The sequence below is a fragment of the Halichoeres trimaculatus genome, unplaced genomic scaffold (assembly GCF_033239565.1).
Source record: "Halichoeres trimaculatus isolate MK-OKI-2021-1 unplaced genomic scaffold, fHalTri1.1 fHalTri1_scaffold_5, whole genome shotgun sequence".
In the NCBI taxonomy this organism is placed as follows: domain Eukaryota; kingdom Metazoa; phylum Chordata; class Actinopteri; order Labriformes; family Labridae; genus Halichoeres; species Halichoeres trimaculatus.
The window spans coordinates 21630847-21734688 of NW_027437183.1; the positions used below are offsets into that span (position 1 = coordinate 21630847).

A 103842-nucleotide genomic window follows, 5' to 3' on the forward strand; every position below is an offset into this window, starting at 1 on the left:
GCTCTGACAGCCACAGCTTCTCTGCTAATGCATGACTGTTTTTTTTTTCGTGGAAATAGAGATATCAAAATAAAAAGGGGCTGCCATGAGGGCTCCTAACACACTCCACTTCCAGCTTTAAACATCTCACTCTCAGTTCCTGGATCACAGAGCTTGTTGTTTTTTTCACCTATGATTGAAAATCAAAGTAAAAACGCTGCATGAATGCATGTTTATACTTGTGTGTAAATGGTGCACTTACACACTCTCACCTGCTGTAAAGTGACATTTGAATAAAAGGTGGCTGCAGGGAGAGGAGGGTAGAGTTCCACGAGTGCTTACATTTCCTCTTTATCTGTGGCTCTCCATCACACACACACACACACACACACACACACACACACACACACACACACACACACACACACACACACACACACACACACTGGCAAAGGAGGAGGCGTGATGTATGAATTAAAGTGTGTGATTCATCCACTCCTTAGCTGCAGCGTGACAGCTCCTGTGCTCTGTAGTCTGCCAGCTGTTCCACCCTGCAGATTTAATAAAAGCACACCACTATTTTATCTGCCTTCATTTCTCACCTTAATGTCAAGCAGTTAAAATAAGCCTCCATTCACATCTCCTGTATACAGAGGCTGGTTTTTCCTGGTATAAATAGAGCGGATGAGCACAAGGATGGAGTGATATCTGGGTAAAATGAACCAGCCCTGCCCATCTGTTCATCTCACGGCCCGTTCTTCCACCTCACCTCCCCTGTCTCCCCCGTTTAGAGCTGAATGTGGACGGTCACCGAGTGCCAGCAGAGAGAGGAGACGCAGAGTGAGCACCGAGGAGCAGATGGGAGGTTTCAATGAGCTGGAAAATCCACTGTAGTACTGAGCCTTTCTTATGGAGCATGATGCTGATTCAACAGTGCCCCCCGGTGGATGAATATAAAACTGCATCAACTTCTTAGAAGAGGGCAGTCAAAAAAATGTTTTTAGGTCAAAGCTTCCCTGAGAAAAATATATATTAGTGTTGATTTTGACGAACACTGTGGATTAAGAAGCACATCTTACCAATTAGTTTCGTCCTACATGGAAAAAATTGCTTCTTGGTTTATTTTGTTTTTACCTTGGACTCATCCTGCTGTTTGATGAGTTCAAGGTCACTTCTTTCCTTTGTTAGTCTGACCACTGTCCATTTCTATTACACTCTTTTATAATATGTGTTTATATTGTTTTATATTCTGTATTTTAAATCAATTTTAAGCTTTGATCTATATTTCAAGTGGCACTTTAATATTTTGGTGTTAAACTTTTGGTTTTTTTTGCACTGTTGTTGGTTTACTGCCGTGTGCCTTTGAATTACCCCCCTACAAATAAAGTTTTTCAATTGAAATGAACTGAACTTATCAAGAATCTCAACTATGAAAAATATAAGAAAATAACTTTCAATACTATGTTTCCTTATTGTTCACTGCTTTCATGCTGACACTGCTGACACTGACCCTGCTGCAGCTGAAAAATAAAATTAAAAAAAATGTAATTATCCTGTTTCATGTGGTCTTTGGTTGCTCATAATGAGACGTCAATACTAATTCCAGTCTCTCCTTGTAAAGCTAGTTAAAAACTCCTCACATGAGGACATTTTAGTAATACTCAGTCATCTGGCGTGTGAGTCTGCAAGGGAAAAAAGCGCAACCCTCTTTAAAATGTTGAAATGGAAAATTCATTCAATTACGTGCCTGACACTGATGCTAGAAACATTTCAGAAAAGTTTGGTCATGTTTACCGCTCTGTTGCATCACCTCGTCCCCACCAGCCAGAAAAAGAGGAAGTGTGGGAAGAAGGGAGTGGGGGTGGATGTGCAGTGAAGTTCCGCGATGCTGGGACTCAAACCAGGCGTCCCACACTTTGGGAACCAAGGAGACCTTCATTAACTGTCTGCGTTTATCTTCAGCCTTAAGGCTTACTTATTCAGCAAAGATAAACCATTAAGATATCAAGTTTTTTTTCTATAATACAGCTGGTCTACCAAAGGGTTGTTTCTTCTTTAGTTTAATTTTTTTCAGTACTGCTGATTGTAGCTCGTGTTTCAATGAAGGTTTGATAACATTAAGAGAATCAATAAATGAGAAGAGTACTTTAATTTGTGGGAAGTACAGGAATCAGCAGCAAGTCAAGCCAAGCAGACAGTGCTGACAGAAGCTTTCTGTTGGATACGGTCGCCACACACTGTCCAAAGGCAATACGTTCAAAAATGCTCAATAAACTGGCTGAGCTGACAGAAAAGAAGCATTTTCCTTTCACAAATATTTTAGTTCACTCAGACCAACTGCTCCAAATACTCAAATACTTCCTTCATAGGAGACATTTATTCATCAATGCTGGGAAAAACTTTGGTTTTAAAATAAATATATACTTGTTTAATGTGCTCTAGGAGTAAATGTTCTTGAAATACAGTCACTGGATTCACTTCAATGAAAAAAGATGAATTTGTGTATAAAAACAAAACACTTTATTACAATTAGGCTGAAAAAACCCAATGAAAACACGACTACTTTACAAGTACAAATGTTTTTCATTGATATTTACAGTTTTTTTCCTTGACATCAATAAAAAAAGACCATTTATGAGAAAACACAAAATACTAAAGTACATGTTTACAGTGTGTTTGCTGCAATAAAAAAACAAATGACTAAAGGAACGTGCATTGTTCTCCATTCAGGATCTATAGACAACAAGGGGAGTAGACATAAAAGGACTATTTATGGATACACTTACTATAACAGACAGCTGCAGTTCTCCAACATAGGATTACCCATGAGCCTCAGCCTCAGGTATCAGGTGAGTTAGATTGTATTATCACTTTAAGGGCATGGGTTTTGTGTCTGTTCGATGCACAGGGGGAAATATTTTAATAATAGTAATTTAAAGAAACATTCCACATTCAGGAAATCAAATAAAGAAGCAGAAATATCAATCTATAAAGTAGAAATCCTGCAACATTTACAGGGAGCGCTGAGATGGATCTGGAAGGATATTTTAGATACAAACACTGAATTGTAATTGGTGTGTGTAGAACACAGTCAGTTCAGACATGGTAGGGGTGTGTGAGGTACAAGTTTGTAGTTGACAATGTATCAGAATCCATAGAAACGCTTCAGCACAAAAACATCGTGCATTGGACAAAAATCTGAAAAATCGGTCTCATTAGCTGCTTCCTCCGCTGGGTTTGGCGGGAGTTTTGGCTCTGATGCCACCCTGGCGAGCCTGACCCTTGGTGGTCTGCTGGGTCTGAGCGGGCTGCTGAGCCGGGGACTCTGCAGAGGAAGTGGCTGCGGCCTGCTGGGCAGGGCTGTGTGGAGGGGGAGTCTGGATCTGTGGTGATGTGGCTGCAGTCACCACCTGCTGCTGGATGATCTTCTGCTGGACCACCTGGACGGTGGCAGTCCCAGCAGGAATCATCTGCACCTGAGCAGGAGCTGATGTGGCTGCCTGGGTCAGGGTGACGGTCTGAGGCTGGCCCTGGATCTGAAAAAAGAAAAACAAAGTTTGACTAAATTAATTCCACTGCATAGATCGTGTTTTTATTTCCTCTGAACTGACAAAGTCCCTGATGAACTGAATAATTCTATGTATTTTAATTGTACTTGATTATGCCCTGACAGTCATTACAGTAGGACAAACTGTTCAAAGATAAAAGCAGCACTTAACCACAACAGAAATCAAAATGGTATTTTTTCCCACTTTCCTCAGTTTCCTCTGTGCCCAAACGCCTGGAGCAAATTGAATCATACACTCAGAGTATAATCTCAGCCTGAGGATACGAAGCTCATGAGAAGGTAAAAAGCCTGAGACAGCTTCTGAAGTGAATCAACCCTATCGCCCACTCAGACCTCAGCAGCGGTACAAACACACAGACCCTGACCCTTACCTGCTGAGAAGATGACACGATTTGTTGAATATTGGCCACGGTGGGTTGCTGCTGCACTATTTGTGGAAGCTTAGCCACCTGATAAGAGAGGTAAACATGACAGTCCCATATCAACACGAGAACCCCGAGTTTATGAGTAAATATTGATGTTCTGGCTGGCTGTGGTGGTGTACCTGGATTTGTTGGGCTCCAGTGGGTTTCTGAGCCTGAGCGATGGATGTGGTGAAGAACTGGGTCTTGATTCCTGGTTGGAGCTGTGTGGTGGTAGCGTAGGTCACTTTCTGCTGCTGCTGCGCCGGCTGAGCTGCCTGCACTGTCACCTGCTGGGTGCCGATCTACGCAAAAGAATTCCACTTTATCTCTTTCATACGATCATTTTTGTATCAAGGTTTGCTAAAGCAATAAATAAAGCTGAGTACAAGTGTAGACAACTTAATGAAGAATTACTGTAATCAGTTTTTGCACCTTCTGCTGCACAGTGGCCTGTCCTTGCTGTGACTGCCCTGCTTTCTGCTGAGCTGCAGCCTGAACTGCTGCTGCCTGCTGCTGTTTTTTCATCTGCAGCAGCTGCTGGACCTGCATCGGTGGGAAGGACGGCGTCAGCACAGGACCACCTGAGAGGAGACACAAAAGAGCCAATCAAAAAAAGATACCGCAATGCACAGGAAGTTGGCAACTGTCCCTGAGGCATGAATTAAACATAACCTGAGGAAAGGTTTATAACTCTAAAAGTTCCGTTTCATGTGGACGTGAGAGGCAAAAAACAACAAAAGAAGTGAAGAAAGAGAGACAAAGATCTTTAAAACAGATCTTTTCAGAGCTTATCTAAGTCACCTGTTTTCTGGGCCTGTCCAATAGCCACACTGATGCCTGCCACAGTGACGGGCAGCGTAGTGACTCCAGCTGATGACACCACAGCTGGCACAGAGACCACAGGAGGCTTAGTGAGGGTCACCTGGGCGGTCTGTCCTGCCTGGGCCTGGATCTGGCCTTGAGTGGGGACTCGAGTCTTTGAAGAGAAATACACACAGCATTAACACAGACCTTAGACATCTTGGTTAATAGGATACAGTCCCAGAGCTATGTGTCTCAGCTGATCATTTGACCGTCTCCACAGTCTTACCAGTCTGGCCACAGTGGTGCCGGTCAGCACAGCTCCAGGTCTGGGGGCTGCCACGGCTGCCAGCTGAGGGTTTGCCTGTGCGGCCTGTGCAGGCTGAACCTGAGCCGCCTGCTGGGCTCCTGCAGCCTGTTGGCCCTGAGCTGCGGCTGCTGCCACTGCTGCAGCCACCTGCTGCTGTTGCTGCTGCAGCTGCAACTTATGCTTGTGCATTTTTATCAGCTCCTGAAGACACACAAACCAAAAGTTCAAGATTAGCTCAGCATTTGTTCAGTCTTCATGACTCTTCAAATGTGTGATTGTGATGTTCATATTGTTTCATTTAATGTGGAGTCCTTTGTGTTTAAATACCAAACGCTCACTCTCCAAGAGATCTACACCATGAACTAAGGATCAAAACTCTACATCAAAAATTGAAGAAGATCAAAGTAGGACTGAGGTGTTGGGTTTCATGTTCCTGTATTTGTACACTGAAAGTGATCATCTGAAAGGATGACCTGTTTGAGAGCAAACTAAAAAGCACTTCTCCGTTACAGCTGATGTCATTGAAATGAATTCAGAGACGAGCCCTGATTCACTGCTCTCTCAAACAGTCCCAGTCTGTGGAGCTGCTGTGAAACAGCAGGTGGTGTACCTGAGGTTTGCCCACCGCTTTGATCTGTGGAGAGGCAGCCTGCTGCTGCTGCTGTTGTTGATGCTGCAGCTGCTGCTGTCGGAGCATCTGCAGGTGTGCCGGAGTGAGAGGCTTTCCTTGTGCCATCTGCATACCAGCGGCTGGACGAGGACAGATCAGTCAGATCCACAGATCAGTCATGAAACTTAGGCAGTTTACTTAGAGAAAAATGTATGTTCAGATAAGTACCTGGTGTGACCTGAGTGACCAGTGGGCGGGTCTGTGACTGCCCTGGACTCAGAGTGGTAGAGACCACTGCAGACGCTGTGACCGGGGTAACAGCTCGAACACCTTGACCTGTAGCTATGGCGACCACCTCAGCCGGGGCAGCGGCCGCCGTGACAGCCCTCTGCTGTGCGTGGACCACCTGGGCTCCAGCTGCACCAGCAGGCTGGACAAACAACAACAACACAATGAGGACGGGCCCTACACTAATAACTAATCTGTGTACAAAGCACAGTGGGTGTGCTCTGTGCTTCTTCCAAAGGCTATTTGCATCATGAATTCCTGTCAGTCAGTAGGTGGCTGAGTTCAGCCAAAGCAGCAGTAATAATGAGCATGACTCACAGACAGGGTGCCTGGTATGACTGGAGATGCCAGGCGTTTGTTGGCCTGGAAGGGACTTGGAGGAACTCCAGCCACTGTGTTCACAATCACATTCCCCCCTACAGTAGCTGGAAGCAACAGAGAGAAATGAATGTAACACTGGAGCACCAACTGATCTGTAATATGAAACATATGTGTGTCAGCGTACCAGCCTGGATGGTTGTGCCCACAGTTGCATTTTTTATAGCTCCGGCCTAGAAAACAGGAGGAGAATGAGTGGCAGCCTTGGCTGGGTAAAAATATCCTGGATCTCAGGACATGAAGAGGAATATCAACGCAGGATGTTTTGATTCTCACCAGAACAGCTGCATTAGGTACAGCGGTGGCTCCAGCCACGGCGGCGGCCTGAGAGACTTGTGCCTGAGCCTGGCCAGCAGCAGGAGCCTGAGCCTGGCCCGGTGCAGCCTGAGCCTGGGGAGCTCCTGTCTGCTGCTGCGCCAACTGCTGAGCCTTTTGCTGCTCTGCGAGGGCCTGCAAACACACGCAGGCACACAGAGCACAAATGAAACACAAACGCAGTAAAGATGACAAAACAAGCACCTCTTTTGTCTGAGACACAGAGTCCTGATTGCTCTGCGTGACTGAAGAAGGAGCACAGAGTTTAATACACTCATCACCAACAATCACCTTTTTCTCCTTGGCAATCCTCTCGGCGCGTTGAGAGGCCACTTGAATGGGAGGCAGGGGCTTGTCGTAGCTGATCCCACTGAGGAGAAAAAGATGGATGTTTGTGTTCTTTATTTGTGTTCAAATCTTTATATGCTGGAGCCAAAAAAAAAGAAGAAAGAAATATTCAACATACCTTTCTGCCAAGACAGAGGCATGTTTCGGATTCTTCTGGAATGGATTCATTCCCAGTCTGTAACAATAAAAGAGGCTAAAAATGTTAGTCATGTTTTTTGAATGTAAAGTTTTCTCTGTTTCCCTTCAAGTTCTGGCTCCTGCTGTTGCCTCGCAATATTAAATATCATGAGCTTTTTTTCAAGAAATAACTCATGATCACATCCTGTTCTTCATAAGACCTGAAAGGCTCCCTGATTCTTAGTTACCTGCCATGTTATTCAAAAATCAAAGTGTTGTCATGCACTGAACTCCTCAGCACTCACAGTGGTTTGATTGGTGGACTCCTCTTGCTGGCTATGATCTTCATGAGTTCAAAGCGGCTGTTGTACAGCTGAATGTGAGTGGCGTTGTCGTCCTGTGTGTAGATCTGAGACGTTCTCAGTGGACGGTTGTTCTTTGACTGAATAAGGAAACACAAACAGGAAACAGGATGAAAGTGAGTGAGGAAATTCAAGAGCAAAGACAATTTCATCCCCCATAAAGCCCAGGACATGGCACCTTGTATATACTCTTGGTTTTCTTCTTGGGGTTGGCTTCATACACCAGCTACAAAAACAGAGTGAGAGAGAGTTAAGAGACACAGACACGGAGTGAATTATGGGTTCATTATGGGTTTCAGAGTCTGCGTTCCTCACCTTGCCCTCTTCCCTGGGAATGATGACATTCTCATAGCGGTTGCGACACTGTTTAGGTGAGCGGTAGATGCGGCTGCAGGAGTTTACAACGTCGCTCACCAGATCCCAGTTTGGAGTGTGGGCAGGAGACACAATTGTAAGGTTCAGAGGCAGCTCCAGCAGCTGCTTCACAGCCTGTCAGACACACAACAGTAACGTGTTTTGGTGTGGACATAATTCAACCACAGTTGCATTCATTTCTTTCACTACCACAACACAGCTTGAAAGTGAGGACCATTGTGAAGCAGTTAGTGGATCTGGTACCTGAAGCAGAGCCCAGTCCTCACTGATGAGCCACTCTGGGTTGTCCTGGCCGGCCTCCATGGCTGGTTTAACCAGTGAGGGGAGGGGCTTGGCAAAGGGTGCCTTGTTGAGGGAGAAGTTCTTCTTCTGATCTTTGCCCTCGCGGCGAACTTTAAGCATGCTGGCCTTTTCGAACAGAGAGCGTGGAGGAATGACGGTCTCCCCGTGGCCCTTCTTCTTCTTCCTAGCTGCTGCTGGACAAACACACCAGAGTCAAGACTGAGAAAACTAACCAGCCAACAATATCTCATTGGGATATACCAGTTTTCAAAATGTTTTTTAAAACTTTAAAAGGAAAAAAGAAAAAACAAAATAAAATACCTCTTAGGTGGAGAATGATCAGGACACAGGTGCTAGTTACACGTGTGTCATCACAGCAAGTGACGGGGGTTTACATTATAGTATGACAGTGGTTAAAGAAGACCTCAACGCCAAATCTCCTCTCACCTGAAGGGTCCATCTTCAGCCGTTTGTGCTCCTTACGTATGTAGATAGGAGGCAGTTTGGACTCTGGCATAGGTGTGGTGTCATACATCAGCATCATCACAGAGTCGAGGTAAATGTCGTTGTCGTCCTGTGGTGGTGTTGGTGGGGTCCAAACCTGTGTTTGGAAAACACAAAACATGATGAGACTCCTGGTGCCTCAAAATGCAAATCTGTTATTATGAACAGAAGCAAAAACCCAAAACCTTCATTAGCAACTGAAAGAAAGCAGAATGAGGACAGGGATCCATCTTTTTCTCATCAATTGCAGACATAACTAAAACCATATGAAACACTTTCCCACTCTGCGATGAGACCTGTCACCTACCGGCATGATCTCTGTGTGACCGTCCTCTGCATCAAACACATACTCCTGTAAAACCAGAGTGGAAAGGCTGTCATCAACAACGGTTCATTACCCACACAGCACTCTTAGTTTGATGAGGAGAGATCAAAGTGGCCACCCACCATGTTGTAGGCATCCTCTCTGGTGTAGGTGAACAGGTCTTCATCCCCCTCCATCATCAACCGCTCCTCCTCCTCCTCCTTCAGTTTCTGATGCTGCTTCAGCTCCCAGCCTCTCTTAGAGCACTCCAACTGCTCCTGAGAGGAAAAGAGCAAAACATAACAGAGACAGTTTGATCAGAAATCAAGGTGTAAACTGGAATACAGTGAAAGAGTAGCAGGCACAGCTGCTCGTTGAATGGACTGATTTACACATCTCATGACAAAAGGTGAGTCATATCACACTTTGACTTACCTGAAGAGCAGTTTCATCATCACTGATGTGAAGGTACTCCAGGTAATGCAGGGCGTACCTTTCAATTGGGGTGAGCTGTTGATTCAAACAAAACATTAGATTTATTGAGAGACTGTTCTTTTCCACGCTTCCATTTCAAACTTTTTCTCAACCAGACAAAATGTTATATTGACCTGTTCCATGACAGCATTCAGCTCCTCAATATGTGCAGGCTCTTCCATGGCTTGGCTCTCTGACTCCTGCGCCTCCTCTGTTGACTCCTTGCCTTCTAACTCCTCCACCACCTGCTGCTGCCGCTCGCTGTCCTCTGCTGGAGCGTCCAGGTCAATGCTGTGCAGAGCCTGAATGTATGGTCTGGCCACTCTGGGCGAAATGGCTTCTGAGGCTGACGGCTCCTGATGAAGAACCACAAACTCCTCCACCTTCTCCCCCGAGCCAGCCTCCACCTCAAACAGATCCTGGATAGTGCGCTGGAAACACACAAGACATGTATGTTAGTTCACAACTTGTTCCTAGTTAAATGAATTGAAAAAATGAAAAAATAAAGCACTAAAGGCTTTTAATGAGTTCAGCTTTGAGCACTTCGAGAGGACTCTGGTGTCTTAAAGGGACAGTTCAGTTTTTTTGAAGTGGGGTTGTATGAGCTCTATGTGACCACTAAGGACATTAGATACAGTAGAAAGTTGTCTCCTCTCCCTCAGTAAGACACAGACTGTAATCGATGGTGACGAGGAAATAGGCGCTAACAGGGAAATACCGTACAAGATTCAAAGGCTATTTTCTCTGCCTACAAGAACTAAAATCAAAAAGTAATACCACAGTTAAAGAGTACGCTACATGTTTCCTCTGTATTCCTTTCAGTCGCCATCTGTAGCAGCTCTTCTTCTGTGTACTCCGGTTCATACAGGTGTGCTCCGGTTCATACAGGTATCCTTTTGGTTCCAAAGTGAATAGAACTTCATCGTCGCGGTCATAGTCACTCATTTTGAATTTCCTACGCTGCCTCACAATCCTTAAGAGTACAAACAAAATAATTACGATACTTGATCAAACTTACACGAGGCTAAAACCAGTGCTCGAAGCATAGCTTGTTTACATTCCCTACAGCTGAAAGGAGGAGGGGGGACGGAGCGCACTAGCGCTGCGCGGAAGGACACATGACCAGTTAGTTAGGTCTGGATAAATGTTTAATTTTCCGAAGACTTAATGCACTTAAAAAATATTTTATGTAGCGTACTCTTAAACTGTGGTATTACTTTTTGATTTTAGTTCTTGTAGGCAGAGAAAATAGCCTTTGAATCTGGTACGGTCTTTCCCTGTTAGCGCCTATTTCCTCGTCACCATCGATTACAGTTTGTGTCTTACAGAGGGAGAGGAGACAACTTTCTACTGTATCTAATGTCCTTAGTGGTCACATAGAGCTCATACAACCCCACTTCAAAAAAACTGAACTGTCCCTTTAATTTCTTAAAAAACCCAATCCAAGCACAGTGATTTTACCTGTGTGAGGAAAGCCAGGGTGTAGTCTGTACCCTGGGCGGCCACCTCTCTGATCAGGTCCTTGGTGCCATTCTTCAGCAGCTTTTCTTCTATGGAGTTCCCACTCTCCAACCTGGGCAACAAACAGATGTCAGGTGTCACAGGTGTCCAGTGCTTACAACAAGTAAAAATCTGAAACAGTATTTAAACATCACCTGTAGATGTGTATATCCTTAGAACGTCCAATTTTGTCACACCACTCTTGTGTGTGGGCGTCCATGCTGGGATTGAGGTCTGTGTCGTAGAAGATGATGGTGTCTGCATCAAACACAGTCCCGACTGCAGAGCAGCAGCGGTTTGTCAGGATGCTGCAGAAAACCTTCTTGTTCCTGTTAAACCTCTTAATACTCTCCTGCAGGGACACAAAATCACAACACATGAACAAACTGGGACACAGAATAGGAGCAAAGACACACTTCTTTCCCCACTTCCTGATTTTTTTCCAACAAATCGATTGTCAACAATTTAGAAATTTACTATCAGAAAAAAGGCTAAATTTTGAATCTATTCAAATGTAACACCTCGGCCTCACTTCAGTAAGTCTAATGCTGCTGATCAGCACATGCATGCTCACCAATGACCCCCATTAATCCTGCCTCCACTCTACTCTGTAGATGTGATCATTCAGCCCTCATTGTGATGGTGGGAAAGCAATCTTAGCTTGCTATAACTGTGCTTTGTCAGAACCATTTGAAGTTTTACCTGTCGTTCATCAGGAGTGAATCTTTCATCAACCCTCACATACGTCAGTTGCCTGTGATCGAGGAAGGCCTCCAGGATGTCTAACATCTTCACCATCTGAGTAAAGATGAGGACGCGGTGGCTCTCTGACCTCAACTTCTGCAGCAGAATGGCAAGAGCTTCCAGTTTACCTGTGGAGGAGAACAAACATCAAAACCTGTGTTTCCTTGGCAAAGTAGGATTTTTAGATTCAGCGCGTGTTTTTTCTCAGGGTTTTTGCATGTCTTTATCTAATTAAGTTGCCCAACATTATTTTTACTGCCTCTGGACCATCAAACTGTGGGTCAGTTTTGGTTTATGTTTTGCAGTCTCAGTTCGGTAGATGGCATGAGGTTGAAACGCATAATGGTTCAACAGCTTACCTGAGTCCATCTGCATCAGCTGCAGGTCAGGAAAGTGGAGGAGGCTCCTGGTTGTTAAGTGGTGGATTTCAGCACTCAGGGGTGCAGAGGCCTCCTGGAGTCGGCGCTGAAAGGACTTTTGGTCCAGGCTGTAGGGGACCGGGGGATTGGCTGCATACAGCTGAGGAGGGGGGGCTACAGCAGAGGGCACCACACAGACCAGCCTGCAAGAAGAAAATAATCAACACTGGTTGGTTTGTAACATACAGAGCTTTTACACAAGTAGCTATTTGAAAGTCAAAGGTCTTCCTCCAAGTCTAATTTTTACATAACCTGTTTTTCTTTTATTTTTGCTTTTGTTTCGTAGATAACGCTATTTTTTAAATCTGCATTAGTGTTGTACCAAACAAAGGCAGCTCCAGTCGAAAAAGGCTGATAATGATGTGTAAAGGGTATTTCACGATGGTTTCTATGGTGCGTAATAATAGAGGCTTTCAATCTGAGTTGAAGTACCTCTTGATGAGGTTGTTGGCGGCCTCCAGGCGGTCCTCCACAGACAGCAGAGTGGACTGCAGAGTGGAAGTGGTAGCAACGCAGGTTCTTTGGGCCCTGAGGCAGCTTTCTCTGCCCACCCACCTCCAGCCTCCAGCTGTCAGGGCGGTGTGACTCGGCTCTGAGGTCAGAGTGCACGCCTGCAGCAGGTCTGACCCATACAACACTCCGCGGCTGCAGCGACGCTCATTGGCTTCCCACAGGCGGCCCAGACGCTCCTTCAACTGCTGAGTCTTTTCCTCTGAAGACTCCTGAAGATTACAGGAGGGTGAAACTACAATCAGTTGGGTTTTTTTTGTTTGTTTTTTTCAAATGACCGCATCATGTATGGACTTCCGTTTATGAGATATTACTTGACTTTTCTCCTGAACTTATAAACCAACCTGAGAGCCAGCATTAGTGGAAGAAGTGACTTTGGTGGGAGCAGATGTGGCATTCGTAGTCACACCCAGTGCTTAAAACAAGAAAATATAATGTCAATTGTTGAATAAACTGCATTAATTTATAAACACAGAACTATTGCAACTCACAGCCTTTAAGCCATAATTACGACTGATGAATAATCTCTAAATATATATATTTTTGAATGTATTATAACTGGGTTTTGTCTCTGATTAACCAATAACGACCGTTACTGGAAGACTTTATTGGCCTCATTATTGAGCAGTCACCTTGCTGGGCAGTTGAAAGGGCAGGATGAGGTGTGCCGGGTGTAGCTGAGGCGTTTGAAGCAGGAACAGCTTGAGGCATCGCTTGCATCACCATTGGTCCCTGGGGCCTGATGATCTGCTGCCCGGGAGCTGACACGATCTGAAGGATGTTACCTAAATACCAATATCAGACTATTAGCATAAGAGATGAAGCTAACCTAACACTCAGCAGGGTGTCATTTTTCATTCCAAAACACGCTGTGAAGATGAATATAATGGAAATCAATATGTGTAAAGGTTATCATGACACGGCAAAAGAAACACTTTACTGTTTATTCCCGCTGAAATCCCATTTTTACCTCTGGTTTTGTTGTCCAAGGAAAAACCTTGAAATTAAATGTTTCTTGGGGAAAAAAAAGATCTTCACTCTCAGCTGAGCCTGGAAATTTATGTTAGCAGTGAACATTTGTTTGGTTGCTTGTTTATCAAGTTAGAATAGCCTTATAGTTTTACATTAAGCATACGCAACAAAGTCATAAACAAAAAATAATACCAAAATTACCAATTGTATCCAAAAGGGAAATCTCTGTCATTCATAAAACAGACATGATGATGACCAGAAAATAAACTGCTGGTAAAAGCAGACAGGGTCAAGACAGAGCAACAAAGAATGAAGAAAGAATGAAGAGAGCAAGGTTGAGAGAAAGAGAGGATGATGATGGGATGTACATTACCGAGTGTACCTTGAAGCTGCAAAGGCTGTCCGGTGGTGAGCTGACGCAGCTGGCTGGGAGACAAAGTGAACTTGTTTCCCTGAAACTGCAGAGTGACAGGAGTCTCTGGCTGTGAGATACGACTCTGTGCGCCTGCCATGTTTGCCAGCTGAGCAATCTTCACCACGTCTCCACCTTCAATGGAAGAGAAAGCAGACACCTTGTCAGAGAAAGGGGTTAAAGCCCAGCAAAATTATCCCATATGTAAAAAAAAGAAACCTCTTCATCAGTTAGTTAAAGGGTGAAAAGATATAAAACATGCAGAACCAGGGTGGATTAATCGGAGAACGAGCATAGCCGCCCTCCACAACAGAACCATAGCAGCTGCTACTTTTATAAAACCTGAAGGGGAAAGAAAAAAGGCTTCTACCAATGCATTCCTCATAAACAAAACAGACAACTTCACCTGGCAAACACGGTGGTCACCAGGAGGTACACTCTGTGCCAAAAATGAATATCTGACAATAAAAATCCTGAATAAGCCCTCTCATAAATCTTTCCCCCTTTTTTCTTGACGTGAGAAGAAAAAAAGTTCCCCTGAATGACTTTAAAACAGAAATTGTGCAAAAATAAGTTCTGAGAAAAACTTTAAAAGCATCATGTATCTTTGATTTCCAATTCCCAGGAATGTGCATGTTAAAACAGGCTAAAAAACATAAACATGTTGTTTCTGTCACAGGTAATTTGTTGTAGTGGGCATTCAATCTTTATGATTTGGTTTGATGAACACAAAGACAGACCGGTTTGGAAAACTGTGGGACCACTTCCACATGCTTTGCAGTGATGCATACCATCAAAGTGAAATCAGAACATTGGCGAAAAATAAAAACTAAAGCAACCAAAGCTTTGGGATTTCTTCCTGCAGCTGGGCTGGTGCAAGAGATAAAAGAATATTAGTAACCGGGAGGAAAAAATGATTAAAAGGCGGGGAGGAAATAATCATTTAGTCGTGTAGTCTTGTGTGCTGTAACTGAAGTGGGTCATTCACAGTGTTCATGCAGGTTTTGAGAAAGAAACTGAAAAAGGCTGAGGCTGTGGAGATGCTGCTGATATGGCTAAAAATCGAGATTTAAAGATTGCTTTTTGCTTTTATTTTGTGTTGTATTTTCCTTACATAAAGCAACTGTATTAACACACTGCTGCATCAACAGTGCTACATCAATGTAAATTTTAATCAACATGCAAAGCCCGCTCTCTGAGAGAAAACAGACTGCACACATATCAGCAGTGCCCCAAGTGAAGGCCTCAGTGTAGAGAAGCCCATACTGTTGTGCCAGAGGTTGTAGGGTAATGCTGAGAGGGAGGGGAGGTGGGGAGGGGAGGGGGAGGCCACTTACTAGGCAACCGTGCCTGGGCCTGGGATGTAAGAACCAGCCTCTGGGACAGTAGGCTTGGCTGGATGGCATGGCTGGGGGCTAGAGCTGGCCTGGAGACCTGAGCTAATCCAGGTTGGCCAATGGGAGCTAACGTTCCCATAACTGAGCCAGTTAAGGTCTGGCCCACAGCCACTGGCGGAGCCCCCAACACATGCTGCCCAATGCCAGTGTTCCCAGAGGAGGCTACAGTGGTGCTGCCGCTGTTGACAGGGGTAGTCTGGGCTCTCTGAGAGGCTGTTCCAGCTGCTGTGAAGTACAGGGGGTATGGGACTGCATGTTAGGGATGACCCAAAATTTAGTTAGACTAGCAGAATGATCAAACATTTCCTCTATGTATATTTAGCAGCAGTGTGCCAAATAAACCACCTGGATTAGATCCTTAACCACATGAAAATTAGTGAATGATTTATTAATAAAAGTATATTTCAACAAACAATAAATGATACTGGGGTGACAGACGTTATCTCTACATAAACCCTCATCTGTGGGTGGCAAAAACCATCAAACAGCACAATTTTCTTGTCCTGCTTCTCCACATCTGACAAATGTACATAGACAACATTGATTCTTTCACAACTTCCACTAATTTTAAATCACCACCTCAAAGCTGTGGTGTTATTTCCCATCAGTTTGCTTATCCAGGAGATCACAAAAATCAATGAACTTCTACTACTGCTGGAGCTGTAGTAGAACCTTTAAATAATTCACAACTGTTTAACTGCATAAATATTTAAAACTCTAAATAACAAACACTGTTGGTGTTATTGGACACAGCTGATATAACAATGTGACAGTGTCCTGCTTTTATTGACAGGAAACAAACAGGTTTTCTCAAACAATGCAGCAATACTCTGAATAATGGAGACAGTAAACAAACATGAAACCATTTGGAGCCACCAACACAGCTTTGGGTGACTCAGTTTGTCTTTTGTTATGTCATAAAAAAAAAATCTATTTGTCCTGCCACTATAAAACCAAACTTCCTGCCCTTACAGAGTGGCTCTTACCGTTAGAGGTGGCTGTAGTAGTTGTCGTGGTAACAGGGGACTTGCCCCTGGTCTGGGCTGACTGGTTGGTGGTTGAAGCAGAGGTGTTAGTAGTAGGAGAGCTTGTTGGTGGACGCTGGCCAGCTGTACTCGTGATCACAGCCAGGCGACCTTCTGGTTTGGTCCCGTACTGAACGGGCTGAAATAATCTAGTTTGAAAAAAATGTAAAAAAGGTTGATGTTACAATGACAGTACTAAAAACTTACACAAAAATAAGATTTAAAAGATGTCCTTATCATCCATGTTACAAAGAATAGTATTTCAGACCTCATGGGTTTTATTGGGCAAAGCTTCGGTCGTGGTGGTGGATCAGGACCAGTGTAGATCTCCTCTATGAGCTGCTGAGTGACCTTGAGTTTAGGTACCTCTTCAGTCTGGTAGCGAGACAGTCTGTTCTCGTTGTTGATCAGATCAAATATGGACATGTTTGCAATCTAGAGGGACAGAAGAAGAAAGGAGAAGTGGATGAAGGTGGGATCTTAAATAAAGGGTTCATTACTGACACTGAAGCTTTAGCACAGTGATAAAATGAAATCTCAACATGTCAGCAACAATAGTCTCAGTATTTGAGCTTTGGCAGAATTATCTCTTATACAAAGACCATGAATATATTTGCTTCATCACCACACTTCTTAAACCTTTCTGCAGTGATAATCAGGGTGTTTGCTAGATGAGGTTGACAAACACATTATGGTTTAAAAAAACATCTCATGGCACATCCATTGTTATCCACATCCATTAGTTAGGCACAGGTCATTACCTTGCTTGAGTCATTCTGCAGCGCTTCCAGCACCAGTGACGGTACATTGTATTGTAGAGAGGATCCAAAGAAGGAGCTGTTGTTCTCTCTTGGTGCTATCAGCTCAGGATGGTTACACACTCGCTGTAACTGCATCAGAACCTGAAGTACGCTGACGAAATGACCCGTCTTTAAAGCCTCCTGAGATCTAGAGGAGCAAACCAGAATGGAAAAAAGGCTTATAGGAGACAGTCAAAAACAACAGAAAGCCTTCATGAATATCATAAATGAACCTATCAATACAATACCTTTTTAAAGCTTGACTCAAATGTGTTGGTGTTATTGAACACACTGTCAGTACCAAAGATAAAAACGTGTGAGACAAAAATTGTGGTGTGAATAACTCACCCTGGTTGAGTGAGGATGTCCTCATAAAGGCTCTTCTGTCTGCTGGAGAGACGACACTTCAGGATATGCTCATATTTCTTGGGCAGCTGTTTCTCCACATCTCTTTTTGAGCGCCTCAGGATGAAAGGCTGAATCATCTGCAGGCAGGAGTAAGACAGTTTCATGTTATCTGGATGAAAGGACAGCGGCTTAGGCAAATGAACCATGTCCAAGTTTTGAGTTTAAGCAGCTCGGAAGTTTACTGGAGTGAAACCCACCCTGTGCAGGCGGATGACCAGTTTGTGGCAGTAGTCTTGGTTCTGGTCTGTTCCTGCCTTCACAGGGAAGTCAGAGTAGGCCCTGGTGATTCCAGGCAAAAGAAAGTGGATCATGGTCCACAACTCCTTCAGAGTATTTTGCAGAGGAGTGTTGATGAGGAGAATCCTTTGCTCACTGCAAGAGACACATATCTTCTTAGTCAATGAAAATTGGTACAAGCAAACAATTACAATTAAAATTATTAAAACTTTGAGACAGAAATTTCTAAAAGACAACTAACATTATTTTCTTTTTTGAATTAACAGAGATGTGGCTCAAGAAAACGTAATTTAAAAAAGAGAAACTACTCTGTTTTTTAGGCGTCAGCATTAGCCAGCTCACCTCTTCAAAGCAAAGACTGTCTCCCAGTGTTTCTCGGTCATGTTCTTGATGAGCTGAACCTCGTCCAGGACCAGATGCCTCCACTTTCTCCTCAGAAAATGACTCTGGTCTTTCATCAGCAGTTTGTAGGATGTTACACATACATGGAAGCTGTTGGCCTCTCCCCACCACTGTGTCAGCAATAACATAGGAAGTCATTTCTAAGTTTATCACTTCTATATGCAGAAACTTCACCGGGGTGTATATCAAAGGAAAAAGTACCATTCTCTTAGACCGCCGCTCCCTTCGGTTGCCAAGATAAAGAAGGATCTTGAGGCCTGGACACCAGCGCTTGAACTCAACTTCCCAATTTAGCAACTTGCATGTTCTTACTACTATAAGGTGAGGTCCCCAGATTCCTTTTGACAAAAAAAAAATGCAGCTCAATGACATTCAGCTTAAGAAAAAAAGAAAAACATAGAGACATCAGATGTGCTGTGAGGTTGTGGTGTACCTTCTTGTCCTGCTAAGTGGGCCATATAAGCCACTGTCTGCACAGTCTTGCCGAGGCCTGTCTCATCAGCCAAGATGCCATTGAGGTGTTTCTTGTGAAGATTTACCAGCCAGTCAACACCTATTTGCTGGTACTCCCGCAGTGAACCATGCAGAAGAATTGGAGCTGGACTGCGGGTCTATAAAGGTGTATGATAACATGGGAAAATATGTTTAAAAAAAAAATACAGGAAAGGATTTGTTGTATTTAGTATGTCCGAACAGATAACTGTCATCTTACTGAGGAAGTTGTCCTGAAGCTTCCTTTGGGCAGGATGAGCTCTGTGGTGGCAGCCACTTCAGCAATGTCTCTGCCAGGCTTCCCATCAGAGTCAGAGGAAGAGGCTTTGTCAGCCCCACGGTACTGATCCACACTGAGCAGGGAGTCAATCATCACTGCCTCAGGAGGACTACCCACAGGACACTCAACTTCTGCAAAACAAACAATGTCAACTTTAGAGTCGTGCTAATCACAACCCTGAGCCAGAGAGGATACCAAATGAGAATAAAACTCTCATTTAAAGTCACCTTCAGTCTCCTCCATGTCCTCCTCATCACTATGTGGACTTGGCTGAGGCCACTCAAAGCCATCAGCGTAGGCGCCAGCATATTGCTTCACCAAGGCATCCAGAGGCATCTCAGCTAGAATGAAAAACACATCAGAACAACGTAAGGTTGAAAATTTGTTGTGGTGCTTTTTATGTTGTTTATTTGCAGTACACGCTGATTGAGGCAGTGCAAGGTTTAAAAGTGAAATTACTCCTTCAGCCTCGATCACTAATAAATCCCAATGGTGGATTTCTAGATAAACAAAGAAGTAAAGCCAAGTAAACAAGTACCATCTTTGGCGAGGTCAACCAACTCCGCTTTGTGGTCTGTTTCCCCCTCCATGACCTCCTGCTCCTCAATGGTGCCCTCTTCATCTGGGACTGCAAGGAACAATTAAGCACATTAAATACATATACATTGCAATGTGAACAAAAAACTGCCCTTATATTTCTGCTTTTCTGATTAACCCTAGACCAGGCCACCTACCATCTTCAAAAACCAAGGGGGAACTTAATTTTCGTTTTTTAGATGAAGTTGCGCCCTCCTATGAAACAGAAAAACATGAATTAAGAAACTGTTTAAGAATATAAATAAGATTAAAAAAAAAAAAATGATTTGGCCTCATAAGTTCTGAAAGTGAGAGCCCAGCATCTACCTCTTTGTCAGCCTTCACAACTGTTGACTGAGCGGGTGCTGAAACAAAAGAGTTGAATTAAAATTCTGGTGACTACAAAATAATTCTTGGAGAGTAAAGTTACATACATTTAGATCTGGATGGAAAAACTTCTGTTCATGATGTGAAGAAAATATATTACATTTTGTTTTAAGAGTTGCTCATTTGTACATACCTTTAGCTGAGGCTCTTTGTAAGCTGAGTGCTTTGAGTCTCTTCTCATAAATGTCAAACTGTAGTTTTATTTCAACAACCTGACCAAAAAAAAAAAAAAAAATCAAAATTCGAGCTGGTGCAACAATGTTTTATTGACAAAATTACAACAGGGTTACACAGGAGAAAAAAATGAATGTTAGCATACCTGCTCAATGTTTGACCAGAAGAACTCCACCTCTCGGGCGATTGTGCTGGCAATGTGACGGAGATGAATTTCCCTTTCTCTCTTTGTCCTCTCTTCACTTTTCTTCTGCTCCTGGTGGTAACGGGCACAGGTGCGAACAAGCTGCACAGGACACACAGATTAATTATCAGACATGCTAGTTACCACCTACTTTTGTGCTGATGTGTAATGTGAAAAATTAATTAACTTCTCCCAGCTCTGGCATACTTTCTTAGCAGCAGCCTCTTTCCACCTCCTCTCCTGGGCAAAGTCAGCAGCCATCCACTGCATCTCCTCCAGGAGGTAGTCCCAGTGGGACTTTGGACGTGAGGCTTCCACAAGTTTTGGGAGCCTGCTCGCTGACCACTGACCCTCCTTCCTTAGCTCAGAGATTCGCTGATGCACTTGGCCCTCCTGACAAACAGAAAGTGTGTCACATCTTGCAACAAAACAAAAATCTTATATTCATTCTTCTAATATTTTTCAAATTATTCATTCATTTCTTGTAGTTGCTCCAAAAATGGCAACGAATATTTAACAGAGGTAAATTTAATAGAGGTATACCCCACCATTACAGGCTCTAACCGCAGGATTACAGCACCTGTTCAGCAGTTTAAGGCGGTCATCGCGCAATGTGTTACTTTTTGAGGCGAAATATGCAAAGACAGTGGAAAATCCTTTGGGAAGGTGGCAATGTGTAGCCATACAGCAGCTTTAGATTTAGGAGACACATTCTTTCAGTGAACAGATGAGACTTATGTTATTTTTGAGGTTTTCTACTTTGTGCTCTGAAACACCACGCGCATTCATCTGGTTCAGATCGCCAAACTCTTTCTCTGTGTTTACCTGATTGACTTGCTGATAACAGCTGATTTGTGAATTCTTGTAATAAAATCTCCATTTCTCTGGCTGAAAAATGTTTTTTTTTGATCTTCTCTCAATCGCTCACCAGGTAATGCTGTTAATGAGTGGTAGACATGCTCAGTTCAAATTTGTTGGATGGGGAGTTTCCAGGAGGTTCCCCTGAATTATGACGTAATCTGCACCTGAGTTGCTTTAATGATGTAATTAGTTAACCGGCCAATTATTTGCAGTCGTGCATGCGTCTAACGCTGCAGCCAAACAGGCTGCTCCATAACAGAACGTTAGGACTGATGGTCCTGTTTGTTTAATGACTGAATGCGCTCATTAACTCACCAGTTTGGCCTGCTCTATTTGCTTGTCTTGAGAGCCCTCCTGGGAAGACTGCATGGTAGCACTTTGACCAAAGCCGCCCATTTTAACTGTAGATATGCCGTTGGTGCCGGTGAGTTTGGACTGGGTGCTTGGGTTGATGTTGGTACTATGAGGGCGGAGTGGACTGGTAGTATGGGGGGTTTGAACAGGATTAATAGCAGAGAGGGGAGCAGAGGACATGGATGTCATGGACACAGAGTTGGTCATTATCCTCTGAACTGGCTGGTTTGACTCTGTACCAGGTCTTGCAAGTGCCACCGTCTTAAGAGGAGAGAGAAAAATATATTTATTAAAGGGTAACTTGTTGTGTTATGGTCGAGTAAAACATTCATGAACACTGAAATCAAATTTAAAGAAGACTGACCGCCTGTCCAGACTGGAGAATGGCTTGAGGTTGTTGCTGCTGGGGCTGCAGCTGGAGATGAAGACCTGGCTGCATTTGCTGTTGCAGCTGGGCCTGAAGCTGTGTGTGAGGGTTCACTGCTGCCAGGACAGGCCCACCTGCCTGCACCTTCACTTGTGCCAGCTGACCACCAGGCTGAGCTGTGCTCTCCACTAGTTGAGCCTGCTGGGAGAGTGTCATGGGCAAGCCAGCCATAGGAAGGGAGCCTTGGGGCAACCTGCCAGGCAGCTGAGGAGGAGGTGTGTGTAGACTGGCTGCATTCTGCACTGGAGGTCCTTTAGACGGGTCATATTGTTGCTGGTTCTGTTTCTGTCCTGCAATCTGGACTGCTTGAGGAGTAGGCGGCATCCCGCCTGTACACATAGTAGTGGAATTATAGGACAAACAGAGGGGTGGTATAGAAAGTCACACAGAGAAAGAGGGTAAAAGATCAATCTGGTCATCTGACAGTGTTCTCTAAATGTTTTTTTTTTGCGCTCAAGATAAAGTAAAGTTCTTAAATTGTTTATTAGCTCTCTTAATATAAAATTGAGAGACGGCTTTAAAAGTTTAGTCTTAACGCTTCTCGGTAGATCATTAGAAGTTTTAAACTTAAAATGATGGTTTAAGCTTCAGCTGTTAGAGCTCCTCAGGTCCTTTTGCCTTAATGAACAAGATGTACTGTATGAATTGACAGTTTTGTACTACTTTTTGATGATCAGAGCGGAAACTAATGAGTCATACAGCAAATGGTTACAGAAGAAATGAAATCAATGTGAAAATCTACATGTCTCTCAAATAAAATACTACTTTGATTAATGCAAAACCAAAACATTGCATTTCAAATGTTGAGAGAATGTGGCTACGACATCAAAAATTATACGTGCAATAAAAAAGATTTTTAGAGAAGAATATAGAAATGTTACAAAAGGAGAATGAAATTAAAATAACTGCAGAAAACAAAGAGACAGGGAGAAAAAGGGAAAGTAAAAATACAAAGCAGACAGTCTCAGAAACACTATGTTTGGCATGCATGAAGCGATGTTACTCTAGCAGAAACCAAGGCATCTGGATGCCTCACATAGCGACAAAGCACAGAGGTGAGCACAGAGGTGAGCAAAAGGACACACATGGGGTCTTGCAGACAGCAGGCCTGAGCAGAGCTGTGCACACTAAAGCAGCGCCTGCCTTACCTCCCTGTACGTCACACCACCTTGCCTAGAAGCCATCAACACCTGGCCCTGACTCACCCACACCACCACAATCGCAAAAACATGTGCCGCAACTCCTCCACATGATCCCCCTCCTACTAAGACTGAGGGAAAGAAGCCAAGTCAGAACAAAATGCCATGACATAACGTGGAAGGAAACCAACTAAACATGAACATGAGATGAAGAAAAGACACTCTCAAAGATGTAACTCATGACTCAAAGACTGATGGTGTTGAATCCTTGTTGACGGTACAAAGATGGACAACCGAAGAGAGGGAAAGACTCAAGAAGGATGACGATGGAAACCAAAAGGAAGAATGACACGTGGATTCATAAAATGGGAAAACAAGAAAGCCCACTGGAAGGTGAATTTATTGAAATAGTGTTTCCACTTTCTGTGATCCATCTCAACATTTGATGAAAATCCATCCGCACTGACGGCAAGGTCGGTCCAAATAAAGATGACTAACAGGAACACACTTCAGAAAAGAAGAGATGGATAACGACGGGTGAACAATAGTGAAAACAAAAAAGGAAAATCATAAGACATGGCATCTTCCCATTGAGTGGCTACTCTTCTTCAGACTGGGATTTCTTCCTTCCCCTTTTATCCTGACAAAGAGAAAGAGAGCTGCTGCTGGTACAGCTAAGCCTGAACTTCCTGTGGACTGCTGAGAAATCCAGCAGACGGATGAAGATCTGTTTGTTGACGCTGCTTGAAGTTTGTTTGAAGAAGATGAAGTTGTGATTCACTTTTTAAAATCTCCTTAGTTTGAGGAAGTGAATACGACCAGCAGCATCGACCAGAACAAAGAGCGGCCTGGTAGTAGCACTCCTACCTTGCGCAGTTGGCATAAGCTGCTGGAGTGGAACGCCAGGTGATCCTAAAGGACCTACGCCAGGATGCTGGAAAATCAGCCCATGGCGACCAACGTCAATCCGGGGCCTCTTAGCCTGATCTGGGATTTAAAACACACAATACCCTCATAACGCAAAACAAAAGCACTCGGCACAGAGTAATGACCTTCTGTAGACCGTACAGGTCACCTCTCCTTCCTCCGGTAAAGACTTCAACACAGAGCGCTAGTAGAGGATGCCAAATATCTAAAAGCAGAAGCAATTAGAGGGAAAAAAGAAAAGAACAGAAAACAAAGCAAACGGGGAGGAAACAAAGCAACATAAGAAAGGCTGGAGTCTACCATCCTTGCCCTACCTGCTTGCACCATAGCCTGCTGCCTCTTAAAGGCATCCAAGTCTCCAGGGTTGGTGATGTTGCCAGCAGCAGAACCTTGGTGTCCCTAAAAACACAAGATCTCAGAGATTTAGTGAAAGAACGCCTCTTGTTTAAGATTTGCAACATAAAGAAGAGGTCACTTCTAGAAGTATTAAACGCCTAAAACCGGTGTTGCATCTATCACCTGGAACTGCTGCTGTACAGAGAAAGCTGCTGAAACATTGGCAGGAAGCTGTGTTGCTATGGCAACTGGTGTCACTGCTTGGCCATCCTTTCCAGTTACAACCTTCACCTGAAAAAACACAGGTTTGAAAGAGGAATGAAACAAATTTGCAAAACTCCTGGTGCGTTCACAAAAGAGCCAGACAATGTTATACCTCATCATTAATGACTTCAGACTGTTCCTCTTCCTCATCTTCATCTTCAAGGTCCAGGTCATTCTGTCTCAGATAGGTATACAAAGGAACACAGGGCTTCTTTTTGAAAGCCAGGTAGTCCATCATGTTTCCTTGGAGGTGCTGCAGAAAGAAAAGCTCTATCAGGTACTCTTTGAACACCTCCTTCAGGCTCTCCATCTTCTTCGTGTGGTGCTCCAGGCACTGTTTCCTCAGCTGGGCAATTTCCGGAGTCGAAGGAGCGATTTCTTCTAACTTTTTGGGAGGGTGCTTCTTCACAGTGCCCACAGCCATGCTGGTGGGTCCGAGGGGGTTGTTAGGGATGCCTTGGGTTGGACTAGTGAGGGATGGGCTAGAGGGTGGAATAGAAGAAGGTATGGTGAATGCTGCTGTGGCTGTGGTTCCTACTCCAGCAACCACACCCTGTGATGTTTTTTCAAATATCATGGGGCGTGCCAGCTGTCCTTGAATGATACTGCTGATTTGTGGAGGTAGGTTGGAGGTGGTGATGTGACCAGGACTGCTCAGAGTGGGGAGAGAAGCACCAGTAGCCACAGGACTTTGAGGTCCGAGGTGGTGGATGGTGCCTCCAGTCTGTGAGTGAGGTTGGGACAGCCTGCGTTCCCTCACAGAGCCAGGTCCTCCTGGAGAAGTCAGCTGGACCTGACCAGATGAAGCTGGGGCAATCTGGGCCAAGCCTGTCCCTTCCTGGTAAACAAAGTGTCCACTCCCTGATGGACTCCCTAAACTGATCTGTCTCACGAGCATACCAGCTTCAACAAAGCGCGTAGGACTCTGTCCACACACACCCAGTGCTGCTGCAGGTGCTCCTGGCCTTGTCAAACCTTGGACAGGGACAGGGCTGTGCTGGGTGGGACTCTGGGGCTGCATGGGCTGTGGCACAGGTGAGGTAACCTGAATGTAGGAGGATGGAGCATGCTCAAACCTCCACTGAGGTGCGTTATGCTGAAAGCCAGGGGATGCAGGGTTCTGGATGGGGAGTGGGGTCAGAGTGATCTGCTGGTTGCCAGTCACCATCTGCCCCACATTTTGTAAAGTGATGTTCATGTTCTGGCCTGTGACCGGGCTACGACTCATGATTATCTGATAATTGGGAGACTGAGGGGCTGAAGGGCTGGCAGCAGAGGAGAAGGTGGTCACAGGAGATTGTGGATGGTTGACTGTAGCTTGCTGCTGTGTGACTGCCATGGCGGGCTGCTGTTGCTGCGTCTCCTCTGCCTCAGATCCACTGACAGACTTAGATCTCTGGAGCTGTCGTTGCATATTCTGTGATCCACTTCCATGGTGCATTGCGTGACACTTAAACTATGTCTAAACACAACAATCTGCAGAAAAGGTCAAGCAAAGGACAACAATAATTGATTTTTGATTTGCATTGGTGTTTCATCTGAATTCTGCATACACAACAATAAATAGTTGCACATACATCAAGGTTATTCAATCAGCTGTAATGTGTACTGGCTGAAAGGGGTCAAAATATCAACTCAGATATTTACAGTGTTCTCTGGTCTGTGTGTTGCAGTCATATTGTTGGTGGTAGACATTGTCTGAATCTAAATATAGCACAAATTTCCACTTAATTTTAATCAATACTTTACTAATTACAAGCTCTAGCAGAAAAGCTGATGATGTCAATGATTTATCATTATCCGTTTTGTTTTAGGACAGTCTTGCAGTCATCAGTTCTCGCAGCATTGCTGGATTATAATATGACTAGTTTTACTGACCATGAAACAGTAATTGTACATTACGCTTAGCCTTTCACTATCAAGCTCTTTTGGTTCAATTTGACTGAAATGTATTCTATAAATTCGTCAATATTAACATTTTTCATCTATTTTATGTTTAACATATTTCTCAGTGTATGGGATCATAGCTTAAGAGGTGTATTATTTCAAAGTGACATGCCATTTCACTTACAATAGTTATGAATTCACAGAAGGTTGCTCTGACATGGTTCAGAGGAATACCAAGGAATAATAACTAAAATAAATGTATATTATACATCATTTGGGAAAAAATAATTTCGTCTGAATCACCAAGTCTTTTCTTATTCATGGTATATCTGAAACCAACCCAAATAGAGGCGGGCACCTGTGTATAGAACAGTTAGACGCACAGCTCCCGGCAGAAAAAAATTGTAATTTGCAGTTTGCACATTCATTATTGCCTTTCAAAAGTATATAAGTCAAGCCCTGAATTCTAAAGTCTTCATTATATCTATAACAAGGGGTACATATAAAACACAGCATGCAGACCATCTTCACGGTCTACATTTGAGACACAGACACAGAAATTTACTTTGATCAAAAATCAAATGGACAGAGCTGATCTCATCTTGTATTCCACTTAGCAACAGTCGTAACCAACCTGTCTTTAAAACAATTGTGAGGTAACGATACTAACGCTGGACAATTGTATGGATAGCAATTGCTTAATATTTACAGTCACCAATAACGTTGACACATTTCAGACATTTCTGAACACATCCGAGTTCCTCGCATAGTGAAGACATTATTATTGCTGACAAAATGACTCATTTTAATCATTATTCCTTCGGACCCGCTGTTATGGTTCATTGTTTGTTATTCCGTTCACGCTATCCCCACTTCAAATTTCGCTGCGGGGCGTAACGCTAGCTGCCGTTAGCTCACTATAACTCGCATCAAAATAAAGCATGGCTTCAAAGGCTGCAGGGAAAAACAGAAAGTAATTGATGACAAATTATGATCTGTAATAAATGTACCAGTGTCGTATTCGCTGTCTGGTTATTAAAATGAGGCTGGCTACGGTGTGCTTTCAAGATAATGCTAATGATATTAGCTTGGTATTGCTAGCAGGCCAGCTGCCGATGAATAAATACGTTTTATCAGCTCAAAAGAGTTACTTACAGGGAATGGCGCTTCTGTTGTAATTTCTTAAATCCTAAGTCATATTTACAACAACTTAAATGCGGTAAAAAATACAATTCCGCTGAATAATAACATATCGATATTGCTAACGGATGTTCAATGTTTGGAGCTAATTTCTTTCAGCAACATGGCGGCCGCGGCGACCTCTTCACTGACCCGGATGTAGTCCCCAGGAAGCGGTGATACCTTACAGTCTATGGGTGATACTGAAGCGCGTTGTCAACAGCCTTCTGTATTCAGAACAAAAATATAGTACTGCAAAATTCAGCAATACAGTTTCCGTCATTGTACTTTCAAAGAATGACAATCCTAGACATTGTTTACATACGCAGAAGTAGCCTAGTAAAGCACAGCTTCAATGATATATTTCACCCACACTGTAAATCTGATTTGTAAATCTACTTGGAAAATCAAGTGCAATGTAATTAGGGCCGAGGTGCTGGTCTAAGGCCGTAAGGAAAATGTATGTGTGCAGCCTGGAACAGTTGTCAAAACACCACAGCAACAGCCTTTCCCCCCCTACATCAAGTATTAAGTGATGCATAAGTGTGTGGATTAGAATTAGACAGAATTTATATTACTTGTGTCTTTTGTCAGTCAATAACGTCCACATGTAGTAAAAGGTTAGCAAAGAAATAAGAAACACCACTTTATCAACAGGGGGTGCATACCTGACACAAACTAAAAGTTACTCAAAGGAGCTTTAATTTTAAACAATAAATATTTATTTTCAATAGTGTGCCACAACAACTCAATTTTACAATTTTTACAGGCATTCACAAAACACAAGTAGAAAATGGCAAAAAATAATCCTAGCACACTTTCCCCCAAAACTAAGATTTACACAATAACTGAAGTTTACTAGCAGGCAGTAATCATGTGCAAATTAATTTACAAGCCAGAACCCTCACTTACCATGATTCTAAACAGCTACAGAATTAAAAACATATTCAATGACAAACACAAAACAACAGAGAGTAATACGCTACATGGCTTGCAGGTTATGTGCAACCGGACCAAATGCACCCCAGTTAAGAAGAGACATGGATTGATCAATAAAACTAAGATCCCATCCAACTTATTTAGGGTTATGATGGTAGATAGTGTTTCTCTGCTTGGTAACCCATACTGTCACCTGCTACTTCACACAAATAAACATTTTAAAGAACAGGCACAGTTTCACTCTTACTTCTATACACTTGCAATATTTGGTCATCATATCCAAAACATTCAATCTCCTGTTGAGTTGTGAACTTTCACCCAGCACAAACCACGTGTGCTTCACAACTAGATACATTTCCTTTCAAGTAAAACCCATGAAATATCAGTATTTTTTTATCTGATTATTTTATGTGCAAACAAAAACACACTATCATACAGTCTGTAACAAAACAAGAAAAGTCACACGATTGAAGTAATGAGACAATCATAACAGTCTGGTGTCAAAAAAGTCTTCCAGTCTTTTCTGTGCATAATGTAAATATTAGAGACTGGCTGGGAGATCAGAGTAGTTGCTCTGCTGGTCAATTCCCTTAAGACAGTTCAAAGTGCTTTTGTGTATTAACAGTTTAGGAGAGTCCATCAACACTGAGAGGAAATGGATGAGGAAAGATAATGCAGTTGCTGTGGGCAAGCTCACAGAGCTCAGGGATACTGTTAAGACTGCAGAGCAGTAAGGCGTCGCTCAATACACTGCTTACCTAAGAACAACAGAGGGATAGAGAGTTTCAGCATTAAATCAAATCCAGGCAACACTCTTGACAGATTACATCATAAAAACATAAAAATGTGGTGTTGTGGTTTATTGTAAGCTTTCACTTACATTTATCAACACTGTCAATATCTTGTTGCTCCATGATGATTCGAGACAGACCCTCCATCAGCAGCAGAGCTTTGTGGTAGCGCTGGATTGATGCCGTGCCATAGTGGAACATCTCATCTAACGCAGCAGACTGTACCTGAAACATAAAAAGTGCACTTAAATAAAGAAAATGAAGCATACTGGATGGAACCTGATTTAATGTACCCCAAAGCATCTCTTGCTGTGTTATGAGCTCACCATGTGCACAGTGTGGCTGTAGATTAGTTTCTCTGCTGTGAGTCCATTGAAGCGCTCCATCAGCTTCTGTTTGTCAAGTAAGAAGGTCTGCAGTCGATGATTGAGGGAGCGGCAGTATGTCACACAGCTCTTGTACAAGTCATTCAGTTTCCTGATCACTGTACAAAGATATGAATATATTAAAAAGACATTTAGGAACAAAGTCCGACTTGTAACCTCTTAGACAACAGAATTCTCTTTACTTTAAATTAGTGCTAGTTGGTTTTAGATTAAAAGTGTCAAATCCCTTGAAGTACTAAAGAGACTAAGAGCAAACTATTTCAAATGTTCTAAAGTCTTAAAAGAAACAACCACAGACACAAGTCTCACCTTGTTTGACTGTAGCAGAGGGAAGGAGTCGACCCTGTTTGATATTGTCTTTGGCTGTGTGCAGTGCTGATGACAGAAACTCCTCAGCTTTCATGTACAGCACTAACTGCTCCGCATAGCTGGGATATGGAAATGAAAACAGAAAAGTCAATCCCACAATGATTTGAAAAGGAAGGATAGGTGGGCTGTTTATGTTCCTAGTGGATCAAATTTAAGGTACTCTTCTCCTGATAGAGAGTTGTACTATCCGAGTGTCTTGTTTTTTTTTTGCTAATGACTATTTTGTATATGTATAAATAAACTGTTTATTTCTTCATGCATCTCACCTCCATTCTTTGCTCAGAAGGCTGATCTGATCGGTCACTACGCTTTGCTCTAAAAAGGAAATATCAGGGCTGCTGATGGTGTCCAAGCTCAGTTCCTTAGAGGAAGCCAACTCCATGACACAATGGACAAAAGCCAGGACGAAGCGTAGTTCACCCAGAGCTTCTGTATGAGCCGGCTGTGAAAAGGTCAAATGTGAACTCAGAATTGGTTGACTTTCTGTCATGTTCATTATGTCTGCAGCTTGAATCCACCTCACAGCATCATCAAAGTCTTTGTCTGTACCTCCATCAGTGTATCTTCAGGGAGCTCTGGAGGAGTGAAAATCAGACTACTGTGTGGAGTAGCATCCATGGCTTCAGTCTCGCTGTTCCTGCGGCTTCCTCCTTGCAGAAGACGACTGTTGAATAGCATGGCTGAGTTTATGTAGTTTGGGGAGCCTGCGTTCAAGATGAAGAAGAATACATGTAAGGTTTGCAGTGACCAAGATGTTTTTTTTTCTTAACTCAAAATGTGTTTTATTGAATATACAAATTGTAAATTTCATTATTAGTTTTTGAAAAAAGTATACCATAGAAATACTTCCATAATTTTAATTATTTAAGCTTTTTATACACTTCCTACAACATAGACTGTTGGAGATCAGGAGGTTAATGAAATGAAAGTCAAGTGCAGTAAAGGTGTTTAGACTCACCTGAAAACATCTTAGGTACCACAGTATCAGGAGGACTGTTTCCTTTGGAGGGAGAGGAGCCCATAGTGAAGACAGCAGGAGGTGGACTGTCTGTGAACTGAAATCCTTTGTAATAACCAGCAGGTGGGGCTGTAACAGCAATCAAGAACACAAAGTCAGATGGCAAAGAAGTTCTAAAGGTGTAACTCAAAATAACTAGTATCTTTCAAACACTGACCAATTAAGGATTTTTTTTTTCTTAAAAAATTCACATAGATGCTAAATAACCACAGCAAACTTCCACAACCGTAATGTAAGAATGAAAGGCTCTCTTTATATCTAGAACACCTACATAATCCTGAACTGGTAGAAAGATAAGTCCCTGTGGACTTATTTTTACAAATAAGCACTGATACCTGTTATATCCATGCTTTTTTCAGAGTTGAGGCTCTCATCACTTCCTTCTCCAAAAAGCTGAGCTCCAAAGGCCGCCTTCAGCAGCATGTCAGACAACCTGCCTGTGCTCAGCGATCTGGATATTTAATGCAGACACACACACCATCAAGCACAGTTAATCATTTATGTCTACATACCAGATGGCAGGTTTATACTGACATGAGCACACAAAAGTTCACACTGACACTGTCAAACATTGATTATTTCCATTGTGATGATGCTATATTAAAAATGATGCTGTTCTGACCTTTTAAATGGGCCCTTTTTATTGGCTGATTTGCTGCTAAGGTTGGCTGTGGAAAAGGGACATGGATTAAGGGACTGGAGGTCTGGGACAGTCCTTGTGCGGTTTGGCATCCTTGATGGAACCTAGAAAAAAAGAGAAATATAAGAACTGAATTTGATGGCTAGCATGTAAACTGTAAGATTTTGATGCCATGGATACAACAAAAAATATACATGTGCCTGAATAAGATAGATTTCAAAGGCTGACCTGAGGGCTGCTGGTGTCCTGCATGTCAGGAGAGCCAGTGATCAGTCCCGTTCTTGTGCTGAGAGGGAGAGTCTGCTCTGAGGCCTTTGGGGTCATTCCCACTGAAGTGCAGAAGATAGAGTTAGTTTTGCCTGCTTATGAATGGATCTATGCTGAGTGAACAACGCACACTAAGACAAAGTCATGAGTCCAACTGAAAAAGATGGTTACAATGGTCACAGACCATCTCCAGGAATGCAGTGAGCGTGACATATTTCAGGTAAAACAAGGGACACTGCACTAAAGAAATCTGACAGAGTGACACAGCTAATATAAAAGGCCTCAGCTTCAAAGCACTCACTTCATCTGTAATGCAGAAGTTGACGACACTACCTACCAGTGGGGGAGGACTGCTGTGGTCGGGCTCCTCCAGTTGCCAGTCTGGGAGAGTTGATGACAGATCCAGGACCTGCAGCTCTGCAGCCTCCATATTGTGGTGAGTTTTCACTGCTGCCGCAGCAAAGTGTGGCCCTGGATGACATGAGACAGAGTCAGACATGCAGAAATGAATAGACAATAACAAACGTTGAGGTGATATGGGTAAAGAGAGGAGACAGCAAAGAGACTACAAACCTTGTTGAGCCATTCATGCCGGCAGGATGCAGGTTCTGCTCCATACGCTGGTAGTTTTGGATCTGGGTTGGGACAGGAATTGGCACCGACTGGCTCCAGTTAGGGCCCACGAATTCAATAGGCTTGCTGTATGGATGAAACAGGATGCAAAGAAACAGATATTAATAGACATGAGAGTGACATGGATGAGGTAAACACATGTTGTGAAAGCACATTTCCCAGATTGAACCTCAGGGATTGTACATGATGTTCGTTTTATGAAACACTGGAGTTAATCATTAATTCCAGAACATTTCTTATCTTCAGCAAATTAAAATCTAGACAGCTCTCTTACCTAACAGGTTTACACGGAGAGTGCAGGCGGGGAGAGGGCGGGGGTGTCTTTCCTGCAAATGTGGGACTTCTCTCAATCAGCTGTGGGCTCCTAAAAGAGAGATTTCTTAGCTCTATATGCATAATGTCACAATACTTATCCCTCATTTAACAATCTATAAGATAAATCCAAGATGTCTGTTTTAAAAGTTACATAAAGCTCACATTATATATCACAAGTGTTTGTTAATTGTCTCTACTGATGAACTGAGGATATGCGCTCCTCAGGCAGTGACAACTCACCCACTGTAGATCAGGCAACTCTCTACAGGTGACCCCTCTTCCATGTCACATGCATAGTCATCTAAAAACAGGTGATACAAAAACAGTCATACACCTGTTACGTGCCGCCAGAGCAGAGAAAAAAATCTGCACAGTGAAAAAGTTTAAATGTCTACAAAATGAAGCCGAGATGTCTTACTTCCAGGCACCATGACGTAGTCATCTGTGGAAGATGAGGTGTTCCTGCTGTGTTGATTGGCTATTTCTCTCAGCAGGAAGACAGGGGAGGCCTGTGGAGGAGAATACTGCACTTTGGGCTGCAGTCGGTTCATGTCTCCATCGGAATGCTGAAAGAATGTCATAAAATACTGTTTGGTCAAATAAATTCATGATAAGTTAAAGTGAAAGGGATTCAGAATGAGTGTGAATCTCCTCAAGAATTTAGTTTAAAAAAAATATTTCTGCAAAATTAAATAGTACACACTTGAGGAGAAGCCAGGTGTGATGTGGTGGAGCTGCTAGAGGAGCTTCCTGAACCTGAACTTGGATAGGAGAGCAGAGGAACAGGAGAGCCTGCGCATCAGAGAAAAGAGAAATAAGTCAAAAGCTCAATGACAGCCCTTTAACTCAACCATGTCCTCTCCTCTTCACTGAGACCAGGTGAAGCACGTACATTTCTTTATGGATGAGCTGGTCTCCAAGAAGGGGTGATGGAAAAAGTCATCTGCAAATGACAAAAATAAAATGCTCACATGTGAAGGAAACTTTTAAAATGTGATTAAGACAAAATAATTGTTTGTGTTGACATTTGTAGGTTTACCAAAGCTCATTCTTTCTCTGTGGTTTCTTTGCAGCAGCCCCAATAACAGGTGTCTGAGGTTGCTAGAGGTCTCCTTTGGGATGCTGGAAAAAATAATTCAAAAAGAGTTTTATTTAGATAAAAACATTTGTTGGAACACTGCTTGGATAAATCTGGTGCATCCCAAACATCTTGGAAAAAAAAAACAGCAAGGACGGAGTAAAAACATTTGTTGGCTCAATGTCTCATGCAGACTTATGCAACATGTTGTAATTGTTGCGTCATTCTCTGTTTGTATTTTGTTGTTAATCATTTTGGTCTCTTTTTTTTTTTTTTTAAGAAATGATATTAAGGTCACTTGAGTAAATTCAGGGTGAGCTGTGAATTTTAATCCAATTTAAAGCTTTAGAGCAAAACCTCAAGGCATGACACTCAGAGTCAGTACAGACTGTGAGACTGTGTGCGTGTGTTTACGTCTGTGTGGAGCTATTTGGGTCATGTGGAAAATGATAGCAGAGGAGACCGCTAGCTGGCACTTCGGAGCAAGTTATATTTAGATACAAGAAAACAAGCAGCCATGCCTGCTCACACATAAAAAAAAAAAAAAAAAAACGGAGCCTGTGTTATCACCTGGCTTTATTGTTGTGAAAGATAAGCAGGGTCGCGAACAAACACACGCTGGCAAACCACAGCGTGAAAACAGTGGAAAAATAACAATATTCTCTAGGTCCAAGCTGTAAGTGTGAGTGTTTAAAGTGGCTTTAAATAGCAATGATTAAGTTATCTGCAAAGTGATCTCAAGGCAGAGGCATGAAAATTGATATACTGTCCAACCTGAACCATGAGGGAGGGACAGACTGAAAGAACTCCAGTCAGGTGTGTGTATCAGTTTCCTCTACTTTAGGATATTTCTCATGATGTCTGTGTTACATAAACCTTTAGCGTGTGCACCTAACTCCAAGCTGGAAAGTGGGCACACAGTGGAAATGAACCGTCAGTAAATCATCAGCAGTCAGAATACAGAGAAGACAGATCTCCAAGTAATGACTGTTTACACTTCCTCCTGTCATCCCCCTGTGTTGACTCTGTGTGTCCAGGATATGAAATGAACATGTGCGCTGATTCATTCAGGGGTGGGCTCACCTTGGAAGGAGGGTCCTGTTGCTTTCATAGAAGAGACGAAGCTCCTGTGGCGTGCTGGCCTGTACAAACACACGCACAACAAATAACCATTAGTGTCAAAGCAACTTAAATTCCCAATAAGTCTTCTGGTTATTTTTTAGGTTGATTATTGACTTAATCAGTCTATCACCTCTAAAAGAAAGAGAAGAATTGTCAGCACAAACTCTAACACCCAAGAGCAAACAAGCAGATGTCCAAAATCAGCGTAAAACATGGAAATTTTTCATCAGATGATAAAAAAGAGAGCCCTGTGGTTTATTTTTGTATTCTATATCTGCATGTATCCCAAAACAAAGAACCCCTAAACCCTCAGTTTTTCTGAGTCACAACATCACTCTTTATTGTAATAATGTGATTTCTACTGTTTATTAACTGTTTTAAATTAAGAAATCCCTCAAACTCTTACATTAAATAACCTCAAGTCATCAAAAGTTCAAGGTTTTGTCTTGAAAAGTAGCTGCAACCTTTGAAAAATTTTGAAAATGGTTGTCATTTAGTTTTCTTTTGGCAGTTAACACAACACATTATCAATACTTACTAACAGGCTTTAACATGAGCGATTAAAGACAGCCTGCTCATTACTTTGACTAAATCTTGACTAATAAAATACAGAGTGTAAACAAGCCAAAGATGAACAACAGGTTGGTGTTTGATGGGCTTTGAACGCCACGTGGAAGCTGTGGGGAGTCCAGGTAAGCCAGCTTTGTAAACATCATCCGCATCATCATCAGCAAGCCTCATTTGGACCCTTGGACTCATGTCAACTCAGTGACCAGCCTGACAAAAATAGAAAACTGTCCACCCTCTCTTCACTGGGAAAAAGCTTTCAAGGAAACTGTACCATAAAAAGCCTCAATGGGGTCAAAAGGTCACAAACAGAATGCTTTTTTAACTTTTACAACAGCTAATAAAACAGATAAAAGAAAGAGCTTCAGACAAAACAGGGGGCAAATGTGAGACAAAAACAATCAGCAGGTGTTTTTACAGAAACACCTGAGGAATTGTGCAAATAACAGTTCAGGTTTCACCAGAGTGGCCACGTGAACGGTAGAAAGTAATACTCAGAGTTGTGAAACAATATTTACTGAAGACCCAGAGAAGTGGCTGACAGCCATTTCCGCTTGCCCACCGCCTGTAAACAAGGCTCTTTACAAATAAGAGACAAGATGTTCCAGCTTTTTCCAAGAGCACTGGAAACTCAGCAGAGTCACCAGGCAGACAGGTGTGATTTAAAGGACGCCTTGTGATCACGTTGTTTTGTTGTGTTGTGACAAGTTTGTGGTTATGTAAGAAAATACACACTTTGGCTTCACCACATTTTCCAAAACACCTACAAAGAGGTGATACAGTTTCTCCATGTTCATGTGTGTGTGTGAGTATAACTTACATGAAAGGGAGCCTTTCCAGTCAGACACTGGTACACAATGGTACCTATGCTCCACAGATCAGCCTTGGCATCATAGGTCTGAGACATGATGACCTCAGGAGCCTGGGAACGGACAAACACAGTTTACAGATTAGAGACGAGCTGACATGTTGGCACAGGAAACCAGAGGGAGTGACATCACTGCTCACCATGTACATGGGGGAGCCGCACAGAGTCGCTGCCATAGTGTTCATCTGGAGGTGGCGTGCAAAGCCAAAATCAGCTGGAGGGTGAGAAACATATCGTGAGCCACATATAGGAGAATAAGAAATGATACACACACACACACACACACATCCTCCAATCAGCTCTTGTTAATGAAGTAGGTTTGAGTCGTTACCTATCTTAATACAGGTTTTGGTGGGACTGGACCTGCGCCCCTCTTGATGGCAGAGCAGGATGTTCTGGGGTTTGAGGTCACGGTGGAGGATGCCTTTGCTCTGCAGGATCTTCATGGCCTGAGCGATCTGTTGCAAGAACATACGGATGGTGTCCTCGCTCAAAGTGCCTTTAGCTGAAGAGAAACAGGATGAAACGTTCCAAAATAAATTAAAAATTTTGAATTAAAAAAATCAGTACAGCCCATGTGTTTAGCAGCAGGCAATCTTGACAGTCACCTTAAGAGTTTTCAGCTTTAGCAGAATGAAAACCTGCATTCAAGATTGTCAGTGTATTTTTTCAAGTTGCTAGTCAAGCTGAAAACAATCATGGTGCACACACATTTCTGCTTAGAGCAGGCCAAATCATAAGCTGGGACAAGTCTAAATAGGTTACATCAGTGTCAGATAATATCTGATGTGTCCCAAGATTGGTCAACTGATAATTCAAGAAATGAACCTTTAGGTACAGCTGTAGCTTTAAAATCTGATTTACTTAGATTGTGTTTACACTATGATCCAAAACTTTTATATGATGTAAGTTAATCATGGACGTCTCCAATCACATCGGCGTCACTGCTGTCATACTTCATGGAAGTAAATTTTGTTTATGGTGCAGCTTAATTTGGAAATTATTGTCAGAGCTGCTTGACACGCTAGCAGCCCCCAACCCCCATCCCACCCTTTGCAGTACACCCAGTATTTATAGCTTCAGTGTTTTTCCACCGGACGACAGGGGATAAGTGAGTGGCAGATGGGCGAGGTCATGTGGGTGCTTTGTGAACCTCGCCAAGTGTGACTATGGGTTGTGTGTTGTGCTGCAAGAAGCTGGATGAGCCTTCTTGGCAGAGGCACAGAATGGGCCAGAGACGCTGCTGGCATGCTGGCAGAATTAGACCAGCATTCAACATCAGTGTTTAAATAGACACTCAGACAGCCATGGGGTAAATTTAGCTGAAGAAGAATCACCTATAAGACCTCTACTGTATCATCATACTTTGAAACATGGATCAAAACCAGAGGCAGGGAACGTATGTGGTGAGATTTCAGTAAAGTCTTAACATCCTGAAAATTTAAACTAACAGATTTTTTTGTTTGAGCCAATGAAAGCCCAGGAAAAAAAAGCCATGGTAGTAAAAATTGGTGTCAACATTTTTTGAAAGTGGGAATATGTGAGGAACGCGTCAAACATTTGTGTTTAATTCAAAGGGGACGCTTGTGCAACGTTTACCGCTCACGTTGCCTCTGAGAACAATGCCAAAAAAGTTTTTCTGACGGCAAAGTAGAGCCCTGAAATACTGCTATATATATATCACACATGTAAGCTGACATTAATACCTCGGCTAGACTTTCTTAGAACCAGATAAGTTACTTGGTAGTGTTGATTCTGTCGGCCTAGCATGTGTACTGGTTCTCCAGCCGGTTTCTTCAAGAAGAGGCTGAGCTGACGGGATCCCAGTGGGTATTACATTCACTGAGACAAGGACCTCGTACTTACTTTGCCTTTAAGGCATTGAAATGTGCTTAATCTAATTTTGGTTAGGAGTATCAGTGATCTCTCCCTCTATCCTGTTTGAAGTGTAAACCAGAGTTTGACTGTCACACTGCACTGCCTCATCAAAATGCTATAATTCCTCTGTTTCATCAGTAAGCCACATTTAATAAATAAGCTGTAAGTCTGGACCAGGGCAACCATGTGAAGAGCTAATCATACTTCCTTCTTGTGTTGAGCACAGGTAACATGGAGTACAGTGAGACAGGAGAGATAATAACACCTGTAGGACGTCAAACACTTACAGTGAAGGTACTCGGCTAGGTCACCACCATTGCAGTACTAAAAGAAGAGAGACAGGTTTTATTAGAAGCTTTAAGGTTTCTGTGTTATTACGTGAGGTCTGCATTTTTCCACAACATACCTCCATGACGAGATACACGCATCCTCCAATCTCCTGTTAATAAGAAAATCAATAAATCCTTATTATCATTTTAAAAAAAACACATAATAAAATAATTATGTTGAGAATTTGATCAAATAGAAATGGTTCCCCCAAAAATATCACATTTGTTTCAGGTGAAAACATGTTGATAGCTGTGACTTTTATCAACAATCCCTGTGGGCTTTAGCAGCTGTCCCCAAAGTTACACAACAACTATCACCTGCTCATTTCTTAGACTGTTAGTCTTTTTTGGCCGGTCACCAGTGATCATTCTAGATGTTTGGACAGGGGTCTGAAACTTTACCCTGTTATGAGACCTGTCCAGCTATAGCCCCACTGGACCATCCAGGTCCCTCCCTCATCTGACGCTAGTGATATCAAAAAGGCCAAAGAGCTTAGAAAAAGCATGAGGTAGGCTTACCGGGTGGGAATTTAGAGTGTCACTTAGTCCCACCCAACTTGAAATGAATTCAAAAAGTGGGGGAGCAAGTTGTCTCTTGTTTATATTTTACATAATCAAGTTAAATGAGCTGGGTCTGAGTGTCATTTATTCAACTGAATTAATGAGACCCTTTGGTTGTTATGATGTAAGTATCCCTATTACAAATCAGGATAGTACAATTTGTGCAGAGGCCAGTTAAAATAAACATATTGCAGTGTATAAAGACTCCTACAGTTTGACCCTGAGTGTATCATCTCAGGTCATTAGCCTTGCAAGCTGGTGTGAGTCTGTGTGTGACTGCTTAGGCTCTTCTTTATTAAGCCATTGTTCAACCTGCTGCACCCTGCCATCTGTTTGTAATACAGTGAGAGATCAGTTCACCCCCGTCTGGATATCTAACAGGTGTTGGTAAGGTGAGAACAGGAAGGCACCCACACAACCACGCATACTGTTGCTACAAGCAAATGGTAAATGTCTCGTGCTATGTGTGACCTGTTTGTGAGGTTGAAGAGTCAGTTGGCATACAGTAAGCTCCCTACAAAGGAATTATAGCAAGTTAAGTTCTGCCACACACCACCCTCCACTGTCTAAGATTATCTCATTTTAATGGTCTTCACATAAATCTGACAGTAGTCACATTAACTTCAGGGCCGGTCATTGAGTTCACAGGCTTTTTTTAAAAAAACTACAACATCCTTCAGGCACAGCGGTGTCACATGAGCCAATGGCACTCAATAGTGCAACAACATGTAAACACTTGCAACATGTGGAAGCGAGGTCTACAGCACTGTGTGTGTGTGTGTGTGTGTGTGTGTGTGTGTGTGTGTGTGTGTGTGTGTGTGTGTGTGTGTGTGTGTGTGTTTGTGTGTGTGTGTGAGTGTGAGTGTGTGTGTGTGTGTGTGTGTGTGTGTGTGTGTGTGTACTGTAATGAATCTACTGATTTGCATAAGAATAAAGAGGGGGAAATAAGAGGATATTTACCTGATAGTCCAGTAGTCTGACAATGTTCTCGTGTTTAAGCTCCTAGAGAAGGTGGTGGAAACATTTTAGTCTCAGATACACATAAAGAGTCTCAAAAACGTATGAAAACAGCAAAAGTCATCCTCTTACCTTTAGTATCTTGATTTCTTTACCAAGCAAAGATTGTGACTTGGCCAAGTTTTTCTTGTTGATGCATTTCACAGCAACTTCCAAGTCACGTTTCTTGAAAAATAATGACATAGATGTTACCAGACAATAATTCGCAGGCAGCTACAATAATACAGAGATTTATAAAGTTACCTCTTTGTGTCTGCCTTTGAACACTACTGCAAAGGCACCGTGACCAATCAGGTCTTTCCTGTTGAACTCAAACTTCCCAACAGACTCCATGGGAAATATAAAAGAAACTCATAAAAATGTCCGAGCAGGTTCAAGAGGTTTACTCGTCCACTGAAACAGATGTACAATCCCGCGACACCTCCGTCACACCGGTACATCCCATTTCATTGATTAAAAACTCAGGCATAGCTGTTGAAACGCTCCATGGACGAAGAAAACATCGTTAGCAATGTGATGAAGTTTATGTCAACACTAAAAGTTAAAGTAACGTGGTTTGGTACGAGGGTGTAAACAAAATAAAAGCGACTAACAAAGCTTATTTAACGTCAAAATTATTCCCTTTTGCTATCCTGGAATCGTTAAAAAAATAAAAAGCCCACGTCTGTGTTTGAGTTGCTGTTTATATCCAGACACTGAGCTCTGGTGTTATTGTCTTCCTCACCTTTCTACGCTGCTGATATTCATATCTCACGGCGAGCATGCGCAGACTCCGTGGCAGCTGTTTGACTGTGGGGCCTTCAGGGACACCTTGTAAACTTGCAATTCAATGTCTTAATTTGGCAACGACCTATTTTGAATGTTAAATCAAGATGGGCCCATTCTCAAAATACTGCGATAGTGGTTACAGTTTCAGTTTTATAAGTTTCTATTTAAGTACGGTCCTTATACTTATTTCAGTCCGTCAGAGGTGTGGATGCACAAGTGACAAAATTTAACAAGGCTAAATAAAATCACACATAGCAAGAACTTAAGCACCGAGACCTTGGTCACAGTATTTTAAGGTACTTTGTTAATATTACTACCTAATAACATAAGAAATAGACCGAATTTAGCTCGGAGAAGTTAAAACAAAACACTTTAGGTATTTTGGCCCTCTCGGGTGTTTGGCTTTTGTTGCCAAATGAATCCTTGTGTTTTATGCTGATACAAGAATATGCCTTTTTCTATAAGGGTGAAGCCAGCAGTTATTTTTTAATCATAATGTATATAATTCACATTTTTACACACACTTCTATCCACCATGCAGGGACTGTCAAACTCCTCAATAAGGACCACACACATTTCCGTTTGTAAAAATTTTATGAAACAGATAAATGAAAGTTGAAACCATAGTACCATAAGACAACAACGATTAAAAGCATTTTAAGCAAAGACAACACTGAAAAAGTAGGGAAAATTACATAAAAGTGAGCACAGAGTGTCATACAGTAAATCCTGTTTTGTGAAATTTAACGGTGGTACAGTGTAAGATCAATGGCATTTCAAAAAAACATTCCCTTCACTCTCACAGTATGTTAAGAAAAAAAAATCCTCATCAAGTCCCTCTGTTCTTCATATTTCAATGTACAAAAAAATGTATGAAAAGGTAAAGGAAACAAGCAACACAAACAGCTAAAGTCACAATCAAAATTCACAAAATCACGTTTGAAACACAAAGATGCACTCATCTTCAAAAAGAAACATTTTAGGAGTGAAGTACTGCAAATTCAGCATCTAGTTCATTTTTAAGAGAGGAAAGAGACACGGAACATGACAACACATGATTGAGCTGTGACATTTTGCAGAGGACATGACTCAGAACTCATTATCACAAATAAATAAATACATTTTTATCAGAATTACATAAGGTCAAATACAATGTTACCCTATTCATTAATGTAATGTTGAAGTTGTGTTGCACTGTCCCAAAAGTTGGATGAAAGCTGTAGGAAACTGTGAATGTATAAACAAAGTTCAATCAGATAAAATATGTATTGGTTCTGTGTGAAGATAATTCTGTGAGACAGCTGGTGAACTGTTTTAAGGCAGACATCTATTACTTAATTTCAGGGGAAAAGTTCCCTTGGTCTTATCTGTACAGTTTTTGCATTTTAACTCAACCATACTACGAACATACACCATCAATGTTAAGCACAACTGCGCTGTAAGGAAAAGAATTAGCCAATTATATCACTGAAATTTAAAGAAATACTTTGATGAAAAAGGCTTGTTGGCCTGCCAAGAGATCAATGAAAACATTGCTTCCCTTTAAATGTCTGTGGCTATGCCAAGTATGTCGTAACAAAAGCAGCTAGTTAGCCAAGCATAGCACAACTTTTGAAAACAGAGAGATTAGCTTGGCTAGCTGTTTTTATGGGTTGAAGCCAAAAAAAGACAAGGATAGTTGCTTTGCTAGCATAAAGATAGCTTGAATTAATATCTATTTAGTTTGGGAATAGCTTGGCAAGCTATTGAACAGTTACCAGCATTTTGAAAGGTCAGCTATCTGTTGAATAACTTTTATCCTGGAGATAGTTTGGCTAACTTTTCCATAGTTATTAGTTTTAGGGGAGTTTGGCTAGCTTTATTGTAGCTAGCTTGTTAAATATTTTACAGTTAATGTCTTTAAGGCAGCTTTGCTGGGTGTTTTACTGCTTTAGCCTTTAAGTAAAAAGATAGCTTTTAAAGTTAGTAAAAGTTTAAGTTAAAGTAAAACAGAACCATCTCCCTATTTCAAGCCACTGTGCTTTAGCTAACAAGCTCCTGGCAGTACTTCAATATAAAAACACTTTGGTATGGCAGCAATCTTTTCACCTCTCTCTAATGAAGGAAGCAAAACAAGCCTCTTTCCCAAAATGTAAAACTGTTCCGTCAAAAAAAGTAGACATTTCTTTTTTTACATGCACAGATCTCTCAATAACTTCACTGACCTCTCAAATACCTGGGCTTGTTTTTTTATGGAACAATGTATGCTAAAATTACAAACTATAAGGCACAGTCTTCAGTCTGTTTGTCTTCATAGGTGGAGGGGTAATTCAGCCACACACTGCCCTTGGTATCACTTTCATAAGAGCAGATGAGTGTCCAAATCATTACACAACACAGTGGGAGAATATCCTGGCCAGTGTCAGGTCATTTTACACTTCTGAACTTTAGACTGCCCTCTGCCACAGACAGACAGAGAGACAGAGTTGGTGAGATTTTCTACACGGCAGATAAGTCGATACGATTGGCTGAGTTGGTGCTTTTGTCCCATGTGTTCATCTTTGTAGGAGTTACACCCTCCTTGTTTCCATTCATCTAGAGAAAGAGAGAAAAAATGTTTAGAGTTCAGTAAGTTCAGATGATTTTATGTACGAGAAAATCTTCCACAGCAGCACTTACAATGTCAGAGTTGAACGGCTTCACATTGATGTTTCGGATGGAGCTGCTGGTAAGAGACCACACCTTGGTCTTGTGTTTGAAAGCAGCTCTGACCTGCAGAGAGAAGTAAAGCAACAACAACAAATACTGTTATTGTAAGGCAAAAAGAGTCTCAATGCTCAAAATATAAAAGATCCAATTCCTCTTTTTTTTTATCTCCAAGTCCAATAAAGTTGGGGCTCAGTGCAGAATATTAACAAAAACAGAATTTGATGGTTTGCAAATAAACTAAAGCAGATGTTTAATTTCAGATAGTGCCAGAAAAGCAATCATTGAAATAGAGATGTTCGATGATTTTGTGAAAATTATAATTTGCTTATTTAAAATTTTAAAGTTTCAGAACAGTTACACTGCAGATAATATTCCAAACGGCTCACATTTTTACTCACAAGAATGTTGTTCCAGAGTTATTGAAGTTTTTTCCCACAAAGCCTCTCAGAAAGTGTCTGACAGGAATCCTCTTCCTGTCTTAATACTTCACTCAGCCTGTTTGGTGTGCCTTTCTGTACCCAGTCATGTTGCTAACTTTTAGGAATTAAATTAATTAGTTGGAAGATGTTCATCCAACCTCTCTGTCTTTTGCTGTCTCACCTTACCTTTTGAGAATGTTTCCTTTCATGTTTCCTTTATACCATTACAAATTTAATACACTGTTTGAATGATTTGAAAACCATCAAAATCTTTGATGTTGGATTTGCAGATTAAATGAAGGCTGAATTAATACTGGTTGTTAAGGGATCTGCACAATTTCTCATGAAAATACATATTTAGAATTTTAACAAACCTCAGAGTTGAGAAGACAGTGAAATAAGAAGACAAAGAATCCCTGTAGAAAAAGGAGGAAAATATTGCTTTGGTAAAGATGATGAAATGGTGCTTTATCAAGAAAAGATGAGCTCCTGTTGTGGAAAAACTTACTTGTAATGAGTTGAAAACAGCAAAAATATACAGGAATGGTAAAGAGTGTGAGTTGACAGCAAGAACACCGAAGATCCAGGAAATGCCGAGTATAGGCAGGAGCACCGCCACTGCTTTAGCCGTCAGCCTTTAAAAAAGCAAGTGAAGAACATGCTGTTATTCATAACTGTTAAAGAGATACAAACTAATTATTTGGACTTGAAAAACTCACTTGACAGCATTGGCATCTCCATGAACCTTGTAACTTTCTCCACTGATTCTTGATATAATCCTCGTCACAGATATCAGAATGCCGATGTTCACCTGGAAATAGAGACAGAAAATAAGAAATACACTTTGGATCGAACTATGCAACAATGTGGAAACTGTGAAAAATGTCAAATACTAATGGATGCAAATTCCTCACCACTATGACAAACAGAGCTGGTGCCACAAAGGCCCAGATGGCTCCGTTCTTCAGTGACAGCCAGCAGCTGAGAAAGCAAGAAAAGGGTCAGGGGTGGAAAAAGAAAACCCACCTGGTCCCCATCCAAGTGAAAAATGCAATAATGTAAATATGTAATGACGTGTTATTACTATTAAACTAAAAGCTTTTAGTTGCTGGTTCCAGTTTTTCCACAGGTGATGTAATTCTCTTGCAGTGCCACCAGGATTTAAAGGAATCAAATCAATTACATCTTATTCCTGTGATTTTGTTTTTCATGTCATACTTACTTGTCAACTTCTCCGTAGCTATCCAGAGCTGATGTCATGGACACCACACATATTACCAATGGAGAGCCTGATAATTAGGACAGACAGAGACACATATGTTACACATTAACTTAAAATGGCACACAGACAGTACCCATGACTGGATTAACTGTCATGAGGTCCAGTAGCAAAAATGTGATGTGGGGCCCTGTTGACCTCATATTTCTTTTTCATTGTTCTCCTAATCTCTTTGTGTTTAAGTGACACCCAAAAGCACATCACAGAAGCATTAGCTTATACTTGTACCATGATAATATTAGACACTTCTTTGAATATGATTTTGCTCAAGGTCAAGCTGAACTGTGACATTAAATAAAGGAAGAAGATGCCTGAAAGGGAATAAGCCCCGAGCAACATCAACCAAAGAAGCCCTCAATGATTGTTTTGACACAGAGCCACTTTAAATGTCAACGTCTCAAACAAAAGTTATATTTGGAAGAATTAACCAAACAACCCGAAAGACATAACAGGCCTTAACCAAAGCCACAGACATCCCGTTTATGACACAGATCTAGGACAAATAGTGAGAAGAAGACATATTTTGCCAAATAGTGATGAGGTCTTTACTGGCCTCAGCAGCAGAGGATACCTGGTCTTTATTTGAGCCAGGCCTTTCACTGGAGTCAGGGCTTCATTTTTCATATAATTACATGTAATTTATCTTTGGTGCAGGGCCTTGATTCGATCGCTCACATTTTTCCTTTAAGAGTCACTGTGTTAAGCTGTTCATTAAAAAAGGATCAAGCTTGTTTCCATTCTTTGTTACTCACTGTATAAAGAAGCTCTAAACTCAACAAATGCTAAGAAATAAGTCATGAAAAGATAAAACTATAAGATTAAACTTAAGTACTGGTATTAAAATCTTAAACTATCCTTCTTAAAGCTTTTACTCTTAATTTTACAATTTATTTTTCACACAAAAGTCCCATTTTAACAATTCTGGCATTATTGTATAAATACTATGACGATCTATACCCAGCTTTATCTGATACCTTCATGCCTTTATCTTGCAGAATTACTCAGGTTCTGTTTCAGAGCAAATGTAACACCTAAATTTCCCCAGGAATTAATTTTCTCAGAATCTGGTTCTGAAAAAAAAACAAAAAACTTGGACATAAACAAGAATAATGAGAGATAAATGTTAAAAAAAAGACAAACTAACAAAAAAAAAAAAGAATAAAATAATTATTTGAAGATATGATTTGAGTTTTTGCATCATTCTTTATAGTTTTTGGCTTCACTTTTGGATGGCTGTCACTTTGTCTGTCTTTTTATTTACTTATATAGCAAGCAACTGGAAATCTTTGATTCCACTTTTAATTATCCTCAAGTCATAACCTTGACTTAATGTATAATTTTAGTCAACAAGGCTACACCAAAGACTGTAAAAAAAAATGGACGTCTGCTTGCTCAGCTCGGAGTGAGGTCTCCACAAAAACTGCTCCCCCTGGTGGCTGGCTGCAGCATAGGTTAAAAATCTGGCTTTGAAGCCATTCCAGATGGGCTGTGGTTAAACTTAAAAAAATTAAAACTCCTTGTAGAATTGTTTCTCACATCCGATTGTTGCGATGATTTGAAGATACCATTTGGCTGTCTTTTATTCAAGTCCTCTTTTTTTCTGAAAAGTTTCGTTTTCGTTAGTTATACGAAGTTAAAAACGAGGTTTTGCGTAACGTTTAACAATGATTGACAGCTGCCGTTCTCGTGTATTTTTTTCGGGGATTGTGAAATATGTCGTGAGGTAGAGTCAAGAAGTGATTAGACTCTCTAAAGAAAAAAAATAATTGTTATTTTTGTCACCAGCTCCACTAAGATTCTCCCAGAATCCCTCACAGTCTCCACTGCGCAGACTCTGGCTGCAATTGCTGCCAATGGCTGCGCCTGTGACGGGGGTATTTTGGCTTCAAAACCGTACAATGATAAATGGTGGCCATGCTGTCCACTCTATATACAGTCTCTGGGCTACACCGGGATGGACAGTTGCTGCAGTCTTTTTTAGACCCTGTGTAATACAGAGTCTGACATTAATCAGAACTGATAAAAGATGTAAACATACTGCTGAATTATCTAATGTGTTTGTAGTTCACACCAAGCTTATACGGCAGGCATAGAACAGGAAACCACCTTTGTTATTCACCCAGCCTGTGTTTGGATCTGGCTTTAGTTTGTTAATGTGAAATCAGTCGAGCTTTAATATGACTGAATATTTTAATTCCTGTATGCTAAACTGTGGTTATGTAGCCCTGTCATTCTGCCTCTCTACTCAAAGCACTTAACATCACATGTAAATGTAGCCTCCCTGTTGTGTGTCTCTGGTCCTTTGGCTCTTCCAGAGTACCTGACACCTTTTTTATTGTCTCACACATTAAACTCTCATTGTAACACATGTCTCTGCATTCTTTTGAACCCAGCTGTGATTAAATCATCTGTTGTGCTGCTAATTGCTCATTTCCCTGAAAATAACTCCTTTTTATTAGCTGCCTTGATCTGCTGGAATGAATTCTACTCCACCAGGAAATGATATTCAGCAGCCTGTATCACCGCTAATAACAGATGCTGTAATTTATAATTCAAGTCTTTACATTTAAGGTAGAACAGCTACACATCTGACTGTCACACAAAGTCTCTGGCACATAATTTGCAGTTGGCCACACCAAATAAAAAATTACTCTGGACTGAAGAAGGGAAGTAATAAAAAAGGGATCGTTTTTCCTCTAATGGGTTCCGCATGTGAAGGAGAGACTTTGCATTCCTCTGCAGCCAAAGACAGTATTCCTAAGTATGTCCCAGATTTTTTCTTCTCTGGCCATCAAACTCTGGGTCACTGAGATCAGGAGAGGCTATTGTTTTACTGGAAAGTAACTCAAGCAGATTTATTCAACAGGTTTGGAGTACTTAACTTTGAATAAACAATATCTTAACAGAGTGGGTGCTTAAAAAAGTCCCAAGACTAATACTTTTACACTAATGGTCTAGTATGAGGTGGATGCAGGATGCAGGGTGAAACCACAAACATAAAATACGATGACATCCCTGAACAGAGAACTGGGATTATGTAAGAGACAGATCACCTATCTGTGTTATTCATCTCTCTTTGAGCACTTACCCCAGCCGATACCGTAGTAGTAGAAGTGTTTGCTGCCCTCAGAGCCGAACACCTTCACCACCATACTGTAGAGGTGGAGACCCTCCACCAGCATCCAGGCGAAGGCGCTTAAGAAGAAGAAGTGAAGCAGGACGGCCATGATCTTACACGGGAGCTAGAACACAAGACCAACCCAGGTTTCTAATGTCAAAAATAATTATTCATTGTCAATATATCAATACTTTGCAAAAAAATACATGAGAACACAGTGTATTTCTGTTTCTTTTGCTTACAGCAAATTCATGTTCTTTTCTTCTTGGTTTTAATCCCTGCATGGTTCACACACATTCTGTTATACAGACCATCACTAATTTTTCTGAAAGTTTCAAACTTTTATCAAATAAAAAAATGCATTTATCATCTTTGTCACAATTATTATTTTTCTGGTCTATTGTTGTTATGATTTTCTTTATTGTCTTATGAAGTATTGTTTTGATCATTGGTGCTGTATACCCACCGTGCCTGGGTCGAAGCGGGCGCTGATGAGCAGTAAAATTTCTGCCACCAGGATGGCGAAAGAGAGGTTGGCGTGGATGTGGTAGCGTTGGTTGCGGATAGTACTTACTGACCTGCAGAAGAGTGCACACAAAAGATTGAAATAAGACAAATCAACTTTTTGTTATGAGTACAAATGTGCAGCACAGGTTTACAGCACCATGCAAAAAATAAAAAGTGTACCCAGATATTTTCAACAGAATCAAGGACTTTATTTGGAAATCAAGTGAATGATAATAAAACTGTGAAATACTCACGACAAAACAGCAAAAGTGACCAATGTGATTGCAAGACAGACGATGGAAATGGAGCAGCCAACATAACCAATGGTTGATAGTGCCACCCTGTGGCCAGTTGTGAGCTGAAGACAGAGACACAACTAATCAGCATGTGTCAAAACAACGTGTGACAGTTATTTCACGTCATCAGGCAGGCAGCTTAATCCACAGAAACACTGCAGAGTGAAGAAACTTAAGTTGTTCAAAAAAAAACAAAAAAAAAGCTTTGGTATGAATTACTTTTTGTCAAGAGAACAGTGTTTAGTTGTAACTTTCACTGTGTTTTCCTTGCATAGAGTTAATGTGAAGTTCTCAAAAGGCTATTTTTGATTTTAAGATAATTGTACTCATTTACACATACACACACTGTATCTGTAGTCTTCAGTCTTAACCCTATCCTTGTATTGATGTTTTGGAGTTCAGTCTATTTTTGGGAACTGGGTTTGATTCTCCATTAACTCTCCTCACATGTTCCTTGTCATTACAAGGGCAGACGACTCTCAGCCCTCCACAAAAGGGACACACTGGATGTTCCCTCGCAGCTGAGCATTGAGGCTTCCCACTAATTAGAGACTGGCTGAGGGAAAGTATAGCATCAAATAGACTTCTGCTCTCTAAATAGAGCACCAGCGCATATAGCTGCAATATGAAGTTGGCCTTTCTATTTCTATCAGGCCATAGAAGATGCTGACCACACTCTTGCGGCTCGTTTTCTCAGACAACAAAAAGCCAGACTCTGGCGTACACAGGTTAGATATTTTAAAATACTCCACCTGCAGATCATGTGGATGTGAAATACTGAGCATGACAGAAAAGAAGATGTTATTACAGATGTATTTGAGTTTCTCGAGGAGCTGTGGTCGTTGAGGAACGGACCACTGACCTGTGCAGTGACCCAAAAGGACCACACTTCATCATGGTTGTCTGAAGTACTTCTGTATAAAACCACCAGTGAAACCAACATTGTGACTGTGTGGGTCTGCTCACAGCTGGCTTTGAGTGTTCAAAGGCTGCAGAGGGGGGTCTGATGCTGGGGGACTGTGTGGTAAACCACCGCTTCCTGTCCCATGATGATTTGAAAAAATTACTTATTTTGACAAGCACATCTAGAGGGATAAACACACTTTTGGAAGGACCAGTGAGGTCCAGTTATAGCTAGTTGTGAAACAGACTAAAATTGATATTGATGTCTTTCAATGATCTTCAAAAAAAAAAGAACATCATCATGAAGATCATCTACTCTCATGTCTGAAGCTGCTGCCTGGGAGTGTGTCAGAGAAAGTGATTTTCAGCACACTGAGGACAAAACCTTTTTATTCAACAGTTTAAATGTATAACTTCACAATGAGCACTAAAATTGTCTTTTAAAATAAAAGAAGAGGGAGATCTTTAGGGTTAGGCCTATTTTTTGGCAGTTTACAAACAAATTCAGGGAGCTCTACAACATATAAATAAGTAGGCATTAGTATTGGCATCCAGCACAGTTACTTAAAATCTATGTTTCAAATTTGAGAAAGCACAAAAGCCCCACTTTGAAGATGTACACAACAGAACTGCGCTGAGAGAAGAGGCACCACTCAGTCCAGAGAGAGCACCAACATGAACACAAACATAAAGCTTCTCACAGGAGTTTTTGATCAAAGTTGTAAGACATCCATTGTTCAAAAACAAGAAACTGAAGCTTCTGCCAGGAACTTTGTGTTTGTGTCTATCTTGGCGCCCCCTGTGGACAGAGTGAAACATCCCTTAACTTGATTTTTTCTTAGGGCATGGTCACACTGGCTATCCAAACCGTGTGTGCCGTGCTTAAGCACGATTGCGGTCACGCTACTCATGGCCAGCCTATGTCATCGTGAAGCATCTGTGTACATGAAGCGCGATCTGTGGCCTGTACTACGAAACTGGATTAAGTCATCCAGGGTAACTCTGTGACAACTCGCTGAACTTCACCGGTTATCCAGATCTGCTGTTCTACGAAGCTCGTTATCAACTCGATAAGTGAATCCGGCAGGGATCTGTGCGCGCACACGTAAAATGGGCGTGGTTAGCGGCACCGGAGCATTACCCACAATAGAGAAGAGAGCAGCCTACTTAACAGCGGAGGAGCAGCAAATAATCCTGCAAAAATACTAGGAGTACGGAAGTATTATCCAGGCCAGGAGCTACAAGACTGCGGCTGCGAGAAGCCGGGGGATTGCTGGCAAAAAAAATCACTGACTCTGTGAATGCGTAAATTTCCGAAATGCTGATATTAATAGACCTATCTCATCATGTGACGACAGGGGCAGTTATGTCCTTATTCATTCACGTCAGTCAGTGTGTGCGTGTGATCAGCATCATATCTGACCTCATAATTAGAAAGAGTCCACTTTCCTTGAAATCCCAAGGAAAACACTCATTAAAGGCGATTTGTGTTGCAGATGCAGTGGGGAAAAAGGACGTGGGAGCAAATAAAAAATAAAAATAAAAACATCCTTCGAAGTGGTCAGTGTGAAAGATTCCGTTTGCACACATTTCTACTTTTCCCTGACAATGTCTCAGTTATGATGATCACTAAGAAATTGTTTGTTCACAGCCCATAAGAAAAAATGTTGGGCCAAAAAGACAGGGGGTGGTCCCGTGGAGGACTTCACTGCGGCTGAGCAAACTGGGGACTGAGTGGTCTTTAATGCCCGCCCGAAAGAACCGATTGGCACACACCCCCTGAGCTCTTATCCTTGAACTTAACCTGCTCCAGACCAGGTTTGGCGTTCAGCATCAGTTACCGGGGCAACGTGTCTGGATAAAAAGAGATCCACATTCGTAGTACGGAGAACCCGAAACTTATCCTGGAAGTTATCTCTCTAAGAGCTAATCCAGCTTCGTAGTACAGGCCCCTGATCAGAGTAAGCAAAATGAGACACAGACAACACTGCTACAACTTTAGAGACTTTTAGACTTATGGTAAGTCGTTTTGGCCTGACACAGCCCTCATAGATCACACACGCTCTCTGCGTGCTTGTGCTCGTGCATGAAGTAAACCGTGCTGAAGCCCACCTTTCCAAAGCATGCCAATGCAGAGAATGAATCGTGCTCAAGCATGGTATGGTTGCGGTCACACTGGCCATTCCTAACGTGCTTTAAGCGTGCTTAAGCACTGTACAGTTTGCCAGTGTGACTGCGTCCTTAGACATTTGTAAAGGATTTTTTTCAGATGAATATTACAACCCTACTCTTTTTAGACAAAGTATTCAAAGTACAAATTCAAAAATGATTTTTTTTGTTTTGCACAGCATGTTGTTAGTCACCTGCTCTCACATCTACCTTTTCTGATGAAAAATCAAATTTTATCTCTTTTTTTTGTAAAACTAAGAATGAATTGGCTTTTTACCTACATATATAGCTTTTGTAACTGTGCTTTTAATACTGTAGTTTGTTAACATTTCTGTGACAAATTAATTAGGTTAGTTATTTGCCACTTACATATGGACAGAAAATCAAGCTGAACATCTCACATGAAAAACTTCATAAAAACTGTATCACCTCCCAAATTTGGCAAGGAAAAAAATCTTTGAAATAATAATTTTTGCTGATAAGGGAAGAATGAATCAGGTAAGTATTTGTGGACCAGGACTTGGCGACCTTTCTTGCCCTCTTCTGTTCAGCCAAGTTTGGCCTTCACCAAAACAATGTCTGTTTCTTTTCTGTTACTGTTCTACAATGTTCACTAATAAGTTGCTATGTTTGCATATCTGACATTTACGGGAGCAGCACGCTCACAGATCAAACAGACTGTATCACTGGAAACAGCCGGCTGCTCGTTTACATGAAAATAATTAATACGAATTGCTCAGAAAGAGCAGCCAAAGGTCATACCTTTAAGGGCACCACTTGCATGAGAATGGCAAAGTTGGTGAGGTGGTTGCACAAACACACAGAGTAGGACATGTTTCCTCCTGAGCGTACACATCCTTCATTGGACCACACGCCCTCATTTGAACTGGGAAAAAACACAAACAAGGTTTTACTCTTAGAGCAAATATTAGTGAATTAATAATACAAGATGCTATCAGGAACCACAAATGTGAAGAAAAGGTTATAAAAATATTTCCAAAAGAGCTCTGCTGGCACAAATCACTCAGTGTGATCTGAAGTGGGGTTAGTGGGAGGCACGGAGAAAAATGTCTTTGATGAGTGTTGAAGGGCATTCTGACAGGGCAACCCAATAATAACATTTCTCTTCAGCTTAAGGGCAAAAGGGAATGCTGAGAGAAAAGGCTCTGAGCCCACTGAAACACACACTCCCTTTTACAATGAGTTATGCTTTCCAAACAGGGTTTTGGCTCCATTCATCAGATCACCATATTTTTTTATGGAGGGCTGTTGCTCAAGATAAACCAAACAGAAAGAGCAACACATGCAGCGCTGGATGTTTTTGATTTAAAAGAGAAAGGGGAAATGCACCTTCTCCAAATCACTCATGATTTAAAGGCTGAAGAATACACAAAGAGTCAACTGTGATGATAAAATCTTATTTGGCTTCAAGTCTGAATGAAAACATTAAGACATCCTGCAAGTAAATCATAAAAACAGACACACCTGTAGTCCAAGAAGGCACAGTAGAGGAACACTTTATTGCTCTGATTTAGGACCTGCTCCTGCTGCTCCTTTGTCTGAAAAAGAAGAATCAAATAGAAATCTTGAAAAGAGGTAAACAATTGTGGTTCAGGAAAACATTTGGATTGTAGCGCCTCATTACAGCACAAGCTTTGTTTTGATTGGAGAGTGCGCTTTGATCACAAAACGTTGGACTATTTTAGACACAAATGAGCATCATTCTTTCCTAAAGCACCTTTGATTTCTTTCCACCCATATGCTAAACACACATACCTAATCATGAGGTAATGAGGCTGAAAATATCATACGTTTATCTCTGCATCCATTCATCCCACTCCTTCAAATGTTTAGCAGGTGTCTCATTGTCACTAAACAAAGAATTTAGCTGAGGAGAAGTGACATCAGTCTTCGAGACACTCAGCAAAGGTGATTATTACCGTGATTTAAAATCCCAACTGTCCTCAATAATCTGATTTGATTATAAGTCACTTTTTCCGTGTCGTTCCTTAAGATGAGATTTGAAGTCCTCTGAGACAGTGAGCTAATGGCTACAGTGCAAAAATGCAGTAATTGGGGCCTGGCCCCAGTTTCAGGTCAAACCACTACCCTCCTCAATTTGACATGTGAAGAAAACAACACTTTGCACACCTCTCCTGAATCCCCAAACCTCCACTCTCAGACAGAGTAAGTGTATGATTAGATGGAGTGTGTCTGCAGCGTTTCCGTCTGGAAAAGTTGAGAGTGAATCTGACAGTCAGGCTGTCTGTTTCCTGGCCCATAGGCTCAGCGGTTCATATCACAAAGCATACGTTGACTTCATTGTGTAACCAAATCCCTGCTCTCATTCTGTCTGTTTTGTGCATGCAGATCTTTAGTCATCATGCATTATGAGCCCGGAGATGAATGCAGTGGATTGATATTCATGTGGTCTGTTAGCGAGTCCAAGAACGATGAGAGCGATGCAAATGCAGCCCGTCATCACGAGCTTTGAGGAGCTGCATGAAAGCCTGTGCATGAATTTACTGTTCCCCTGTGACTGCTATTAACTCACATTTCTTGTTGCAAAAAAACTACATGCAAGAAAGACAAACTGTAATTAGCACACTGTAAGCTTTCTTTGCAATGATTTTTTTACTGAGCTTTTGCTGTTCAGTAAAGGATGACTGATTATTCACATTAAGCACACAATGTAAACTCTGCCAGAGAGGAAACCATCTATCAGTACCAAACTACAAGCTAAAATATACATCGACTAACAGACCATCACTTCCATAGAGAGCACTGTTCCGTTATGCTTTCTCCAAAGCAACTGTCTGTGTTACATGCAGCATGTGTTTTACAGTCCGTATCAGAGGAGAGGAGCAGGGACCTGAGAGTCACTGCTGAAAGCTAAAATGCACTCAGAGAGCTGGCCGAGTTTTGAGAGCACGCCGTTGTTCCCTCAGTGCCCCAAGGCCTCAGCCACCAGCCAAGACTGGACTCCAAGTCTTTATTAACAACAGAAGGTCAGCTAACACCGCCTTGGATCTCACGGCCGGGCTCGCAAGGAGAACAGACGGTGAGAGGAAGGAGAGAGGAAGAGTGAAAGCCTGTGACAGCAGAGTGATGCAGAGTGGCCGGCTGATAAAAGAGAGTCAGACAGAGACAGGCTGATAAATCGGGGCAAGCCGAGGTGTTTCTGCTGCCTATGATGTCCATTTTGGTTCAGCAGTCGACCACAGCTTCACAGAGAGCGGTTATTTGACCCACAGCTTCCCCTACACAGTGATGAAAATCATAACTGTTTAAAACTTTCACTCTCCAGATAAAACAACAGAAACAGAATTAAAAACCCAAAGAGCGCACATTAGCCTTAACTCTCAGTTTTTATGTCTGTCTGATGTTCTTCCTGTTCTACACAACATGTGTTTGCAGCATAGCTCTCTTGATGCTCCAAGATAATTCATAAGAATATTTTTTAATCCTCACTTAGCAACAGTTGAACTGAGAATGCCTGTTAGCTAGCTTGAACTTCACAGTATAAAAGCATGGCCATTGTACAAAGACCTTTTCCCCCTAGTTTAAATGTACATATACAAACATTGAATGGGATTAAACTGATTTTTTTACATGAAGTATTTCACTTAATGGTTTCTTAGAGCAAATTACTGCAATGTCCAAATCCTTACAATGACAACTTCATCATCAGTTGTGCAGCTCTAGCGGGTATCATCGCCCTGTGGCTGCCTGTCAATCAGCTGAGCTCTGCCTCTGTTGGACAATCTGCAATCTTATTATCTTCTAAACTGCCAGTTGAGAAAAAAAAATCATTGCCATAGAGAAATTAGCTTTTCAGACTAAAGACATTTTTTGTTTCAGGTTGCAAACATGTTTATTTCTACTGTGAAAATGACTGTGTCTGTGGTGTCTAGCCTGCCCCAAGTGGACACTGGACAAACTACAGTTTATCACATTTCTGCACTGACTCATATTTTCAGACTAGAGGCTGCTGTTTTATTATGTTATACTGAAGCGAATACATGTTGCCTGCATTGCTTTGAGGCCTCTGGGAGGAAGTGCCAATGGGCAACATCCGGTGTAATAAACATGAAGCATATGCTGTAGTGCTACAAGCTGCAGTTCATTGAGTGTCTACTTGAGGCTGACTGCAGAAACACTGGAAACCACATACACACCAAGGCAGAAAAATTGACTTTTGCAGGATTAACAAACATGTTTACAACCTGGTTCCAAAAACGACCTGTGTCCAAATATCTGATTTCACTGTCAACACACACTTAGTGGGGCGTGATTTTTTTTCTAACTCTGCAGATTAGAGGATATTAAGATTACGAGTCTACCCAATCAGAGGCACAGCTCATGTGACTGACAAGTCTCAAAGCCTGCCCCCTGGGTCAGCATTTCCAATAAGCCTCCATGCTGACCCAAGAGGCAGGATCACTCTTTTCAGGAACAGATGGGTGATGCCACAGGGACTACGTCCATTAATTATACAGTCTACAGGAGCTGCATGTCAGGATACACTGTAGGTCAACTCTGCGTTAAAAAAGGGGTTACACAGACTAATGGCATATAGGCAGTTGATTCGATGCAAATGTATAAACCAGATTTTAGAAATGCTTTCTGAAGACAAACCTGCCTCAGATCTCCATTAACTGCCAGATTTATCAGTCACTTTGGCAATCTGCTGCAGAAAATTAAATAAGGACTTTTTCTTCAGCCTGTTGTCAGCTGTCCGGTCAGGGACCCACCCTTTCACAGCAGTTACAGGCATTGAAAATGACATAATAGGAGTGGTCAGTCCAGTTGCTGATGGTTTTGTTTGTTGCCTGATGTCATAAAGAGGCCTGACTTTTAAAAATACTCTAATTCTCCTCAGAGCTCCTCATGAGGCCTTTAAAGCTCCTATAAGGAACTTTCAGGTTGTGAAAATGTTTAGGAACCCCTTTGGATAAAAATAGATGGTTAAACTATTTGCTGATCCTGATCATGTCGGTCATGTTTTGTGATAAAAATCTCATGCTGCCGCGTTTTAAATATCTAAAATGACTCTCAATGGTTCAGCAGAGGAGGGAAGGCCAATTTGGACGTTAATCCGTTAGTCTGGAAAATAATCTGTCTCTTTGCTGATTCCTTTTTGTCTTTGTAGGACATTTAGAGGCAACAATATTTATTTTAGCCTGTTTTATGAGCAGCTAAGACCTCAGAAGCTTACATAAATATTATTAAAGGTGTTTCATTATTTTACTGGTGACCCAGTTGTCTTGTACAATGAACTGTTCAGTATTAAGTCCAAGAGTTCCCAGCCTGGGATTAACTTCACCTCCAAAACCAACACAATCGTTTCAGTAGTCCTGGAGAATCTGTAAGGTTAGAAAAGGGAAAAAACAATACTCTCACAGTTTGGGATTTGATTCCCTTTTTTATTGTTCTTCTCTAATCTTTGCTAGTTTTAGAATATTGGGGGACTTCATTTTTTTGATTCAAGTAGCTTTTTATTGTGAAGAGTTAAAATATTCTTGTGTGAAGAGGCTATCAATCTTGATAGGATGAGAAATTGCTTGTAAATTGTGGGAGCTCAATTTTCTTGTATGAATTTTTAAAGTCTCTCTGATCTGAATTCAACATTAAAACCATTTCGCCTCCATACTTCCGTTCACTTAGAGCTCAGTCTTGGGCGCCCTTATCTTTCTTTCTAGCATTTTCAGAGAGTAATAACTTTTAAAGTCAAGATGCAACTTTTTGGAGAGAAGAAACAACAACCAAGCTGACACCAGAGCATAACTATAGTGTGAAAGTGTTTTAGTAGGTTTTAATGTTGTGTTGTGATGACGACATATCCATACCAGATGGTGACTCTATACCACACAAGCCAACCTCAGACGATAACAAACAGCCTTGTAGATGAAAGACAGCTGGCTATTTTCTGATGTGTATTCTTTACGAACAAAGCATTCTCCCTCTTCCTAAGCTGTTTAACGCATGTGTCAAACCTCATTGGTCAAAAGTAGAGGGATGAAAATAAACACTCACATGGATCACAAAAGTTGTAAGTGACACACAGAACACAGTAAAACTGTAAAGATCCAAGCTCCTCTGTCCTTTGTGGTGTTTCTCAGACCTCCAGTAACTGGCAGAGCTCGACTGTGGTTGAGCTGGATCCAGCAAAATGTCTGCAGCACATGTCTCTGCATATCCCAGAGCATCAGGCTGCTCAGGGCCAATTTCAATCCCAGCAACTGACAGCTGGATCTAAAGGAAGGCACAAGTTATAAAAAGGTGGAGAAAGTTACATGCTATGTCGCCCCTTGTCCACAAGTGAGTCTGACTCTGTGGCATAGGCGGTGAAGATCTAAATTTGGAAGATCAACTTTCACCGTGGAGGTGAGCCATGAGCGATGTTCTCAGATGTTTAAAGCTTGTGCCAGTTCCTCTAGTTAACAAACATTCTGTCACTGTCCATCGGTGTTGGACTGCATGCACAGGAAGGACGAACAAGAGAAGAAGAAAACATCAGAAATTGATAAACTCAAGTCTAAAGGAATTGTGCCCTGGATTTAAGAGTTAAAAAAAAGCTCCCAAGCAGAGCAGTGCTGCTGGAAATGAAACACAAAAGAAGCTGATTTCTAAACTAAGTAGCACCAGTAGTGACTAAAAAAATAAATCCTACAAACAGATATCTGTTGTTCAGAGCATGCTGTCATCAGAAACACCACACTGAAATCAGAAACAGACACACTCCAGATGAGGTGAAATAAAAGAGTTTGATCTCAGATCTGAGGGGAAAAAGTTCCTAAGAGAGAAGACAGACACTGACCATATCTCCATATTTTTTTAGAGTCAATGTGACTTGAAAGCTCTATTATTCTAACATCTGAGCAGTAAAACTGGACAATGTGACAGATGAGTCACAAAATCTCTGTGTGCAAAGGTCAGCTGTCATTGCTGTGAATCAGTTTACTTTCAACATATCAGTACTGTTTTTTTTTTTTTTAGTTTTGGTTGACATTACTTTCTGACTTGTGCTGGTACATAGTGATTAAAGCTATTTTATTATTATTATTATTTTAATTCTATTGTTGTAAATTAATATATCTGGCTCTTAAAGCTGATTCAGGAGTAAATGTGATACATTTAAAATTCTGTTCAAATTTATTTTCCAATTTTAATTTCCAAAATAGTTTAAATTGTTAATCATTAATTATATAAAAAATAAAACTGTAAAACCTGTAATACTAAATGTGTTGCAACACCTCACAGATGCTCTTTTAGTGACTGTGGAGCTTCCTACACGTTTCTCCTGTATTCACTTCAGTCCTTCATTTTCAATCTCCACTACAAAAAAGTGCTCTGACAACCTATTATATGATCTTCGTTTTGATGGGGTTGGGGTGGGCTGTGAAAATTTTTGGGATCTAAAAGTGGGCCCTTAGCTGGGAAAGATTGGAACCACTAATTTAGAAGTTTGGACCAAACGTTGAACTCTTTGGCAAAATAGACGTGCTACATGGAGAAATAAAAAAAACAATATCTAATAATTTAGTACCCACACATGCAGCATTCAGATGTGGGTAAGAGTGATCCTAAGTGTTCTTGAATCTAGTTTTTAACTATGAACAAATCCCACATGTATTCTGAAGAACAAACTTCTTTAGTAAGAGTTGGTGAATCAGCAATAATATGTAACACAGTTCAAACCAAAGCCGTACATATCTTTATTTCCATGTGTTTCATTGTTTCTTCACTGATGTAGTGCAGTTTAGGGTGCTGAATGTTGTATTTCTCCGTAAATCCTAAGTGTCAAACTTGGGACAGGAGTTGAAAACAAACAGAAGTTTTGCATTTTGTGTGAAAACATCTATTAAGTTGTTTATGGAAACTATTTTCAATTGCACTGCACCTCCAAAATATAAGTTAAACACAAAAATTGATATGACAGAAATTTGGAAAGAAAATAAAGGGTTTTTTATCCATTCATGAGATTTTTCCAAAGCAGGAGAACACAGGATGCAGCAGAAAGAGCCATTGACTAGACCTTAAAAAAGTACAAAGTATCACTTCTGCACACACCCACTCGTTTCCAGCATCCAGCACCGGTACAACAATATATGCAGCCACAAGAGCAACGAAGCGAAGACGTCTAAATACAGGCTTTGGCTGTGCTAAGTTTGAAAGGCTGCAAAATTACACAACAGTGTGAGTGGATAAGTGAGCGATCTTCTCCTTTTCCTTAAACGTCCCAAATATTTGAGAGCAGAGGGAGCCAGGCTGTAATTTGGACAGCGCTTCAACATTAAGAGCAGATATCAATCATTGTGGATGCTTCTGCCAGCTGAGCTCATCACCACTCTGAAACTCATCATCCCACTTTAAACAAAACTTTATTTAGAACAAGCATTAGTCTCAGCCCGTACAGTAAGTGAAAGTGTTGAAATATTAGGTCAAGAGAAAAGCTAGTCAGGGTCTGACAATAGCTGAATTGTTCTGCACAACAACAGAGAGGCTGTGCATGCATGACTCAAAAGCTACATTGAATGTTGTTAAATTTAGCACGGGAAGGAAACGCTTTATGGCAGTAAGTCTGGGAAGGCCAAACCAAGTGTAGTGTTACATTGCTGAGTCCAGCAGGCGAAAAAAAAAAAGAGCAAAAACCGACTGAAGGATGAGAAAAGTGGTGCCAGTTAAACCACCTTAAGCTCAACAGACCAGCATTAGTCTGATACAGCCTGCAGCTATGATGAGTAAAGATAACTGAGGTTTTATGACAGGGCTTTTCACTCAGAGGACAGACTGTAGCATGTTCACTAACAATCTGAACCCATGCAGCAAAGCACAACTGGCTTTGAGTGAGATAATGCTGTCAGGGGAAATGTAATAAGACGTGCAGCTGTGGTCTCCACTCAGCGATGGAGGTAGAAAACATGGAGACGTGCTGAGAAGCATGCAGGGTGTGAAGAAAAATGGGCTCCATTAAACAACACAGAAATTACAGTTGTTTTTGATAAGGTCTCTCTTTGCAACGAACCATGTGTTCGGCTCCCAAAGGCTTTTACAAGAGGCCACTGTTGAGTTTTTCTGGTTTGTTTCTGTAAGAGCAACATATTTACAGCCACATGTCAGCAGCTGGGCCCTACATGTCTGCAGAGACATTCCAGTGTGAGAGCTGCCACCCTGAAAATGTCTGAATATTGTGTAAACAGACTGCATGTGACAATGCACACACAGGATATGAGTAGTAGCAGGATACGAGTTTCGAAGATGCAAAAATAATTTGGTGTCCAAATTGTATCAAACATAAGAAAACAGGTGAAACCACTGACTTAAAGCAGAAGTACTGTGGAGCTCAGAGTTACCAATACATGCATTCAAACAAACATACTTTCAAGTTCCAATCTTAACAATCAGGACCATAGTTTAACCTCTGAATTACAGTTTTTTCCAGGGGTGTCCCAATCAGGTATTTTTGCTTCTGTGTCAGAGTCTGTGTCATTTGATTTTAAGTATCTGCCGATACCGAGTCCCGATCTGATACTTCTATTCTGATACATCGCGTTCCCGGCTTAAAGCTCCTGCCATTTTCTGTTCTACTTTACAGCATTCAGCCAATAGTGTCACTGTTGGGATGTCATGCCCTGCGTCGTTTTTGTGTGGGGTGGAGACGAGCTGACTCTGTCCCACCACACAACAGCAGGAAACACAAAGACGTTATTTTTCCCATTTCCCACACAACCGATCCTGATTTGGATGTAGTGTCCGATTCCAATCCAGTCTGTAACCACGTGATCAGCCTTAATTTCCCATCATGTGATCTGATCTGGACATCCCTTGTTTTTCAGTCTTTAAATATGTTGACAGTATTTATATGACGTGGTTTCTGCAGAATAATATGTCATACTATGGATTATCATCATTTTAACTATTGAACAACAAGCAAGGTCATCCTTTCACCTTCACACAGTATGGAGATCAATGCACAAGAAGAGCAAAACTAAAATCGATCAAAAGAATAAAACATGTAGGCATGGCTAGGCACATGACATTTTGCAGCAGGTTAGAGTTAATTTCCTTTGTAGAGCAAACAGTATGTTTCATCCAGTCAGTTGTTACTGGTCACCTCCAAAACCAGACACAAAACTGAGGGGGACAGAGCCTTCATGTCAGTTCCATTTAGCAGACGCTTTTGTCCAATAAGACAGATATGTCCTTGCATATCCACTCTGCAGGTTCAACTGAGGTTTGTAAATCTTAAGACACACCTCTTCTCCCTGGCTTTAAAACAAGGTTGATTGGACAGCAGATATCAGATGACTTAAATTTTAATTTATTTTATTCCATTTAATTCATCTGATATCTGATCTGGTTTTATGATTTTATGTATTTTAGTGTTATTTTAACCTGTACAGCACTTTGGTCATTTTTGGTTGTTTCAAATGTGTTCTTTAGATAAGCTATGAGGTGAGTCAAGCTGAGTTTACATTAAGGTCTGCAAAACACATAGAAAGGATGAGGACATCCTCTTCTGTGTCAAGAACGCCTGGCAGGCTTTACACTGGTGTGTGATGCAGCCCTACGAGACAAAGTGGATATATTGCAGTGCTTAGACAGCTATAATCAGAAATGAAAGTAGATAAGACTTTGTTTATCCAGGAAGAATGTGTCACACTTAACATTGACTGATATCAGGGGGTAAGTCACAAATTACCTGAGGACCTCAGGTAAAAATTAATCCCAGTGCCAAAGACAGGCAAATGTTTTTAAGCTTGAGCCAATGGATTCTTAAAAAAAAAATCCTTCATGAAAGTTAGTTTATGTTTTTCTGCTAAGAGACAATACCCCACAGGCTTGCCACAGCAAAGCTTACTATGGAGCTGACTGAAGCTTTTGAATTGTGATCCAGTTTTTAAAGACATCCTAATCTGTTTCCACAACAAAAATTGTTTCAGCTCCTTCAAATAGTTATATATGAAACAACCTTGTAAAGGTTAAAAAGGGATAATTTATAAACACAGGGATTCTTTCAAAGTATAACTTCTGTAATTTCTTCTTTCTCATATGACACATGAGAAAAAGTCCTATAGAGGCATGATGATTTGTTCTCTAGTACTTGACTTAAGCCCTGGTGGTGGTGAGGTTGGAGTGTTGATAGAAAGGGGGGCGCTAAATGGGAGGAGCCCTGAAAAGAGACCCAAACTTCTGACACGAGAGGGATAGCAATAGCCAGACCTCCATCTGTGATTGATCAGTGTGTTGGCTCATACAGCCTATGTTTGTATGTGTGCTGGTGTATGGATGGGCGTGGGTGCCTGGGAGAGATTTAGGAGATTTTGCCCACAAGATTCAAGCTGGGTGTGTACAAGAGTTATAAAAAGACTGCAGAAAAAACAGAGCGGTTCTTATTGTGGCTAAAAGCTCTGATACCAGCATTGGCATACATGATTGCAAGATAAAGAGCGTGGGTATGAGAACGTGTTTCAGAGTTGCTGAACAATTAATCGTTATTTCCAGTACAAAAAGAAAGCTCCAACACGTCTAGACATCTTTTATCAGGCCAACCAGTTTCCCCTTCAACCACTTCATTTCTACTTCACTCTATTCAATTTCTTCTTATGTTAAGTAAAAATGGAAAACTAAGAAACTGACAGATTTGGTTGGGACACTTGGTTTAAAACTGAACTGAAAGAGTTTAGGGGAAATTATAACAGTCCGTTTGATGAATCATGTATTAAACGGTTTGCTCAGAAAGCTTGAAGAAAAGAGGGGGAGCAATTGCTTCTGTAGCCCAGGTCTGAAGCTCAGCTCTGAACTGGGCTCAGAAACTGGAGCAACAGCTCACAAAGATATAGACTTATTTTTGTGGATTAACCGGCCAGCTTTAGAGGTTATACAGGGCAGATTTTGGGGAGAAGACATTTAAGTTAGACATTTAGTCTCTTTTTCTCTTCTTAATGCTAAAGCTGCAGCTAGCTGGCAGTTGGTAAGTAGCAGTTGGACAGGTGAAACAGCTAGCAGAGAATTGTTTTTTCTCTTGGTATAAATCTTTGAGTGTATGTTCAAAACTTGATACCAGAATAAAACAAATTATCTGACGATAGCTGGTAAATAGTTTTTAATTGATTTAGCCAGAACCAGAGGAGCTCTACCGTCTATAAGCTAATGTAGTAAAAATCAATGCTAGCTGTAACACATAGATAAATATCAAAAAGATCAGTATTAAATTAAACAAAAAATATGGTAAAGTTATCTAATTTTGGAAAAAGTCTCTTTTTTCCATTCTAGCTAATACTATGATGAGACAGTCTGTAAAATACTGCCTATGGCTACAGCTAGCAGCCAGTAAGCTCAGACCTAAAAGCGGCAGTAAGCTGACAAACTTTTTAGTTGTGCAGAGTTAGGATTATGAATGCTGATAGACAGTTTTTGTTTTGAATTGCTCCTGAATGAATAAGCTAAACTAGCTTGTTGCTAGCTTTGGAAAACTAAGAGAGGAGTCAATGGAGTGTAAATTTTGGAACTTACAGAATACTGATTCAGCCAAGAGCCATTTTTTTAAATGTATAACTCATATTTCAACGAATTCTGTTTACCCAAAACTTTAGAAGTTCAAAACATCATCTTCTTTGTTGCTTGCTGTGAGTAAATGCTAGTTTACAGCTAGCAGCCACTAAACAAACCAACAGTTTTCCTACAAATATTGTTGAGAACAAATGTTAATTTGTTTTGAAGGAGCTCTGATATTTCGATTTAGGTTTCTTACAACATTTAGTTGAACTGATGAGAAAATGCCAGTTACATCTTGGCCCCCTACGACACTTTCCAATCTATGACACCACTTTATAACCACGTAAAGTCAAGCCCTCTGTCAAAATCAGTTTTTTGAACCATCTCATTTTGACCCTATAATTGTTTTTCCGTGAGGAATCAGTCTTTCCATTCACTCACCTCATATTTTTCGTGTGATGCTCTGATGGAGGTTGAGGACAAGGAGGAGGTCTCAGCAGTTTAATGTATGTATTAATCTTTAACTACAGACCCAAATACCTCCCAGACTCACTTTTTCTTCCCTTCCTTTCCCCTCGGGCTCTCTCAAACTGAACCTGAGTCAGACAGCTGTAATAACTCACTGATGGAGCCAGGGTCTAGTCAACACTACAGCCTTATGGCGTGAGAAAGCATGTGGGCCTCCAGCAGGCTTGATAACACCTTGCTTGGGTATCAAACCCTGTTCTGACTGTGCCAATTAACTTGTGATGGTGGAATCTCAGCTTTGCCTGGGCGCGCTGGGAATAGCATGACCCCATTGGGCTGTTTCAGTGTACTCAGGAGGCATTAATCAAGACTACAGGGTCACTCTGACACGGTCCACATGGTCCTGGCCTTCAGCTCAAAGTATCTACCATTTACTATTTTCATCAATTCACAGTACAATACATTTAATCCTGACAGGTGTCAGATAGTGAGAATAGATTAGCTCTGGGTCTGGGCCATGACAGAAGGTGACTGTCTGTAAGGCACACAGGATGTATTGTAACCATGACAGCGGGAAAAGACAGATGAGGAAGCTGACACATTTCTTCCTCAGACACACTCACGCCCCCTGCTAGCTTTTAATGAAGTCACTCCGTGCCCGTCTATTTTCTCGGAGCCCAGTTGCAAATCACTTCCTCCAGTTGCTCTAAACTTGTGCCTTTAGAGGACATCTTTGAGCTTTAACTTGTGCATTAATAAAGTAAGTGCAGTATCAAAAGAACATAAACAATAATGGAAAAAGTCTGCCACATGCTGCATGAGCCCTCCCTATCTCCACCGAGGGAGGTGATAAGTACCCAACAGCTGCCCAAGACATTAAAACCTCCAAAAATAGTCACTTTTTCATGAATTCCAACAGAAAGTCTGCAGAGTAGCTCTGTTTAAGCAAAACAAACCTTTTTCTGGACATGACTACACACAAAAGTGCCCAATGCCAAATCACTTAATATAAATTCAGCTATGCGCCCTGAGTCAACTTGAAATGAGCTGGCATGGTGCATTCCTTCAGTATGCGTAATAATAAGAAAACAGCTTATAAGTAATGAGTTAAGGGAAAAGAATGTAAGAAACCTGAATTATCATTACATCAGAGGTTAAAGCAATCAAACGAAAATAGAAACACCTTGAGTTATCACACAGTAGAGCTGTTGAGCATCTTCAGCACCCCCAGAATAGGATTATAAACCCTCTTCATCTGTGTCTGTTGAACAAACACTGTCACAGGGACCTAGCCAGATTATTGCAGCATAAACATTTATTTCACCAGAATAAATGAAGACAAACAAAGAAATAATGCCATGGTTTCATGACGCTGAATGGATATAATGTGTGTGTGTGGGTGGGTGGGTCCACTTCAATAGAAACTCAATAATTCTTCTAGGACTCGTAAACTGATCTGCATTGTTGGGGGTTTGCCTGCCTCATTAGTGCTATTGTAGGATAGCCAAACAGACTTTGAAGAAAACTTTTTCTCAGTGCTTTTAAATAGCCCAACAAACTTGTCATTGCTCAAAAATTAAAACAAATAGCCTCATGACTGTAAAGTACTCAGCCACATTAGTGACTTTGCAAGGAAGCAGGCTAATGTGATACACATTTTTCACTTAATTTTCATTTGGAGTTTCAATTGCATTTCCCATGGAAAACTGGCGCAGCCCCTTCCATAAAGCCTCAAAGAAAAATATGTTGTTCATAAAAGAAAGTTATTGTTCCCTTAAAAGTGCCCCAAGCCTGCAGTTCAAACGTCCATAATCAGTTAGCTCTCTGGAAGCCACATGCTCCTCAAGGAAAACTTTAGGCAGGCTAATGAAAACCAAAACAGGCGTCGCTCTTTGTGCTGGTGAATGCCCAGCTGCACAGGCCTCGCTCAGTGATAGATGCTCATCTTCTTACATAAGAGAGCACCAAAAATAGGGCTAATGGATTTCATATGAGGGGGATCCAGCTACTGTAGCCACAGCAGAGCATAACTCTCTTTCCTCTGATAAGGTGATGTCCCACACCCAGAAAGTGGAAAAGCATTCCACTTTCCCAGTTAGACTGACTCACACGGAGAGTACAAACGAGTGGAACAAAAAGAAGTGGGACTGAGCATGCGTGGATTCTTACCAGAATGTGGCTGAGGACAATCTTAATGAGAGGCGCTCCCGAGAGGTTGACCGACAGCGCAGGAGATGGCTCCACTTTGAGAGATATTAGACAGCTTGCTACTTGGATTTTGTGATCCTTGAAATTAGCTGCTTCATTAATCCTAAAAGACAATTCAGAAAGAAGAGACACAGAGAAATCAGGAAAAAGAAGGTAGGCAGTGAGGAAGGAACAGTTTCTGATGAGACGGATGAGGATTGCTACAAAGAATTCAAATCAGTGAGATAAAAAATGAATTGATACACTTTCAACAGAGGGCGCTACATGCCTTTGACTTCTGTTTGACATCATTAGGTTTGTTTCATCTGTGGCTGAAAAGATGCAGACAAAAATGACAGCAGCAGAAACAGATTTTGCAGTTGAAGAAACACTGCCCGTTTCCATGAATACCTGATACCTGGGCAGCCCGCCAAAAAATTATAATGACCACTCTGATATTTTTCTTTCCTTTTCCATGTAAGATTAAGATGCAGTATTAATAAACCAAGTGACAGCATCTTCCTTTATTTCTACTCCGCTGCAGGCAGCAGACAGAGAAAAGACACAACAGACAATGCAATGAAAAAAACTAACAGAGCTTAGGAATCTTAAGGGGTTGCTGATACCATAATAATATTCCTTTTTATTATGTATTAATCTTGTTACTTTACATTCAAGCATAGGGGCCCTTTAAATCTATCTTGAAGAGAAGCACATTTAAAAATTGGGAATAAAGCGACTATAGTGTAAAGTGGTACAAAAGGCAAAATAAAAGCATTTTAAAATGACAGTTTTATGTGGCACCTCCTCTCTATAAACTGGGTCACCTAACCCATTAAAAGGAATCATGAAGTATTAGTACATACAGCCTCCTGATTTATATTATATTATGACTGGAGTGTATTGTTACAGCCCCAAAAAGAGGTCAAATAAGTTTAAGAGAAAGCATTAAAATGTGACGGTCAATCCAACACACTCGTGTTACACACGGGTCTGCAGAAGTAGCATTCAAGTGGCATTTTAATCATGCGTCCATAAAAGTAATCACTTCAGCATGCAGCAATTGTTTTGTTGAGGCATCCTGATATGTGACATCTGGATCACACAAGCGTGACTGCTACCTGATGAAACAGGGAGGACAATCTCACTGACAGGGAAACTGAACATCAGGGCAGCCTCGTTGAAAAGAGTCAGTCACAAACATCCCCAAACGTTTGTGACTGATTGATGTACTCTAACTTTTATGGAGTCTAAACGGGAGAGAAAAACAGGGTGCTGTAAGAGCTGTTATGTCATGTTTGGTAAGAAATAAACAATGCAGCAAGAGTGGAACAAGCTGGTCCATGATGAGACAATAAGTGGGGGGTGCAAATGGATATGTAGAGCTAATAGCAGGGTGTATCAGTCAGTGGAGGTTGAGTGGTGCGATGAGAGATACGGCAGAGGACAGATAAGGCTTCAGCCCTCTGGAGTCGGCTGTTCTGAGGCTCAGGAAGCAGAGGGGGGCCTCATCGCCAGAAGACCTGATTCCCCACACAGGAAGTACAAAGCCAGGAGGCTGTTTATTTTGTTTTTGTACCAGGATGTTTAGAGTATTGGTCCTTAAAAAAACATGGCAAAACTAAAAGTAGAATGATTTGCTTGGACTGGATTATCAAAGACGTCCTGTATTGTCTGCTTCTCTTACCTGGTCTTGACAGGGCTGATCTCTTTGTAGTAGTTGTGCATGCTGTGGTAGTAGAGGCCGACGATGGTGGTTTGGGCTGAGAAGGAGGACAACAAAAAGTGGTTAAACGTGAATGACATGTGCAGCAGGCTGGGAATGTAATACAAAGCTTCTAAAATGCTCACAAAGACGAGAAGTTAATTAACGCAGTCCTGCCGCTGCACTCTGACACCGACAGGCTAATAGGACAGTCGTATGCTCGCACAGGGGTGAAAGGGAGAGGGCTGCAAACCACATGGATGTTGGGAAATCTTATGAAAGCTCTACATGACTTCACCAGGAGAGCTGGAGGTCTGCTCCCCCTCCTCTAATCTGACCTATCATCCAGCTACGTCCCACCTCAACACTGCAAGATAAACAGTGAAATTGGAGGAAATCCTTAATGGTCCTGTTCCTCTTTTCAAAGGGCCTCTACCCGGGCCTTGCTGACTGTGACAACAAAAAGCTTGCTAATGTCTAACAAATGTGCGGTGTGTTTGCTGTGAGGGAGAGTTAGACCTTCCAAAACACAATTTCAACATTAAGCCCCCCCTGCAGGCCCCACAGGGGACCTCAAGGTGGTCGGCTTGTTCGTACAACTTCACTAAGAAAGAGAGAGAACAAGTAAAAGAGTAATAATGCAGCTTGCTCCTGGTTTGATTGGGATATAAAACCTCCCTGTGGAGCATTTCCTATTCCCAGGTATACAGATCTGTGCCCTAATTTGCTTCTGGCTCAAATGTCATACAATTACATGCATTTGGTGCCAGAGAAAAGCCCTTTAATGAATTATTAATAATGAGTTTTAAGGCAAAACTGTACCGTTAGCAGCCAGGTAGAGCCTATGGGATCTGACCTGAACATAAAGTCAAACCAGCAGAGCTTTAATGACTAAAGTAATCATGCCCCCCTCACACACACTCAGCTATTTGAGTCCAATTGTTTTAATGATGGAGGAAAGTGGAAAGAAAGTGCTCTCCCTCTCATTCTCTGGGTTTTTGGATAAAAGGGTAACTGCCAGCATTAAAGTCGTAGCTGGATTTCTATGGTGCACCATAAACTTAGACAAAAGGTCTCATGGCACTCTTGTCCTGCACTGTAGGCTTTGTTAGCAGTTTTAAATCTAAGTACAATAAATTACAGGCCAACAACAAGGGACTCCCAGCTGGACGATTTTCTCCTGGCAGAACAAGAGCATGACTAATGTGCAGTGTTCACACTCGACCTAAAGGAGCTACTTGATTTTGTACGAGAATCCTAAAGCAAGGAGACTTTGTGTATCAAAAAACATGCCTTTCTTGTTTGTTACATCTGTACTTACACTGCATGTTGAAAGCCTCTCCAGGCACAGAGATGTAGCTCTTGCCCTGTTCAGGGAAGCGGTAATGTGGCAGGTTGTAGTTCTGTGGGAATTTCATCAGAGAGTAATCTGTGGGGGGTCAGAGGTTAGAAAAAGCAAGAATAAATGTTGAGGAAAAAAACAGCCTGAGGAACTCAAAACAAGAACCATGTGTTTCTATCAAGGGTGGAAAAAAGCTGTGAAGTCATCCCCAGGATAAAGTCACAAGCAAGCAAAGGGGCAAACAAAATATTATGCAAAATAAGACCCACACCCACGAGAGGCAACATGGAAGAGGGTGACCTCTGCTTATCTGACCTGCATGTGTTCCCTGAATAAGAAAACGTATGATGTCAGCATGTCTTTCTACCCTCTAACTGTGTCCACACAAACTACAAACAGTGAGTCACCACATGGAGAGCAGAGAGCGTACTGACCGGCAACAAAAGATGTTCCACCGAGGGAGATGAGTGAGTTCGGGGCGGGCTCCAGGTTAGTCACCATATGTTCCATCACTCTGTCCACGGTCTCGATCAGACCGCTGACCACAGGGATGGACTGCTGCTCCACAATGACCCAGCAGAAAAATGAACACCATTAATAACCTGGCTTTTAATATCAGCCACATGCTAACCAAGAGGGTGGTGCCACATCTGACAAAACAACTTACAAAATTCATCAAAATGTGATTTTTCAACCAAGGCTGTTTTTTTCAGCCAATGAAGTACAGCCTGAGTTCACAGCACACTAGTTTCCATTTAAGTTAACTCTATAACATCTTCAGACATAAAGACGCACCAAAGAGACACCCAAGATAAGCTACCAAAAATACAGTTAAGAGTATTTCTGAAACCTCTTAGTTGAATTACTCAATTTTTGGGGTATTTTAAAAATAAACTCTTGGTTTGTACTGTAGAGGAATTTATTTTTTTGTTAATTTACTGGGTCATGTTGTGAATTGTGAAGCATAAAATAAAAACCATTAGCAGTCTAGAGTTAGAGTTAAACCAAACCAAAAGTTAGAGTAAAAGATGCTCTGAGGAAAATCTGTCTTAGTTGGACTACAGCGCCACCTTCTGGCCTGGAGTCTCATGCACACTGTGGGGATCGGATCGAAACAGATTTTCTTTATTCAAGACAATTTTTTATTGGAAACAACACGGTAAGGTATTTATCAGTACAGTTATGTAGCACTGTTGTTTGAAACGCGGCAACAAATGAATGTTGTCAATTTGTACCATAGTTTAGTAGCTAGCTGTATGTGGCTCTATTGCACCCCGGTGCTCCATTGTATACATAAACTAATGTGACAACAAGCAAACTTTGTCAGTTTGTGTGTTCAGTGGTTGACTATATTTAGCTCAGCTGGCAGTCCGGTGCTCTAAGACAAGTCTGTAATGTGTAACGTTTGTAAATGTCCTGTCAGTCATCTACCAAGCAGAGCTAACCTAACCTCACTCTTCATTTTATTGACAGACTCTTAAGTTTGAACAGACCACTGCAGAATAACTGCTGACTGTGGGTTGGAATGAACATGATCACAAACAGCTTAGCCCGTGTTTTAGCCTTTAGCTTGTGTTATAGCCTTTAGCCCGTGCTAATTCGTTTTTCTCCTGTTCTTCTGTCTTTTTACTGTCTGACAGTTAGGCTCCTGTGTCCACCATCATTACAAAATTTATCACAGAATTCGTTTCTAGCAGAGAAAAACACAGATCTCTGTCCTCACTACTAAACATCATCAGCCGATGTGGTGTTGTCATGGAGACCTAGATGTGCTGTGAATCAATCTGGCCCTGTTCCACCTGATTGGGAAGCTAAGAAGTGGCACCTTGAAATAGCCCGTATTGACACTGATAATCTCATTTAAAGTCTATATTACGATCAGGCATATATCTACAAGGGAGACTTTTTCAGGATCACTTTGAGAGTCTTCACAGTTCTTTTAAAGTAATTTTCAGTGTTTAGCTGTGAAGCTCAGGTACTTAAGAAAAAAAAGGAGAAATTAAAAAAAAAAAAACAAGAGTGGCTTGACTTTGACTTTTATACTGATACGTATGTAACTTTTCTTCACACTGGTAAGCATGAGCAACACCAGAGTCCACCAGGAGTGGAGCCTCCGGCTTGATTTGACTCAAAACGGGGGAACCTCATCTAATCCAGTCCAGAAAGGATTGACAAGCTTGGAGTGAGAAAAAAGTATGTGTTTAGTTTCTTGAAATTAGACTTCAAACTTGAACAGATTTCAGTTTACTGCAGTGTATGACCCAAACAGTGTTCGCCGTACTGACTCAAACAAAAGCTGGTAGAGGGGGAGACCAATGAGAAATCAAATGATGACACCCAAAAAACTCAAAATTGAAAAAACACACATCAGTGTGTGTACAGGATTACTTTGGCACCCTAAGTCTACCAGAGAAACAAGCACTTTTAAACAGCCTGAGAGAGGCTTGCGTCTAATTGCCTGTAACCACTTTTATCTCAGTAATACCACGGTTCCTGATAAACTCTGTTATTTCTGATAAAGCATATTTTTCTCCACATTTTGGCTAAATGGTAATTACAGAGTTTAAGATCGCACTAGTACAATGGACAAAAAGAAAGATTGAAGTTTGAAAAGTGAAGTTTTCTAACATTTAGCTTGAGTTGGATCAGAAAAGTAATCAGAAAGGGGATTTACTGACACCAAATCTGCCCAAGTTTTGCGTTCTCATACGTGCACATCTGTTTCAGCTTGTTCCTGCAAAAACAAGCAGGCTTGTTCTGAGCACTCAATGTACTGAAACCACACACTGGCTGTGAAAACTTGCTCATGCTTTTCTCTTGGCAACAATGTGTTAGTATATGGGCGCCCAGAGATTTGGCTGAGATGAGTGTACAGTAGAGGAAGCTGAAAGTTTACCTACAAAACTTTAGCTTGTGTGTGTGTTTACTTTATAGTCGCGCCAACAGATCTGACATAAACAATTTTCATCACCATATTTGACCACATGCTTTAATCGTGAGGGTACACTCCCTGATGCTCTTATTGCTGTTGGCACCACTTGTTCAGAAACTATGCGGTGTTAAGATCCTAAACTCATGGATCTATTAAATGCCTTGGAGTAAAGTTGCATACATTGCATTAGATTGTTTTCACATTGCACAATAACAATGTGAACTCATTTACCTCTGGCATCAACGGGGAGGGGAGCACTTCTTCCACACTTTTGAGAAAAGCCTGAGTGGAAGAAAAGAGACATCACAGAAATGTTGCATCACATAGTCATGGGTGGGCATTGTGTGTGTGTCTGTGTGTGAACTGGTTAAATGAGTGTGCTTTAAGACCTGTGTGAGGTTGTTGGCAGTGTTGTGGGTAATGGTCCTATTTGGCATCCCTTTGAGGAAGCCCAGCACTGGCATGGCCCGAGGACCCTGGGAGCTTTGACCCTCCACGCGAGGACTGGTGTCGGCGGAAGGACTCACCTCAGTGGCTCTCTAGAGAGGAAACACATGAGGCATCAAGTGAAGTTTACCACTGAGGTCCAACACACACAGGATGTTCAGTGAGGCATCTTGTGTGTGGTGTTAAACAGCTGTGTCTACTTCCATCTGTTTCTTTTGTTTTGTACCTCTAAAGCCCTTTAATAAACAGAACCAGTCCCTTCACATGTGCTCTTAATGTCTTTGCTTCACAGCTCCTCTTTCTTTTAAGAAACCTTACTCTGCACTATTTAATCCCCCTACCACAATGCCGTTTGTGTAGTAGACTATGGTCCCAAAAATGTATGCAAATAAAACTTTTACTATGTGTACACAAAGAGAATATATGATCAAAGAATACTTAAAGGATGTATACTAGCAGCTTATATAAGACATTAATTTAGAAAAAGGTGGGGGGGAAACAAAGCACTGTACAAAATGCGATCACATACCTCTTGTTACTTCAGCTTCATTACAATTACAGGGAATTATTCATTTTCATGTTTTCACCTCGGGTGTTTGGAGGAAAAGCCAGTTTTTGAAAACTGTGAATGTCTAGCAGAGCATGGCTCTAAAAGCAGTGAAGACCCTATAAGGCCCATATCAAAATGGTTAAATTCTATAATGGTTAAAATTGGGGTCAGCAAATCTGATGTGGATACCACCAGCTTCAGGCTCCAGAACCCCTCATCAGAAACCAAAGGGTGACTTTATTAAAACTACATCCAAGTGTCATAAAGTTAATGCCTTTCAGAAAATAAAGTCATGATGGACAATTGTTTGATTTTCCCCATCAAACCATTTTATCACCTTTACTTCAGTAAAACACTTTATCATCCCCGTCTATTCTACAAAAGTTTCAGTAGGTCTTGAGAAGGAGCGTGTATGCTTCCTTTGCATGAACAGGACACACTTACAGCTGCTGGTGTAGTTGAAGTGACTTCTTTGGATACTCCTGGTGTTGTGGCTGGAACAACGTCCTTGCCTGGAAAAGTCAACAAAACCCAACGCAAGTCAACCTCTCTTACAAAAAGGTCAGAAATAACTCAGGGGGGTATTTATGAAGCAAGTTAATTTGTGTTGAATAAATGTTCCTGTGTGGATCTAATGATGGTCATTTTTATGATTGTGTCATTAGTTTCTATGTTGAGCCTGACCAGACTCAGCTGCTGTGATGTTGCTGGACTTCGTCAGCATACAGCTGACTTTTTATGAGGTCTATGGACAAAGCCAAGTCACCAAACAAAAAAGATTACAACCTGAACAAAAGTAGGTAATCAATGTCAGTATACCACAAGCTTCTGTGCAAGGTTAGGATACATTTTATGTCTTTGCTGTCATTTAATAAAAACTGTATAAACAAGCTACTAGAAAAGCACCATATATGGACATACACTAGAGGTAGGAGTCTGAACCTTTCTGACTCTTCTTTGGTTCAATGTAACATTTTACACGTCTGCTCTGGAGAAGAAAAATATTGTGTTGTAACTATAACAGTTATGGTTTGCAGATTATATTGCTTTGGTAACGACTTTAAAGCAGAAACTAGGGAAGTATTTATTCTATTTTTTAATTGTCCTGACAAGTTGAAGCTTGTTTTTATAAATCATTGTTACACACACAATAGGACAGACTCCATTCACCTTCACTAATCCCTTATGGTAATACACTGGCATGGGACAACTTTGAATTCCCAACACATTTAAAACTGACTTAATTTCTAAGGGCTCATAAATGTCAGCTTGTTTTTTCTCCATTTATGGAAATCCTCTGACCAAAAGAGGTAAACAGCATGAGAACAAACACAGGCAAAAGTGTGAGTATTTTTGTCTTTGCGTGTTAAAACCCGTCATATTAAATCAAAATGATTTTCCCCGTGCACCCTCTAAAATGCCTTTGCACTGTTATAAATACTTATAAGGCAGAACTATGTATGACCTACTACTTTTATTGTGGGAGGCCATGAAAGTGTTTTGTTCAAGCTATTGAACAAAATGTCAAGCTATCTGACATGGTGCTTGGGTATAATTTGAGTAGTTTAATATCTTTCTGTTGTACATAAACGCTCTCAAAGAATGACTTGAGGACATATCTGTCAAGCTTTAACTGCTGTCTGGCTTATTTCTTCAGAGCAGAGTCACAAGACGAGGCACTAGAATGTGCCATGTCCTACAATGACACGGGACACTTCCAGTAGAGTGTGATGCCCTACCTGTGGCTGCACTATAGTAGAGGAAGATCTCGTGAGGTGATAGAGCCCTTTCCCAGATGACAAACTCATCGAAGGCACCCGTAGCATAGTGACCGTATGCTTTGTCGATGCCAGTTCCAATGACGAGATCAGTGTGGGAGTCACCATAGCTGTCTGATACACTTCCATTTCTGTCACTTGTAGTGATGGTCCCATTGATGTAGACCATCAGACCATCCTTTTTGGTCCATGTGAAGAGAATGTGGGTCCAAAACGGCCCTGAAAGAGGAAGTGGACACAGGACATATCAGCTAAAGCAGCTCTGCAAGATTTAAGCTTCGCAAAATTTAGGACAGAACTATGGGTTGATAATAAAGTGGGATAATCTAAGTTAGAAGGGAAATTTAAAAAATCAAGACATGTGAACAGGATTGGTGTTGTCCATATACAGCCACATAGTAGTGGAGGATTCAAGCTTTGAGAGAGGCTGTGAACTTTTTCTAAGTCACTGCATGACCTTATTACTAAATTTCCAGCCTTTTTTTGCCCAAAAAGACTCAATGAACTGTCATTTCAAACTCAGACATAAAATGCCTTTATACTTGTTAGTTGTCGCTAATGTTGGAATGATTACTAACAGGCAAAAATAAAGAGGCATGTTTCTTTTTTAGTAAAATGCACACATCGTGTTATTTATATGCTTAACTATCACATTTAGTAGCTATATTGTTCACAGTACAATTAAAGCACTTCAACATGCTAAAATTACTCAAATCAGCAATAACAAAAGATCAATAAATGATGAAAATTCTTATCATTACTTTTTGGTTTGTGTCAGAAGCATGTTTAGCATTTGTGTAACCTATTCACCAAAAAGAAAGTAAAGAGAAACATGATTAAATTGGATTAGCTCAAAAGAAAACAAGCAAAACAGATTACCAATGCCAGTGTTAGCATGTTAGCTAACACACACAAAGAACTTAAAGGTGCTGGCCAGTGTGTCAATGGGAGACTAAAATATGCTGAAATGATACACAACAATAATTCTGATGAACACTCACAGTCAGCAGATACCATGTTCACTATTTTAGTTTAGCATCAGAATTCTAACAATTCACAAAAAGCTAAAGAACAGCAGAGGCTGATTAGAACATCTTGTTTAAATCTTGAACGATAGAAACATGTGAAGTACTCAATGTTTTAATTGACTTACTAAAATTTTCATTCCTAAAAAGCCATGACAGACAACGTTGCTAATGGCAGATACATTGTTCACCATTTTATGTTTGCTTATGTCTTTTTAAAAGAGTCCTAAACACAAAACTAATGCTAATGGGATTTTTATTTTTTAAATTGTTCAAAATCATTTGAATAATTTCCAATATAATTGTCTAGATAAGATGACAAAAAAAGCCAACAAAGTAATTTTTCTAGCTAGATAGTAAAAACAAAAACACTGACTGCTATTCAACTTAATAGCTGTTCTTTTATTGCTCTTTGGGAATTCAGCTCAAAAATTCATCACTGCCTGGTCTTTTTTCTATGTAAAAATATTGGTCTCAATGCATGGGTCTAATCTCCTCCAGCATGCTCTATCTGGAAAGTTTTACATAACAAAGACTTAACTCTTTCTTGTTTTTCAAGCAAAGTAGTAACAAAAGGAGTCTCAAAAGACCATTCTGACCAAAAACACGTCTACATGAAAAACAAAACAACCAGAGATTTCATTTGTGTTTCAAACATGATCCTCATGTGCCAAAGACCACCCCTCTGCACCTTTCAACTCTGGCTTTCACATCTCCGCGTTAAAGGTTATTTCAGTCAAAGGGTAGCTCAAGTTTTAACTTCCAGATCTTCTGTAGAGACGAAATTGTCCTGAAACTTAACTCTGTACGAGAACCAGATGACGTTTAAACCTCAGTGACTTTACTCTTCGATGCAAATTGAGTTGGGACACACTGAGCACAACAATTACTAAATGCAGCAAAAACAAAGATGACAGAAGTCATTTGAGAAACAAAACACTGGTGTGTAAGAGTTTCACATGACAGCAAGCCTCATATGTTTTTTCCCGTTTTGTCAAAACAGTTTACTGAGTCTTTTAATCTCATTTAGCCATTATGTTTATTCTCAAAATTAAATTGAAAATATTGGTCACAGTCTGCTTTGAATTAAGTTTAAAATTTCATGTATCTTGACTTTACTCCTCTCAGAAAATAACTGTATTCATGGGATGAATGGCTGAAGACTATTACATGTCCATGATGATTATGTGTTTTGTGAAAAAAGAAATGATTTCTGAAATTTATCTGTGACTTGCCAAATAAACTCACTATGTCCACATCTGGTTTCATTTAACCAAAACATGAATACAATTACACAACTAGCAATTCATGTGCAACAAAAAATAATTCATATTCCCAAGGAGAAAGTACATTTTGGGGAATCAAAAGAACATTACGTATTATAATAAACAAGCAAATTCATTCACAATACCTGGAACGCTGATATTGGCCTTCCATCTGTGGTAGTTTCCTCGAGTGTAAAACTCCACATATCCTCCATGGGGGTTGGCGTAAACGGAGAAACCATTGGAGATAACTTTCCCTCCAGAGGCCACAGCAAAACGAGACTCTGCCTCGTGGTTTTTCCAAAAAAAAGAGAAGGTAATCCCTAAAAAAATAAGGAAAATTCCAGGCAGCAATCAGAAGGCGACAAGGTAGTATTTTTCCAAACTACAGTATGTATATTTATATATATATATGTTAAGTGCTGTACTCTTACCCTCTGGACCACACAAAGTGGGGTCACTAATGCAAGAGTTCTGGTACCTTCCAAAGTGGAGAAAAGTACCGCCGTTATCTCCATTCAGAAAGATGCCCTTGTTGACCATTCCTTCAACAATATCTGCAGCAGACCACAAATCATTGGCATCATACGCTTCAAAATAATGAGCCGTTTTTGCTAGCCAAGTGTTCCACTTGGGTGCCAAAACTCGTAAAATAATACGTTTTCTGTGTATCTCATAAATCATTATTCCTTTATAGTCAATTCATCACAAATTGTTTTTGCAGCTAATGAACATGAGGCCTTTAACCGCTTTCAAGTCTTGTAAAATTACAAGGCTATTTAACAAGCAAATTAAAGTTGATGTGTTACAACTCTGGTTCTACTAATGAACAGAATTAAAAGGCAGGGAGTTTCTTAACTCGTCCACGGAGCACAGGCGATGTGACAGAGAGGAGTGTGACATGGAGCATGGAGAGCGGTGGGTGATGCATAAATGAATTTCAGTGAGAAGAAAGTGATCCTCACCTACTGTTGCAGAAATGTTAGTGTAGGCAGAGTCATTGGTATACACATAGGAAGAGTTATGGGAGGAAGGGAGCACAGTGTGGTTGTGGATTCTGAGAGCTGGACAGAGACAACGGAGAAAGAGAGTGATTCACACCTGGATAGACACATAACAGAGGACACAGGTGAAAGGAGACAACAGGAGGGACGTGGTGCGCAGGTATGAGACAGAGTGATGCTGGGAGCACAGTGCTCAGAGTGGTTCAGCTCTTTCCCTCTTTGCTCAAGGATTTCCCTGCAGTCAGTGACTCCACACATCGTACTCAAGTCTATACCTGATCCCTCAACAACTTAATCACCATTTAGGATGGTAACAGTAAACAATATATTTACAACAAAGCTGCAAACCCAAGGTGTTTTACAGTAGGAAAGACTAAGTTAAAATATGGATGTTTGTTAACAATGTACCTTGAATAACGAAAGTTTTCACCTCAGGGATAAAAGACATAGATAGACATATATTTATCATTATATACTACAACCGCTAACAGCAACAGTTGCTTTGGTGAGGGCGAGGTAGATCCAAATCTTACTTGACTAATGACTGATTGCAGCTAGCATTAAAAGAATGCTAGCTGAAACAATTACACAAATTTCTGTCTCAGTTCAATTTATGGTAAAAAAAAAAAAAAATCATAATAATAATTGTTTTTGATTTTTTTTCAAATTTACGCAAGTTTACTTATGATGGATAAAATTTATATGTTTTTTAAAGTTAGTAATGCTAGCTTAACTTTTTTTCTTTGTGGTTCACATATTTTCCTTTTCTTTAGGGCATAATAATAATGATAATAATAATGATGATGATAATAATAATACAGTGAATTTGAAGGGCTTTTTTAGAGCTACGTCAATGCCTACAAAGGTAAAGACAGCAACAGAGCATCTCTACAGAAATTACCTTTCACATCAAAAGCTTAAAAAATTGGTTGCAATCTAAAAGTATCCCAACACACATGCACAGAGTAAGTACCATGGATTCTCCCTCAAAGCACTAAAACATCGGCACATTTCAAAGCATTGGAAAAATGGTGCTGAGAAATCATGCAAAGAGCAATCAGACGAAGACATTAAGGCTGAGCATTCCTGTGAGAAAATGCAGTCTGCTAATTGAATACACATACTTATGTTACTGCCGTTAACATAACCTGGTCTGTTTCCAATCTGGTCCCACAGTTCATGGATCTCGTCCACGACATCAAGAGGCCAGTAATGTGAGGCTGAGGCCAACACCTGCAGGCCTGCAGGGAGAGTTCGTGAGTAAACAAACAACCAGAAGGGGCTTTTCCCCTAACCAGGCACAGTCTATTACTCTACATTAACTCCCCTGGCACTGCAGCATGGGTTTTTGGGGACTGAAGGATTGATATGAAGCCAACAGCTGTAAAAGCAGCACAGACTATTCTTGATCATAATGAGCAAACAAATCAACAACATTCTCTGGTTTAAAAGTTAGCAGATGGTAAAATACTTACTAAACAGTGTTCTCTATTAAAACAGTAATAGTTATGTATTAAATGAGTTTGATATCAATCACACCACTCATAGTCATACAAAAAGTCATCTCTACCTGGATGCTTCCCAGCCTGTACCACTTGAGCATAAACCTTAAAAAAGAAATTTAACTAATTATCCGAAGAATGGCTAACAAAAAATGATAATACTGCAATAAGAGAGAAGAGGGCAGTAATATCATTTTACCTTAACACAGGAGACAAATGCTGTTAAAAGGTGAACTTTCAAAGAAAATTCCATATCTTAAAAAATGTCATTAATTTTCTTCTCAAACAACAGTTAAATCCCAAAATAAAGATGGATCCAGGAGGGGTGATTCATTATTCCAGCATGTGAAAACTTCTGATCAGTCCTTGAGAAAAACTTTAGAAATAAAGATTAATACAAAAAAGAACTGCTAAAAAATCAAAAAGTGTACAGGTATGAGGGAGAAAACTTCAGTAGATGCCTAGGTCTGGAACCAAACGTCCACTTCCACGCAAAAAAGTGTAATCCGTGAACAGTATTCCAACTTTCTCAGAGTTCCCCTGCCTGCATCTGGAAACTGCAGTGAGAGTAGAAGAGCTCCGTGGAGGCGGACTAGTGCATGGGAATTGCAAAACGTGATGTCATTCTCTGGATCTTCTGGAGAGGGGCGTTACAGCTGTGCGTAAATGGCATTATTTGTGCGTAATTGGAGATTGCGCAGGGAATTAATGAGATCAGGACCTGTACGGTGCGATCCAAATATTTTTGTTTAGATAAAAAAGATACTTCTTGAAATTTTGGTATGTTTAGATTTGATAGAGGAGAACTCCCGGATTCTTTGGGAACCAAAAACAGAGATAGTGCTCAGGAGGATGAGATATTTCCGTGGCAGATCACTGACGGGAGCACAAAAAATCTCTTCACCCGAGAAAACTTTTGACTATCTGCCTTAAGGATTTTTTTTTTTTTATTTCAGCTACATTAACATTTACTCGAACATAATCCGCCTGACTTCGCAATGCAGAACTATCACGAGATGTGATTCATTTGAGTGTGATTGAGCTTATTAAATGACAGGAGCTTCTCAAACTAAGTTTAACTCCTAATGTCAAAGTAAACAGCGACACCATGTGGCCTTAACATCTATTTGTCCCAGGCCACCCAGTTATGCTCATCAATTATTTATCCACCCTTCTTTCCAGACTGCCTCAGGGTGTTTTCTGTCTAACACTCATCATCTGATAGAATGAAAAATATCCACCTGTGTTATCACTAATAAACCACTCATATGTCCTCTGTTGTTAGATTATAATAGAGTTTGATATAATATTTCCTTTCCCCTCCCTTCCTCCACTCCCACCCCATAATATAAATATAATAGGATTACCCTAACTCACTTTGTTTATCATGATGAACCGGTCAAATTTAATAGAGGGTGGACCACTTTTTTCTCTCCTGAGGGTGAGAGAAAGTCAGAGGGGGGAGGGAGATAGGGAGAGGGGTGGGGGAAAGGCGTATCCCGGTTAAGGAGATAGTGTGGATGTGTAACAGGTCGTTTGCGCTGGTGTTGTGAGAAATACTACGCAGGGTCGGCTTAAAGAAGACTTGTAGTTAAGTTTTTATTTGGTTAAGTAGTTCCTTACATTCAGTTTTGAGTTCAAACTTATTGAGTCTCGCTGTCTTCAAACAGACACTGTCGTCGGAATAACGGTGTAAAGGCCGGTGTTGTGTATATCGTGCACGGCAAATGAGGCTCAATGATACCGCGCACACGGAGACTTCCAGGATGACCAAGAGGGTGTTTTAGTTCAGTGTCTGGGTACAAGAAAAGCCCATCGGTGGGATGAAGGATCGACTGGCTGAATTAGCTACTGTAAGTACGCTTTCTTTTCTTTTCTTTGAAGTATTCAAAACAGGACAGGTGAAACACAGGTAGCAAAAAAGTAGTTCCTCCTCAAACGCACATTTGTCATCCGTACAGAGTAGGGCACAAGCAGAGGAGGATGTTGCAGTGGCAGTGGAGGGAGATGGCTTCATGGAGAGCTTTTTCAGAAAGGTGTGTATCACTGTTGAATCCCACTGAGTTGGGGTAATATTGGGGAAAATAATTGGGATGCTTCCTTGGTGGTTTTAGGTGGAAGAAGTCCGAGGACTTATCGAAAAGATCTCCCACCAAGTGGAAGAGGTGAGGAAGATGCACAGCATGATCCTGTCCGCACCCAACCCAGATGACAGTAAGTATGTGTCTTTATAATAGAGTAAGCTGGAGCTTGAGGGTGTTCAAATCACAGTGTTGAAACTGCTCTTGATTCTAAAGGGTTAATTTGGCTTGGCTAGAGTTGAACCTAAGGGGCACGGAGTAGAGATGCAACAAATGTTTCACTTCCTTTGTTATATTTTCCTTCTCACTGTAGATGAATGGCTGCCTGGGCAGGAAACTTGAGAAGGAAACAGCTTTTTTTGTCCTGAAACTCACAAATCATTGTAGCGTGTTATCTTTTCAGTCAGGTATTCAAACATGCTGTCATTTGCAGGCACTAGTTTTATTATTTGATTGAAAGCTGTACAACAGAAAACAGTGGAAGCAGCACTGTGACATTGTGCTGTGTATTTAGTCAGTCCTGGCCCTGGTCAGTGTGCTGAGCTGAGGCCTGAGGATCCTACAGGACAAAGAGTCAGTATACAGAGCCATGGCATCATCAGCCATTATGTTTAATGTAACTTAGCACAGCACATACATGGAGTCAAACAAAGAGCCTGTGTTTGGTGCTGCATAGTCTTTGCTATAACGCCACACAACTGCAGCCAAGTTACAAAATGAAATCACCGCAAAGTCAATATTTACAAATTCAGTATGTGCAGCATGCAGAGACATTAGTGATTCATTAGAGAGTATTAAAGCTCCTCATCAGTGAATCGGCTCTGACATGTTTCTGGTTTGTGTGAAGGAACCAAGGATCAGTTGGTGTCGCTGACAAACGATATCAAAGGGAACGCCAATGTGGTGCGGACTAAACTTAAATGTGAGTTGAACATAATCCTAAATAAGCACCAGTCGGTGAGCTGTTATCTTCTGACGTGATGTAATGTTTAAACACAACTTTCTCTCCTTATGAAGCCATGGAGCAAAGTATGCCTAAAGATGATGCCGCCAACAGATCCTCCGTGGACTTCAGGATCCAGAAAACCCAGGTCAGGATACAGACGTTCTTGAGCCCCTGACCTACTGGGGATTACAGGAAGCAAAAGTATCAGGAAGGGAAAGGTGCCAAAGTTTAGAATGACCAAGGAACATAATCACCTTTGATTGTTAATTTCTAAAATCGATTTGTCTTTTAGAAAAAAAAAGAGAAGGATATACTTTAAATGATCCCCAACTGTTTTATTCTGAAAGCTGAAATGTATTGCTTCACAGTCACAGGACCTATCTATCTATCTATCTATCTATCTATCTATCTATCTATCTATCTATCTATCTATCTGCTGACCAAACTAAAAGTAACAAAAACTAACAAACATAAATATACTGTTAAAAGACAAAAATACAACCTGAGGCATAAAAGGAATATTTCCAGCTCACAGTCTGTACCATAAATATATAATGTATTATAAAGAATACAGTGGAAAACATTAAACATAAACAACTGTACAATGACCATAAATATACTGTAGTTTAACTACCGGTTCAAGAATGTAATTTTTAACAACGCAGAAAGTACAAGTAACCCTATTTGATAAAAATACTCTATGTACCTTTGCACTCTTTGACCTTGTGTCGTCATTTTTCCTCAGCACACCGTGCTGTCCAGGAAGTTTGTGGAGGTCATGACTTCGTACAATGAGACACAAGTGTCCTTTCGGGAAAGAAGCAAAGGAAGGATCCAGAGACAGCTGGAGATAAGTGAGTGACAAATAACCCGGACCCCCCACCTCATGCACCCTCAGATAGCCAGGGGTATTGAAAATACTTTGAAAGCAATCATACATCTATTCCTACTTCCTTTTATTAAACACATCAAAAGGACAGAAGTTGGTTGCACATGAAAGATCAGGGAAGGATTCAGAGATAAACGTGTGACGAGTAAAACCCTGAAGCTGTCAGGACAGGATCCAGGAAACAGACCACACCGGTTTCCTCTCTGTGTCTCCGAACACAAACCAAGCTGTTGATAAAAACACAGCAGCAGCAGCAGCAGGGCGACACTTTTTCTGGTTTCTTCAACACCACAGGCTTCACTCAACAACAGTTAAAAGTAGACCAATCCTAAACCCCGCATGTACACTGTTTTGTATGTTTTGATGAATAATAATGAAATAGAGTTATTTAAAAAGGATGGATCAAAATTTTAGATTTACTACAGTCATGGCCAAAAGTTTTGAGATTTTCGATTATTTATTTATTTACAAAAGTTGTTTTATATTGCAGTTAATGACTTTGCAGTTAATTTCAATTCACCTGATCACTCTTCACAATCTAGAGTTAATAGAAACTGCCACCATAGACACTGAGGAAGCAAACCATGTGGAAAACAAAATTTGTGCCATTCTAAAAACTTTTGGCCACAACGGCCAAACTACAGATCTCTACAATAAGTAACCAGGGGAACCAGCATAAATCACATGTCTTATTTTATTTCCTGAAATGATATGAACTATAAGATAGTGTAGTTGATTTATGCAATGTAAAAGAAAACAAACTTGTATCCAGAGAGACAGCGTCATCACACTTCACAAACTCTTGACCTTTATAGTGGGCAATGAGAAAAGATGTAAAGATGCATTTATTCGGTTTTTGGAGAAGTACATAAAGAAAAAAACCTTGCATAAATAAGAAACTTTCCAACCAAAGGAAATCTGTAAAGAAGCAGTAATTAAAGACTCTTTACAGTCAGTATTTAGTATGATTCAAACAAAACATGGCTGTTAATTAGCATATTTGAGTGTATTCATTGGGGTATTTTGGTTTAATGAGTTATTCCACAATTTTTAATAGTGTTTTTGTTCATGATGTCAGTGATGAACAAATGTGAAGTCATTGTGTATCAGCTGCTTGTACTGTGTTACACAAACCATAGTGAAAGGTGAAAAAAGAGGCCTGTCTCTCCTGCTCCCTGCGGCCGGCCTTAATGAGAGGCTCCACTTCTCTGTGCTGCAGACGGAAGAGCCTGATACTGGAGAAGGATCGCTGTGTTAGTGTTGCTAGGGAAACGGTCAGAGGGCTTGGCGGCTTGTGTAACAGTACTTCACCTGTCTTTGACACAGCCACGCAAGTCACCTCTGCCTTTCATGCACATTTGTAGCTTCTAGTGACAAATCTTAGAGGCGATACTCTTCGAGCTTTGGTGAATTGATGAGTGGTAATGATGGTGTGTTTTTGCCGTGTTTGCTTCCCTCTCCCTGGGGAAAGTCCCCTGTAAAGGTGTGTGACTTACAGAAGGCACCTGCCTCCATAGCTGACTCTCAGGGGAGCTGGTTGTACAGCAGGAAGCACAGCCTGAGGAAGGGAAAGCTTTCTGTTTATAGTGTTTCAACAGAGAGGGCTGCCGGGTTTCTTAGCTCCTTTTCTTATCCTCCAGACACATTTCTAATATTAGTTACAAGAAACAAGCTCACCTACAAATAAACTGGAAACCACAGCAGGAACTGCCTGTAATTAAACGTGAAGTTATGTAAATGAGCTGCACACAAATAAACGCATTTGTGCACTGCATTTTTAGTATTACAGCTGGTGTTTTACCTACAATGTTCAGACGCTTATCCCAGGTAAACATTTTAACAGTTTGTTACATATATGATTATATTATAACATCTGTTCCAATGCAAGTCTTATCAGTGGTAAATATGCTAAGGGCTTACACCGTGTTTGTAACAGTGTCTGCTGATTGGATAACAGATTATTTTTCTGTCAGCTCAGTCAGCAGAAAAAACACAAAGCTTCTACCCTGAACAAAACAGGCTTCGTGCTCTGCAGCTTCACTACGCTGTGAGACAAATGTACTATCCTGGGATTAGACTACACAACAATAACACTGTGCCAAACCAGCACAGACATCTGAAAATTAAACACTTTTCTTAAACAATACTTTCCTGAAGTGTACGATAAGAACAAAACAAACAAAAATCAAACTAAACAACAAAAAAGAAAAACGAAACTGATAACTTGAGGGTAGAGGGTAAAAAAGTATTTAACAAACCTCATCCACACAATTAAAAAAAACGACTTCTCCTGAGATACTGCCAATGCTGCTTCTTCAAGTAAAAAGATGGCTTATTAACCCCAGTGCTGTGTTTTTTTTTTATTTTGCGAAGCCTACTGAAAAAATTGACAATCACTGTATTTATAACAAAGGCTGTTTTCTAAACCACCTACTACCCTAGCAGTGCCTACTATTTTGGCTGAATTTCCATATGTAGTAGGAACTAGGCAGTATGCAAAAACTTGCTAAATCTGTAGTATGCCAGAAATCCACTGATGTCCTACTGATTCAGGAAAAATTCTTAGTATGCTACGGCCCAGTCTACCTGGCATACTATTTCACAATGGACAACACTAACGCGGTTTGTGAATGTGTGTTGCTGGTTTCGGTGAATTACCGCCATCTACTGGAATGAGTCGGTATTATAACTACAATACAACAACACTAACAATAGACAATCCATGAGATAGAAGTGAAGTGATGAGAAAGAAACACCAGTAAATCATACTTCTAGTTGTAAAAGAGGTGCTTACATCTATGAATTCATTAAAGCCCATACAAACCAAAAATTACCTTTTTTAACCAACAGTGGATTATATGAAAGTTGTTTTTCTATCAGCTGTAAAATAAAAAGTCAATTCCTTCCAGATTTTTTAAAATAGTCAATATAACTTTTGGTGTAAGATTAAAAACCAAATATGAAGTTTCTGCTGTGATACAACTCACTAACCCCCCCCCCCCCCCCCCCCCCCCCCAAAAAAAAAAAAAGAAAAAAGAAAAAAACAAAACAAAAAAAAACAATCACCAGCTGTAACTGGTATCCTACAGAACGGACCCAACAGAACCATCATACTACATGCAAAAGCAGTAGGTAGTATACAGTGCCAACTTCATACTACGTTCACATGTAGTATGTGGTAGGCCGTTTGCAAAACAGCCTTTGTCTGTCACTTTGAAGCCATGCACAGTTCACTGATCTGTGTCTTAGGTCAATATTTTTTTTTCATATTGTTAAGCTGTTAATGAATCAAAGGTCCAGAGGGTAAACAAAAGGTCATGCTTGGTTTTTTAATCATATCACAAATTTTAAAAAGATTTTGTAGTTAAAAGCTTTTCGTTTGGTTACTTTTTTCAGTACCAGAAATTTAAAGGTCTCAAAGCAGTTTCTTTATTTGAGGGAAATTAAAGAGTCCTTGTTTCTCATAATTATCATTGCTTTTTTATTATTCCAGCTGGAAGGGTGACAACTAATGAAGAGCTAGAAGACATGTTGGAAACTGGGAATCCATCAATATTTACCTCTGATGTAAGTTTTCTTCTGTTATACTCTGCAGAATGTGCAGCTTGTAGTCACTGCAAGGATGAAAGCTCGTACTGCCATCTAGTGGTGATGGAAGAGTGAATCAGTAGGGATGCTGCTGTGTTTGTTGGTCACAGTTTTCTTCTTTTTTTTTTTTTTTTGGTGAATTACTGAAATGTGATTCCTGTTTTCCAGATCATTTCCGATTCCCAGATCACTCGTCAGGCTTTGAATGAAATTGAGTCACGACATCAGGACATTATACGCCTGGAGACCAGCATCAGAGAGCTCCACGCTATGTTCATGGACATGGCAATGCTAGTAGAAACCCAGGTACACCTAATCAGACAGTTTCATAGCTCAAACTGCTCTTTTTATGGATAAGAAACCTCCCAATTTTTATCTTATGAGGCAATGTTTTCCCTTCTGTATCATTATTCTTCACACAAGTATATCAGTATGTAACCACTGAGTTGTCTATCACGCAAAAACGCTCTGATTAATCTATTTCCAGGGGGAAATGGTTGACAACATTGAGAAAAACGTCTCAAATGCAGCTGAATACATTTGTAGTGCAAAGGAAGAGACCAAAAAGGCACTGAGATACCAGAAGAAATCCCGGAGGGTATGTGCTCCTTTCTGAGTCTCTCATGTGAGATCGTCACGAGTAAACAGATTTGTAAATGGGAATTAGGTTCAGTTGCACACGTGTCACCTTGAAACCATAATTTGAATCTGTTCAAAGCCCTTGGATCCACTTTGGTTTACATTTCAACTCACAATCTCTTTTACTTGGCAGAAATACATTATCCTTGCCTTTGCTCTGTTGATCCTGCTTGCTGTCATTGCACTAATTGTTGGCCTGTCTGTTGGACTAACCAAACCCCCCGTGTGAGCACTACTAAGGTAACACTTCATCCTCATTCGGCTCCTCAAACTCAACATTCATCCTCTCATCTGCTGTATATAAGAGTCAGTAATTCACTGGAAGGTTTAGCTGTTAAATGGTTTAAAGGATTTTAATGCAGTGCCTCTGACTCCTCTCCTCTTTCTTTTTGACAGAAACTCCTCCGCCTTGCTATGTGTGGGGCAGCAGGCCTCCTCCTTTTAATCATCATATTAGTGGGGACCTTTGAGTGATGGATTTCATGGTTCATAAACACTCAGCAGAAGTCAGCTCCTGTTGTGATGGATCCAAAAATAGCTTCATTAAAGCACAATAGTAAGTCATAACAAGTCATTCACTGTCCAGAAGCATTACAGAGAGGAGCTCATGAACACACAAAAGAAGAGTGTGATCTGCTCATTATACCTCATACACTGTTCTGGAGCTCCAGTGAGGGTCTTTAAAGATGATGTCCTTTATGTAAGCAGTTACATAATGAAAAGTGATAGCATGTCAGATCTATAAAGTCATTGATAGTTTGTATTGCTGCAATTTTATGTGAAATGGGATGTAAAATTTGTGTCACTGTCAGATCTTTTTCATGTCTTTACAGAAAAATTTAAGCTATCACTTACAAACAGTTAGCTTTGCTTAGCTAAGTTTAGCTTAAGTTATCTGAGGTTATTGAGACTGGTCACAGGCACAGCCAACAGCTGCATCTAAAAGTTAAAAATGGGAATAAAATTTTCACAAGAGAGGTAACATGCCAAGTGATTTCTTGGCAAAATGAGACTTCCTGGAGTCTTGTTGTTCTTTGGTTCCCAGGCAATGGGCAGGAACTACAGGAGACTGGCTCATGAAAGCGTAGTGTCTCATATTTATAGTAACAAAACTAACAAGATGTCACGTTTGCTCTGAAAGTGCCAGTAGGCCGATTTTACGTCTTAAGACAGAGCCAAGCTTGAAGTTAGGATTTGTTTCCAGTTTAACGGTAACTAAGTTAACCTAACTGATTGCCTAAAGAAAGAGGTACAATCTCCCAATTTAAGCCTTAATTAGAATACTCTTTTACCAAGATGTTCAAATATCACTTTAATGTTCTAAGATATTGTAAAATTGTTAATGGATTTATACATGTATTGTAAAAATTTGTGTTTAGATGTTTAAAAATATGCTCTGTATGTTATCTTGTCATTTTGTACATACACGTATCCATGTAAACTGAATGTAAAACTGACATGGCTCAGGAGAATTCTAGTAATAGAATTGATGGGGGGGAAAAAAGTAACCTAGTTACAAGTTAACCACACCAAATGACATACTTAGAACTGATGGATATATACCACTTTATACCACAACTCTTCCTAAGTAATTGAAGTGATGTGCCTTCTTTATATGTTTTATACTCAACCTTAACTTATTGAACTGTATTTATCCAAAGTCACAGTGTGTAATGACTGAAGAATTTGTTGAGAAAGTCATGCTGCTGCATTGGACTGTTGATCAATGTTATTTCAGGAACACAGGTTTGAATCTTCTTTTTTTGTTTTTAAAGTGTTTATTTTATTTTTTACTGAGAGATAATTGGCAATGCAACTAAAAAAAAATAAACCAAAAACGTATGGGTGTTGTGTTCATTTTTTTAATGATAAAGATAGTAGATTAAATATGCGTTAAAGCTCATGATCACTTAAGGTATTTGGAAATTGCAGAAACCCCTACATTTTTCTGACAGAGCAGATGTGATTGTTTTTGTTCTTTAACACTGCACATTGCGTGTTTTTAGTTTGTTTACAGGAAAGCAGGAAAAATGGGCTGCTTTAAACTTCAGGTCTAATGAGCACTTTGCACAAAGCGCTTGACTTCCGTGTAATCAACCAAACAAGATTAGTGTAGAGTGTGGAAGTGAGTCCCCAGAGGACAACTTCCTCTCTGTCTTTGAATGAGATCAAAGAAAATGTGGACATGCACTTAGTGAGCCAGTGGATGTCCTAAAAATCTGATCATGGGAGTGTCTTGGGTCATGGGATAAGATACTTGAAATTTCAAGAGAAATTACAAAGAAATTTTAGACCTGGACAGAAATCTTGTTTTTTTTATTTGCCTCTTCAAGGATAGGCTACATCTTCAGGGTTTGGTTAAAGAGGGCAAACTATGATTTGTAGGTTTTTAATCTTTAGAGACAGCTCTCTCCCTGCTTGTCTCCTTGCTCTTCATTACACAACAGTTCACTACCTTACTCAGAAAATAGCTTTAAGCGACTGGCACATTTCTTTTTATTTAAATAAACATATAATTTAGCGATACTCACTAAAAAAGCATACTGAAACATGTATGTCTTCTAAAGTGTATTTTAAACTTTCTTTTTGCCTTTTCTTACTTGTCATTCCGTGATTATGTTACCGTGTGAAACTGTCTCATTTTAATCCCCATCACTAGAAGTCTAAATCTAAGGATGTTGTGTTTACTGAAGTCTCATCTTATTGCCACTCCCATTATTAGCCCTCTTCATGCAGTTTCCTGTTCTAGTCCTTCGATTATTTTGTGTTCAACAAGGATATCCTTACTGCATGATTACATTGTTTGATCTTGCCTGTTTAATCCACTCTAATAGCTCCCACATAACAAGCAGTTTGACAATTTGTACATCATGCAAATAATCTCATGCATTTTTTCCACCTGGTGTCTAGGACTCACAGCTGTTGCATTTTTTGTGGATCCTTTGATCCAGTGAAAATTGTTCACAGTTAATATTAGTAAAGAGTCTGATCTGAAGCTGTCTCAGATCTAAATATGAATGGTCTTATACTCAGGTAGGGTCCAGTATTACAATTCTATATCATGCATTTGGATACCATCTTACTAAATTTCTTCAGTCAACAATTTTGAACCTTTTATTTTGAGTAACTTCTAGACCCTTTTTGTTTAATTAAATAATTAGATGATAAATTTGATTTAACATAAAAAAGATACATTTGAAATGAATGAGAAAACATACATTTCATCAAAGCTGTACTGCAAAAGAGAAAACAGTCTTCATTTTTTTTCTTATATAAAATATAATTTATAATGTAAAATTTATTCTGATAATGAAATAACTTCAGACCTTCAACCCAACTCTGTGGTGTTCCAGTTTTTAATATTTATTTAATTAACATTTCTATCACTGCGGATAAAGTTTCTGCTCACAAACAGCTAAGGTAAAACAAAATCTTTGGTTGTGATTTTCAAAAGCGAGTGGTTTGGAGAGGGATAAAAACAGAATCTGCTGTATCCATGATACAGCGGCTGATCACATTTCTTCCATTAACTGTATGCTGATGCTGTGTTTCTGTACCCACTGTATTGATTTTTTGGTGTTTGATGGTCACAAAAGTGTTTTAGACATAAATGTTCAAAGCATGACAGACCTTGGTACCGAGGCTTAGGAGAAGAGGTGCAGGATTTATTCAAGTCACTTATTTCCAACCACCCTAAAATATCTCAGCTAATCACAATACTATCTAGTTAAACCGCACACACACACATCAGGATAAATAGAGTACTGCTACAATTACTGGCTCTGCTTCTATTTTACTTGTACCACTGTAACTTTTAGCCGACAGCTTAAGCATTTCAACCCATTTGCTGCAAGGAAAACCAACTTTTCTAGTTCATTAAAGCAATTTATGCCCTTACGGCTCTCTGTACTTGCACACACTAGCACTAAGACGAATCAGAACAAGACATTGACAAGGAGGTTTACTATCTTATCCAAGAGAGAGCCTCAGTTTTTCCAGATATGTTCAGGATCCTACAGAGATGAAGTAGGAATTGCACCTGTTTTATGCAGGGCAAAGAGATTTAAATGTTCAAAAGCAAATTCATTGGGAAGCACTTTAATCATTTGCATGTCGTTTCGTGGGTTCACTCAAAGGTTGGACATTTAGTGCTATTCACATTTTTACTTTTTTAATGAATGGTTTTCATTATGTTGTGGCAAGGGTAGAACGATGAATACTCTAAAAATCCAGCAGTGCCACCTAGGCTTAAAAGGGGTCTAGGATTTCATAAATATATATATAGGTTCATTAAAATCCAGTTGGAGTAGAGTTACAAAAGATCCGTTTTTTAAAAGTTTACTATAAAAGTTTTATTCAAAAGACTACAATAAAACTCTTCAGCCCCTAAAGTCTTTAGGATAGTCCCTGCCCCTTGGCGTCCCCTCATCGCTGGTGTCATCTACCCCCTGTCCCTCAAAGATACTATGAGGAAGATCTGTTCAAATTGGACTGCTTCACCATCTTCTGGTCTAGAGTCAGGCATGTGTTTGAGTTGAAAAAAAAAATCTTTGGCGTTTATCAGTACAATTACATAGCGCTGTTGTTTGAAACAAGACATCAACCGATGTAGTCCGTAATGTGTAACATTAATGAATCCTGATCATGTCCATCTATCAAGCAGCCAGCGTGGTGTTGTCATAGAGACTAGACATGCCGTAAATCAATCCGGTCCTGCCCGACCCGACTGGGGAGCTACGAAGAAGCTACGAAGTAGCATTTTGAAATCACCTATTTTAGCGCTGATAATGTCATTTGAAAGTGTGGACTACGATCATGCATATATCTTTGAGGGAGACTTTAAAGATCACTTTCTCCTCACAGCCCTCTTAAGATAATAAGTTGTCAGACACTGCCCACTTCCAGCTGGTTTCTCAGACCACAATCAGTCCCCCCACATTCGAACCAAAAAAAAGTTGATAATTAAACTCTATACACAGCAGAATTCACAATTACATTCGTAAAATAGATTCATGAACTTGAAAACACACCATGTGATAGTTTGCAGGGTCGAGAAATGGTGTCTGACTAAAATTCAAAAAACGAAACAGCGTAAAAGAACAACCACCCTAAAGACCTTAAAAACACAACCCGCAGAGACAAAAGAATGAAACCGGGATATTATGTCCAATGTCCCTTCACTCGATTAAAACCATGCCCAAAGTTCAGTATCCTGTGAGGGTACTTAACTCAAAGAGGGGAACCCTCTATCGTCCAACTTTTCTTCCCCTCACAGCCGCCTGCCAGCGTCTCCACACGACGGTCCCCTGGGCACCTCGACGGAGACTCCCCACGTCAGCCTCCCTCTCGCCACAGGAAACCGTTCGGGTCCACCACCTCGCTGCTCCTTCCTGGACGATGGGGTCTCTTCAGTGTCGCTTCTCGTGCTACTCCGGGTATTTGGTGCCTCGTGCTCCTGCTGCCGTTCCCGCTGTCGTCGCCCGGCCTGTGCTGCCCTTATCAGGTGTATGTCTGTGGTCGCGCACACCGGTGTCCAATGAAGCTGATGAGGAGGGAAACTTCAGGGCCAGTCGGAAAAGTCACTTCGTACACACTTCATGAAAAACACATGCAATAAAATGGTAAAAGACTCTGTTACCACCTAATCTAATCTTAAAATGTGCGTATTTAAGATTTAACTTCTGCTTCTTTTATAACTTACATAATGTTTAACAAAACAAGATATATTCATGTATTGAGACATATGCTTCCTAACTTTGATAATAGTATTATTACTGGTTGGTGTTTCTTTTCTTGTGCATACAATTCAAGTCTTGCTGCTACCTACCTGAGCTGATGTATGGTGTTCTCTCTTCATGGCTCCAGATGAGCTCAGTCTACAGCTGGTGTGTACCCTCACCAACATGGCAGCCATCTCCAGCTCTGTGCACACTCAAGGGGTGCTTCCCAATGTGCCAAAATGCAGTCTCCTATCTCCTCTCTCCTCCGCGACACCGGAAGTACTTTGTGAGCAGCCATATTGGAGGACATTCCAAAGCGCCAAATGTGCTCGGAGGAGAGAGGAGAGAGGAGAGAGGAGACTGAGCTGGAGGAGGCATAATCGAGGAAACACAAGTGCAGGCTTCGCGGAAGTCTTTTCACTGACAGACACGCCCCCTTGTGACGTATCAGAGCCGGCCACAAAGCGTCAGCTGTCCACATGTGTGAAACGTGAGCACCATGGAGCAAGATATGAGCAAGATACGCTGTTTAAGTGTAAAGCCTGGCTCGCACTTCAGGCATCTCGCCCGATTTAACCCAGATTCGGTCCTCCCCACAATCAGGGAAGAAATCTGGTCGGGGACTAAAATCAGCCCCAACGTTCGGCGAAGATTATCTTCTAGTGTGAGCGGTTAACAGATGAATCTTTAGCCCCACGATCGTCTCACAGACTCGTCCGAGCCGCCCCGATAGTTTTCAAACATGTTTGATATTTATCTGGATGATTACAACATTCATTGTCACTGAGGATGACAACAGACTAATAGAAAGAGCCCCAGAGACCGGATAACAGACAACAAGGCTTAAAGTGAAACTGAAAGGCTTCGGGTCAGCTGACTGCGCGCTCCACTGGCTCACTCCAGCCAGTTCAATAATGCCTTTGAAAATAACACATAACCAGGCCATTTTCATACAGTAGCAAACTGTTGTTTTATCAGTGATCGGTGTGAGATCATGCCATTATTGGCTGATACAGCAACAGTTTCACCTCTGTCCCTCTGCGTGCGCGTAATGGATGAAAGGCACCGCTGCAGACAGCTCCACTTCTCTCTCCTCCTGTCCCACCCGTGCGCTAAGCAGTGCTTATAGCAGAATAAACACATTATTTATGAACACAAAGTGGCCCCAACATAAGAATTAAAAACTATCAATCTGGGCCTGGGAAAACGTGACATTTTTCTTGTTCATTCATGAACATATTCATGTTAAACTGATCTAAAAGTGAATATGAATTTTCCGTGGTCGAGCGCCCTGTTGTTTACATTATTTTCCTTAATTTAGTTTCTCCCGTGCGTTCAGACCGGTTTATCCAGCTGTGACGCCGCCATCACTACAAGACTGACGTCATGTGACGCTCCGGAGGAGAGGACATCTCAATGCTCATAAAATGAACCTCCTCGTCTCCTCTCTCCTCTCTTCGTTTCCTCGCGTCTCTGGCATGAATCTCTGGTGGGCGGGACTAAGACGCAAGTGGAGGAGGCGAGTGGAGGAGGCGTGGATGGAACTTTGGAGCTTTGAGAAGCACCCAAGGTACACTTCCCACTAGGTACCTTGTGGTAATCATGTCAGCATCAAGTTAAATGCAGAAAAAAAAAACCTTGAAACCGAAGCATCAATACACTCAGCAGCCTGTTTGAAAGGCAGGGGTGTGTTTCAGGCTGTTTGAGAGGCAGGGCTGATGATAAAAATGGCACTTTCTGTACGTCACTGGGCACCAATGCACAGATGGTTGTGTTTGCTGACGATCTGCCTCCAGCAGCATTTCAAAGACCATTTGTAAGTCTTTCACTTGTCTGTGTGTTCAGGGCATTCTGTGATCAGAATGTAGTTTATTCAAGCAGGGTAAGCTGGTAAACATAGGCAATGCTAGGCAGTATAGTAGCCATGAGATTACAGTTTGGAATAGTATCTTACACCCCTGACGACTTCAGAGCAGTTAATTAAAACCATTGACTGTGTAATGTATACCTATAGTTATTGTATGATGTCATTCATCTTCACACTACAAATCTCATAGTTTAGTTCATCGATCGAGGTTTGGACTTGCAAAAATCAGATGTATACTTCTTTACTTGTCATGCTCTATTTACATTTTTTGATTTTATGTACAGGCTGTATCGATGGGGGATATTTTTTTGACTGTTTCTGTTTAGTTTTTGGCTTCTCTACTTTCCTTTTAACACTTGGACATTCATTTCAGTCATGACTTAGAAAAGTTAATCAGCTACCCGAGGCAAATTTGTCATCTAAGCGCACATAATCCTTACTGCTGGATATTTGGCAGGGGGAATCAAATCTGTTTTGAGAGGAAAACAGTTTACCTCTATTTGCAGTCCCTTAAGGTAGGATTCACTGTACTCAGACTGCAAAGATACAACTCTTGTACACTGTCCACTTTAAAAGATATATTATTCTTTTTAATATATCCAGATATTTTACAGTTGAGTGCTTGCTTTTGCTATGATTGGTGATAACTTTTGAGATAAGTCCAGGAGCTGTTGGTCTTTTATTCGGTAGACTAAACTGTGATTGATGACAGGACCTTTGAATTCTTGTAAGGACACATAATTTATTCTGCAGCCTGGCTTATCCTGCCTAAGAGCTAAGTAACAGCAAAATTTTAAACTCTTCTTTTCTAAACTTGTCTGTAGCCCAATCATGTGGAGATTATCCAAAACTCTTCCACATTGAGGCACCATAATTTCTATCCATCCACTTGCAAGATTCTGACAGCACATCATTAGTTGATTTTCCATGATTTCTTTTAACTAGAACTTTACAATGTACTCAAGAAAATTAGCAAGTATAAAAAACTCATAATATCAACATTTCTTCAAATCAGCCCTTTTAGGTTTTTATTTTCAAATCTCTAAAAGGCTATTTGATGGTTTTATGGTTTATGTATTTCCAGTGGCAGCTGTGCTGTCTTTTCCTGTCTGTACTGATGGTAATCCAACATCCATTATTATGTAACGCAGCTGGATACAGATATTTATAATCTGAACATGCTGGAGTTATGACATCACCCAGCACTGCTGACCATGACGAGCATTTGGGGAAGCATGCAAACCGTTCTGTCATGGTAGGTTATTGCTTCACCAAACAGGAAATGTATCACTCAGATGAAATGTGATTGATGCGTGGCTTAACTCGATATCCGTTTTCGTGCACCAGGGGACAATGGGCTGTCAGAAGACTTGCAAGGTGGAGAAACTCCTGAAGCAGCCTCAGAGGGAAGTGGTGTGGAGCCAGAGACAAAGGTTAGCCACGGCGAAGAAGAACGGCCGGATGAGGGACACAGATAAGGTGAGCGTGACGTGTTGTTTTCTTGTGTTTTGTCTGTGTAGCTTTCTATGAATAAGCATTGATTCAGTCATGCGTGGACACCAGCAGGATAAGCACTTGTTGATGCCTGCAGCCACAGTATGACCTTACTCTGCACCCCTCAGCCAAAGCTCTTTACTGTCACCAAGGCTCATCATTAACAGATGCAACCATATGTGGCACTCTGAGATTGTAGTGTCACCGTTTGTTGCACATGATTTTGCTACAAAGGAAGGAAGACATCACACATAGTGCTTTATTATTGATGCTCTCTGCTTGCTTATAGAAGATTAGCAGCATCTCATTATGTAATGCGTATTTTAGTCAAATTGACCATCAAATATACAGTGACAACAAATTCATTCCAACTAGCTTTTAAGCTACATTTCTCGACATACATGTGCACACTTGCATGTGCACACTGCCTTAACATTTATTTTTTTGTTTATGAATAAAACATATTTATTTATTTAGTGACGTGATTTCTAAAGATTACTGAGGTGCAGTTTCTAATAGCATGAATGTAACAGACCTAATAGAATATAACGCACAATGAAACACCTCAAAGAAAGACAACAGATAAAAGGACTATTTTCAGAAGCTCTGGGAGCGTTGCACAGCTCTGGTTCTCACATTGAACTGGTAGGCAATTAATTTGTGCAGTGAATTCACAAGTGCAAGTCAATGTAAGAAATCAGAACTCATTTGCTACCTGCGCTTTGATAGTGAAGACATTAGATGATACAAAATGAATATACTTTTTACCAGATGCAAAACATTCAGCTGGTTTAGTAAATAGCCTGAGTAGCTTACATCAGCGCTCATGTGCAGATTAACATTTGGTCTGTCATTACAGGGGAGTTTGCGTTTTTATATTGTCAGTGCGTGACTGTCACAACCTGTTAATGGATGTAGTGGATTTTAGAAAGGGAGCACTAAAAACCCATTTAAGCTGGTCGACATAAAAACCTAAGATCCCCTGCTTCGTGAAATAAATGAGTTGACCCCACCTGACTTGAACAATTAGTTTGCAGCAGAACTTTGGGGCGGTGACAATGTGAAGCTTAAGAAACAGTGAAAACTATTAGAACAGACACGAGGCGGCAGGTTTGGTTACTCTGATGAAATACGAAATAAGTTTGATTTTGATGAGTATTTTCTTAATTGTCAGCTTTACATTTTATATGAAGAACAGCTGCAGCCCCTGCTGCAAATAGAATAGACAATGGTTGTGTCCAAAATCACTCTCTTATTCCCTACACCATACTCACTATATAGTGAATTAGATGTAGTGGACTACATAGGCCATTCACTCAGCAAATGTTAAAACATTTCAGACACTACTTGGCAGGCCACCTACAGTGACATAATTACTCTCCCATAGCTCACGAATGGCTGGGGATTTACAGCTATAAATTTTCTCAAACACTGCAAAACGGCATGGATTTCAGTGATAACTAGTATTAAACTTAGCATATTTTTCCACAATGACCAAATATAATATTTCAATTTATAAAACACCATTTTTTACAACAAATAAACAGCAGCCATGTTTTCGCGCCACAATTTATGCCGTGTTAGAGAATTACAAGGTCCAGTGAATGCGTCGCCCGCGATGGACGGTTCAGCGGCTAACGGCTCCATTGTTTGTACCTTTGCTTGGAGTTGTGGGACACGCTCTTCCGAAAGTTATACAGAGCTAAGTGTTATTTATTTTTATCAGTTTCATGTTATCAGTAATTATGTAATAAGCCATTTTTTTGAACCGCAAAGCATGGTGGTATATATCACTCACATAGTGAGCATCGCTTACACGCTTTTGCTAATGTATGCTTTTAAAAATGCGTTGTGGGATACATTGAGCTAAGCTTCGTTTTTAGTAGCGGGATGTTGCCCCTTGGTTCCTCCTTTCCTTTAACAATCTACAGAACATGGGGCTGTCAGTCATAGTGTCACATCCCCTCTTTTGGTCAGAAACCATGTTAGAAAAAAATAATTGGGTACATCATTCAGTGTTAAAGTTTGGCCTCTGTTTTACAGCCAGTCGGCAGAGGGAGCTCTAAATCTTTTTAGCGTCACTGTCAGCGAGCACTCAATGTATTCAATTCAATCTAAAGAAAACTAGCAAGTTTATTAACAATGAATGAAGGAAATTAAAACTGAGGAGCAGAATGAGGGGATTGGTTAACTTGGTTCTCAAATTTATGAGAAGTATCTGATGTTTCAGCTCTGTATTACACTACTTTTATGTTGTTGCACGTGCGGCTGACAAATGGGAAAGGTCTTCTTTTTGTGGGTTTGATACTATTCAGTAAATTGAAGTGATTGACTGATTAAGAGGAGAGTATGAAGCCCAAGCAGGTGTTTGGAAAGAAAGTAGTAAGGACCTGTTAGCACATACTCCAGGCCGTGTGCTGCTCAGAAGGATATGAAAATATACATTTTAAATGTTTAAGAGGTAGACTTTTTTCTTATTTGGCCATCAAGACAGTTACATGATTTCCTTTTTTGTTTCAACATATCTTGTGCAACTTTTATCTGACAGAATTATTTATTATTTCCAAAATGATGGCACTTGTGTTTTTTGATTATTCTCATTCACTGCTCATCAGTATTGAACACACCTTAGCACTTCATGCTGTTTGCTGCATCTCATGCAGTCTTTCTTTAATCTGCAAAGGCTCTCACAAAAGGAAATGTCAAAACAGTTGTTCACACCTCCCAATGTGGCTCAGCTTGCTGAGTTAAGGCAGGCCTGGAGCTCCTGGTCTGCCTTCTGACGTCCTTTGACAGCTGTCTGAACAGGTTTTGTTCCCCCTAACATTACAAGGTAGGCAAGCGTCCTCTGAATCATTATTAAAGAACAAGCATACACGCAACCAGCAGCATGAGCTAGTTGGTGCACCTTGCTAAGCCCTGCCACCTCTTGTACAAGAAGTCCGATGATGATCTAATCTTGTTTGGCTCAGGTTTCAATGATTTGCAGCATATTTAGTAGTTATAAAGTTAAATACACACTTTTGTCAGTTCTAATTTCAATAACCACAAAGCAATGTGTGTGACACCCAGATAAGGAATACAGTGTTCTCCTTCTCGTGAGGAAACATCGGACCTATGATCATTCATATTCATTCAGCGCCAAAAAGGAAAACTTTCTGAGCATCGTTTCCTTGTAACATTATGTAAGAGGAAGATTTATTTTAGCTTCATCTTTAATCCCATCTATGGATTAAGAGAAATGACCAAAGGGGCTCTCATGTCACTGATGGTGACTGATGTATTGACAACATTAGGTGTGCTTTCTGCTTCTTGTTGGAGCTCAGCAGCTCCCCCTTTGGTGTTTACTCACCAGGTAGAGGAGTTGGGCGGGAACAATTGCCATCAGCCCTGTGTGAGGTTGTGCTGCCTGAGTGTTAAACAGCCGCTGTGCCACATAAGCTCTCAATTGGGATTGCAGAGGTGGTCCCGCTGAAGGGGGGAGGGACTACTCTAAACAGAGGTAAGGAGCTGCTGTGGTTGCTAGGCATCCAACGCTGAGGAAAGCATATCTGTTTTGGGCCCTGCTCCTCCCCTCTGCTTTTCCCACAACAGGGTGCAGCACTCCTGTCAGCCACAGAGGGCAGCCATACTGCACATGCTGAGCTGTTCTCCTTCACATCTCCCTGTTGTGGAGAAAAAAAAAAACAGGATGGCCCAAATAATCCCCTGTAATACCCTTCTGCACTTGATTTCCTGACCTGTGATTGGATGGTAATTCTGTTTGCTGCTGTTTGTAATAGCTGATTGGTCTGGACCACCGTGCAGTGAGTGAGGGTTTGTCAAGCCAAGCCTCCAGGGAGCCTCTGTGGCATAATGACCCATGACGAGGCCAGGCACAGTCCCTGTATCAGCTTTGCAGAAAAATAGCTGATAAACACTGCAACGAGACTGAGACCAAAGGGGGACGCCAGAGAACCTCACATGACCTTGCCAGCTTCAATCATGGCTGCTCATCAGTGGTGGTTAGGTGGGCAGGCGGGACGATGGAGCACGTGGCTGGAAGGCTTCACTGACAGGATTGCCTCTGACTGCTGAGAACAAGAGAAAGAATGACCAATTCTGATTAAGGAAGACGAAAGGCATCCTGAAGAGGGAGCGCTGCTCACTGCTGCTGCGCACTGCACTGCCTCTGCACCCCTGCGTGCCTGTGTCTGTGTGACTAAGCGTGTGTGTGTATGTGTGTGAGAAAGAGAGAGAGGGAGAGAGGAAAGGGGGCGTGTAGATGTGTGTGCTCTGCTGCACAGCCACGGTAGTGTGAGCTGAGTGATGCTCGCTGGCCGTCTCTCTCCTCCTCTCCCTCCCTCTCTCCCCGCTCTGCCTGGCTGTGCCTCTTTCGAGCATTGATGAACCATTTTATGCTACAGAGCTGCCGTAGCCATCATCCCGGTCCAGTTGCCGGCTGCTTCTCTGTCCTTCCAACACGTAAGGGAACACTTGCCACTGCATCCCTCCCATCACAGCTGCTGCTAAGGTACAGTACTGTTTACTGTCTGCTGTCAAGCCGTGTGTTTTTCCAAGACAGGGCTTGTTGTGCTGCCTCTGCTGCAGGATCCCTGGTTGCTGCTGCTGCTCCTGCTGCTGCTGCTGCTGGAGAGGTATAAGGATCATCATAACATGTCTTAGACTCTTGGCGGCTACGATAATTGAAATGATACCTCCTCCGTATCATGTTGCTCAACATGCATTTCTTTACAGAGGGACTGTCCTGTTTTGAGTTCCTGTTCAGAATGTCCAGGATAGACGGCACTGAGAGGAGTCAGAGGACATTGCACATCATTTGCATGCTGTAGGGATCCACTGTCAAACTGAAATGTTGACTGAATTTCCTGTCCTGAGTGAAAACATGATGCAGTGTTTTTTAAAGGACCGAATAATTCTGCACAGCAGGAGCAGTGTGTTTGTGGCTGTTGGTGATATAACATCATTTTCTGTGTTGATGTTGGTGCTGCTTGTCGCTGGCATGCCTGCCAGAAGATGCTCTCTATACAGTCATGCAGAGAAGGAGCTGTGTGTCTTTTACCTGAGAGAAATCAGTACAGTCAAGAAGTTGTGTGAATGATTTGGTTTTATTATGAACAATAAAAAGACAGCATTTATTTTATGTTAGGTTGCTTGTTTGGATTTGTCATGCATTTCTGCAGATTGTTTATCTGTATTGTAAGGCAGTCAGGACAGCAGCTGTCACCGTGTGGTTGGTATTCTTCACATGCTGAAAAGGGGATCTTTAGTGTGC

General features: G+C 41.0%; 4 protein-coding genes across 11 annotated transcripts; 1 reads left to right on the top strand and 3 right to left on the bottom strand.

The window, feature by feature from the left end:
- Window positions 1-2496: 2496 nt before the first annotated feature.
- Window positions 2497-27906, bottom strand: ep400 (E1A binding protein p400). Of its 5 annotated transcripts, none has more exons than XM_074669540.1 (53): window positions 27689-27906; window positions 24759-26122; window positions 24566-24673; window positions 24361-24445; window positions 23987-24106; window positions 21918-22309; window positions 21515-21814; window positions 20546-20731; window positions 20300-20440; window positions 20114-20192; window positions 19921-19958; window positions 19752-19809; window positions 19556-19645; window positions 19245-19358; window positions 18958-19148; window positions 18679-18856; window positions 18447-18583; window positions 18186-18355; window positions 17804-17978; window positions 17547-17683; window positions 17160-17346; window positions 16667-16833; window positions 16360-16547; window positions 13947-14111; window positions 13225-13377; window positions 12937-13007; window positions 12515-12804; window positions 12023-12225; window positions 11622-11791; window positions 11075-11271; window positions 10881-10992; window positions 9554-9850; window positions 9381-9455; window positions 9089-9223; window positions 8949-8993; window positions 8585-8738; window positions 8099-8331; window positions 7796-7969; window positions 7659-7706; window positions 7424-7560; window positions 7120-7176; window positions 6945-7023; window positions 6615-6788; window positions 6466-6511; window positions 6279-6385; window positions 5901-6102; window positions 5673-5812; window positions 5042-5263; window positions 4753-4927; window positions 4384-4532; window positions 4092-4253; window positions 3919-3996; window positions 2497-3515 (listed from the first exon to the last, which is right to left on the bottom strand). In XM_074669540.1, exons 2-53 carry the CDS (start codon window positions 26085-26087, stop codon window positions 3195-3197), a joined length of 9141 nt encoding a protein of 3046 aa, XP_074525641.1. In that variant the 5' UTR covers window positions 26088-26122; window positions 27689-27906; the 3' UTR covers window positions 2497-3194. The 5 variants fall into 5 exon arrangements, with proteins under 5 accessions (XP_074525641.1, XP_074525640.1, XP_074525642.1 ...); XM_074669539.1 differs by having other exon boundaries at window positions 8099-8328; window positions 13938-14111; XM_074669541.1 differs by having other exon boundaries at window positions 5688-5812; window positions 13938-14111.
- Window positions 27907-28455: 549 nt separating this feature from the next.
- Window positions 28456-41259, bottom strand: ulk1a (unc-51 like autophagy activating kinase 1a). The gene is made up of 27 exons (XM_074671266.1): window positions 40734-41259; window positions 40563-40655; window positions 40434-40475; window positions 38990-39022; window positions 38871-38907; window positions 37037-37210; window positions 36846-36919; window positions 36658-36759; window positions 35232-35290; window positions 34110-34192; window positions 33963-34013; window positions 33774-33862; window positions 33489-33636; window positions 33311-33371; window positions 33030-33119; window positions 32696-32821; window positions 32460-32593; window positions 32084-32184; window positions 31838-31959; window positions 31551-31666; window positions 31156-31284; window positions 30747-30901; window positions 30464-30639; window positions 30138-30256; window positions 29769-29926; window positions 29532-29667; window positions 28456-29409 (listed from the first exon to the last, which is right to left on the bottom strand). The coding sequence occupies exons 1-27, from the start codon at window positions 40821-40823 to the stop codon at window positions 29366-29368; spliced, it is 2742 nt and encodes a 913-aa protein (XP_074527367.1). The 5' UTR covers window positions 40824-41259; the 3' UTR covers window positions 28456-29365.
- A 689-nt stretch (window positions 41260-41948) lies between these two features.
- adgrd1 (adhesion G protein-coupled receptor D1) lies at window positions 41949-95405 on the bottom strand. Of its 4 annotated transcripts, XM_074670142.1 has the most exons (25): window positions 81543-82026; window positions 81412-81448; window positions 80966-81082; window positions 79272-79394; window positions 78984-79160; window positions 76509-76766; window positions 75214-75281; window positions 74162-74311; window positions 74004-74054; window positions 71275-71398; window positions 70820-70927; window positions 69481-69556; window positions 67776-67917; window positions 54123-54196; window positions 53400-53523; window positions 49524-49627; window positions 49229-49340; window positions 48733-48886; window positions 45588-45654; window positions 45280-45346; window positions 45085-45176; window positions 44874-45000; window positions 44740-44781; window positions 43917-44009; window positions 41949-43832 (listed from the first exon to the last, which is right to left on the bottom strand). In XM_074670142.1, exons 1-25 carry the CDS (start codon window positions 81594-81596, stop codon window positions 43737-43739), a joined length of 2637 nt encoding a protein of 878 aa, XP_074526243.1. In that variant the 5' UTR covers window positions 81597-82026; the 3' UTR covers window positions 41949-43736. The 4 variants fall into 4 exon arrangements, with proteins under 4 accessions (XP_074526243.1, XP_074526244.1, XP_074526245.1 ...); XM_074670143.1 differs by lacking the exons at window positions 80966-81082; window positions 81412-81448; window positions 81543-82026 and adding exons at window positions 94716-95079; window positions 95314-95405; XM_074670144.1 differs by lacking the exons at window positions 80966-81082; window positions 81412-81448; window positions 81543-82026 and adding exons at window positions 94716-95028; window positions 95314-95331.
- Window positions 82891-89947, top strand: stx2b (syntaxin 2b). The gene is made up of 11 exons (XM_074670146.1): window positions 82891-83196; window positions 83305-83379; window positions 83458-83557; window positions 84272-84346; window positions 84442-84515; window positions 85116-85224; window positions 88753-88826; window positions 89016-89153; window positions 89335-89445; window positions 89620-89726; window positions 89883-89947. Exons 1-10 carry the CDS (start codon window positions 83167-83169, stop codon window positions 89713-89715), a joined length of 882 nt encoding a protein of 293 aa, XP_074526247.1. The 5' UTR covers window positions 82891-83166; the 3' UTR covers window positions 89716-89726; window positions 89883-89947.
- Window positions 95406-103842: the final 8437 nt, after the last annotated feature.

Excerpts from the sequence above, each read along its gene's own strand:
- ep400 (XM_074669538.1), bottom strand. The coding sequence starts at position 26,087 with ATGCACCATGGAAGTGGATCACAGAATATGCAACGACAGCTCCAGAGA. Across the intron at positions 18,584-18,678 it reads CCACTTAGCAGGACAAGAAG|GAATCTGGGGACCTCACCTT; the intron begins GTACACCACAAC and ends TTTTGTCAAAAG. Across the intron at positions 11,792-12,022 it reads GCTGATGCAGATGGACTCAG|GTAAACTGGAAGCTCTTGCC; the intron begins GTAAGCTGTTGA and ends TCTCCTCCACAG.
- ulk1a (XM_074671266.1), bottom strand. The coding sequence starts at position 40,823 with ATGGAGTCTGTTGGGAAGTTTGAGTTCAACAGGAAAGACCTGATTGGT. Across the intron at positions 33,637-33,773 it reads CACACCTGGCTTCTCCTCAA|CATTCCGATGGAGACATGAA; the intron begins GTGTGTACTATT and ends ACATTCTTTCAG. Across the intron at positions 32,594-32,695 it reads GGCATGAATGGCTCAACAAG|GGCCACACTTTGCTGCGGCA; the intron begins GTTTGTAGTCTC and ends CATGTCATCCAG.
- adgrd1 (XM_074670142.1), bottom strand. The coding sequence starts at position 81,596 with ATGGAATTTTCTTTGAAAGTTCACCTTTTAACAGCATTTGTCTCCTGT. Across the intron at positions 75,282-76,508 it reads CTACTATAGTGCAGCCACAG|GCAAGGACGTTGTTCCAGCC; the intron begins GTAGGGCATCAC and ends TGACTTTTCCAG. Across the intron at positions 45,177-45,279 it reads CAGCTCTGTTTGTCATAGTG|GTGAACATCGGCATTCTGAT; the intron begins GTGAGGAATTTG and ends CTCTATTTCCAG.
- stx2b (XM_074670146.1), top strand. The coding sequence starts at position 83,167 with ATGAAGGATCGACTGGCTGAATTAGCTACT. Across the intron at positions 84,516-85,115 it reads TCAGGATCCAGAAAACCCAG|CACACCGTGCTGTCCAGGAA; the intron begins GTCAGGATACAG and ends ATTTTTCCTCAG. Across the intron at positions 89,446-89,619 it reads ACCAGAAGAAATCCCGGAGG|AAATACATTATCCTTGCCTT; the intron begins GTATGTGCTCCT and ends TTTACTTGGCAG.